This window comes from Lycium ferocissimum, chromosome 11 (assembly GCF_029784015.1).
Source record: "Lycium ferocissimum isolate CSIRO_LF1 chromosome 11, AGI_CSIRO_Lferr_CH_V1, whole genome shotgun sequence".
Classification (NCBI taxonomy): domain Eukaryota; kingdom Viridiplantae; phylum Streptophyta; class Magnoliopsida; order Solanales; family Solanaceae; genus Lycium; species Lycium ferocissimum.
Genome location: NC_081352.1, coordinates 44,941,907 through 45,082,747, shown reverse-complemented (window position 1 = coordinate 45,082,747; position 140,841 = coordinate 44,941,907). Strand labels below are relative to the sequence as shown.

General features: G+C 33.4%; 8 protein-coding genes, 7 non-coding genes and 2 pseudogenes across 17 annotated transcripts in view; 9 read left to right on the top strand and 8 right to left on the bottom strand.

Moving 5' to 3' along the window:
* LOC132038396 (MYB-like transcription factor ETC2) overlaps window positions 1-9,950 on the bottom strand; it is an 11,240-nt gene extending 1,290 nt beyond the window's left edge. Inside the window, exon 1 of the mRNA XM_059429071.1 lies at window positions 9,896-9,950. Coding sequence (XP_059285054.1) covers window positions 9,896-9,950 — 55 coding nt within the window. The remainder of the gene's footprint in view (window positions 1-9,895) is intronic.
* Window positions 9,951-25,734: 15,784 nt separating this feature from the next.
* LOC132038395 (uncharacterized) lies at window positions 25,735-26,503 on the bottom strand. The gene has a single exon (XM_059429070.1). It carries the CDS (start codon window positions 26,488-26,490, stop codon window positions 25,735-25,737), a length of 756 nt encoding a protein of 251 aa, XP_059285053.1. The 5' UTR covers window positions 26,491-26,503.
* A 17,412-nt stretch (window positions 26,504-43,915) lies between these two features.
* On the top strand, window positions 43,916-45,855 carry LOC132036508 (peroxidase 3-like). Its single transcript, XM_059426863.1, has 4 exons — window positions 43,916-44,238; window positions 44,497-44,694; window positions 45,015-45,177; window positions 45,261-45,855. Exons 1-4 carry the CDS (start codon window positions 44,032-44,034, stop codon window positions 45,677-45,679), a joined length of 987 nt encoding a protein of 328 aa, XP_059282846.1. The 5' UTR covers window positions 43,916-44,031; the 3' UTR covers window positions 45,680-45,855.
* Window positions 45,856-46,839: 984 nt separating this feature from the next.
* Window positions 46,840-48,356, bottom strand: LOC132037110 (lysine histidine transporter 1-like; annotated as a pseudogene).
* Window positions 48,357-54,672: 6,316 nt separating this feature from the next.
* Window positions 54,673-59,184, top strand: LOC132036854 (peroxidase 3-like; annotated as a pseudogene).
* A 6,690-nt stretch (window positions 59,185-65,874) lies between these two features.
* LOC132038764 (small nucleolar RNA Z157/R69/R10) lies at window positions 65,875-65,979 on the top strand. Its single transcript, XR_009410245.1, has one exon. It is a non-coding gene; the product is annotated as a small nucleolar RNA Z157/R69/R10 (small nucleolar RNA).
* A 63-nt stretch (window positions 65,980-66,042) lies between these two features.
* LOC132038769 (small nucleolar RNA R11/Z151) lies at window positions 66,043-66,129 on the top strand. The gene has a single exon (XR_009410250.1). It is a non-coding gene; the product is annotated as a small nucleolar RNA R11/Z151 (small nucleolar RNA).
* A 67-nt stretch (window positions 66,130-66,196) lies between these two features.
* On the top strand, window positions 66,197-66,299 carry LOC132038771 (small nucleolar RNA Z152/R70/R12). Its single transcript, XR_009410252.1, has one exon. It is a non-coding gene; the product is annotated as a small nucleolar RNA Z152/R70/R12 (small nucleolar RNA).
* Window positions 66,300-66,373: 74 nt separating this feature from the next.
* Window positions 66,374-66,504, top strand: LOC132038786 (small nucleolar RNA snoR80). The gene has a single exon (XR_009410262.1). It is a non-coding gene; the product is annotated as a small nucleolar RNA snoR80 (small nucleolar RNA).
* Window positions 66,505-66,902: 398 nt separating this feature from the next.
* LOC132038765 (small nucleolar RNA Z157/R69/R10) lies at window positions 66,903-67,007 on the top strand. The gene has a single exon (XR_009410246.1). It is a non-coding gene; the product is annotated as a small nucleolar RNA Z157/R69/R10 (small nucleolar RNA).
* Window positions 67,008-67,154: 147 nt separating this feature from the next.
* On the top strand, window positions 67,155-67,241 carry LOC132038770 (small nucleolar RNA R11/Z151). The gene has a single exon (XR_009410251.1). It is a non-coding gene; the product is annotated as a small nucleolar RNA R11/Z151 (small nucleolar RNA).
* A 177-nt stretch (window positions 67,242-67,418) lies between these two features.
* Window positions 67,419-67,548, top strand: LOC132038787 (small nucleolar RNA snoR80). Its single transcript, XR_009410263.1, has one exon. It is a non-coding gene; the product is annotated as a small nucleolar RNA snoR80 (small nucleolar RNA).
* A 1,709-nt stretch (window positions 67,549-69,257) lies between these two features.
* Window positions 69,258-80,029, bottom strand: LOC132036169 (uncharacterized). The gene is made up of 9 exons (XM_059426433.1): window positions 79,452-80,029; window positions 78,473-78,520; window positions 78,301-78,360; window positions 75,981-76,064; window positions 75,737-75,841; window positions 71,740-71,853; window positions 71,531-71,631; window positions 69,813-69,924; window positions 69,258-69,661 (listed from the first exon to the last, which is right to left on the bottom strand). Exons 1-9 carry the CDS (start codon window positions 79,761-79,763, stop codon window positions 69,533-69,535), a joined length of 1,065 nt encoding a protein of 354 aa, XP_059282416.1. The 5' UTR covers window positions 79,764-80,029; the 3' UTR covers window positions 69,258-69,532.
* A 1,465-nt stretch (window positions 80,030-81,494) lies between these two features.
* LOC132036568 (histone-lysine N-methyltransferase ATXR2) lies at window positions 81,495-89,174 on the bottom strand. Of its 2 annotated transcripts, none has more exons than XM_059426926.1 (15): window positions 88,986-89,174; window positions 88,802-88,877; window positions 87,747-87,832; window positions 87,283-87,632; window positions 86,498-86,610; window positions 86,359-86,390; window positions 85,995-86,137; window positions 84,816-84,903; window positions 83,912-83,960; window positions 83,758-83,812; window positions 83,268-83,337; window positions 83,115-83,184; window positions 82,323-82,399; window positions 81,787-81,843; window positions 81,495-81,674 (listed from the first exon to the last, which is right to left on the bottom strand). In XM_059426926.1, the coding sequence occupies exons 1-15, from the start codon at window positions 89,067-89,069 to the stop codon at window positions 81,567-81,569; spliced, it is 1,458 nt and encodes a 485-aa protein (XP_059282909.1). In that variant the 5' UTR covers window positions 89,070-89,174; the 3' UTR covers window positions 81,495-81,566. The 2 variants fall into 2 exon arrangements, with proteins under 2 accessions (XP_059282909.1, XP_059282911.1); XM_059426928.1 differs by having other exon boundaries at window positions 88,992-89,174.
* Window positions 89,175-90,897: 1,723 nt separating this feature from the next.
* Window positions 90,898-93,425, bottom strand: LOC132036474 (pentatricopeptide repeat-containing protein At1g71460, chloroplastic). Its single transcript, XM_059426828.1, has one exon. The coding sequence runs from the start codon at window positions 93,312-93,314 to the stop codon at window positions 91,299-91,301; it is 2,016 nt and encodes a 671-aa protein (XP_059282811.1). The 5' UTR covers window positions 93,315-93,425; the 3' UTR covers window positions 90,898-91,298.
* A 1,077-nt stretch (window positions 93,426-94,502) lies between these two features.
* Window positions 94,503-104,216, bottom strand: LOC132036163 (peroxisome biogenesis protein 22-like). Of its 2 annotated transcripts, XM_059426427.1 has the most exons (8): window positions 103,965-104,212; window positions 100,927-101,160; window positions 100,796-100,843; window positions 97,809-97,865; window positions 97,632-97,733; window positions 96,623-96,688; window positions 96,337-96,438; window positions 94,503-94,908 (listed from the first exon to the last, which is right to left on the bottom strand). In XM_059426427.1, exons 1-8 carry the CDS (start codon window positions 104,055-104,057, stop codon window positions 94,804-94,806), a joined length of 807 nt encoding a protein of 268 aa, XP_059282410.1. In that variant the 5' UTR covers window positions 104,058-104,212; the 3' UTR covers window positions 94,503-94,803. The 2 variants fall into 2 exon arrangements, with proteins under 2 accessions (XP_059282410.1, XP_059282409.1); XM_059426426.1 differs by having other exon boundaries at window positions 97,632-97,865; window positions 103,965-104,216.
* An 8,377-nt stretch (window positions 104,217-112,593) lies between these two features.
* Window positions 112,594-114,106, bottom strand: LOC132036159 (cyclin-U1-1). Its single transcript, XM_059426414.1, has 2 exons — window positions 113,586-114,106; window positions 112,594-113,149 (listed from the first exon to the last, which is right to left on the bottom strand). Exons 1-2 carry the CDS (start codon window positions 114,011-114,013, stop codon window positions 112,861-112,863), a joined length of 717 nt encoding a protein of 238 aa, XP_059282397.1. The 5' UTR covers window positions 114,014-114,106; the 3' UTR covers window positions 112,594-112,860.
* Window positions 114,107-140,841: the final 26,735 nt, after the last annotated feature.

Below are 140,841 nucleotides of genomic sequence, written 5' to 3'. Positions count from 1 at the left end.
AGAAGATAACAAAATTCGGTAAATTTTTTGAAAGGTATTATTTCTTTTAATTATTATATTTTTTTTTTCAACTTTATGTAGTTTTTCGGGTGCTAATGCTGGGGGATTCTAATAATAATTTTGGCTTTTGTGGAAGTATTGTTAAACATTTATGTGGGATTACGGCATTGGAATTCGTATTAGTTAGATAACAATGAGACCCGCTAAGGCTCATGATGATTACACAATCCTATTGCGTGGTATAAACTTATTATCAACTTTAGAGGTCTTTGCGTCAAATTATCAATTATATTTAGAATATAGAAGCAGCTGAATGTTTAGATTTTATTTATGCATTTTGTAGCATATGAAGCAAGATATATTCGTGCGAAGCACGAACATAGAGACTAGTCTATATTATTTTAAAAGCATGAATATAAATGTTGGTTGACCAAAATATTCTTTAAATATTAAACGACTTTTATATCCTTTTAAGTTGAAATTTTCTCTAAATAATAAGTTCATATTGGATAAAATTGTTATATTAATTTTCCCTAATATCTAGGACTTTGAATTCAACTGAAAACTTAAATCCTTCCGAAAACCACTTAAAAGTTAAAACATATAAATACTGGACAATTTAAAGATGGATACAATCGTAATATCCAAAATTTTACCCAAAGATAGAATTCTTTTTCCAATTTAAAGTCAGTTCATCACACTAATAAACGCCTACATTAAGCTGCTAGAAAATTGTTTTACTTCTAATTGTAATACGAGTCAACTTGAAATAGTTGTTGGTTTACTTCTAGGAATAGTTGTTTTGCAATTAATGTGCCAAATTATAAAATATTTTGCCGAAGTAAGTATCATCAGAGATCCTCCCAATAAGCACCCTGCTGGAGATAAAGAGATGTTATCTAATATTGTTGGGAATTTGGTTTGTGAAACTTTATCTCTTTTCCTTTTCTTATTTCAATTATATTTACAATTCAATGGGAGTTAAATTCATTGTAAGAATTCGTCAAGAAAAAGAATAAGTCAAACATTTCCATAAAAGAAATTATTATTCTACATTGTCCATCATAAATTGTATTGAAGAGTATTAATCATAAGCTGTGTGGACTGCGGAAGAATGAAGGAACAAAATTTAGCAAATTTCTGAAAAGGTATATTAGTTTCTCTATTGTTTTTTCTTTTTTTTGAAATTGAGGAATGTTTTATTTGTCGTCGTATATATGGATTTAACGTTAAAAGGCTTAAAATAATTCTAGGGTGATGAATTTTTTTATGAGAATTTGGGTTACCTTTATATTGTTTTGTTTTGCTTTATTGTTATTGAATTATGAATCATTTTTAGATTGATTTTATACATATGCCATAATAAAAATAATTTTTAGCATATCAATGCAATTAAAATTTATAATTCAATAGTACGCTTTTGGCAATATTTGTCAAAAAATATTCGTGCAAAGCGCAACATAGAATTATTTTAAAAGCATGAATATAAACTAGTTATATATGTAGCCGTGCGATGCACGGATCTTACGAACATGTTTATTCACTTTAATTACTGCCTTTAAGGTTTGTATTTTGTAAATAATTTTTAAAAATTTGTCATAGTCATGACAATGAAAGTTGTTCATCAATGTGAAAAAGAAAATTAGTAAGAAGGTGAGGAAAAATTAATATTTTGATTTTAGATTTTTTCTTTTAAATTGTATAATATCTTATATGTATACTGATAAGTTGATATCCATCTCAATCAATTAACTGTTCAGATCCAAACATAAGAACCATTGTTGTATATATTGATTTTTTTAAAACTAATAAAATATTTTTATTAAATTAATTAAAAAAATATGAGGAAATAAATGTGTCGGATAATTAAAATTAAAGTGCATACGTCTATGGAATAAATATTAAGTATTATTACATATTAGAAATGTGATATGTTATATCGTAAATCACCAAATTTTAATTCCTAAATGAAAATATAAACTAATACATTTTATAAATGTAAAGAAACAATAATCAGATAATGCAAAAGAGAGTAAGATAAGTAAAGTATTGAGAAAGAGTTTTCCTTCTTTCTTAATACTTTAAACGTGAAAAGAGGACGAACAATAGCAATGCAAATTTGTACCAAAAGTTATATAAATTGCACCCTTTAATCAATTATTTTTTTATCCACTTAGACATTTGTTATAGTCTCTCTCCAATAGACTATTTTCAAGAATATTGATTAGGAAGGATTAATTTTATTTTGATTTTATAAATGAACAAGTAATTTGGACACACGCATATTATATTTTTCAAGAACGCGAAAACCCAAGAGTGAAGAAGTAAAAGTGCACGGAGGAAATAAATGTGTCTAAGTACTATGACATATTAGAAATGTCCACGTGGGATTAAAAAATAGTTGGGTAAAGTGTCACACCCCGATCTTACTAGGGTGTGATGGGCACCCGACCCCATATTCGGAGCCGAGCGAACCCGCTGACTCTTATTGCACGTATGAACTACACCGTTTTTTTTTAATGACATTAACATGCATAGCACAACTATGAACATAGACTAATAGGCTTTACGATCATACTATACAGCGACGGGGACAATCAGGAGTGCAAATAGCTACTGTACATATCTGTTCACGAGCCTCTAAACATAGTACACAATATACATAGGAAGGCCGAGTATCGCCGTGCCCGAATATGTACACAAAAGTAGTACCAAGGAACTGGGGCTCCGAAACAACCGGAGCGCCGCAAAGATGCCGCCGAGGAACTCCTAGGAATCGCATCCGCCGTTCGCCGACTCGCGCGGCATGAAACGCAACGCCGCCACATGAAGGGGCGTCAGTACGAATAGTGTACCGAGTATGTAAGACATGGAAAGTAACATAAACAAGAGCATAGATTATAAGTAGCAACATCATGGGGTCATGGATATATACTGAGATAAGAAAGTAACCTGTGCATAGGAACACCCCTTTCAGGCCGGATACCATGCATGCTTGTTGTTTTTTGAAAAACATTTCTTTTCATAGATATAGAAAATAGAGTTTATATCATGTCGTAGTGGGTCATAGTATCATAGCATAGCATAGTGTGTCATAGTGCCACGGCATAGCATAGTATATCATAGTATCATAGCATAGCATAGTATATCATAGTATCATAGCATAGCATAGTATATCATAGTATCATAGCACCGAACAGTGTCGGCTCGCCCACATAGCACCGAATACATCGGCTCGCCCATGAATCCCGCGTCCGGCATCCCGCGTCCGGGATGATATCAAGTCAAGTACGGATACATGCACCGTGAGTATAGCCCGGCGCCGCGTCCCTCGCTCTCTTTTTCCCGCCTTTTCCCCAAATACATTTTTATACATATATATATATATACCATAGCATGCAGGGGAGCCCAAGAGAAATCATGTACTTATCGGAGTGACGTAAGGTCGAGAACCTCCGATCACATTATAGAATAATTATGGGCGCTTGCCTCACCTTGAAGGAATGATTTATATAAGGCGAGACTATTAGTGGGGAGTAATATCATGAGAAAATATAGAACAGGATCATAGGGCATCGTGTCATACACTTGGAATCTTTAGAAGTAGACACTATTCATGGATAGAGTTGAGAATTCCAGAAATAGCTTAACGTTCTCATCTCGTCGCTGGAATCATAGACTGGGAACCTTTAATCATAGCATCATCATTTTTCATCATAGAGCCATAGTCGTCGTCATAGTCATTAAGGCTTGCAATATTGAAAAACTTAGTTTTTGGAGAAAAACGAATATTTTGGAAAACATTTGTAAACTTTTAGGAAGGAAAATCGTGTTTTGGGAATCGAGGGATTAGTTAAAACAACTATGATTTAGTAGTTAAAATAATAACCAAAAACTTTCCTTAACTATAGAATGAAAATAAGTCAAAGGGGACAATAGGAAAGAATTCGGGAATAGTGGGCCCACCTCGAGTCGGCTGAGGTGGCATATCAAATTTACGTATGTTACAATTCATGGCGTCACTTGGGAGGGTCTTAGGGTAATCGAGTCCTATTTGTGTAAGTTCTGGATGCCCAAGAAGTTTTTCCAACATTCTATGCAAGTTCTAATTCAATTCTACTGAATGAATAGTAGTTAATTTCAATCTCGGATTTCTAGAGTTAGGAAAGTCCCCGAGGCACGAAATCAAGCCTACACGTCTAAGACATGCCAAAGAAAGGAAATAAAGTCTTACATACCTCTTTTCGCTCCTTATGCCACTCCAAATTCAAGCTCCAACTTCGCCGTAATCTACAAATTGGTCATGTTTACCAAACATGATTAGTGCCTTTAGAATTGAATTCTTAAAACAACACTTGGCTACCGAAATTTCGGAAAGACTTCCTCTGTAAATACATCATTCCCCAAAATCATCTTAGCCAATTCTCATCAACAACAATCCGGGAATTCAACCCGGCCAACTATCAATCATAATATCGCAACCATATTAACAATTTCCAATTTCAATCCAAGATACATTCTAACAACTTAATCAATATACTACTTCCATTAAGACCTTCCAACTCCAATGAAAACAATAACAAACTAATAATTCATATACCAACAATATCATACAAGTCTCATAATCCTCCATACATTCAAGAACATTATATTCCATTTACATAAACCTTGCACAACAAGTCTCCAACCACCACAACTTCTCCAAACTCATTAAGCTTTTATTTAGAACATGCAATTCACAACACAACAACCAACATACTAAATAAAACTTGCTCACCATTTCTTCATAGTTCAACACATATACACGGCTATACCTACCATATGCACTACACGGCCACAACATATATATATACACAACTACGACCTCTCCAAAATCATTCAATTTCCATTATCCACATAGCATTCACAATAACAACAACCATATATTAGATAAAATAGTTAAATCATCATTCCTATACACACCCTTAGGTACACGGCCACACATGGTTTTCTCCCTTCCATGAATTTCATCCACTTTTACATGCTACAACACACAAAGCCATCCATAACACATAAAAAGAAAGTGAATTCTTACCTTCTTCTTCAATTCTCTACTTGGCTAGGAATTTCAACTTGCATGAATAAGTGTTGCTCTTGCTCTAACAAGCACTCCAACTTGCTAAGGACCCTCAACTTAGTAGGATTATCACAAGACAACAACTTTTGGAACAAGATTGAAGGCTAGAAAATTTTTCTTTTTCTTTTTCTCTTCTCCTTTCTCTATGGCCGAAGGCCTTCTTCTTTTTTTCTCTAGTTTCTTTTGTTTCTCTCTTGAATTCTCTAGATGAACACATGGTCTCTTATTTATTTACCACATGGAATTAATTTTCCATGGGCTTGGACTAGCCTTGGCCGGTTGGGCCTCTCTTTTCCCTCTTTTTATTCTTTTATTCCAAGCCCAATTATTCCATGTCCAATTCTTGTAATTCATGCAACTATTTTTCCAAATTCCAAATTTACCCTTCGTCTTCCTCCATAATTCCACGAGACGTATTTCGAATTTTCCTTTATGCCCTTGACCTTTCTTAATGATTCCGCTGCTAAATGCTTCCTAAGCCATTTATATGCTTAACAAAATAAAAATAGGACCTTGCTTGTCGTCCTCCCGCAATTGTCTCGAATTATCCGATTGCACGAAAATGCGGGATATAACATAAAGTGTACAATTTATATAGCTTATAGTACAAACATTCATTGCGTGTACAATTTGTTAAGCTTTTGGTACAAGTTTGGGCAGCTGTGTTTCGTACCCCCAAGCCACTTATGAGCCGTGTTCGTCCCCCACAAGCCGCTTATTAAATATTAAGTACTATGACACATGTCTACGTTAATATGGACGAAGGGAGCACTTCATTTTTATTAATTCTTAAAGAATGTGAAAAGTCAAGTATAGTAACGTGGCCAAGTAACATGGGACGGAAGGAGTACTTCATTTATTAATTCTTAAATAACGTGAAAAGTCAAAATGAACAAGTAAAAGTGCAAGGAAGAAATAAATATGTGTCGGAGAATTAAAATAGAAGTGCACACGTGTATATATGAGAAGAGAATAAATATTCGCATACTATGACATATATCCACGTGAAATTTATTAATTCTCAAAGAATGTGAAAAGTCAAAAGTGAACAAATTAAAGTGCATGAAGGAAATAAATTTGTGTAGGAGAATTAACATTGAACTGCATATGTCCATACATGAGAAGAGAATAAATATTCAGCTAGAACACGAAAAGTCAAAAGTGAACCGGTAAAAGTACACGGAGAAAATAAATATGTTGGAGAATTAAATTTAAAGTGCATATGTCTATACATGAGAAGGGAATAAATATTAAGTACTATGACATATGTCTACATGGGATATAAAAATAGTTGGATAAAGTGTACAAATTATATAGCTCATGGTACAAGAATTTAATGTGGGTACAATTCGTGAAGCTGTTGGTACAAGCTTGGGGAGCCGTGTTCGTCCCCCCAAAGCCGCTTATTATATATAGAAAAATAATATAGATAGAAATGTAAAAAGCCAAAACTGAACAAGTAAAAGTGCATGGAGGAAATAAATTTGTGTAGGAAAATTAAAATTGAACTGCATATGTCTATACATGAGAAGAGAATAAATATTCAGCTAGAATATGAAAAGGTAAAAGTGAACAAGTAAAAGTACACGGAGGAAATAAATATGTTAAGAATGTAAAAAGTCAAAAGTGAACAAGTAAAAGTGCATGGAGGAAATAAATTTGTGTAGGAGAATTAAAATTGAACTGCATATGTCTATACATGAGAAGAGAATAAATATTCATTAAAACATGAAAAGTTAAAAGTGAACAAGTAAAAGTGCACGGAGGAAATAAATATATCGGAGAATTAAATTTGAAATGCATACGTCTATACATGAGAAGGAATAAATATTAAGTATTATGACATATGTCTACGTGGGATATAAAAATAATTGAATAAAGTGTATAAGTTATATAGGTTTTGGTACTTTTTCCATAAGAATGTAAAAAATCAAAAGTGAACAAGTAAAAGTACATGGAGAAAATAAATTTGTGAAGGAGAATTAAAATTGAACTGCATATGTCTATACATGAGAAGAGAATAAATATTCAGTTAGAACACGAAAAGTCAAAAGTGAACAAGTAAAAGTGCACGGAGGAAATAAATATGTCAGAGAATTAAATTTGAAGTGCATATGTCTATACATGAGAAGGGAATAAATATTAAGTATTATAACATATGTTTACGTGAAATATAAAAATAATTGAATAAAATGTACAAGTTATATAGTTTTTGGTACAAATATTTACTATGGGTACAATTTGAAAAGTTAAAGGGTACAAGGAGAGGGATTTCACGTGTTCGTCCCTCCTTGGCACTTATTATATATAGAAATGTTGGTTGACCAAAATAGCCTTCAAATATTGAACGAGTTTTATGTCCTTAATTATTAACTTTAACTTTTATTAGAAAAGGATAAAATTGTCATTGAAAAGAGACCATAACGTAGCTGGTTATTAATGTAAACACAAATTCTAAAAATCCAATCCTATTTAGGCCAAGTTATGCACATTAGCAGACATACGGACTCTTTGCTTGAAACCTAATCAATTATGCAATAGATTTTAAGCATTATCTTCTTAGTACCGCTTAATGCTATAATCAATTAAATTGAGCACCATATATAGCTCAGAAGTAGAGCTTTCAGTTTAAGAAAATAATAATTTAATTAACATCTTTAATAATAAAAAAAATGTTGATAACAAATTGTAATTCAAAATACCAAGCGGTAACTTTTTGCCTATATTCTCACGACCCAATTAGTGGGTCACGACGGGTGCCCGGAGCTGACTACCGAGCACCACTCATTACGCTAGTCATCATACTCATCCTGAACACATATAGACTCCAAGACAATATATAAATATACATAAGCCCTCACGGCTGCAAAATGATATACAAAATATACGCTGATGGATTCATGAGACAATACTACCTACACATACGTATCTACGAGCCTCTACTAGAGTACTGTGACATAAGGACGGGATAGGACCCCGTCATTCCCATATGTATATACACAAAATAATGTATCAAAATGGCACCTCCGGTATAATGGGGTGCTCCTATAAATCTGCTGATAAACTCCTATGAATCTAGGTTACCTCCCTGTCTACCTGTGGGCATGAACACAGTGTCCAAAAAGAAAGGACGTCAGTACGAACATTGTACTGAGTATGTAAGGCATGAACAATAATAACACATCAAAGAAATAAGGGAACAACCTGCAACTGAAAGTCACTTAAGACATAATAATGCATGCTAACTTACATCATAAACATCATCATATCAAGTATGCATCTATAAGCTGCCCGACCATATAGGTACGGTGTGATCATCATTAGCCCGCGTCCAGGCCTCCTGCGTCCGGGGTAAACATCTCATGCCGCCCACTAGTGGTGTCTGCTCATGCCCTCTAGACATGGTGTATATGCCGCCCGCCTTAGCGGTGTCTGCCCAGCCATATAGGCACGGTGTAATCTCATTATCATACACTTATCATAGGCATGCGTAAGAACTCAAAGACAACTATAACTCTGTCGGGGTGATGTAAGGTCGAGAACCCCCCGATTCTATTATGGAGTAGCCATGATCATCATGCCTCACCTTGAAGGGACTAGCATTATAAGGTGAGTCTAGCGACAATGAATATCACCAAAGAATCGTATAAGGATCATTAGCTTCGTCGAAATATCATATCATGAGCTTTAGGATCTCTAGGCTTAGACTCATCATCATCATTATCATATTCATAACATATCTCTCATCTTTATCTCATGAGAAGCTCTTTATAAACATTGGCTCATAGTTTCCGGAATGTAAGAAAGTCATGGAAAGATAAAGGAAGTCGTGTCATAGGAATCATGCCTTAAGAGAAGAAGGGACTAGCCTTACATACCTTTTGGCCTTTCTAACTTGCCGACTATACGCTTCCTTCCAAGTTCGTAATTCTACATTTAAAGGAATTCGTGCTAAGATTAGATAATCGGAAACATAATTAAGCTTAGGCTAAAGCTAACGAAAATTGGGCAGCATCTCCTTTGTTTCTACGACTTCCTCCATATGATATAACAACTCCCAAACATCAATAACAACATTCATAATATCATAGCCCATAACTTGACAAGTTCGACATTATCTAATTCCCCAAAATTCCCTCTCAAAGTCATTCATAACCATAGCTATAATATAACACCACATTAATCCTCATATAATATTTCTCCCATATTCTTAATATCATTTATAGCATAATTATACTCGTAACATGTCAAGAATCATGATTCATGTGAAGCTACTACTCAAAAATACTACCATTCTCATATTTGTAACCCATCTTCTACTTACTTCCATAATCCTAGTGTTTCAACCACTCAATATTCTAAATAACATGAAATGATCATAAAACTCACCTTTGATTATGTAGAAATGGGTTTTGGATAGACATGCCTCACTTGGAGAAAACCTTAGCTTCAACTTTGATAAGTGGCGATTTTACCACTTATTACAACCTCTTTGCTTTGGTTTTTGTGTCCTTTAGCTATGATAATGGCTATTATTGGTGTGTATTGCTACTATTTCAGGTGCATTGAGTCATGAAGAGAATTGGAATCAAACTAAGTGAAAACTAGCAAAAATGAGCTAAGGACATAGGATAGCAAGGTGTGTGACTCGCAGGAGTGTCATGTGATTCGCACAGTTGACACACGGCTTGTCAGCAAAGGAGAATAGGAACTTTAAAGGAAAAGCATCGTCCGTGAATCACGCGATTGACTCGCACGTCTTGCCCGTGAATCACGAACCTGTCACGCGCTCTGCCAGAAGACTAAAAAGCTGAACGTGCAGCGCGCGAGACATGTGTGAAGCGCATGACTCTCACGCTATGCCCGTGGCTCATCCCGCGAATAACAGAGGAGGCACGCAGGGGTATTTTTGTCCAGTTCTCTTGCACATTTTTGGGATTTATAAAAACTCTTCAAGGGTTTTGTAATAGATGATCCTTGGCACAAAAACACAAGTTTTGGAGACTAGGGTTCCTACACCACACTTGGGGATTGAAGATTTGAAGTTTTGATAAGAATCTCTTAACCCTTGACTCATTTCTTCAATTCCTTGCTATGTATTAAATATCTAAGTGTGTAGTATTTCATTTCTATACTTGACCCTTGTTTATGGATGTATACATTGTTAAAGTTTGGATTGAAACTCTTGTTTTGCTTATGTATTGAATGATTTTTATTTCTATTGAAGTGGGTCTTTGTTGTTTTAATTAATCTTGTTCTTTAATGTTTCTTAAGGGATTAGCTAACCCTAAGACCCGCCCATTTACTTTGATTGAGCTCGGAAGAGGAAATCTAGGTTGGGAAAGATTAATTAACAAAAATTTGGGTCATTAAACCCATCTGATAACTTGAACTAGAGATAGGAAAGTTACTTGAGATTATATTGATTGTGCTTAATATCACACTCTAAGGCTTGAGAAAGCTTAGAGTGAAATTCATCGATTTGGTCGAGAGACTTTCGATGAGATTTTAGAGATCATTATCTAATTAGCATAAACTCACTCTTAGTTTTAAAATCATGAAATACATTGGATCGTTACTTGAGAGTAAATTCCCTTGTATCCATGCTTGTGGCCATTGATCATTTTACTTGCTTTCTAATTAGTTTTTTTTTTTTTTTAGTTGTTAAATCAAAAACCCAAATATTGAAGAAAAAGTGTTTGGCTTAGCGTAAAAAGTGATAATTCCTTACTTGTTTGAATTGCCTAGTATATTGTTCCTCGGGATCGACCCTACTCATGGTGGGTAAATTATATTGCATACGACCGTGTACACTTTCTCTTTGAGGAGTGGATTTGGACGTTATCAAACTTCCAAGAGATTCTTGACTTCTAGCAACCCTAGAAGGCTTCCTTACTGTTGATTTCCTTGGATTGATAAAATTGATCTTTGATTTATCTTGGATTCTTGTAAATAAAGGGTGTGGATTGTTCTAGAGGTGTGGAGAGAAGTGGAGAAGTGAGAAAATGAAAATAATAACTTGGGGTCTTATAGTTATAATTGGGAAAATCTGACCCGTCGTGAATTCTACGGACACTTATACGGTCCGTATAAACTTATACGGTCCATATAAGTGACCGTGAAATTGCCCCAACGGTTACTCATTTCTGTAACCATTATACGGTACCTTATACGGTCCGTGTAAGTGACCGTATAACTCCACCAGTGATGGACCTTTACTGTAACGTTATATGGACCATTATACGGACCGTATAATATTATATGGACCGTATAAATGGTCGTATAATCCACTTTCTCTTTGAACTTATTCTCGTCGTTTCGTTTGATCTCCAATCCTTATGGAACCTTCTTAGCACTTGTTTAAAACTTCATTAACCATCTAAGGAGCGTTACAACTCTTCTTTAAGACATCATTAAGTCAACATTAACTCAGTACCTTGCAAAACTTTCCCGAAACACAATGTATACTTCGCCTTTCTTAACGAACTTCCTCCTCTTGCTTCAAACGTCTTTGGAATCTTAATTAAAACCATTAAGTACTACTTCTTACTTATAGAAACACCGTATACTTTTCACCCTGTCTTAGTCTATCTACCATACGATGACATGGAATTTTCCGAGGTGTAACAATAAGTTATGGGCCATAACTATGTCCTACCAATTACTGAGAATTCTAAAACCATATCAATTCTACAAGAACGAAATTACGAAAGCTAATAGGTTCTAATAGCAAGACTTAATACGACTAGATATGTAGAATATAAATTATGTTACTTCGATTTGGACAAAGCTTGAGCTTTGTTATATTTGAATTTGAGTAAAAATGATTATATTATTTGTATCAAGATTTTGAAAACTCCATCCCGAACTTGAGATATAGATCAACATTATTGGCAATACAGTAATATTAATCTGCAAAAGGAGTTGTTGGTCAATGTAACTCTCAAAACAATTTTATGCAATATAGGAGAATTTTAACTTAAAGTTTGGTTTAATCTTTATTGCACTCATGATTAACTAACATATCTTTCCTTCTCTTTATTCTTTGATATTCTCAAAAAATAATATGTTTGTCCGTTAGCTTTTGTTTCAATTTCTCGACTTTTATGACAATATTCAAGTTGCAAAATGTCAGTAGGATTGAAATGATCTGATGCATTATGATTTTTAAGGATCAAAACTTTCAATAATTGAGTTATTGATTATATGCAAATTCGTTTTAGATTACTATGTATTTATAATTCTGATATTTTACAAAAGATCTTTTGATCCACAACACTTGCGAACGATCGCCATGATATTAACGTGCGAGGCACGTTCGTAGAAACTAGTACTATATTAAAAGCACGAAGGGCTTTAGAAATGTTGATTGAACTTTTTGTCCCTCATTAAAAGACTTTACAATAGACAAAATAGTCATTTCATTATTCTCCTAATATTTAAAAAATAAATGCTTAAATATTTTCCCTATAATTTAGGGCTTCAATAGGATTTTAAAGGCAAATAAAATAATGTATATTAGGACTTTCAAACCACCCATAATTTGTCCTACGACTTATGGTAAATCACAGCGGCTAAAGGAGTTTTAATTTACATTGGATTCAAAGTGATTGATTACTTCTTTTATAAATATGAAGTCATTTATTTTTCTTCCTATATTGATATGGTCGAATATTTATCTAAATCTATTTCTTTCTAATAACGTAATTTCTGTTTATGTTGCAGTGCGTTTATCGGCATAATCCATCAACTCTGTGATAATCGATTTTTTCTATAACAATTGATGATTTATTGAAAGTTGCACCTAATTCGGGACGTTGTGACTGGTGAGTAACGTAATTTCTCTAATTTGCTTATTGTACGTACTTCACATGAATTCTTTCGTGTAGTACAATAATATTTGTCAAAAAGATGAAGCACTTTGGGTAAGCCGTATCTATTATTGGCACATCCACCTTTCTATAGGTAATTTAATTTCTTTAATCACTTGAATTTTCTCTTAAAAATTGATTTCAATAGATTTCACATCAGACAAAATTGAATTAATATTTTTTCTACTATTTAGGATATTAAACTTAATAACTATTATGTTTATTAAATCTTTTCTTATTTGAGTTAGTTGGAAATATTTAGGATTTTAAAGTTTATTAAATTTTACCTTATAAATTTTCAAATATTTATAATTTTGACATCAAGGAGTTTTTATTTTTTTATTTTTATGAATCCTTTATTTGACCTATTCTCAATCCAAAAATTCACTAAAATTCATCCAATTTTCCCTAAGTGTAAGTGTGCCAAATCAAAAGACAAGCAATATTTTAGTTCGAAGACGCATGACAATATATCTTACAACGTATGATTACAAAGCCATAACAAATTAATTAAAAAAAAAAAAAAAGGTAGAAATAAATCAGTAACAGAGCAAATTTAGTTATAGTACATCAAAGAGTTAAATTGCAAGCTTTGAAAACAATAAGGATAAACACTAGAGATAAAAACATATTAAACGAGTTCATTATTTTTTTTTTCCGTTTTATGATGTATAAACTTGCTAGAACATGACTTAATTAGCAAAGTGCAGGAGTTTTAGAACGGAAAGAAATTGAAAAATCAAAGTCCTAAATAATAGGAAAAAATATATGACTATTCCTAAATATTAGAGAATAATTAGATTGCTATTTTGTCCTATGTGAACACTATTTAAAAAGGATTTTTTTTTTTTTAAAAAAAAAAAAAGCAAACGATATTTTACTATGGAGCTTCGTACTTTTAGAAATGATGAAATTAAAGAACTAGGATTAGATTTAAGGTGAATATATTGAAAATATAATTGGGGACTTTTATGGACAACTTTTTTTCTCCCTAATATTCAGGAATTTGAAATCAATTAAAATTTTAACTTTGCAAATCTTTCTTTTTTTGGATTAGTAAATAATAACGAATATTTAGGACTTTGATTTGAAAAAGTACTAATAATTTTAGCACTTCCAATTGTATTTAAATATGAAGCACTTTCAATTCCTTCCAGTTTTAGGAGTTCTTATTTAGGTTTAGGAGTATTTTTTTTTTAATTATTATTATAAAATTTTAGGTTTAGTAGTCATTGTGTATGGCTTGGAGACTTGCTTAAAAGGATGATGAGTTTTTCTTTGTGACTTTGAAATCACTTAAAATCTTAGTTATTTATTTTTTTCTTTATTTTGCATATGTAAAAAATCTTAATACGTATGACTTTAAATTAATTAAAAAGTCCTTATTTGAATATATGGAAAGTCTATTTCCGTGGAATTCAATTTTGTTTAAAAAATTTCAAAATGAATTACCAAATTGATATTTTTTATCTTGGATAAATCATAATTACGGTTAAAGTTCACACTAGACAAAGTTATCATTTAGTTATCTATTTATTTCTCTAAAATTTAGAACTTTAATTTTTCAATTCGTCTCTGTTATTAATTCCTGCACTGTTCAATTCACATAGGAAAGTTTCGACCACTTCCTTGTTTGTTAATAAAATTTTCACTTTCAACTCCATTTAGATTTAGGAGTATTAAATTTCAAACAATTTCAATTCAGTAAGAAAGTATCAACCACTATGTGGTCTTTGTAGGTTTATAGAAGGGGTTTTCTTTTGTTAATAAATCTTTGAAAGATCAATTATAAAAATATATTAAGATAAATTAGGTAGAAAAATATGCACTTGGAAATCCTTTTCAATTAGGAGTCTTTATTCTTTTCCTATTTAAATTATCATATAAATCCTTTCATGTTTCGAATTATCTATCTAAGCAAAGATTTCTGTAAAAGGAGTTACTATTCCACTGTTTTCTGTCATCAAAGTTTTGCGTAGTTTTCTTTTTGACGTACCCAAGTCAAGTAGCAACTATAAAACTTCAAATTTTCCTATCTTTGAGCAAAAAAAGTTATGTACTAAGAGTTGAATTTTGCATTTATGTATTCAACCAATACATTCTATATCTATTTAATTACTAAATAATAGAAATAAAAGATATTTATAGAAAATATTTTGAATTCTAATAACAACTTCACATCGAAACTAAAAGAAAACAATTTAAAATACTATATCACTCATCATACACTATTTGTTTTATATTTTTTGATAGTTTCATGTATGGTTATAAGTACAAATTTATTGGTTAGATTTGAAAAGGGAAAAGAACATAAGGAGGATTATGTTACTTGAATTAAATTGCATTCTCATGATAATAACATTAACTTATTTCTTTTATCCTTTAAGATATTATTTATAATTTAATTAATTTCTTATCTTTAGGATTTTTAAATCAATTAAATAATTTAGTTATTAATTTTTTTCCTATTTAAAATATGTAAGAAGTCCTAGACCTTAAATTCGACGAGGCATTCTTTACTGATGGTTAAAGTTTCATCACCATACCAATCAAAGAGGTACCTCTGTATGAAAGGTCAAGTTTAGTTTGAACTGCGGTAACTATTGTTGGAATACCAATTTTTTCATATAATTAAATTTTCTTAATTACATGAATTTATTTATTCATATTTTAAACGTTGACATCATTTTTTTGCGAGTGTAAACTCTTGTGTATATACCAAAAATTGTTTTGAATAACCTATGTTTAATTACTCTGAGCAAGTAGTACATATCGTCCAACATTAAACTCCCTACAAGTAATTTATTTTTCTTAATCACATGGATTTTCTCTCAATAGTATATTCCATGTATTTAACTCAAAGGTTTAGACGTGAAAAAAGCACCAAACTTTTTTAACACGATCAATCTTTATCAGTTTTAATAACTTGCAACTTTTTAAGTTTCTATTTTATAGTACACATCGGTTGGATTGTCTTGTATACGTTTTTTATATATTGACGCGACGCACGTACTCTCAGACTAGTTATTATCTGAATGATAATGACGTGTTTTTCCCAAATTACTTGTTTTTTCATCTTAATTAACATTAAAATAGTGTTTTTCTTTTTAAATAAAGAGTAACACCTTATAAGGTGTTACTCTTTATTTAAAAAGAAAAACACTATTTTTTTCATTAGTTTGTAACAAAAACTAAAGCTCTGTATTGATTATTAATCAAGAAACATACAAGTAGATTGTTCATCAACATCAGTAACCAAAAGAAAAATAAAATAAAAATATAAAGGAGAACTTACAGAAAAGTTCTACAAAACTAAGCAAAGAAAATTACGCGCATCTTAAAAACCTTAATGAAATATCTCTTTATTTGCATCTTCCTTCAACCCACAATGCACATGCTCCCCTCCTTTTATCTAGGAGCCCAAATATAAATTGGCAGCTTCTTGGTCATTTTTTGTGCGGATTGCCCTTCAAAGGCACTGCTCTTTAATTTTTGTCCCTCAAATTGGTGGTCTTTAATTTTTATCCTTCGCCTAATACCCTGAAGTTCTGGGTTCGAACCCCAACTCAAATAAAAATAAAAATAAAATCGCAAGGCAGAGGTTTGAATTCGCAAGGCAGTGTTTTGCATGCAAAACTCTACCTTAAGGTAGAGTTTGAAACTCTGCCTGAGGCCTAACTTTGCTATGAAACTCTACCTTGCGAATTTTTTTTTTTTAACTGAGCCGGAGTTCGAACCCCAAACCTCATGGTATTAGGCGAAGGGCAAAAATTAAAGACCACCAATTTGAGTGGCAAAAATTAAAGATCAGTGCCTTTGAAGTTTAATCGTGCAAATGACCCCTTCTTGTAGATGGTTCGACCTACAATTCTTTCTAATGGGTGGGTCATTCGCACAAATGCCCTATTTAGGGATGGTCTTATACCTCTGAGATTCTAGGTTCAAACCCGAATAGACATGATTTGCTACGAAATTCTGTTTTGCGAAATTGTTTATTTTTTGCCTCTGCTGGGTTAGAACCGAATCTCTACAAATTACCATTCGTAGCTATACCAAATACATTAGTTTTATGGCTTATATTTCTATCCCACTCCTCTTTTTCCCCTCACCTCTCTCTCTTTAATCCTTTATTCGCCAAATAAACTCGCCGGAAAAACGAAATCCTACAAGATCTAAAAGAATCAAACCCTAAATCACAACCCCCATACTTCCAATTCAGCTTTAAAACCCTAAATCACAACCCGCAATTCCAATTCCCTATTTGTTGACGTGAAAACTTGCCCAGCTGATTGGATTCACAATTAAAAATGAGCTATGTCTATTACAATAACATGGACTCCATATTTCACTTGTTGTAGACTTCTTTAGATCTCATCTGTTTCCTCTGTTTTTGTTTTGATAAGTTTGAACTAATCTGTCCGGTTCCTCGCCGGAGACAGGATTCATCAAACTTGGACTCACCACGTAATCGCCTACTGCTTGCCCGATAGACTGCTGAACAACATGAGATCTTTGAGTAACTGTAACGACCCGATATTTTTATTCTCAAGTGAATTTTAGAGTTATTCCCTTAATTATAACTTACTAATTTTAACGGGTTTCATATCGGAGGTGTAACTATAGAATATAGTCCACATCATATGCTTATATTTATTTATTTTCTTGAAAGTATTAGTAGTGTGTATATATATATATATATATAGTTTGAGATAGTCAGCTAATAGTGGATAATGGGCCAATATCACATTACATAAATTGAATAATTAAGGACTTAAATATTTTTTTAAAGAGAAGGAGTGGGCCGAGTCACCCCCAAATCGCAGGCCACGTTTAAGAGGTTATTAGGGATTAGAAAAATTTCTGGTATTGAAAAGGAAACATTGTAGCATCAGGAGAGGATTTGGTAACGTGTACTGAGAGTGGGAGATGTAGAAGTCCCAACTATCGTATTCAGGTACTATGCTAAATTTATTCTATAGCTATGTTTCATGAATTGAATTAGAATGAGAGTACAGTTACTTCTTTATGACATAATGTAAAGAATTTACCTTTTTGGGGGACACAACACAATGATTATGGGTTAAGTGATTGGGTTTAATAGGCATTGGGAATAGCAATATAATTTTTTTTATAATGGACAACTTTTCAAGATTATAGTTCCACTTTGATTTGCACAGAGAATTCGTTTGGGGATTCTGCAATATATCAGACTAGTTTTATAAATTACAACTCATGGGTTGGTAAAGATTAGAAAGACAGAATCTCTTACCATAGTCTGTCGGGAAACCATTTTTTTAAAACCAATGCGTTTTTTTAATATGTGAGTGATTGAAGGGATTAGTCGACTAAAAGCATGTCAATTATTGGACTTTGAACCCGAGGTGTCTTACAATTATGGGATTAGTTTCTCTTGAATAATTTGGACTCGTTATTTATATTTTGAATAGACTGAGGCTATCGGATATAGTTTGAAGAGATTTTGGCGTTTCAAGAGACGTTTGCGTACCGCTTATAAGGTAAGTGAGATTTAAACTCTTAGTTTACTTGTTTTTCATAAAAAGCATATGGTTTGCGTTGTATGTATGCATTTAAACTATTTAGTTCGTGTGAATGGTCAATCATGATCTAAATTGGGTAATATTCTAGTGTCTAAAGTAATGACCGTATGAGTCCTTTAGCGTAATTTCGCTTAAGTAGATACTTGTTATAGATGTAAAGTTTAGAATTGGTATTGTTTGGATGTTTGTTCCACTTTATCATATTTGTTCCACTTTATCATATCTTCAGAGAGGCATACTCCGACAGGCCCTATTGGGTTCGCTTGGAGGCAGATGCCAGAATTATAAGTGACCCAAGTAGATGTGGGTAAATAATGCCTACTCTGGAAGACGGGGTAAGACATGGACAAATACGTACCGTGTGTCGTGAGCATAGATTCAGATTCAGTGTATTTCGAGGTAGATGCCAGAATTATAAGTGACTCGGGTAAGATGTGGGTAAATAATGCCCACTCCAGAAGACGGGGTAAGACATGGACAAATACGTACCATGTCTCGTGAGCATAGATTCAGATTCAGTGTATTTCATATCTTACTTCTTTATGCTTCATGATTTCAGCTTCAGCTTCAGTGTTTGTATATATTTAATAGACTTGTACTATTTAAGTGCTTTTATGCATTATCAGGGATTTCAAAGACTTCAGTCCTGTGGGTGTCGAGAGTGTCGATGATCTTGTCGGGTCTTTTAGACTCACGTTGTTGATGTTTTTGTGTGCGGCAGTGTGGTAATAGCGACATGTACTGTCGTCGATACCGATTATTCCAAATTTTCTTCGATCCCGAGTTCGAGTCGAGGTGAGCTACCGTCGTATCATGGCGGCCTTCTTCTTTAGCTGACTTAGTAGTATTCAGTCTGCCGTCTCTCGTACTCTTGTATTCAGACTAGTAGTTCCATGACTTAGACATTTTATGGGGTTTATGGGCAGACTTAGTATTTATATTTCGCTTTCACACTTTTCTTTATATTATGAGACATTGAGGATAATTCGTTTATTCCGTAAATTTTTGCATGATTAGCTTAGAGGGTTCTCCTTATGGGTAGAAACTCGTCAGGTGCCATTACAAGAAAATATAGAAATGGCAACAAAAAACTTAATATTTGGCAACAATTTAGTTTATTGTTGGTAAATGAACTTTTTTTTTTTTTGCCAAAGAATTTATTTTTATTGCCATAGTATTGATTATTGTTGGAAAAAGTACTTTTGGCAACAACAAAAAAAATTGTTGCACGTTGTTACAATAACAACCGTTGGGAAAAGTCTATGCAACAAAAAAAAAAAAAACTATTGCCAAAAGTACTTTTTGCAAATATAATCAATCTATGGCAACAAAAATAATTTTGTTGCCAAATATATTTTTTCTTGTCGTGTGCCCTGTTACGGCCTGAGTGTCAGATTTGGGTCATGATAGTAACAAACATAAGATCTCAGATCTGAGTGTATTCGTCAATTTTTTTAGTGTATTTTTTTGTTTTTGATCGGAGATTGGATCGTGATAAGTGTATTTTGTTGGATTATAAATATATAATTATTCCTACAAAAACATAAAAATTATCATTATTTTTCCATATTTTTAACAAAATATTGCAGGAAAGAATTTGTCATGACCCAACTAGGGGCCGCGACGGGCACCCGATACCTGTACCGAGCACCCCTTGCCTCGTTTCATACTCTTACTCTTAGGTGGGCCGTGTGAATTACCGCACTAAATTTTTTTTTTCCATTTGCATGACCACTTTATAACATAATTATAAACTTGAACTAATAAATCGTATTAATTTAATTTACATCGGGCGTGATCGCCTACAAAGACATGCTCCGTACATATCTTGTCTACGGTAGCCTTAGACAATATACATATAGCATCAAAATGGGCTAAGTGCTGTCAGCTGCCCAAATATATACACAAAAGTAATACTAACAGTACGCGGGAACAACCGGAGCACTCGACGAACCGTTGGCGGAGCTTCTAAAGACCGGACCGTCTGTCTCGCTATTCGCGCTGCATAAAACGCGGCGTCCGCAAGAAGGGACGCGATAAATAATGTACCGAGTACGTAAGACATGAATCAAACATGCGGAAAACGTAGAACAAGGACAATAATGGGAAAGAATAGCATATCATAGGGTAGAAAGATAACACCGTGCATATAAACGTCCTTCGGCATACATGCATGCATTAGTCTTCATGAACGTGCGGCCGATCCATACATCTATTATATTGCGGGAACGCGCGGCCTCGATCCATACATCTAATATATTAACACGGAACGTGCGAGCCGATCCATATGCGTTATACTTTACTTTCTTTGAAAATATCTCCTTTTCATATATACATATATATACATATAATAGAGCATATCATATCGCGAGGGCGTCCGGCTCTCCGATCCATTTAACCATCATCGCGTCCCGGGCATCCCGCGTCCGGGACGAACCGGCGTATCATACTCAACCGATCGGTGGTCGTGCGCCTATAGCGCCTTCCCTTTTATTCCCGTCCCTATATACATATACTTATACATACAATACATAGACAACATGGACTAGTATTATAAGGCAAGACTATCAATAAAACGTGGCATTAAAATAAAGCGTAGCATATGATCATAAGCTTCATATAATATTTCTTTTAGAATCTTTTTAGAAAGTAGAGCCACAATAAGAAGTAAGATTGAATTCATGGGTCCTGGACACTTTCATATTCGCTTTGAGCTCTTAACTTGAAACTCTTAGTCGTGGACTCATTCTTATTTCGCTCGTCGTCAACATATTTTCTTCATAAATTTCATTGTTATTAGCGTCATAGAAAGATTCTCTTTAAAATAATTACAACACCTATCATTTGGTAAGCGGGACGATAAGGAAGAATCCGGAAATATAGTGGACCCATCGGTCAAGTGAGGCGGCATGTACAATTTACATATAATACACTCCGTGGCATTACTTCAGAGGGTTTTAGAGTAATCGGGTCCTATTCATGCAAGTTCCGGAGTGTTTAGACCATCCTTTCACCATTCATAAGCTTTTGGTTCAATTCTCTATCAAGGAATAGTGGTCAATTTCCAACGTGGATTTCTAGAATTAGGGAGATCCCGAGGCGCGTAACCGAGCCTATACATCTAGGATATGCCAAAGAAAGGAGGGAAGTCTTACGTACCTTTTCCGCTTCTTTCACGCCTCCAAATCTCCGCTCCAAATTCGCCAAAAAATCTACAATTTGGTCACATTTACCAAGTGTCAATTTAGGCATCTAGAAGTTGAAATTCAAAGTAGCCATTTGTCTACCGAAATTTGCAAGTACTTCCCACGTAAATATACCATCCCACCAAGTTCAACTTGGCCAATTTCGATCAATGACAACCCCGGAATTCAACCCGGCCAAACTAGCAACACAATATCAACAATCATGCTACAATTTCAATGATCAACCAAGATACATACCAACAATTTAATCGTATATACTACTTCCTTCAAGACTTTCCAACTTCAATAAAAACATTAACAACATTATAATTCATACGATATTCCAACAACTTAAGCAACATACTCCTTGCCCACGATTCTTTAACTTCAATGAAACAACAATAATTTATATACATTTAGCAATACTATTTCCACAACACAAAGATCATACTAACATTATATCAACTCTTCCCATAATCCACAACTAACACAACTTCACTCCTTAGTCATTAAATCTTCATTTTACATTATAGAACTTACCATAACAACAATCATAATGCAAGGAAAAATTAATTCACCACACCCTACCATGGCCTATACCATTCGGCCAACCCCCACATGTATATTTTTCATAAAATTCCATAGCTTCTACACTTAACAACAACAACCAACACACAACACAACATATACAACACATGCACACACCCACGGTTTGCCCTTATAGTCACGGCTACACACACACATGCTTCCATCACATGAATTCCATCCCTTTTCATACACCACAACATGCACAACATCCATAACATATAAAAAGAGGATGAACTCTTACCCTTTTTACTTGAATTCTTCACTTGGCTACAATTGAAAACTTGCCAAGGTTGTTGTTTTCCTTGCTCCAAAGGACCTTCCACTATGTTAAGAACTCTCCAAGGAATTGTTTGGCTATGAAGAACAAGTTGGAAACTTTCTCTTCTTCTTTTCTTTTTTCCTTCCTCAAGGCCGAATGGCCATTTCTTCTTTTTTTTTTTTCTTCTTTTTCTTGTTCTCTTCTCTCTTGAAATCTCTAGAACAATAATGAATAATAAGATGACTCCTTCTATATATATATATATACAAGTCTTCCACCCTTTTTTTTTCATATTTATGAATAAGTCCCTCAATACAAAAATATAGTCACATAACCCCTTTCATTCTTTTTCTTGAAAATTCCTCCTTTTTCTTGATTTTTCTTCCAACACAAAAGATGACTTATTATTATATTTTTTTCATCCTTGCCCCTCATTTCTTCACATGGCCAATATGGCCCTTTTGGAACTCTTATGAACTCTTCGTAAATTCCCGTTTTGCCCCTCAACTTTTCTTAATATTACCATTTTACCCCTAGCCTTCCACATTATTTCCACGACCCATTTTGCGAATTTCTCTCTTACCCTTAACCTTTCACAATATTTCCATACTAATAATAGTCATAAATAATATTCAAAACCAACTCGTACATTAAAATAATTTTGGAACCCAGTCTTGTCCCTAACTTCTCACCACTATCTCGCAATATCCGAACGTATGAAATACGGGCTATAACATCCTCCCCCCCTTTGGAACATTCGTCCTCGAATGTCCAACTGACCTCACAGTGTATTATGATATTTCGGGGAGGTTTAAATCACCATACCTAACTTCTCACCACTATCTCGCAATATCTGAACGTATGAAATACGGGCTATAACAGAATTAATATAGGGTCAAGTAAGATATCACGAAAAACACAACAAAGCGGGAAAAAAGGAGCAATAGTGTCATTGAAAGAATACGGAAGACATTCTACAACAAAACCAAGAATTCATAACATGTTGTCATGCCAAAACCGTTACCAACAAGCAAAACGGTTATGAAGTCATAACATGTTGTCTTACCAAAACCGTTACACAAATCATCTTCAATATTTGTGGGTCTATCTCAATTAGACTTGTGCCTATGTAATTCTTTGGCTTCCAAGAAATCATTTATGTGGCTAACAAATTTTGATTTGTTTTAATTTTTCTTTTAAGAACTTGGAGGCCAAGTTTATATTCCTATAAATAGGAGGAAGTTGTTCTCAATTGTAGAGACCATCGAGCAAGATACAAGAATTAGTCTTGGTCCATTTCTCTTCTTTTTGTCTTTGTAGGATAACATTTTCTATTTTTTTTTAGTTTTTCTTACTCCATAATGGAGTAATTTCTTTCTGTTGGGATAGTTGAGGAAGCTTGATATATTCATAATACTATCTCAGTTTTTATATGTTCTTGGCTTGAAACTTTTTATTTATATTTCAAACTGTGCTGGAATGATAATTTCAATTCATTATTATCACATCTACATATTTTATCTCTAAGTTATTCTTATATTAATTTTGTAATTCTTGTGGAGCAACATTAATATATAATAACCAATGAGTAAAATAGCAAAGTGAGAGTAATTTTTAGTATTATTATTCCAAATATTTATCTTATTTCTTCCAGCCCTAATTCTCACGGAGGGATTGACTCAAATAAGTTTATTGATTTAAATGGTCTTTATTTTATTTCTTTCAGTTCTAATTCTCACGGAGGGATTGACTCAAATAACTTTATTGATTTAAAGGATAATCGCAGGAGGTCTTTACTCCTATAGCACAATTCAAGCAAGAAAATATTTTAGTTTAATCATCACTAGTTTTAAAGCAATTAATTGACATAACCTCACGGAGTGTTAATTAATTATTTATTGCTTAGTGTGAAAATATAATTTTATTAGCAATAAGCAATTATTCCTTAGAGAAACGCATGTAGAAACTGAGATTTTATTGTAAAAATATATCAAGTGAATTCAGCAGTTCTCAACTCTTTTTATATATAACTTTTCCGGAAGCGATTTGTTTTTAATTTAAGTAATTTTAATTTCAAAAACTCATCTTTCATCAATTTGATTCTCTCAAATAGTAATAAAGATAATACAAATCTGTAGCATAGGTGGTTCCAATCTCTGTGGGACGATATCTTAAACTTTACTATAATTTGACAAAGTATGAGCAGAAAAATCTATACACATTGGCCTCGTCAGACCGGAATCCATGGCTTCTTCTCCTTCGTGTATATCAGTTATGAGTGTATTCATCATTTTTTGAGTGTATTTTTTTATATTTGACCGAAGATTTGATCGGAATCCATAGCTTCTCCTTTTTGTAGATCTCTGTGTATTTGAGTGTATTTCGTCATTTTTTTAGTGTAAGTATAAGTTTAATGTATTTGGCTGATTGTATTTTCGGGCAAACTAGATGTATTTGACTGTATGTGTTGTTTGAATGATCTATATAGAACTAAATACAACCAAAACAAAAGGATACACCAATATATAAATACAATAAAATACACAGCTCTGTCGTGTATTTAAATGTACTGGAATACAATTATTTTGAATAGACATGTATTCAGAGAAATTAAGGTTGAATGTACTCAGAGAAATTAAGGTTGAATGTATTCAAATACAGTCAAATGCACGTGACATTCGATAAGGTTGGATACAACTTAACAGTGTATTCGAATAGACTCAAATACAACGAATTTGCCATAAACTAGCTACGAATTGTAAATTAATAAAAGGAAGCTACTAATTGTTAACAACCCTTAAAAGATAGTTATTCCTGTAAGTTGCCCATTTTTTAATTTGGAAACAAAATTAACTTGAACTCATCATTTTTCTCTTAATGAGAAAATTTTATAATCACATATTCAAAACTTTTGTATCCGGCCATATAGGCAGATTCAAGATTTTCTTCCTTTAATTTTGTGCTCAGTCGTCAAACTATATGTATCAGATAAATTAAGACGGAATGAGTATGTAACAACTCACAAATTGCTAGCGGATGTAAGAGCATACCTCTATAATACGCTAAATATATCTACTGCTACATAAATAGAAAAATGAGACATAAAAATAGTACTAGTAGATAACATAGTTTTACCTATAATATAATAGGTGTTGTCTCAACATCCTTCCCTACTAACAGACCCCTTAAAAACATAAACGAAATCCCCATTTTCAACACCATGCCAACGAAGACTACAACCATCCCTCATAATCCTTTGTTTGTGAATGAAAATATATTCATCCATAGGCAGAATTTTTCGATCCAGTAATAGTTGTCTCAAATCATTAACAGTTCCCAAGTCACTCATTTCAACTGGAATTTTTGCTGAATTAAGTAAACTAGACGAAGTTTGCACTACTAGGCTTAGTCCTCTTGAAGGCGGATCAGTAACCATACGTGACATAGTCTTTAAAAACACAATAATTTCTGAAAATTCCTGAACCCCATACTCGATTAAACTCCGATATTCATCGTTTAATTCATTTCCAGAGAAGCAAAGAGACATTCTCCTTATCGGGGCTCCATCAATTATGTGAATTTTTTCTTTTAGGCTTCGGACAGTTTCGGTACTGTCGATATCTATGTTTAATTTTCTTGATGACATTTTGACAATAATTTGGAATTTTGAAGAAATATTTTGCTGTAAGGATGTTTCTCCAATAGTAGTATTATTTTGGATGGTTAGTTGGATTTTTGTACCTTGAGTAATTATTGAATAATCTTGCATGTCGAGTCCATCCAATAAGTCGAACCCTAATATTGAGAGAGTTTGTGAAGCCACTGGTACTCCTAGGAGGTTTTGTATTTTTTGTTTTGTTTCGAGAATTGACTCTTGAGGTCTTACTTCCATGGAAAATTCATAACCATCCATAACAATGGTGATGTTCATTATACCAAAGCTGATTGTTAAGTGTGAAGTAATTGGACTAGAAAAAGATAAGTGGGGAAAAAAAAACAGAGAATTCAAACTATGAAATAATGAAAGTGCATGTCAGTGATTCGTGAAGAAATTGGATGATATATAAAATGAAATATCACGTAGGAAGAATGATAATTATTATTTGCATTGAATAATGTATTAGTTATTGAGATGAAAGCATGCATCAACACACACATGCAAAATTTACCTACACGGTAGGTGAATGCACCCTTACATAATTCCTGACTTGTCAAATTGCAACAAGTCATGTTAGAAGATGGTTTTGACCACTATTTAGAGAAATATCCAAAGGTGATTTGTCATTAATTGGTTGGGCCGGTGAGGCAGAAAATGAGACATCACATATTATGGTAAATAATGGAAGAAAATTATAAGAAATTCACGCGTATCTTATTTGGACACTGCTATTTGATTTGTATCCAATTTTTAAATTCTTGCATATCTATCATTTCGGAACAATTTCAGATAAAAATGTCTGAAGATACACATGATTGAAGTTCAGACATCTTCAGGTAGAAATGGCTAAACTTAGCCATATGTGCATGAAATTCAGCTATTTGAAACTTTCTTCCGAAATAGGTGGACTGACATTTTTTTACGCACTGCTAATATGACTTAAATGATGATGTCAAAATCGGGTATCTGTTCATTTTGGCCAAGGAAATTAGAACACTAAATGTCACGATCCGTTTCTCGTCCCCCTTAATCAAACAAATGGACGCAGTTGATTGAATGGACTTTCAACTTCAAGTGGGTCATTGGCGCTTCTGTCCCTATTTTATGTTGGTCTTTAACTTTTTAACTTTTGGCCTTCATAACGGACAATTTTTTTTCAGGCATGAGTTGATATCTTCACATCATAATATTCATAAGTTATTCCCGGTTGCTTTTAAAGAACTTATGGACACTAGACATTAGTTTAATTTGAAAGGCAAAATTTAAAAGCCAACCTATTTGATGGGCCAAAATTAAAGACCAGCGCATTTGAAGGGTTATTTGTACAATTTCTTCCTTTCAAGTCCCACTTAATTAGAAGTGAAGAAAAGCCTCAAAACTCTTGCAAAGGATTGAATGAAACTTTGGGGGATTCAGTTTACTGGGGAAAAGAATAAAGGGGAACAAGTAAAATAAAAAAGTTGAGAAATATTTCAGCAAATTGAAAACATGACTAATTTAAGCAGAGGCTATCCGCTAACAGCCAAAAGGGGTTAGCATATCAAGATTTTGATGTTGGAAGGTTATCGAAACGATTTGGTCTTTTTACCTACTTTGCCTGAAAAAAATTAACCCAATTGACTAGTCCTTTATATATTTTGTGTGTGTCACTGACTAGGACACCTCATAAAAAAGAGATATTTACAGAAATGCCTATGCAGCAGCAGCAGCAATATACTTTCCACAAGTGGGGTCTGGAACAAAGATGTCTATGCAATAAAAAAAAATTATCCGAAAATATCCATTTTAAAAATATTACAATTTATGCCTATTTTAAAAATAAAATAAAAATATCCAGCTAAAACAACTCACAAGTTATATGCCTTATAGTATACAATAGTAATCAACTATTTTGACTGTTTTATACCATAGGGGTATACATTTATGTAGTTACATACCCCGACGAACAGATACCCGATTTTTTTTCTTTCGTTTCCTCCTTTTTATTCTTCTTCTTTTTTTTTTTTTCTTTTTTTTTAATTTCACTTGTTGATGATTCAATTATTTTTTGTGACTAAAAGAAATTATTTGAATATATTAATATTAAGAAAAGTACATGAAAAGATAGGTTATATGGAAATATGGTATAAGAAATGTACATGAAAATATACCTTAAAAAGTATATGCTATATTCAAATTGATATATTTAACAGAAAAGATGATGACAAAATATTTGTGAATGTAATAGTAGAAATTAGTGGATTTAAGTTTGTATATTATATATAGTATATAATATAATAATATTATTTGTGTATATAATATATAATACTACAATATACCTAATATATGAATATATTACTCTATGTGCCAACCAATTGTGTTCTACAATAACATATAAAATATACAATATATAGAAAGAATAATATAATTACTTATAGATTATCACTAAAATAGGATCTTAATTAATAATTGACCCCCCATCCCATAAAACTTGGCCTCCTTTCTGCCATCACATATTAATTATTCAATTTTTTTCTCTCTTCCATGAAATAGGAAAATTAACTCAATTAAATTTATATTTAATATAATAAACAATATATGCCTAATTTATACTATATTAAAAGCACGAAGGGCCTTCGAAATATTGATTGAACTTTTTGCCCTTCATTAAAAGACTCTACAATAGACAAAATTGTCATTTACTATTTCCTTAAGTTATTATTTAATTATCTTTATAGTATTTCACTATTTTATTTTTTGAAAAGTAAAAAACGCACCGTTATTTTTGGCAAAATAATAACTGCCATAATATATATTTTCTAAAAAATTAAAGAACTGTCATTATTGGCAAAGTAAAACTGTAGGAGGATTCGTCCAAAATAAGCCATATGAGTTCTTTTTGATTTGGCAAAATAAAATTGTTGTAACTTAAAAAAAACTAAACCTACGTCCTTTACTCCTTCCCTAAACGGTTAAACCTTACCTTAAACCCATAAACTATTTTCCTTTCTTCTTCTCTGGAACTTTTGCCATCAGTTATTTAATTATTTTCTAAAATCAACTACTAATTTTATTTGAACACAAATTCTTCCTTATTTGAACACCACATCCTAGATATTTTAGGTGGCTAAATTCCTAAAGTTTAGAACCATAATACATTCCAAGTCACTTTTCCTTATTTGAGACTAACGAAATTTTTTACTGTTAAACCCAAATAAAATTCTACTAGGTTATAAAATCACATCTATAAAAGATGTTAATAATGAACGTAAATTTGAGCTTAGCCACAACATCCACAACTCTATTGCTTATCAAGTTATCAACTGCCTCGAAAGATACTTTAAACTGATTTGATTCTCGACTTAATATTAAACGCTATAGTTTTATAAATTTGATTATGTATTCTTTGATTTTACTGCGATTTGTGCGATTTTCTAAGTTCTATGCTATCTGTTGGTATATCTTGATATTTGATTCGGTGTATATCATTCTTAATATTTGCATTGTGTTTCTAATTCCTATAACTCATGTCTCATGGTGCTTTATGTGTAATTTCTTATTTCACGGTTTGATATTAACTTGAAAATCAAATTGGGAGTGCCAATAAGAAAATTATTTTTTAGGGTGAACATGTACACGCAAAACTATATTAGTTTTTTTTTTTTTTTTTTTTTGGCAGAGTAGAACTACGGTTTTATTGCTTGATTTCAGTTTTTATGTTGAGGTTCCATAAGTGAGGTTGGAACTTTTTTGCTCAAATAAGAACATATTAATTGTGACAGGTTTGATGCTTTTTAGATAAATTAATCAAATTTCATTGTTGCTAGTATTGACATGTAGAACGGGACTCTATCTTTATTCTCGTCTGATTAATCAGTTCTTCAAAAGATCATCAGACTATGAAGTGAATGATTTGATCAATGAATATTCGATTCTTTCTTCAATGTAGAATCGATTCAATCAAAATTTCTCAAGTTCTTCTAATTTGTAACTTCACCGAAATCGGAATAGTTCCTATACTACTACATTAGTATGAAACATTAAGCCGTCAAAGTATGTGACTTCAACCTATTTTAAAAATCTATTTTCTATTTTCATACTTTAATCTTTCTGGAAAGAGTTGTATTTTGTTCATTTTCATTATTGAAGAATTTTTTTCATACTAATTGGTGAGATGAAATTGTTAAGTTTCAGTTATTCAAAGAGATCGATTATGATCATTAAATTTATAATTAGTTGTGACAGATTTGATGTTTTTTTATATCAATCGCTCAAGGTGAATTCTCTTGAATCATCATCATCAAGCCATCAACTAAGGTATGTGGCTTTAACCCACTTCCACGATCTAATTTTTTTCTTCATGTTTCTGAAAAAGGTAATACTATTCTTCACTAAAAAAATTTATGGTGCACTTTATATATAGATTTGTGTTTTTGGTAAATTGCGTATAATGCAACGCAATTTGATGAAAGGCAATATATTAATTACTTCAAATTATGAAAGGTAACTTCTTTCACCAATAATTCTCAATTTAAATTGTAACTAAACTATTTTCGCTATTTTTTAAAAACGAAGGGAAGATTATAATTATAAATCCTTTACTTATTGTTGTTAACTACAATTCAATTAATCGTGTTACTTGTTCTTTAAAATAGATATCACCACACCGTGCCTTTGTATCCGTCATTGCAAAATCGATACTCACATAAATATATCCTTTTATTTTACCATTCAAGGGAACAATAAAAAAATAAAAACATAATCGATAGTTGTTTAATTGTAGTTTGAACTTTGAATAGATGTGAAACGTTTGTTTGGTCTCTCTTCCTTTTTGAATTTATTATGTTAGAAATGGTTAGCAGAATCCTATTTCCAACTTTTTATCTCTTTATTTTAATTTTGTTAGAATAAATTAAATCATTTTTAGACTAAGATATCAAACTTAATGTAAATAAATATATCAACGAGTTGTAAGTCTATCTAATTATGAATCCCTCTATTTTTAAATATAATCAAGCAGAAATTAATAAATATTCTAGTTGAGTTGAAAAACACATCTATAATAAATCTTTTTTCATGACACGACTTGATGATCAATGAAAAGGGAGCACTAAAAAAGACCATGAAAAAAAAGAGGTTAACTCTCAAGAAGTGAAACAAAAACGTTGCTAAATAATATTATCGTTTAGAAAGTTTTAGGAAGTAGAATACATAAAATAAAGAGATAAAACATAAATCAATTCCTTTGATGTTTCAAACAAGTAATTTAAATTTTGAATTAACTAATTAGCAAAAGAATTCAATTTTATTCTTTTTTGTCTCACAACAGTGAATTGATTTTTCAAATTGAGAAAACTCTTTAGTTTATAAATTTGTTAAATAAGAAAAATATCAGTGGTGGAAAAAAAATAGAAATGAAGCGAAAGATTATAGTAGACTGTTAAATGTCAAATTGGTAAAATGCAAATTTAAAATAATTAGGATGAATAATAGAAAATAAAATATACTCCGAATGAATTGTTATCATTTTTTTGTTACGTTTATTCTAATAAATGAAAGCTATCAATATTCTTTTATATATTAAGTTATTTCACTACTAAATAAGCATGAATTAGTGATGGAAGTTAAACAATATAGTTCACTGCTAATCCTATTTACCGATGGATTAGTGATAAATTATCAAAAAAATTATTAGCTACGAGCAATTTAGCGATGAATTAACGACGAAGTTCATAGCTAAGTCTAATTTTTTTCCTGTAGTTTTTGTTGTCAAATGAGATACCCACTTTGGTCACGCGCAAAGTGCGTAATACAAAACAGATTATCTCTATAATTTGGAATTTCACAAATAAAGAAAGTGTCATATTTGTTTAACAACACACGATATCAAGAAAAAAGGACATGGAGATTAATATTACTAAAATATGAAGATAAAAAAAAATAGATGGTGGGAAGTGGGTTGAGTCACATACCTTAGCTTGATGGTTTGATGACAATTCAAGTACGAAGGACCTTAGAAATGTTGATTAAACTTTTTGCCCTGCATTAAAATACTCCTAATAGACAAAATTGTCATTTACCACTTTCATAAACACTAATAATATATATTTTTTGGAAAAGTAAAATAATTATGCTTAGTTTTATTAAAGAAAGTCCTTATTCCCTTTCATTTCATTCCAAATTTGGAGACTTGAAGAAGTCCTGTATAAGCGTATTCTAAGTAAATTTGGAGACCTGAAGAAGAAGCCGGCTATATAAGCGTATCCAGAGAAATTTATGTTTGTCCGATTTATTTTATAGTTTGTTTTGATTTGATTTAGGTTTACCTTTTTATTTTTGCTTTATTCATTGCAAGACTTTAATTATAAAACTCTGCATCGTTAAATTTCTTGCTTATGCCCTCCTTGCTTTTACTAGCAAGCTAAAGGGTTAGATATGCCTTTAATCATTCAAAGTTTTGAGATTTTTTTACTTATGATGTGGTTTCTCATTTATAATATATGGAGTACAATTGATTTTTCAGATGAGGACTGAGAAGGTACTCCTCAATGGTTAATATCTTTCGGTATCACAAACGAACAAAGCCGTGTACTTTTGAGTTATTAAGATGGGGTTGAATCGTAGAACTTTCTGATTCTAATAGATATATAGACGAATAGAGTTTGAGATAATTAAATATATCAAAATAGAATTATAGTTTAATTATTTTCTTTATATTTATTTAGGAATAGATATTTAATTATATTTCTAATACTTAGGACTTCAAAACCGCTGTTTTTAGAGGTAATTCTTCTTCGGTCTTTGACTTGTAATAATTAAAGTAAATTGGAGCTTTATATTGAAATTGAACATGAAGTTTCGTAATTTTGTTTAATTGACGAAATAGACAAAAGAAGTTAATTTCATCGTGACTTTCCGATGCAAAGAACAAATCATGTTATTTGTTGTATGTTTACGAACTGTTATTTTTCCCAAATCATTCTGTAGATTTGAGGATGAAAAAGTCAGAAGTACTCATTTAACATGGTGACTTTCTTCTTCTTTGTCTAATGCACTTTGTGCCTGAATGAACAACATATTGGCATGTTTTAGATTCTAAATTGTTTTGACAAGATTTTCAATTATAGATATTTTTCTTTTGTTATATTATATTAACACGTAAAATATCATTTTTTGTTGTCCCAACTTTTTTATGTTATAGGTAAGATGATAAGTGAGTTCAAACCACTCTAATAGCCTGTTTGGCCAAGCTTTTGGGAGGTCAAAAATGTTTATTTTTAACCAAAAAGTACTTATTTTAAAAAAGTGAGGTATTGGATCAAAGATTTTAGGAGAAAATAAATTATTTTTCAGAAGCTAAAAAAGTAAGTTGTTCCAAAATTTGCATCAACATAATAATAATTATTTATCATTTAAATAGATATTGCATTTATTTTAACGTCAATTTTTGTTTTCCAATAATTTATGTATATATTTATTGTTTGACGCGATACATTTGCACGTACACTAAAGTAGACAAAATTCACATTTACTATTTTCCTTAAATTATTAAGTATTTAATTATGCACAGAGTACTCATAATTGTTCGAGGAGTTTTTCTCTTCAAGAGGTCTATTTTCCGTGCCATACAAAGGAAAATAAGTTCGATCCTATTCGATTGTTGCATATTTGTAGGTAATTTTATTAACTTGATTGCTGCATGTTAAGATCTTTCCCCTTATAGCTTCCATTAATGCTTAATAAAAAAAAAGGTAAATTATAGAAGAATTCTAGAACTCCTACTAATGCTTATTATTTTAGAGTTTTTTTTCAAAAAGTATTTCCCCTTAGAACCTCCATTAATGCTTAATAATTTGGAATAATATAAAAATTCCTACTAAACCTTATTATTTTAGAATTTAAGAAAAAGATATGCAAGAAAACACCGGGACAATAATTTTTTTGGAGACATAAAATAGTACTTTAATGTTGAAAGTACGTAGAATGGAATTAAAATTTTATCCACGTTGAATTTTCGTAACCATCACCACAAGCATATACATGCCAAGCTAATATAGCAATTGATTTCTATTTAAAATTTCATGTTAAAATAAAAACTCCAATAAAAATTTGCCGTTACTTTTGGTAAAATGCCTTAATTTTTGTCAAAAGAATACTGCCTTATTTTTTTACGAAAGAAAATCCGCCTTCGGGATCCGAATTACTTTCCAACTCAAATTGAACGTGTGTAGTTGTGTACCATGATAAATTGATTGCGTGTTTTTGTTTGCAATTTTATGTAGGGGCAGGTGAAACTAAATCAGATTGGTGCAGAGCCAACTGTGAGGTGGATGATGATGTTTCTTTCGTAGAAAACCCAATTCATGGAAGGTTGGACAAATTTGTTTTTTGTTTTTAAAGTTATATGAAATAGTCTTGGCTAGGATTTTAGGTTGAAGGTGTATGTCGTCGTTTTATTTTTTGTTATGCATATTGACCTTACACTTTTTATGTTGATACCATTATTATATATTTGCGTGTATGTTTAGAGTTATGATGTTTATTTTCTTCATTTATATTGTTGTTATAAATGAATTTAGTCTTGAAAATTATATATTTGTTGCTTCATGATTTTCTAATTATTATCATGTCGTGATCTAATTAACTACGTCAATTTTTGTTTTCCAATAATCTATGTATATGTTTATTGTTTGACACGATACACACGTGCAACGCGCGTACACTAAACTAGTATATACAATAATGTATGTGGTATATATATATATATATATATATATATATATATATATATATATATACAATACTTTTTGTTTACTATACATAAGAAATTATTTTATATATAGGATATATTAGTTAATATACATAAAAAGTAATATTATATATAGTATATAATAGTGAAATATACGTAATACATAAGTACAAGAATATATATACTTGTTCAAGGAATTGTATAATATATATCATATAATCCGTAGTATACTAATTTATGGATTAAAATGCTAGTTGAGTATATTGGGATGTTTAGAAAAGTAATTAATGTGTTATGCTATATGTTTAGTTTGGTTATCACTAATATAGGAAACTCCTTATTATTAGCCTTTTATTCATAGCAACATTTTTTTTATTTATGATATAAAATCATAAATATACCCTAAATATAGAGTATATATTGTAGATTGTGTAATTTAGTTAATAATGTAGATTACGAAATATTTTATTTATGAAACTTCCCCATTACTTAATGATCAAACTTTATTAATGGGTAGAGGTGGATAATTTTTTTGCTCCAATTGGATAATCAGTTAAAAGTCCCTATTATTTCGGGGTCGAAAAGAGTGCATGAATTGGCGGATTGCATTGGTGGCATTGAAAGTGAGAATTTAAGAAAATAGTAATAAATTTAGTTATATATTATTTTATATTTCCTATTTTGCCCTCCTGAGAAATTGTAAAAAATAGTAATTTTATTGTTTTGCAAGAAATAAAAAAATGGATGGCGGATGGTTTGAGAAATACTAAAATAGATATGATGCAAATTTAAAAAGAAAACATTACTTTACTACTCTATATAAGAGTCTTCTAGGAAGCAGGTCTTCAACAACATGCCTGCAGAGGGTAATTGGTCATTTGATCAAAGGGTATTTTTGGCATTCAGCGACTTCGCCGCCTTAAATATATTGTACCTGAGTGTTTTACAAATGCACTTTTTCTCTATTGGACTAAAACACCAGCCACTATTTATTTTGTAGTGTCAAGCACAAAAAATTTATGATGGTAGAGGCTCAACCAACAAAAATTGTGTGAGGTTCCACCCTTTGCTTGACAAGTGGAATTCTGGGTCCCACCAGTAATTTTGCTTACCCACCCCTTTCTCTCTCTTTTATTCTTTCCAATTATCTTTTGTTCTCCCATCTCTCTCTTTCTCATAAAATGTAAAGCCTTCTCTCTCTCTCTCTGAAAAATACTAGTTAATATAAAAATATATCGTTTCTATTTTTTTCACCAAAGTATGGAACATTTGACTTCACTAATGCACAACTGTTATCAGAATTCTAAATATGCAAAATGTATATTAAAATGCATGTGATATACTATACATTTGTTTAAGTTAATTGAGGTAATAAAATGTTGAAAGATAGATATTTAGCTTCACTCAGATTATATAAAATATATTTATAGATCTCATTTCTAAAATTAAAAAAGGCGCCTGGAGCACTAAGCTGCCACATGAAAAATATAATTTATTAAAAGCGATTATTGAATAATTTAAGCAGTTAACAAAGTGACTATTCCAAAATAATGTAATAAATGGTCAATCAATATTTCAGAAATGCATTAACTTTTCCTTATATGTTGTATGCCATTTACAAAATTCACACAATTATGTATTGGTAATTGGTCAATTGTCAGTTTCGTACATTTTAGTAGATCAAGAGAAATAAAAAAGATCTATTTCTATCTTTATCCATTATTTTTTTTGCAGATTTATGCTGGTTTATTATTAGCTTTGAAATAATGTAATACCTCTGATTCAAAATAAATGTCCACTTAGCCTTTCACACCTCTTAAAAAATATTAGTTTCTAGAAAAAATAGGTATTTTAACTAAACTATCATTTTTTAATAAGATTCTTACCTATTTATTGCCTTGAGTAAATAGGGGGGAAACTGAAAAAATAATGTTAATTCTTTCTTGATTATGTAAGTAGATACTTATTTTGAACTAAAATAAAAAGGTTAAGTGGACACTTATTTTGAAGCAGGGGATATTCTGACATAAAGACTTTTAGTATTTTATTGATTTTTGTTGGTGCTTTACAAAGTGATTTTTAGATATATGATTTATAAATTGCATTTCAGAAATGTAATTAATAAATTTGATTTTTAGAATACAATTTAAGTCAACGTCATACACGTATACGTTTTGCATATTCTTAAAAACTTTGAAAAAAAATGCTTCCTTTTTTTTTGTAGGAGCAGGTGAGAACTAGAAGATAAAATAACAATTAATTTACTATTGGAAACTAAATATTTGTTACTATGAAATTGTATAGCTTAATTTAGAAGAGAAAATTATAAAACTAAATTTTTTTCACCCGGTACTTTTTTCTCTTTTTAAGTTGTATAAAGATAGTGGGTAAAATGATAAAGTGAATAAAAAAGAGAGAAAGATGTGGTTAAGCAAATGTAAGTACTCAGAATTCTACTTATCAAGCAAAGGCTGAAGGCTAACATAACTTTTATTGACTGAGCCTTTACCATTATAAATTATTTACTTTTTTCATAGCAAGCTTTTCAATAGCTGGGCCCCATCCCTCAATTTTGGCTGACAATTTCGTCCCTCCTCCTTTACATGCATTAATGGATATTGATTACTTTATTAGCAAAGGGTGGACTGTGGAGCCTCACACAATTTTTATTGATCGAGCCTGTACGGATGAGGCTCTCCTCCAGTAGGGGATCTGTCCATTTCCTGCAGAGGGGTATTAAATTTTTTTTTACACGCGTCTCATTAAAAGATTAATGGTCCAGATTTCGTTTTGTGAAACCAACCACTTAACCATGGTAAATAGTTCTCTCTTCAATAAGCTGCAAATGTACACTGTTAGAATTTCACAAGTTGCTCCATCATAAAGTTTATCTCCCACAAATATCTAATATCCATCAGACTGATTCTGCTTTCATTTTTGGACCTTAAAAAATACGATTTTGATTTCTGGACAACTATGGAGTTATGGGTTATATATAATGAAATTTCAATCAAAGTATCAACCGCTGGTTCGAATCCCGCTGGCCACATTCTTTAATATAGATCTAGTGCTCAGTTGGTTAGCTACCTGAACTTTTACATTGTTGGTGAGGGTTTGAATTCCCACATTGTAATCCCCTTCTCCTACCCCCTATGTAATAAAAATAATTTTTCAAAAAAAAAAGAAGACTTTGTTAGTGGTGCAACTTGTTTGACAATAGACTACTCCTCACTCTTTATTATGAGAGGTTGTTTGGTTCAAAAAAAATTACGCTGGGATAAGTTATGCTAAGATTAGTTATTCTGGAGTTATTTTTTATTATTTTTAGACAATGTTAATTAAAAGTATATATACATTGGATAATTTCTAAAAAGAAGAGGTTTCTTTTATCCGGGATAACTTATTCCACCCCGTGCGGTATAAGTTATCCCAACACTATTTTTACTCCTGGGATAACTTATCCCATGATTACTAACCAAACAACGGATAAGGAATTACTAAATTCTTATCCCAGAAATATTTATGTTTATCATTCGTACCAAACGACCCCTGAGTATTTAAAATCAAGTACTTCCTTTATCCTAATTTATTCAAACAGAATGAATTTAATCAATATTTTAAAATGTAATTTTCTACCAAAGTGATATAAGAAAAGTTACAACTTATAATACTTTTCATATAGTTTTCAAATATATAAATTTCAATCTTAAATTATTGAGTTAATCTAATTCAATTTAGCTTTTTAATATAAAATTTTAATAATTTAACTATAAACATTGTCTCTTTGGTAACTTTACAATTCAAATGTTCATTTTTATTATAAAAAGATATAGTGTAGCCACATTTTTATTTATGACAATTCTATAATCTCTTTAAGAAACATTGTTTTATTTGTTTATTTATTGACTATACTTGGAAAAGAAGAATGTAACTTTTTTTGAAAAATTGACATGTACAATTTATATAAATTTAAATTCATATGTTTATTATATTATTACCTATTGAAATAATTTTATACATTTTCTCATAAAATATTATTTCAATCGCCGCATTTTGTTCAAACTATTACAAAGTAATCGAGACAGCAATAAGATTTTCGAAAAATTAAAATAGAGCCAAAAGAGAAAACAATTGGGCCCGTGTATCTCACGGGACATAGCATCTAGTCGCTTAACAATTCGGAACGCTTGGGCTTCACATTTATTTTTTTGCAACCTAACAATACCTATTTAAGACTCTATATTACAAAATATAAGAATACTTTTCCTTATTTACAAAACATACCAACAAAATTACAAAGTATACCAGATTTAGGCTTAATGGGATACCCACGATTTTAGGCTTTTTTTAAAGAAGAAATCTGATTTTAATTGTGGACTTAATTCTAGGATAGTTACCATTCAACTTCTTCTTCTTTTTAAAAATATTTCTCTCTCTCTCCCTCTATGATAGACACCATTTTCATACCTAAAATCCATCTTCTCTCCTAGTATAAATTTTCAAACCAATATTACAAAATATTTTTTATTACTAACTTGTGTATTAATTGTATATAAAAATTGATTTGCATCGTTTTGAGATATATATAATCATTGTGTGTTTTGAAAATCTGTATAAATTATATAAATTGTAGTTTTAAAAAATGTTGAAAACATATATACTTTCTCATAATCTATACATACTTTGATCGATTTTTATACAATTTATATATACTTTATCATAATCACAATATACATACAACTTTTATACATATTTCATACGTAGAAATTATAACGAATTTATACATATTGCATACAACAATTAATATATATTTATTTTCTGGTGTATGAACTTTGTATGGAATCTGGTTTGTATCAATTACAAGTTTATTATACATATTTTTCTCAAAATTTATACATACTTTGATTAGATTTTATACAATTTATATGTACTTTATAATAATCAAAATACACATACAATTTTTATACATATTTCATATATAAAAATTATAAGAATCTATACAGTTATTCATATTGCATACGAAAATTATACATATATGTTTTTTGGTGTATGAACTTTTACATAAAAATTACCGATTATAATGGAGTTTTTGAGTAAAAGTTGAGAAAATTAGAATAATATCTCTTAATTTTGAATGGTGAGAGAAAAGTGGATGAAATAGGAAGCAAAAGTTGTTGAGAAAATCGAGGAACTATATCTCTAAATTTTGAATATAGAGAAACGTGGATAAAATAAGTAAAACAATTTCCTTACCTTATTTAATGTGTTTCATTTGCTTCTTTTTAATTTACCTAATTCGTATAGATTTTGTAACAAGTCTATTGATATATTTTGTTATCTGAAAAATATCGTCATGTTCTGTAAATATACCCTCTTATCATGTACATATATGTTTTTTGCCCATAATTCTATCCTTTATCCCGTTATTGATATGACATTAAAGTCAAAATATAGGCCCCAGGTTACTTGTCGACAAATGCTTCTGAAATGCCAGTATAATCTGGTACTCTTCATAACCGTGCCAAATCAAAAGAAATAATTACGTATATATCCTGAAAAGTGAAGGAGAGAGTAATTTTTAATTTGTTGAGATCTTATGATACTAGTGAATAGTGATAACATAGCATTTCATTTTGTAGTTTTTTTTTTTTTTTTTTGGTCTTCACTTTGTATTGTTAATATGAGTACAATAGAAAATAACCATACCTGAAACTAATAAACCAAAAACAACCCTTGCAAGTCATGAGGCTGCAGGTATTCATCAAAGAAGATTAATTTGGGGTACTTTTTTATAGAAAAAGGAAAATAAAAAACACAATATAGAAAATTTTCCTTAACTTCGAAAAAGTAACGATCTAGTAATAATTAAAATTAGAGGGACAAAACTAAAAAAGAATGAAAAAGTATACACGTTCAATGTGATAGTTCCCTCATAAAGAAACTAATCAGACACAGCCTGGAAATAAAATGCAACAACAGTTGGCAAAAGGACTGAGACAACTGGGAGAAAAGACAAAGTGAAATAGTTCTTAGCACTTTTATTCTTTGTTTTAACTTTTAATCATCATAAAATTAGGGATCTCTAGCCATGCACGCTCTTATATGCCCCGGAGAATAGACCTATAGCATGAAGATGCAAAGATAAAGCCAAATGTAGATTATTGATCTAAGATTTAATTAATCAAAAGAATCCTAATAGGTAGTATTAATTACTACTAGCTCGCAGGAAAGTTAAATAAAAAATGAAAAAGAAACACACAACTTGTCATTCATTTATACTACCACTTCTTATTTCAAAAGAATGTCCTTTTATAGTTGTGATTTCTGATCTTGGAAGCAAATTGAAGTATTATTAAGCTTCGTTCATTTTTCCCACAGGACCATCATTTTTTTTTTTTTAGTACAGGACCATCATTGATAGATATTTTTTTCCAAATTAATGGAATAAAACTAAATTAAGGAAAATTAAATGAAGGATACAGACAAGCTTGCAATATGGAAGAAATTTCTATTGGAGTACTTGGTTTGACTGGAGATAACCCCACATTTGGAAACACTTTTCCTTTTGCTTTATGTAATTTCAAAATAAAGACTTTATTGGAACCGACACTCCGTGATCAGTCCAACTTTGGTGTAATAACCAATTCTCAGTTTCCTAATTTATGAAATTACTTCCCTTTTCTCATAAAAAAAGAAAAAAGGACAATGGAATTGCTTATTGCATAGTTAAGGTCTATTTATTTACATTTAATGAAGGTCTGAATCTAAGCCCCTGTTTGGCCATAAGAATTATTTACTTTATTTCGGAATTTTTTTCACTTTTTTCCGAATCGGCGTTTCTTACGAAAAAATTTCGAATACAAGTTCGTATTCCGAATACCAAAAACTCAAAAAACTTGTTTTTCAAAAAATTTCACCTTTTTACAACTACATTTCACCAAAAACTACAATTTCAAAAACTATGGCCAAACACAACTCCAACTCCAAAAATATCCAAAAAAAAAGTGATTTTTTTTTTTTGGTATCTATGGACAAACGCGCCTAAATCTTTAACATTTTATCATATCAAGTGTATTTGTATCATTACCGCCAATAACCGCTTTTTAACTTTAGAGTGTGAGTTATGAAAGCAACAAATTTGTCACATAATGTAAATTAATATTTTCTCTCATATTTTAATTTGTGAATAATCTATTATCATTGCCGATCAACCATCACCACTACACTAGCTTTAATTTTAGAGTGTGATAAAATAAACATTTTATGTAACATAATGTAAATTAGTATTTTCTCTCATTTTCAGTGAATAATATATTTATTACTTAGTAATTTATTTGAATTATCTATATATTTTTATGCAGTTCTTACTAAAGAAAAATTATCCACATTCAGATGTTGAAAAAACAAAAAAGAATTTATTATTCAAATTAAACTGCAAAATTTTATATTCATATTGTATTCAAATTTAGATGTTTTGATTTTAAAACATATGTGCGCCTTATTATAGCCCCTGCATGAACAAGTTTAAGTGTTGACTTCCAAATAAATCCAGCAAGAAATAGCGATTTTTGACCCTTTTTCTATCCAAGAGTCATTTCATCAAATTATTGCTGGTCTTTCTCCGAATAATAATTGCTTGGTGGTACTTACGTAATGAATGAGGCCGAGTTCAATTTTTTGCTTTCAAGCCAAGGGTGTTAGGAATTTTTTTCTATAGATGTACTCATTAACGGACACGCAGATACATATTTAAGACAGTACCAACCAAGCAAAGCAGAAATTTCATATATATATATATATATATATATATATATATATATATATATGCCGAATTAAGTTTAATTTTATGCATACCTTGGACGGACCATGTTCACAACTAAAATTGAGGATCAAACTTATGTCTGATTTACCTGCAAAGTTAAAGTAGCAGCAATCTTGACCTTAAGCTTTAAAGGACAGTTGAGGCAAAATTGACGGTCTTGGCTTCTCAAATATACAAAGAACAAATTTAACTTTCTTGAACATAAAGATAACATTCAAAGACTTAGCTCGTTTTAATTATTGAGTTCGCAAGTAAATATATGTATGTATTTAATGAATTCTTTAATATAAATACAAGGTCTAATCAAAGGCTATTACTTAAGATTGTGACTCACCGTGGCAACATTGGGTGTTTTTGTAAAGAAAGGGAAAAAATTGAAGCACTTTCAAAGTTTTAATTACATATAAATTTTGTTAATTCCTAACGAAGTTTTAACTTCTGACAAGCATTGCGAGCTATGCGCACAAGGGGTTCATTCAAATCTTCTTCCCTGAAGTCAAAATTATTTTTAGATGGTGAATTGGCGAATTCCTTAAGTACTTTTCATGTTTTAGGCTCTTATATTTTAAATTTCTTGAAGAAAATCACGATTCCTATACGGCCGACAGACTGTTTCGCTATGTTACATTGTGACGTTATACCAAATACCTTATGCAAACTGAATACATTCGAAATAAAACAAGTCGCAAATCAGCTCCAACAGTTTTAATTTTGGTTTAACAAAGGGATATGCCAAAATCCAATACATGAGCTGTCAAGATTGCTATGGTAGCAGGTATTCAAGTTTTAAATATTGAAATTATTCGTACCTGGCATGCATGCTCCCTCATAAACATCCATATCTATGTAGGAGCAGGTAACCAAGATGAATAAAAAAGATAAAGTAGTAACATATAAATAAATTTTTGGTTAATTTTAAAGTGTCTCACTGCTGGCTAAACTTTAAAGTAAGAAGAACAGGGAATTATTTATGTGTCAAAAAAAAAAAGTTCAGTCAACCGGGAATAGTACAATACCTAAATATCACGGAATGAGTCCAGTGAGAAAGAGTCCGTAACTAAACAATATTCTATTGTTATAAAGAGTTCTGATTTTACTAAAATAATCACATGCTAGTTATTAGCTTGATAAGCAAGCCCACATGGTCCCTATAAATTTGCTTTGATGCTATTAGACTTTATATGTGTCTAGTACAGAAACACATCAAAGAAAAGAAAAAAGTTTCTTTGAGACAAAGTAATTACAAATGGCTTCATTTGGCAATTTGATGAGTATTTTGGTTTTATGTATAATCATTGGCTCTGGACATGCCCAATTGCAGCTTAATTTCTATGCCAAGAGTTGTCCAAAAGCAGAAAAAATTATTAAAGACTATGTCCAGCAGAAAGTTCCAAAGGCTCCAAATACTGCAGCACAAATACTTAGAATGCATTTCCATGATTGTTTTGTCAGGGTAAGTATTGTTTCTTCGGTTTCAATTCATGTGTGTTACCTTCCTTTTTAATGTGTTCAAAAAAGAATGTTCCTTTATATAATTAGTAAATCTTAACTTCCAGCATTCTACCAATCAGAAGTGAGGGATTATGATTATTGCCCTGTTTCAAATACAGAGTTTCTTTATGTTCTTACTGAGTTTGCTGTTTTCTGATTATGTTTTGCTTCAGTTGATTTATGTTTTGCTTCAGTTGATCTTTAATTCTGGTCTTTGCAGGGTTGTGATGGATCTGTGCTTCTTAATTTCACTTCGAGTACAGGAAATCAGACTGAAAAACAAGCTAATCCTAATCTGACATTGAGAGGCTTCTCCTTCATTGATGCTGTGAAGAGATTAGTTGAAAAGGAATGCCCCGGTGTTGTCTCTTGCGCTGATATTATTGCCTTGGTTGCTAGAGATGCAGTTGTAGCTACAGTAAGTACAGAATGTAAACAAACAAAATAGGAGTGCTAACTTTTTTCAAGTATGGAATGTAAACAAACAAAATAGTACTAACTTTTTTTAAAATTATAACCTGCTATCTCCACTAGCGCTAGTACTAGATAACTATGTCCACCAAGGCTTGGACAGATGAAAATAAATTATGTAGTGTTTTTGTAGGATTTGAATCTGAAATCCTACCAACTTCATTGACCACTAAGCGACAATCTTAAATGCCAGAATAGGATACTAACTTCTTGAACCATTTCCTATATCTCTTTAACTTCTTATTCTTGTTGTCAATGGCATAATAGGGAGGTCCTTTTTGGAATGTGCCAACTGGTAGAAGAGATGGAACAATATCAAATGTCTCAGAGGCCAATGCTGATATCCCAGCTCCAACTAGTAACTTCACAAGACTACAACAGTCTTTCGCGAAGAAAGGTCTTGATCTGAAGGACTTGGTCCTGTTGTCTGGTATGAGTTTAAGTTCTGTGCACTTACAGTGTCTAATATTCTTACTCTATCAGGTTAAGGTACTAAAGACTATTTTCTTTTAGGTGGCCACACAATTGGAGTGTCTCATTGCTCCTCATTTACGGAGCGTCTGTACAATTTCACCGGGGTTGTTGGCACACAAGATCCATCTCTAGACAGCGAATACGCGGATAATCTCAAGTCAAGAAAATGCAAATCAATCAATGACAATACCACTATAGTTGAGATGGATCCAGGAAGTTTCAGGACGTTTGATCTTAGCTACTACAAGCTTTTGCTCAAAAGGAGAGGCCTATTCCAATCTGATGCAGCCTTGACAAAACGCTCTACAACAAAATCATTTATTGAACAACTTGTCGATGGATCGCTCAAAGAATTCTTCGCCGAATTTGGTAAGGCCATGGAGAAAATGGGGAAAGTTGAAGTTAAGACAGGCAGTGCTGGTGAAATCAGGAAGCAATGTGCATTTGTGAATAGCTAAATGTTCTGTTTTCTTTATTATTTCGGAATTTCAATTATTTTGTGATTGTATTTGTATGTGTCCTCTGAGTGATTAGTTTGGTGCAATATGTATTATGTACTTCTACATTTACTATATTATAATTTTGCAGTTTGCTGGTGTTGTAGCAATAAAAGTTATGCCAAGAGCAGTTCCTAGTTGGGGTTTTGTCTTTATAACATTTGCTTTCATAACCTTTAAATTGTAAACATTAAAAATAAAGGAAATTAAATAAGAACTCCTGTGGGTTGCGTAGGAATATTTTCAAGATGCTTGTAAATATGAAAACGACAGCTAAAATATTAGAAGAGAGAGATGGCAACACTTGCAAACATGTACAACAAGCGTGTAAGCAATAGCTTTTAACTTATGAAATTTCAAAATCTTTTAAGTTTTTTTTCTTCGGAAATAGACTCCTAAAATCCAGCTGAAAAACTGTCATAATCTTAAAAACTGTCATTTGAAACACAAAATAGCCTGGGAAAAAAAAATCATTTCGTCGCCTGTGTAATAAAACCAAAACAACAAAAATGAGCTCAATTCTATTATAAAGTGCAACTAAAAAAAAAATGATTTTTTTGTGATATATAAGTTGTTGAATTTCCTTAGTATAAGAAAAAACTCTTGTGAATTGGCAAAGGGGTTCAAAAGTTGCTTTAGATCAGAGTTTCAAATGTTATGTGATACTATTATTACCATTATGTCTGACTTCGCCACTAATTCTAAAACGTAAAATAAATGACAATAACAACAAACAATTACTGTATGATATTTAAGCCCTGAGCATAGGAAGAACCTCTATACTCTGTTAATTAGTCCCTGATATTCTTTTATTCTTTAGCATAAGTAGTTAAGTACCAACTAATTTCTCCTATTGGCTTATGTAAAAGCAAGCCTGACATTAAACCATCCTACTAACAAAACAAAATAAAAACTTTAACAAACATCCATACTTAAAAGACTTAAAAGCTCATATAAAACTGAAAAAATTACACTAAAACTCTGCATCTCTGCCTTAAAATAAGCAGGCAGGATATAGCTCATTAACTGATATATTCATTGCATGGAATACCACACTCAATTATCAAGACTTTTTGTTGCATCTTGAACTAGCCATCCCTTAGAAGGTATTGTTAAAAGACCATCAATTCCTAATAAGCATCTAAATTTAAAACTTTAAAATTTCAGAATGGTCCTATTATTGGTAGAAGCGATAAGTCTTGGCGTCTTTGATGATGCTCCATAATCCACCTATGGGAGATATAAGAATCAAAAATACACCCACAATGATGCACAGCCAGTTGGTACACCAAGAGAAGCCAAACTCTTTGGGCTTTCTGAGAATAAGCCAAATGATACAGGGAAGATAGTATGAGGGTGGTGCCAAAGCAAAGCCTCCAAAGAATCCCATTAAACCACCAAAGAATGGAAAGGTGATGCCCACAACCAATGTAAATGCAACAAAAATGGTAAGCACACATACACGAAGAGGAATGGAAGGTTTATATTTCAATGACTTCACCGCGTATGTCTCTATCATGTCAACTACTGGCATTGCATAGACCTGATAACTCCCAATGACATGAGCCACCACAAAAAAGTTAGAAGCCGCATCAAGCCATGCAGGTTTATGTAGTGTGAGCAAGATATTATCATCAACCGCGTTACCAAACACCCAATATCCAATGAAAGCCACAGGCAAATAACACTAGGCCACTATAATATAAGCTGTCAATACACCTTTCCACATTGCCGTCTTTGAAGGTGCCTCTGGTATAGAAGGAGTTGTAGCTTGAATTTCAAGAACTACATTATGTCCAGCATATGCAAATGCTACATTCCCTAAAGCACTCAAAAATATAAGCACATTGTCTGATGTTTTGTCACTCCTTGGACCATAACTACCTACTTCTCTCCCAATTGTGTGTTCCTTTAGTCACGTAGTCCATGCTATAATAGAGTAAGTCATGGACAAAATCGCGGCGACAAAGGAGATAGATGAGATGGAGTTCAAGTTTGGCAAGTAAGAGAGGACAAATTGGGAAAGGGAGAAAATCATGATGAAGTAAGTGAGCTTGATTGGTTCGGCATTAGGGAAGAGGACTTCTTGGAATTTTTTCAAGGATTTGCCACCAGCGACCATGTAAATAATGCAAGTGCTGACTTCTACTATAATTTGTTGTGGCGCTCCACAGACCAAGTTTTTCGCTGAATGCATGTTGGCCTAGCTCATGGTACCTATCAAATCTCTTGCCTGGTATCATTTCATGCATCTCCACCATTTGCCAGATCGCGTAAAAAGTTATAATCCATGAGAGTAACATTGTTGTTACACCAGGTCCCCATCCCATCTCGGACATGGCATAAGGGATACTTAGAACACCAGCACCAACCATGGCCGGGACATTGTCAATGGTTGAGTACCACCACTTCGCGTTCCAGAAACGTTGATAGTCATTCATCTATTGCTCTCTGCTCCTCCGTCCTCTTATCACTATGATGTTAAATCTGTTTTCGGCAATAGGAGCCATGAAAAAAAAATCTAAATATAAATGTTCCATCTGTGTCGCAGTTTAAATGTCTTATTTTTCTTTTTGTATGTCTCAAAAAGAGTGTCTCTTTCGGTATTTAGTAAAGCTGACAATTCAAATATTCTACATGCCAAGTTTATAACCACAAAATTCAAAGGACATTTTGTACATTATATACACATTTTTAATTTAGTATCACAAGATTCAAAAGTCTCACTTTATTTTTATTTTTAACTTAGTCATTAAAATGACTTAAATTGGGACGGAGGGAGTATTCTTTTTGTTTTACTAGCTATAATGTTGGAGGGGACAGATTAAGAGTATAAATAAGAATAAAAAGTTTGTGAGAGAAAGAGTAAGAAAAGATCGTTCACTCGATTGTTTTCTCGATATGTCTTGCCTCCTATTTATATAGGTGATTGCGCGCCCCTAAATTCTAAATCGAGTAGAATAATAATGACAGAAATATTTCCTAATCCTTTTAGATATATGCAATAGGTAAAAGTATCGTATGTTGTAATTAGAAAATTAAACGAACGAAATATTTCCGAATCCTTTTAGATATATGCAATAGGTAAAAGTTTGTTTGAGTGACAGATTATAACTAATCTATTTTCTAAATTAGCTCACGTTAATCAGATTGTGGAAGCAAAGTCCGCAATATAAAGTAAAAAAATAAAGAACACTTGAAATAAAAAGAAGGCCAAAAATATCTTAATCTACACGCAAACCTTATAACCGAATTACATGTGCGAGAGGGTGTTCAAAGAAAAAAAAAATTATTTATGTCTATCCGTTATATGAGAATCTCTTTAAAGGGTTTGTAATGATCTTGAACTACTCCACTTGTAACCTTTAAGATTTTGAGATGAACACTTTGCATACGAGGTCTCTATAATATCTTGCTCTTTGCAATGGATTTATTGGGTGTTTGACAAAGTTTATAGGTTTATAAATTGTTCAAACTAATTTATTAGTACGTTTTGGCTTGTAATGCGTTTCGTAACATTAAAGTGTTTATAAGTCAAAATCAGTCAAAAGTCATAAGTTGGTCACCCCCAACTTATGGTTTAATAGCTTATAAACATATTTGGTTTGACCAAATATTTTACGATTCTATCCCTAATATTTTATTTTAATCTTCGAAATGCTCTTTCTAAAATATAACTTTTAATTATCTCTCTACTCCATTTCCAGCATTCGACCCTTTTATATATATAAAAGTACTTTTAAATTTACATTTTTTGTAAATAACATTAAGGGCATTCAAGCCATTTTAACAAAAATAGTGCTCATCAACTTCTTTTTACCAAACACACTACTATTTATTAGGAGTATTAGTTTCAGCACTGCCATCCAAAGACGTAACAAGTTATTTATAAAAATCAGCTTCAATATTTAAAATTGCTTTTTAACACTTGATGCTTACCTATTACTTCCTCAGTCCCAATTTAAGTGTCTTACTTTCCTTTTTAGTCTGTCCCAAAAAGAGTGTCTCTTTCTATATTAAGTAAGTTGACAATTCAAACATCCTATATGACAAGTTTATAACCACAAGATTCGAAGGAAACACTTTAGTACATTACACACATATGTAATTTAGGGTCACAAAATTCAAAATTCTCCTTTTATTCTTAAATTTTATGCCTCATTAAAATAAGATCTTTTAAATTGAAACGGAGATAGCAATTTTAATCAACTAACCCAAACTCTTATTTTAGGAAAAAGTTTAAAACCAAGACAAAACCAAATGGCCTGTCTTCTCAACAGACACAAGGAATCAATTTTCTTGGGAAAAGCTTTATGCCTGGTGAGACACACGTATGACGTGGCATGTGAGGGTGATTATTTTTTAAGAAATATATTGTGGTTCCCACTTCTCTTACCCCATCTAATTCTTGGTGCTGTTTCTTTCTCCAGCCACAGCAAAACTCCGCGCATGTTTTTCTCACTTTTCTACCTGGTCATGTTTTTTTTTTTTCGCCAATATTTTATTTATTTCATGCATGTATTAATTTATCTGCTCCATTTGATGCAATTAGTACTCAAACTTTTTTATAATGACAGCATTTGTCTGAAAATTTTATATTCTGCTATAATGAGATGTTGTTATATATGTATATTGACATTTGATATTTACATGCAGGGGCAATTTTAGGTGCTAAATTTGGGGCACGTGAATACATGGTCTCTCCGTAAAATTAGGTATTTTATGTATATATTTTCTAAAATTAGTATAATGCTATCTCATTGGAACCCATACTACAGAAATCTTTAAATGATGCACTTGGTTGAAGGTTGAGTTATTTAACTAGAGGAGTAGGGATCAATTCCCACTTAATACATATTTTCCTTCCTTTTTAAGTGATGAACTCATGCTTCAGAAATCCTAGATTCGCTTCTGTTGACATCTCATTTAGCTGTTATAAGTAAAAATACCGAAATAATTATTTTCCTGTTATAAATGAAATAATATACTTATAATTTTAAAACCTCAATAGATTTCATATCTCATTAATTAAAAATTGAATAGACTAAGAAATTACCAATAAATCCATGTACCATACCGATAAAAAATTAAAATCTAAGGAACATTTGCATTTAAAATTAATTGAGAATCTAAATATTTCAAGTTTGACGTAACAATTCTACAATTGTAGGTTGTTTCCTAAATTCCAATCTCTTAGTGATAGTATAGCGACTGAATTGACGAAGAATTTTATTCAAACTTTCAGCAAAAGGGAATCACAGTATTCCCTTGAAGGCTGTTCAAGAGCTTAACATAAATATTTTATTTTATTTTATAATATATTTCTTACAAAATTTTATTACAAAATATTTGAGTATGACTGTTATAGATAGGTAATTTTACAAAGAGTGTAGCGCTATAATGCATGTCACTGGTCTTATAGGTAGAATGTTGTTGTATAGAAGTAAAATATAACATGAAAAATGAGTTTCGAAGAAAATCAGGCCGTTATAGTGAAATGTTGTTATAACGAATGGCAATTAAAGAGATGTTTGACCATACAATGATATTTCAGTGCATTGTGTTAACGGATTGACTGGAAAGTTACTTTGATGGAGATTGGTTCTTGTTTAGATATAACTTATATTTAACAATTAAAATTTAATATTTTATTTTTATTCTTATCATTAACCACCATTTTAAATGACATTAGCTATATTCCTGAAAATTCTAATCTCCTGGACATTGCTAACTCTTTCACCGTGCCTTGTCGCGTTATTTAATTTCTTCAATCAGATGGCTGTGTACGTAAACAAATTTGGAAAAAAAAAATTGTAGCTGTCAAGCTTAATCATATGCATATTAGTAAGGGATGATGGTGTAAGTTATTTGGCGTGGGGGGTGGGGTGGTGGTCTTGGAATGGAAAAAGTAGTGGTAGCGTGGTAGGTGAAGAAAAAAGGAGAAGTGACTAGTGTAAAGGGCAAAAATGTGGGACTCACTGTGCACTTATCAATTAATAGACACCCTCACACAACTATGACGTGACATATCTCACACATAATAAAAATTTACATCTTCTTGGTCATCAAGGGTCAGAATTAAAGGATAAGTTTATTAGGTAGTATCTATTTGCATTAGAAAGACATTTCTACTATATAGAAGAGTGGGTTTGGAGGCAAGATTGTCAACATGTGTGCTTCTATGACATTGAATTCAACTCTGAGGGGCATCTTTGGAATTTGAGAGTTTGTCTGCTTTAGGTCTGTTGTGCTCAATAGCATTATGTGTGTACTTTTTCCTATTTGGACGAAAATACCAGACCATTTTAATTTGTTTGTCCGTATCCTCTTTAAAGAATTGTAGTCAGGTACATATTTCAGGTACATAAATTTAGGCTAGAATTTTTAAAATCCTAATCTATTTTGTAATTATGTAAATGTGTTGATCCCAACATTATGGCTTTCACATCAAATATGAATACGCGAAAAAAAAAAAAAAAAGTAGTACTATTCCTAATTAAAAAAAAGAAAAAAAGAAAGAGGTGATGCGTCTAATACATGAAGGATAAGGGAATTATAGCGTTCTTCCATCTGTCTATTTATATGGCAAACTTCTTTTTGGTTTGTCTCAGAAAAATTTACATATTTAAAAATAATTTAACTTCAAAATTTTTATTTCACCCAAATAATTTATAATAAAAAAAATATATGTATATTGTTTTTAAATTACAAGTTTTAAAAATCTTTCTTTCTTTCTCTCAAACTTTCATACCAACTAGTCAAATATTTATCCATAAATTAGGAGGGGGAAATGCATATGAGCTTCTTGCCTGGCTGCTCTAGTAGCTGTAGCCAGAGGCGAATCTAGAATTTCAAAAGGATGGGTTCACCATTGCTTTTAAGATAAGATATAAAATTTTATAGTGACATCAACTTGGCGAGCAAAAGATAATTAATCACCCTTTTTTTATGAAGTAAGTTGTTTTTCATTGTTGCAGCTTAGCGCTATGGGGTTTTTTGATTTCTTTTGCCTTTTGGGACTTGGTAAATTAGAAATAAAGGGGGGAAAAATCATCTGATGTAATATAATAAAGAAACACTTTTTTTTTTTACTTTTGGGTAATTAGAATTATAGAAAAAAAAGGATTTAGAATAATATAAAAAGGAAGGTTAAAAGGCTAATTTAGAAAATAAAAGCAAAAAACAAAAACGTGCAGGAGCTGGGGTTTGATCCCAAGAACTCTTAAGGATATAAACATAGCCCCTAACTAGTGCTCTACTCAGCCTGGTTTGATCATATGTTCCTTCAGTTAATATTAGATATATTTTCAGAATTATACACATAATATATCGAGTTTAGTCGAGTGACCATGTGTTCACGTGACCCAAATGATATACATAAATTTGCCCCTCGCTGTAGCAGGTATTACTACTACGTACCAATAATTGAAAGAACTTGAACTTCCACATGCACCAAAATGAGCATAGATATATATCTCTAGGAGAAGATGGTATTATCTACTCCCTCTGTTTTAATTTGTTTGAACATATTTCCTTTTTAGTCCGTGCCAAAATGAATGACCTCTTTCCTAACTTGGAAACAAATTCACTTTATATGAATGATTTGTACACACAAATTTTCAGGCTTATTTTGAACCACAAGTTTCAAAAGTCTTCCCTCTTTCTCAAATGTCGTGCCCAGTCAAATGGATTCATATAAATTGAAACGGAGGGAGTACTTTTTATTACTTCTTGCGATTGGCGGATTCAAGATTTGAAGTTATGAGTTCCTGTTTTTCCATTACTTTAAGTTAATATACAATTTTAATTGTTCGCGATCCAATATATATATATATATATATATATTTCCGTGAACCTCGTAATAACACTGTGGATCCGCCACTGCAACCAAGGAAGTGCGCAAAAAAAATAAAAATAAAAAATAAAGAAGGAAACACACGCAGAAACACGAATACACACTCAAAACACATTTCAAGTGCCAATGTAAGATCGTGAGGCAGATACCATAGACAAGCAAAGGTGGATTCAAGATGTAAGTTGAATCTTTATATTTTTACCACTAAAAATATTATATAATTGCAATTACAGTAATTATGAGTATGACTTTAGAACTTTATATTTGTTGGAACTAATTTTATTAGTTGTAACATCTACATTTATGTGATGGTAAAAAGTATTGGACTCAATTGAACTCGTTGAGTGTCTATATATATGTATATTGGAAATTCCAGGGAAACGCAGCCGCTACCCTTTGGTGCGCACTGCATAACCTGCTCACTGTGCAATAGCTCCCAATTCACACAGGAGACGTAAACTACACTAGGCAAGCCTGATGCGACGAGCTCTGACTGAGAAGGCTGCTGGTAAGGGGAGTCTATATATATTGCATCTGAGGGGAGTCTATATATATTGCATCCGCCTATTTCGACACAAATATATGTACATATGTTTTCCTTTTTAAAATTTTTTTGGTTGATCATACGGTATTTAAAATTTATTGGCCTGACTCCAACTCATTAAAGGGAAAATGCCCCTATTAGAAGTTTCTGATCCAATGCTAAAACTCGAACTCAAGACCTTTCTTGAGGGTGGTGTGATCCCATCCATTCTACCACAACTACCACCTTTTGTGGTGTTTACACATGATAGAGGTGGTATGTTAGCTAATTGGACTGATTTATCTAATAAATATTTAAGTTTATCTTTCGTTTGTTGTTGAGTCCTTTAAACAATCTCATGTTTGTTTAAGGGTCAAAACGAGCGAGGTTAGTCATTTGTCAATATGATTAAAAGGAATCTCACTGAATATATAACCTCAAAAATGACACACTATAACTAATCGAATCTCTAAAATAGTTAGCTTGAGATATTACAGTCCTATAAATTGGCTCTTAGGCTTCTGTAGTAGATGTGTGACAGAAAATAGAAAGAAAGGAAAAAAAAAAAAAAAAAAGATGTCTATTTTTGGCTTGGGTTTTCTAGTATTTTGTATTCTAGGAATTTTAGATGCTAGCCATGCACAATTGCAACTCAACTTCTCTGCGAAGAGTTGTCCAAAAGCAGAGAAAATTATTCAAGACTATGTCCAAATGCATATACCAAAGTCTCCTTCTCTTGCAGCAGCTTTGTTGAGACTGCAGTTCCATGATTGCTTTGTGAGGGTAAGTCTAAATTAAGACTTTATCATGTGTTCGGGTACTCAATCGAACAGACCATAATTCGAGTATCTACATAAAATTTACTAGCAAGTTTAAGCGGTTGTCGATGTATTCCTCCCTAAATTAAAGTTCATTTTACATTAAGCATTCACTAGAGAATGGAATTCTTGAACTAAAGTGTTTTTATTGTTTCGTTTTGAGTGTTTGCAGGGTTGTGATGGTTCTGTACTTTTGAATTTCACTTCAAGCACAAAAAATGAGACTGAAAAAGTGGTTGTTCCTAATCAAACACTGAGAGGTTTCTCATTCATTGATGGTGTGAAGAAAATAGTTGAAGCTGAATGCCCTAGAGTTGTTTCTTGTGCAGATATTGTCTCCTTGGTTGCTAGAGACTCTGTTCTGGTTACCGTAAGTATAAAACTCAAGAAAATAAGTTAAAAGAAACACAAATCAAGAAATGGTCCATTTTTTTTTTTTAATCTTTCCTGACCAAAAAAAAAAGGTTAAAAGAAACACAACATTCCAATCTAAATATTTAGCTATATAAATTAATAGAGTGGGTTGAAAATGAGTGTTGCATGTAAGTACATAGTTCAGAATCCAAACTTCGGACCAGTCCAAAGCAATGAGTTCAGTTAAACTCATAGAATCGGTGCAAAATCTGCCTCTTTAAATTAATGTACGTCTAATTTTAGCCTGCTTTGCATGACAGGGAGGACCTTATTGGAATGTGCCAACTGGTAGAAGAGATGGAAGAATATCAAATGCTTCTGAAGCCTTGTCAAATATCCCACCTCCAACTAGTAACTTGTCTAGTCTCCGGACATCTTTTGCCATCAAGGGTCTTGATCTAAAAGACTTGGTCCTCTTATCTGCTAAACCAAATTTAGAATACATGCTCATTTCTATTCCTTTGACATAGTCCATAATGCATACATTATATAGTATGAGGTAGGTGCACCCTATGAACTACGGTTTCGACTGAACTCATAATTTTAAAAGTACAATTAGTTCAATAATCTCGAATATCCCTCTGGAAATAGTTTTCATTTCTTGAGCATAACTACACCAAGTTCAAAATTTTGAATCCATCTCTGGTAACAGTTCTCATTTTTTGAGCATAACTAATCCAAGTTCAAAATCTTGAATCCCCCTCTTTAAAAATTACATTTCTTGAGCATAACTACACCAAGTTCAAAATCTTGAATCCCCCTCTGGTAAAAAGTTATATTTCTTGAGAATAACTACACCAAGTTTAAATCTTAAATTTGTCTTTGGTAACATTTTTCATTTCTGGAGCATAATTACAACGGAGATTCTTTTTTTTTTTTTGCCTCAGGTGCTCACACCATTGGAGTCTCTCATTGTACGTCATTCTCAACACGTTTGTACAATTTCACCGGTGTTTTGGGCACGCAAGATCCATCTCTAGACGGTGAATATGCATATAATCTTAAGGTGAAAAAGTGCAAATGAATCAATGACAATACAATAATAGTTGAGATGGATCCAGGTAGTTTCAAGACATTTGATCTGAGCTACTACAAGCTTTTGCTCAAAAGGAGAGGCCTATTTCAATCTGATGCAGCCTTAACAACAAGTGCTACAACAAAGTCATTCATCAACCAACTTGTTCGAGTCCGGAACCAAAATGACTCAATAAAAAACCAATTGAGTCAAAATACCCCAAGAAAAAAAAAAGGGATACCAATATACCTTTAACACAACTTTTTTATGCGTTATGTAAAAAGGTGTTAACGTCCCCCGTTAACATTCGTTACCCGAGCTTTAAAAAAAAAAAAAAAAACTTGCATAATGCAGCAAATAGATGCGCTATGCAAAGGCAACTTTTTCCAAACTAATCCACGGTCTAAGAATAGGCTAAGGCATCACCTTATATACTCCCTCCGTTTTAATTTATGTGAACCTATTTGAATGGGTAAGGAGTTTAAGGAAGAAAAAAAAACTTTTGAACTTGTGGCGTAAAATGAGGCACATATATTTTGTGTGGCTATAAATCATTGCATAAAAGAAAATTATTTTCAAATATGGAAAGGGTTCATTCTTTTTGGCACGGATTAAAAATGAAATAGGTTCACATAAATTGAAATGAAGGGAGCATTAATGAAGGTTTGTCTTGTCTATTTGCGTTGCATCATTAATGAGCTAAGTTTTATATTTATTGATTGTCTTAAAAAACATCATATATATTTTCTAAAAAAATATAGGCTTATCCCCTCATATTAATTTACGTGTCTTACTTTTCTTTCTAAAAAATAATTATAATCATTTCTAAGACAACCAAAAATATAACACTTAGCTTATGCTTAGAAAAATATAATATCCCTCATATTAATTTAAATGTCTTGCTTTTTTTTTTATATAAAAAAATAGTTATACTTATTTATAAGATAACCAAACATATAAGTTATACTTACTTATGCTTAAGAAAATAATAACATCTCTATATCATTTTAAGTGTTTTATACTTCTTTTTAGAATATAATTATAATTATTTTCTAAGACAACCAAAAAAGAGACTTAGCTTATGAAAAATAATATCCCCTCCGTATTAATTAAGTGTCTTACTTTTTTTTAGAAATAATTATAATTATCTTTTAAGGCAACAAAAAATGTAATATTCAGAAATAATTATAATCATTTCTAAGATAATAAAATTATAATACCTAGCATATGCTTAGGGAAAAAACAATATCCTTTCATCGTATCAATTTAAGTGTCTTACTTTCTTTTATGAAAATAATTGTAGATTTTTTTTTTAAAAAAATTTAAGACAACCAAAAATATAAGATTTAGCTCATGCTTGCGGAAAAAAACATCCCATTCGTATCAATTTAATTGTTTTGCTTTTCTTTTTAGAAAATAATTTAATCATTTTTTAAAACAACCGAAGATATAAGATTTAGAAAATAATCATAATCATTTTCTATGACAACAAGAAATATAACACTTAGCTTATGCTTCAAAATAATATCCCCTTCATGTCAATTTAAGTGTCTTACATTTTTATAAAAATAATTATAATTAATTTTTAAGATAACCAAACATATAAAATTAGCTTATGCCTATGAAAAAAAATCCCCAAATTCGTATCAATTGAAGTGTCTTGCTTTTCTTTTTAAAAATATAATTTAATCATTTTTTAAATCAACCGATGATATAAGATTTAGAAAATAATTATTATCATTTTCTATGACAACAAAAAAATATAACACTTAACTCATGCTTCGAAAAAATAATATCTCTCCGTGCCAATTTAAGCGTGTTACATTTTTTATAAGAAAATAATTATAATTATCTCCGTATCAATTTAAGTGACTTATATTTATTTTTAGAAAATAATTATAATCATTTTCTAAGACAACCAAAAATAATACTTAGCTTATGAAAAATAACTTCCCCTCTTTATTAATTTAAGTGTCTTAGGCAACCGAAAATATAATATTTAGAAAAGAATTATAATCATTTTCTAAGACAACAAAATTATACTCCCTATGTTTCAATTTATGTGAATCTATTTCCTTTTTAGTCCATGTCAAAATGAATGACCTCTTTTCTAATTTGGAAACAAATTCACTTTATGAAATGATTTACAGCCACACAAATATTCAAGACTTATTTTGAACCACAAATTTCAAAAGTCTTCACTCTTTTTTAAATATCTTGCCCAGTCAAATAAGTTCACATAAATTGAAACGGAGGGAGTATTACTTACAATGATGCCATTTGTCAGGAAGTTGGCAACAAAATTATAATATAACAATCTTGTTAATTGGATTCACATACCGCATCTATTTACTGCGCTATGCAAGTTTTTTTTTTTTTTAAAAGCTCGGGTAACGAATGTTAACGGGGGACGTTAACACCTTTTTACATAACGCATAAAAAAGGTGCGTTAAAAGTATTTTGGTGTCCCTTTTTTTTCTTAGGGTATTTTGGTTCAATTGGTTTTTTATTGGATCATTTTGGTTCCAGACTCAACTTGTTCTGGGTTCACTCAAAGAGTTCAACGCTGAATTTGCTAAGGCCATGGAGAAAATGGGAAGGATAGAAGCTAAGACTGGCTCTGCTGGTGAAATTAGAAAGCAATGTGCACTTATAAACAATTAGAGAACCGATGTTTGCACTTAAATTTCGAATTTTATTGGGCTCTATGTTTGTGTTTTGTTATTGTTTGTTGGGGATTATTGAGCAATGTGTACCACTGCTCCTTTGTATAGCATGTGCGCAATTCTATTTAGTACCTTGATGAGGTTTTCGAAATAAAATTCCGATGACAGGAGCCTTTTCTTCTCCATAACTCTTAAATCGCTTTTATTTTCTAAAATTTTGTTGTACTTAACTATTACACCAAAAGACATTAGTGGTGAATTTTTTTAAGATACTACATATAAGGGATTCTTCCTTATAATTTTTCACGTTTTCCTTTTCAAATTGGCTTCTTTCAATATATAACAAGAAACACTTTGGTTCACATATTTTTTGTTAAAATAAGAAGAACATCGCGAGACGATGGAGCAGTTGGCCTAGATAACAAATAGAGCAACTATAGGGGCACTTTTTTTTTTTTTTTGGAACCGAAATTGGAAGTTGACTTTGAAGAAGTTGCGGCCCTCAACTTAGACCCTTTTTTCCATTTTAATATCTCAACTAAGTGTTGTTCTCATTGAACCATTGAATTCGTTCTCAAGTGTGTCTATCAAACCCCTTAAATCTGATTTTTATTTGAAGTGAAAATTAAATTGGGGAAATGAAGGTAGAGTAATATTTTAGACATGTGGTAAGCTATTCTTTAGGTCATGGATGTATCGGTTTCAGCTGGTTCTGCTCTTCCACTACCAGCTTAATTAAGAGCTACTCTTTTTTTCGCTATCCATTGTTGTTAATCTTAGCTAAAAGATGACAGGATTAAATTAGAATATATATTCACGTGTTGCTACATTGAAGATGGAGTAATATGTAAGTCAGATTGTGTTTGATAGACACATTTGAGGACGAGTTCAGAAGTTCAATAGAAACAACAGTTAGTTGACGTCTTAAAAAAAATGGAAAAAAGGGACAAATTTAGGGGGCCACATATGCATTAAGCCAAGATTTAAATGTTACATTAAGTTGCGGGGAAAATAGAAATAATAGAGTATCAATTAGGAAGATATATATGTAAACATGAAATATAAAGAAAGCAAAATGCTTGGAGAAGAAGACATGAAAAGCTTCTTTCTTTTTCTCTTTTTTTCTTGATGGGTTGTGGCATATAAATAAAGTCTAACAACTTACCTTTTGTGTATCTGCACACAATCTAAGATTCTAATTTTAAATCACAAGGTATGCCTTTGATAGATTCACTTCACCAAATAAACCAGTACTACAGTTGAAAACGAAAGTAAACTTGACAAGCAACTCAAAGTAAGAAGCAAGTGACCTACTACATGATAACTTAACTTGACAGAAAACTCACATAATCAGAGTTGTGATTATATTACCAATAATAGTATTTTAAGGTAGCAATCAATTTCAAACAACGTGGCAAAATTCAGAGTTACAATTTGGGGTTAGAAATATCTTTTGTTAAGAAAAAAATTATGAGTGAAGCATATGCAGATCATTATATCCATACTGAATACTTAGGGCTCGTTTGGTATGATGGATAAGCAAAAATAGTCCTGGGATAAAAATTAATGCCGCCTTATCCCACGTTTGGTTGGAAAAAAAACTCGGGATAACTAATCCCGGAATGAGTTATCCCGGGATTATAGTGTTTTTTTATCCCACCTTGAGGGTGGAATAACTAATTCCGGGATAAGTTGTTTCCAACCAAACGAGCCCTTACAAGTTACTAGGAAAAAAAAAAAAAAACAAGAGTAATAAACAAATAAGTTTGTCACATTATGATTAAACATTAACATTTTCTTCAAATGTTGATGTATCAATGCGTTAGGTGTTTAGATCTTTCGCTCTTGATTCATCACTATTTAGGCCATGCACATGATTGCCTAAGAACTTTCTTATCCATAATTCCCCAACCTCACTTTTTTCTCATGCTCTGTCTAGCTTCTGCAACTTTTAATAATGTCCTCTTTTTGTTCAATTTCACCTAATAACTTATTGTAAGTTATTACATGATTCGAAGCATGTCAACTCATCTACAGAGCAAAATTGCAGCGGAATAATAGATCGAGTTGACTGTTGACTTTGGAGAAGTTAGTGTAGATAAGTTTTAAATAATAGATTAAGTTGTGGGAAAAATGGCAATTATATCAATTAGGGAGATATATATGTAAACATGAAATATAAAGAAAGCAAAATACTTGGAGAAGAAGACATGAAAAGCTTCTTTCTTCTTCTCTTTTTTTTTCTCTTAGCCAAACCTATCGATGCACACACGTGATTGTTCACTTCTTTAGTCAGTAAAAGTGACCCTTGTTCCATTTAGACACTTCAGGTGAGCCATTCCTATTCCACTTAGACACTTTTTGTACCGTTATCGGAGCAAAACCAATACCAAAGAGGGCGCCACCTCATTGCACATCCAACCAGCCCAAAAGCCCCAATTTTTAATGGTCAAAACTCCACGAATTTACAAATTAGTGAATTTACAATTAAAATGAGTTGACACAATTTAATTGAGTTGACACAATTTAAATGAGCTGGCACAATTTAATTGGCCACTTAATCCACGTAGGAGACGACTGGTGTTGGTTTTGCTCCGATAACGGTGCAAAAAGTGTCTAAGTGAAATAGGAATGGCTCACCTGAATTGTCTAAATGGAACAAGAGCCACTTTAGGTGCTCAAGTGAAAGAAGTGGACGACCACAGGTGTTTGTCGATGGTTTAGCCTTTTTTTCTTGATGGGTTGTGGCATTTAAAGAAGGTAAATTAACAAAATGACTACCTTTTGGTAGTTTCCTATCATTTATAGCTATCTTTTAAAAATGATCATTTGTAGCTATGTTTTTTCAAATTAAGGTATTTTTCGGATGTATTTGATGCTTATAAATACATAGTAATACAGTAAAAAATAAAACATATCCCTTGATTTAAGGCCATAATGGTGGGATCAATTAATTACCTATTAATTGATATTTTTTACCATACCCTTCTACAAAATCAGATTTTAGATTACCTTTCCATAACCATTTTCTATTCCTCCATTCAATCTTCAACATTCAAACATAAAAAATCAAAAATTCAAAATTTGAAAACATTCAACAACCAATATATTTAAAGTTTTCAATATTGATTTCGTTCTTGATTTACCCATGTATTTGATAGTATAACCAATGTATTTGAAGTTTCCAATCAAACCCCATGTATTTTATATTAAATCTCATGTATTTGTGTGAGTAACAATTTGCATCACCCATGTATTTTAGCGGTAATGTATTTGAAGTTTTCAATATTGATTTTGTTTGGATTTACACATGTATTTGATAGCATAACCAATGTATTTGAAGTTACCAATCAAACCTCATGTATTTTTATATTAAATCTCATGTATTTGTGTGAGTAACAATTTGCATCACACATGTCTTTGATAGATTAATTTGAACAAAATACACAAATGTATAGAAAACTTACAATGTATTTTCGCCACTCATGTATTTGAAACTAGATGACTTGATGGAATTAATTTGAACAAAATACACAAAAATATAGAAAAACCTACATAAATACACCACCAACCACAACAATTGGTAGTTATGTCATAGAATATAGACAAATACATATATTTTACATCTCTCAAAATCCTAGACCACCAAAAAAACCCTAGCCACTGATCAAATGCAACTCGGTCCAAATTTATGGGCACTGGTCCACAGCCCAAAAGTCTTGGCATTTACAACTACAACTTGCCCAGAATGGGAGATAAGCCCACAGCCATAATGAATGATCATTCTAGTTGGAACATCATTCACATAAAAAAGAAAATGGAAAGGTTAATTGCCTTCTTATGTTTAATTTGTCCACAAAGCTTGAAATCATGGGAACCAAAAAAAATTTGACAGAGGGGCGGCCGCCACCCGTGGTGGTGGTGGTTGATAGAAGGAGAGAGAGAATTTTTTAGGGATTTGAGAAATGAAAAATCTAAAATGGGTAGTGAGTGAGAATAGAGAAAGTCAAAAATTTATGAAAAAGGAGAGAGAATGGTAATGTATATTAAGTGATTAATATTGTTACCATTGAAAGGGGATATGGGATTGGGAGTGCTAAATTTTAGGTGTATTTGTGCACCAGTAACTGAAAGTTACTATGTAGCTATATTAGTTAAATTCAAAAAGTATTTAGTTATTATTAGTAATTAAAACAAAGGGTAATTAATATCACTAATTATGTACTAAAAGTAGCTATAACACGTAATTTTTCCTTTAAAGAAAGCCTAACAATGTATCTTCTGTGTCTCTGCACACAATCTAAGATTCTGATTTTAAATCACAAGGTATGTCTTTGATAGATTCACTTCACCAAATAAACCAGAACTATAGTTGAAAATGAAAGTAAACTTGACAAGCAACTCAAAGTAAGAAGCAAGCAATAGTACCTACAACGCAATAACTCAACTTGACAAGCAGCTCATATAATCAGAGTTGTGATTCCAGCACCAATAGTAGTAATTAAGGTAAAAATAAATTTCAAAGAACATGGTAAAATTCAAAGTTACAATTTGGGGTTACAAATCTTAAAAAAAAAAAAATTATGAGTGAAGTATGTACAGATCATTATATTTATATCCATACGAAACACTTACAAATTACAACAACAACAACAAAAAAAAAAAAAAAAAAAAAAAAAAACAGAAAACAAGAGTAATTATCCCATTATGGATAAACATTAACATTTTCTTCAAATGTTGATGTATCAATGTGTTGGGTTTTTAGATCTTTCGCTCTTGATTCATGACTATTTAGGCCATGCACATGATTGTCGAAGCACTTTTTTATCCATAATTCCCCAATCTCACTTTTCCCTCATGCTCTCTATAGCCTCTGCAACTTTTTAGGCAAGAAGAACGTCCTATTATTGTTCAATTTCACCTAATAACTTATCTTTATCCAAATTGTAGTTCAAAAACTTTTAATAAACTATGATCTTGACTAATCTGACGCTTATCCAATCTATAGTACTATTGAAGTGTTAGATCAGAATCGAAAGAGAGGGAAATTGGTCAGATTTACTTATGTATTTTTTGTAATTGAGCAAATTTGTCTTCCATTAAACTAATTTTACCTTGCCGTTACGAAAAAGTCTCATTTTTTTACCTTAACCCCTAAGACCCTAAGATCGAATCTGAAGGTTAAACCATAGTCAAAAGTTGAGGGGTAATAAAGGCCTTTTTTCTCAAAGAAGTTGGACACATGGAATTCATCAACTTTACATTGGTGCTCAATTAATAGTAAGAACAAGTATGAGACTATTCGCCATTATCAAAATTATGAATGGATTAAATGTTTAACGAAGGATAAAATTGGAAAGTTACAGATAGTACATGAGCAAATCTAGTCGTTTCCCTTATAAAAAAAAAGACTTCCTGAGAAATTCAAAGGCCTAACTAGGTCCAAAAATGGTGAAAACTAATCCAATGGCCAGTTAATATTAAGTCATTGTTTAAAATATAATTGAAAATGCCCATTTTTAAAGAGCAAATAATATTTGGACAAAAATATATCTAGCTAACACGAAACGATTTCAACACAGTGTACTAGAGTTCGATACTTTGACAAAATAAAGTCCAGCACAATATGCTCAAGTACGAAAAATTCTTCGAGTTTCAAACGTGCAATTTAGGCTCCAACACTTTGACAAATGAAACTCAAGCACAATTTGCTTGAGCTATCACATTTCAAACTTCGAGAATATTGTTTTTTCATTTACCACAAACAAAATAATGTTAAAAGTTTTTTTGTTAGATACCAAGTGAAATATGTATCATAAGTGAAATAAGTTAAAGTTTTTTTCTATTATTAGATACCAAGAGTGAAAAAATGCTAAACGATTATATCGCTCATGGTACCTCATGATTTTATTCATTGACACTTTCATGGAGTTTCAACTTCTATGATAAAACTCCAAGATTGTGTATCGGAATTTAAACAAGCCTTGTGATAAAAAAAAATAAATTAATCTTTTAAAGTGAAATATGGAACACTTCTAACATAAGATGTTGAAGTGCCAAGCTTTGATAAGTGAAATTCTAACACAGTGGGTTGGAGATTCAAATTTGCAGTTCAAACTCTCAGATTTTCATATTCCACAGGGGAAAAAAAAAACCGGGGTTTGAACTCTCCAATAAACTTAATGATTTTTTTTTTAGTTAGGAGTATTTTTATCTAAATTTTATTTCTACGTTAAAAAGTGAGTAAACGTCTAATGATTTCCCCAAAAGAAGAGTAATATAGTACTTTTTTTTTTGCGCGGATTGCTCTTCATTTGGAGTGGTCTTTTATTTTTATCCTTCGGCTAATACCCCGAGGTTCTAGGTCGAATCCCAGCTCAGTTAAAAAAAAGATGGAATTTTCGCAAGGCAGATGTTTGGATTCGCAAGACAGAGTTTTGAAGGTAAAACTCTGCCTTGTGAATCCAAACTCTACCTTGCGAATTTTTTTAAAATTTTTCACTGAGCGAGAGTTCTAACCCGAAACCAAAATTTTTCAGCGAAAGCCAAAAATTAAAGACCACCCCAGCAAAGAACAATCCTGCAAATTGCCCAATATAGGAAGGCCCAAAACATGAATGATTGGATTGCCATGGGTCAATTATAATAGGCCCATTGTGAATTCCCTCAAAACCCTAGGGAAATTTTAGCCCGCCCCAATTGCAGACAAAACCCTAGCTGCGTCAAATACCTATATATATATACATCTCATCTCCACTACATCCTTCATCTGCTTCTTCTGCTAGTGGTAATTATTGGATCTCCTTCTTCCTTTTACCTAACATTTGAATTTTTTCTTTATTATTACGTGTCTTTATTAAAAAAAAGGTGTGTGGTGAGGAAGCAAAGTATTGTGGACTAGAGTTTCTGATCTGGGGATTAGACCCCCCATTTGGTTGAAGACACAACCCTTGGCTGTCTGAGCACACTTTTTTTTTTGTCCCTTTAAAACGATTTTGAAGATGTTTTGAAAACTCCTATTTGATTTTGATTTTGGCTTATGATGATAAATTTAATTATCTTAGCGGATTTCAGTGAGATTTTATTATCAATGATCTGATTGTTACACACACTGAGGCCCTCCAAATTTATTTTATTAAATTTTCCTTAATTGTTTTTGTGTTGAATTAGAGATTGATGAAAAAGAGTATGCAGTGATGAGATAAAGCACCATAGGAGGTGTAATAGGGCAGTGGAGAAAATCTCTCCGTGAGCCTATTTAATTAACGACTTCTCCTTCCACTGAGCATCACTTTTTTTCCTCTACAAAATCAATATTTGCCTTTGTTTTTTTTTTTAAATCTAATTTGTATAATGCGTCTATTACCAATTCTAGGGGATAAATCAATTCCTCTAAGGCATAATGGCTTAGACGCGATATTGTGAGAGTGGTTATATCCTGATTGATGGACTTGTTTACTAGTGCCATATTATCCTGGAAACGCCACTTACATTTCTTCAAATAATTTTTTTGATATCAGTTTATAAATACAAGCGAGCTGAATTGAAATAACCAATCAAATATAGAGCTATAATACTATTAAATTTTCAACTCTAAGAGCATTTTGTACCCTTCACTCTATTATAACTTCTTTTTCCCAATAAACTTATATTTTGAATTACTGTTCCAAAATTTCTTGAAAAGTTGAATCAACTTATGCTTAAACATTATTTAAATTTTGTAATAGACTAGTGGGGTATGAAATTTTGCCTATTCTTTAAACATGAAAACAAATCAATGCACCATTTAGAATGATTTGAGTCTTTTTTAATAATCTGCATATATTTTGGATTATCAAGAATTATTATATACAAAATCAAATCTTAATTGTAAAATGCTTTATTATAATATAAAAATGTGTGTGATGAGGAAGCAAAGTTGTGGACTAGAGTTTCTGATCTGGGGATTAGACCCCCCATTTGGTTGAAGACACAACCCTTGGCTGTCTGAGCACATTTCTTCATGTTCGATCAATTTTTATCTTTATATTTGTAGTTTTTTGAATGATTATTTTTATGTTTTTGTTGTAGTTTCAACGAATTGGATATATTTTGAAAACATTTATTTGATTTGATTTGTGTCATGATTTGATAATAACATCCATTTGGCTTATGATGATAAACTAAAATTATCTTAGCGGATTTCAGTGAGATTAATTTTCAATGATCTGAATGTTACACACGCTGAAGCCTTTAAATATTTGTAGAATACTCTCTTCGCACCTTTTTTTTTATCTATCTTATAAAACAGCTGGTACTTGTGGTTTTTGCTTATGTTGTTTTTAATGTTATTGCTGAAAGTAGCAAATTGTTTTGAATGTTTCTTGGAAAATGTTGGAAGGTTTTATTAGTAGAATAAATGCGTCTATTACCAATTCTGGGGGATAAACAATTCCTCTCAGGCATAATGGCTTAGATGCAATATCTTGGAGTGGTTATATCCTGATCAATGGATTCGTTTTACTAGTGCCATTTTATCCTGGAAACGCCACTTACATCTCTTCTGTATCGTCTTGCTATTTCAACAATCGCTCGGAAGGCAATTCTCTTTTTTGAAAACGGAAAAAGGGCCAAAAATGTTACTAAATGGAAAAAGTCTAAATATATTCTTCGTTCATATATTTTATTAAAATATCCCTCCGCACATTTTTTTGCTCACTTATGTCCTTTAATTGACGGTCAACACTAAATTAAAAATCTTCATTTTTTTCTTAAATTTCATGCCTAGTTAAATTATATCACATAAATTGGGATGAAGGAAGTAGTAGATATATTTTAATAATTTTATACATAATATGTAGAGTTTAATCGGGTGATCATAAGTTCACGCATGGGCGATTTTAGGTGTTAAATTGGGGCACGTGAATACATTATCACCAACAGTTCCTGAGTTTTTAAAAGTTGAGCACTGCTCCAACTTTGTTCCTAAAAGCTTCATTTTACCTTGAATAACTTAGCTATGTAAGTACTTAAATGTGTACAAACACGTACATAAAGACGGTGACTTTGTACTTGAAAAATCTAGGAACTCAAGTTTGGACTTAATCATCTGCGAAGCAACTCTACTGCCACTGAAAACATAGGATCAGCTTGGCAAGAATTGAATTACCTTGAAACTCAGACGAAGACGAGATCTTTAATGAAAAATATTGGAAACAAAAATGAAAAATATGAGTCATTAAAAGCAGGATATATGCAGAAATGACCAACTTTTGGATTGTGCATGAGGATGGATCAAGTAAGGTTGCAAATGTTGAACTATAACTCCATAGAAACAAGCTATAGAGTTCTACTTAATCCTTGATAAAAATTTACTAAAAATTATGACGGATCAGAGATTTCTCTTTCCACATTAAAATTTGTGGCTTACAAAATTGATACCTAGTAGTTCTTTGTCGCTATCCAATCTAGTTATCTAAGTAGGCATATTATGGCTTAATGCACGAGTGACTTGAGTTCAAATAGAGGAAAAGTTAGAAATAAAGGAAAAAAAAAAGTTATTAGATGTAATATAAAAAAAACACGTTTTTTACTTTTGAAGAATTAGAATTATAGAAGAAAAAGGATATAGAATAATATAAAAAAAGTTAAAAGGCTGCTTTAGAAAAAAAAGAAGAAGCATAAAACGTGCAGGAGCTCAAATTCGATCCCGGGAACTTGAGGAAATAAACACAGCCCCTCACCAGTGCTCCACTCGGCCTGGTTGGACCATGAGTTCCTTCAGTTAATATTAGATATATTTTCAGAATTATACACATAATATATTGAGTTTAGTCGAATGATCATGTGTTCACGTGATTCAAAATTTATACTTAAATTCGCCTCTGATTATAGCTATTAGTCGGTAAAGTTGCAACCATGAAAAGACATGGCTGAATAACTAGAAACTGCAAGGCAAACCAGTTTTAGATGTTAGCCGAGAGTTAGAGCTTCTTCCTCACCTCTTTCGCGTTTATCTTGCTCATATGAAGCCCTCAAAGGAGGGTTGTTATCATCCCAAAGCGTCCAACGGATCTGTCACGTCGTCTATGGAGCATCTGTTAGGATTTGATTCGCTTAATATCTCCCATTTCACCCGAGAAAACCACCAATAACTATGACGCCTGACACATTGATGGCTAAACAATGGAAATATGACCAACATCAGATTAAAGAATGTGTGCAGCGGGAAATGTGTAGAGAAGTAAGTGTGATACTGGAGAGAGATGATAGAGTGATCAACTGAATTTAGAGAAATAAAAAGAGTTGGGCCAAATTTTAGCATCTTTACTCCTGTCGCTGTTCAAGAACTTAAAAGACCCTTTTTCATGGTCCAGTTTGGCTTACCATCTTCTTCCCAGGAAATTTTGCAAAAAACAACGATTTCCCATTTCCTAGAGCAGGACAGTTTAGAGTTGAATGTCTGATCTCAGCACCTAAACGTAAAAAACACGTATGACCTCTAAAATACATGAAAGAAGACATTTAAATCTGATCCACTGATGTTATTTCTTGATTGAAGTATAAATGCCAGATATTATGGCCACGCCTGCGACTGCAATTCCGAGTGTTGACAAGATTCTTGTGACAGAGATGGCAGGTTTCTGTGAAGGAATTGTGAGTAGTTCCTTAACCTGTGGCAGCGAATTATAAACAAAGAATCATCAACAAATAGGTAAGAGGTTCAAAAGCAGATGGAAAAGCCAAAGAACTGCTTCCAAATGCTTTGCAATGTACAGGAGGAATCATCAGTTCTAACTACACTTGCAACAACTTTTCTATCACCTCAATGGGTTGTTTCCAGTTCTTCTTGATTCCTGGCAGGTGACCCATGCCAACAACTGCTACAACAGAATTGTGTGCACTGGCAACACTTAGTAATGTTGATGACATGAACCTGTGGAAGGACAAAGAGAGACAGATTTCTAACATTTGTTAGACAGTATTTGTAATATCATCAAACCTCAAACAGAAGTGTCATGTTCACTGTCATCCTTCAAAGATTGCCAGGAAGACCAAAATTACCATAAATCTCCTGTATTTGAATGGACACATAGTAATATTTGAAACATATGTACAGTAGAGCATGTGGAGCTTATTTGCAGTTACAAAAACTCAGGCAGTTGAATACTAGTGAATTAAGCTAAAACCATATCTTGTTAGCAAAAGTCGCAACAAACACATCATGAAATATTTCATTTATACTGGACTGTCTCACCCCAAAACCTACCCCTTGACAGTGGTACACGTAATCCAACATTACAACAACAACATACACAGTGAAATCCCACAATGTGGGGTCTGGGGAGGGTAAAGTGTACGCAGACCTTACCCCTACCTCGGAAGATAGGGAGGCTGTTTTCGAAAGACCCTCGGCTCAAGAGAAAACATGACGAAAAAAGGTCAGTTAAGCACAAGCAGTTCAAAGCACTATGAAAATGAAACTAATGAAAGCGAAAAAGCCATGGTAAAGCAGTCTAAAAAAAGAGGAGCAATAGCTACCACAGATAAATAAGATAATCGAAGTACAAGAAAACAATATATAGTAGCAGGAATCAAAGGACAATAAACTATATGATAAAAAATTTGATACAAGAAGTCTTTCTTTTCCACTAGGCAAATTATTGACCAGACATTGCTCACAATTAACAACATAGGACGGAGTTTCTATTTTAATTAAATCAGCGTGTTAATTCAGTTGACTAACTTAGCATACTTTCTCATGCTAATTTCTACTCTAACTTCCTGGAGTTTTTCTTGCCATCAAAATGGAAATTCTATTTAAGCCTGAGGAGGTACTATAAAAATGCTTGCTTTTAGTTAAGAAAACTGGAACTGAACAAATGATATGATACGCAATAACTGACGATTATACCAACACATTGAGATCAAGAACTGGTTGAGAAAATTCTACTCATCAGAAAAATTGACAGAGCAGCGCTGCAAAATAGAGCACTACTTTGGCGCCTTTTACACTTGCAGAGTAACACATATTAAGTTACTCCTATCTACATTTCCTTTTCACTTCGACCTTACAAGCAACTAACACCAATATATGTGAAGCTACTTTTCCCAAAAGCCTATAATTAAATGTATACTCATTGTTCCATGCATTATTAAACCAAAATCGGCCACCTCCATACATAATATTGCAGATTCTATTAGTATCGAACTACGTGTAGAAAGTCAGATAGCTAGACACATAACTTACTTTCGAGTATGTGGAGTAACCAATCAGATTATTTTCTGAGTTTTATTTTGGAGGACTTATATGCAACAAGCTCTGTATATCTGATGTAACACTGGCCAGGACTTAAAAACACGTGTCTGCTTTTAGATACAAGCCAGTTAAGGAAACAATAAATAGCATAAAACTAAGGCAGGCAGCACAACAAATTTTGGCCGTACAGACAGAAGGAGATGGAGTGAGGGTGGAGAGGTAGGGCCAGAAGAGAATTTTAATCACAAGCATAGTGGGTTGTATGTAAGTTAGAGGCGCTTACAGATCTCGTTCATGAACTAGGGTAGTCCAAAGAGTGGGGAAGTGCTTGCTCATTTCCTGAATTACAAGAGTCAACATGTCGATGTCATCCATTTCCTTCAGCTGCTCAACAGCAGAAGTTCAATATCGTGTAAGTAACTTACAATATTCTTCACAAAACCAATATGCAGAGAGGAGCAACCACAAATACTATTATCCAAGGAATCCTACCATCTTGTTGAGATCTTCTGGCTTTGGTAAAAATAATGCTTGGAATAATAAAGAGAACAAGAATTTTGTTTTGTGCCAAAGCGGCATTGCTGCCCATGTTCTTCGCAATGTTATCTGCTCAAAAAATTGGTAAAATTGAAAGGTTAGTAAAAAAACTGAACTGCATAATTTGAGTCATTATGGTCGTGGCCTAACAGACAAGGATTAAGGACCAGGTTTGAAGCTGAAGTTTAGAACTAACAAGAAGAGAAATCTACTCAATAAATAAATAGATGAAACTACTTCAATAAAATAAAGGGTAAATTACAGACACCCCTATAGTATGAGTCAACAACATACCTAGTGTAATCCCACAAAAGTTTAATCCCACAAAGTGGGGTCCGGGGAGGGTAGAGTGTACGCAGACCTTACCTCGGCTCTTTCAAACATCATATACCCCTATTGCGTATAAATCCCCTGTATTTTAAAATCAAGCACTTACATCCCATATACTATGGAAATCATACACAAACAGAAATATGTTATTGCTATTTTTACTAAAAAGATTAAACCCCTTATATACTGAAAATCTTACACAAAGGAACATTCATCTAAGTAAATTAAGGATAGTTTGAAGTGGAATAATAAATTGTAAGACAAATAAAAATGAGAGATTCCTATACAATAAAATACTAATGTCTTATATGTTTAAAATACCAAAAAGTTATTGCTAATAATTGGTATATTTTATTAAGCTTATATGTGGTCGTTTCCTATTTAAGAGGTTTGAAAGATGCATATTCCCAAAAATATTTATTCTTTTTTTAATCAAAGGTGTGAACCAAATTTTTTAACAGAATGTTTAGCAACTTAGATTCCTTAAAGTTAAATACCTATGAACTTTTTTCTTGTAATTGTAATTTTCCTTTTAGTAATTGTATTTTAATACACTTAGAACGTATATACATCGGGAACTAAGATGAGCGGATGTCAAAGGATCAGGATAAAGTCCAATTGATTCTCAAAACTAAAAAATTAACAACCTAGTATCTGTGTAGGATTTTCATAGTATAAAGGGCAAATGTTTGATTTTAAAATACTGCAGGAGTGTCTATAATCGAGTCATATCACATGGTTGTTTAGTGTAATTTATCCTAAAGTAAAATAAATGAAAAAGTGGTTTCACATTTACAAGAAAACAACACATTGAGCAGGAACTATAAATATGTTTTTTTCCTACTTGCAAAACACGACAAAACAGAAAAAGTAATTGCAGTCCCGCAAGAGCACTAAAGTATCAAGAAACTGTATATCTTATTACAGCTCCAATTCCATTAGATTAAATACTGCATCTTTTTGGTCAATTTTGAATATTTGATTTATTTTCTGGAAGTAAAATTATACACTTAAGAAATTACATTGAAAACACTTCCAAAAACATGTTTGAAAAAAATTACGAAGAAAAGTAATTACAAGACTTGGTTAAAGAAAATGTTTATACTCCCTGAATATTAAGGATGGTAAAGAAGCAATATATAAAAAATAATAACAAGCATGTCACATTTATATGTGTATTTATTCCTCACATATTTGTGTTGTTTTGATGATAGATATGCAATGAAGGAGATAAGGAGGAAATACACAAGATTCAAGCAAAAGAGGTTCAAGAAATGAAGAAAAATTGGTTCAAGAATCGTCGTGCACTAAACAGCCCCGACAGTCAAAACTGTCAAGTTTTGGGCGTTGCACCGCTTGTCAACACTTGTTAAGCAGCCCCGTCCGTCAAACTGAGTTTAGACAGCTTCGACGGCGCGACCTGAATGCAAATTTTAAGAATTTTAATTACTAGGGTTGAGCGAGGGATATAAAAGGGATCTTCGGAGGAAGCTCGGGGGCGACTACGGACGGCGAGAGATAGCTTTTGGTGAAAATAAGAGAGAACAGAAATGGAAGATCCCAATGTTTTCATGAGAGTTTGGAGATTCATCTTCTCTTTTATTCTCCTGGACCATGAACTCGTTGATGTTTAATATAGTCATGGTTAATTTTTCTCTGTGTACGGAGCAACTCTTCTTTAGTTGAGTTTGGATGAAACCTATTATCTGATTAGTGATTACTTTACCTTTTATCTCATGTGTTCAATTGATTCTTGAGGAGTTATTGCTTCATTAATTTAAGAGATATTCAATTTCTCCATTGTTTCAATTTGTTGTAGGACATTCTTCGGTTGAATATTAATTCTGTTCGCGAGAAGGAATTAGTAATAAACTCGAGAATTGTCACACAATTCGAAAGAAGACTATATTTTTCTATATATATGGAATTATTGAACACTATTTTCATATCTTTATACATATTGTTCTTTATATTAATTGTATAACCAGAAGGAGTGAAGTTATTAGAAAGGATTAGAATTTTTTTGAAACTGGTAACTTTTATTAGAAAGGATTAGAATTATTGAATGTATTCGCAAGAAACATTCATACTTTAATGAAGGTTGGTGAAAGGTGATCATAATCGCTAGTTATTCAATAGGTGGATTCTTGACTCCTGCTTATTCATTATACCTGAATTATATACTCGTCTGTTTGAAGTGCATCCATTACTTCTTGTTCGAGTTATTTTTAATTAATAGAAAAAATTATCGACTTTCCACCAATCATTGGATTTCTCAATAGTAATTAAGCATTCTCAATAAGCATAGAATTATCCTAATCCCTCGGGGTTCGGCAAGCAATCTTTTATACTATCTTTGACAAGCACGAAGGGTTTAGTTTTTACACACCGGTTTTGTGCTCGTTAATCCTGAAGTCTTTGGAAAAGCCAAATTATTGAGTTGGATAGTACGTATTATCAAACTTGACATAAACTAGAATTTGGGACACAAATGAACTGCTGGAGAAAGCCATTAGGAGATATGATAGTAGTTACCAAGGGTGTTGGGGTTATATTTATGGAAAATATTATGCACCTCTATTTTTTAAACCTGTTTTGAAAACGCTTTTCTTGAGCCGAGGGTCTATCGGAAACAACCTCCCTACCTTACACAAGGTAGAGGTAAAGTCTGCGTACATCCCACCCTCCCTAGATCCCGCTTGTGGGATCACACTAAGTATGTTGTTGTATTTACTGATGGTTTATACTCTCTCTGCCCCCGTTATTTTAATCCTATTCATTTTTTTTTTTTTTTTTAACTTGACTAACTTTAAGTCAAATATTAGACTTCAATTTATGTATATCAACTTACATGAAAAGTTTTGATATTTGTTTCCAGTTAAATTTTTGTCAGACGCTTAGGAATCAAGAAGGACAACAATGATGTGACGGACAGAGTAGCATCCTTTTTTTCTTTTTCAATCAAAAGAAGAAAGTTTTGATATTTGAAGGTGCAAACGTACTATCAGTTGGGTATCGGGCAACGGGCATTGGATACTAGCAAAGTTTATGACAAAAAGCAGAATAACTATGACCCGACAGAGAGTTAATACCAATTAAAAGATACCATACTGCTTGAAAATCAGTAAATAGTGTCATTTTGAGATAGATCCATAAGATCTTCTAAACATCAAGAAGTATCTGCTAGACTGTCGTAACTGTAAACCCCCAAAATTAGTAAATCCCCAATGAAGCAACAATGCCAAAAACGGTACACACAGCATTCTTCCGGTAAAAGCAAAAACCTCTATATGTAGATCACTTTTGGCAGTTAATAGATCTAGTACAGAAGCAAATTATATTATATGACACTAAATTACTTTTTTTTCCAATTGTATCATCTACAGCATGAGACCAGCAGACGTAACGGAGGATTCCATACTTCATTTTAGTTCTGACATTCCCTAAAAATAAAAATAAAAGCAACACCGATTTTGATCATGATCACTAGGGATATGTTTTAAGTTTTGATGTAATTCCACCAGAGAATTGCTACACACTTGACAAACTTAAGACATCATAGAGCGAATCACAAAATTTAACTCAATATCTTAAAATGTTCGAATTATCCAAAGTATCTTACTTGCACAGGGCGGTCACCAAGTATCACCTTTCCCCCATACTTCATTGCTTCTTCATAGGCCACACGAAACTCAGCTCCAGGCACAACCTCAAGCTGGTTAGCAACCTAACACATGAAGAAATCCAATTAATTATCCACATGCCACCAATGAAACAAGAGATAGAGAGGGGAATAAGAGATGCCACTATACTTCAGGAAGTAAAGTAAAATTTCAAAACCATAGATGACACATTTAGAATGATACCTTAGCAAGAAACCAGCTATAGACTATCCCAAATAGATTTTGATTTTTCTTCCACATATCCATCATTTCCCCCATAGATGGTACCTGACACAATTAGGAGTGGGAGTGGGAGTATTAGAAATTAAATCCAAAGAAGTGAAAGATGAAGACCAGCAATATCATCTCATACTGTACAGTGGTGGTTTGGGGTAACAAGGTTAAATCAGGAGGTATGGATCGACTGATCTCATTGCATCCTTGATGCCTAAAGGTACGGCAGCAACACTCGTCCTAAACTTTCTTTTATACTAATCCTAATATAAGGGACTATTTGAATCCAAGGGGATTCATATTTAAAATCCCAGGATAAGAGTCGCACCATATAAGTGTTTGAAAAAAAAAAAAGTCCTCGACTTTAGTGCCCAAACTATAAATTCCTATCAATGTCTACTGGCAATTACATAAATCATTTTTAGCTTTATTAATTGTAGTATATTTTACTGATAGGACCTCTTAGTTCTTCAATTTATTATCGGATTAAGTTGGTTATGCCACTAAAAGCGCGCAACAAGTTCTTCTGTTCAAGTGATGGTGTTGATTGATTTTTACAAAGGAAGAATGTTATCGAGAAGAGTGGTACATGCAAAATAGGATCTTAATATTCATGGTGCACAAAGTCAGTATCATGTTCGTACCGGATAGGTGTGTGGAAACAAAATTTATCTTTGGCCAAATAGAAAACTTCAGGGTGGGCTCTCCTGTAAAACTCATTTTATACTTGGGGATGCACAAAGATCTATGGATGGGGCAGACTCATATAAAGGATCAATTCCATGGTTTAGGTAACTAAAGTAAAAAAGATAGAAATACTTATGTATTTAATGCTAATTCAACTTATTCCACTTCTTTAACTCTTACATAGGACATTATAGGAGTAGCTTTATTATTTTGATAAATCAAGTTCATTTACTTAATAAAACACCAAAATTATATCAAAGGTACTATATATAATACCCAAGAGTGTGGGCTAGTGGTTAATGGAGTGGCTGTAAACCTTGGAGACCAGGCTTCAAATCTTAGTACAGACAGAAAACACTAGGTGATTTTTTCTCGACTGCCTGAGTATTGATGGCCAGAGTTACCCGGTTCTTGTGTTGGTGTGGGAGGTCGAGAGTACCAGTGGAATAGTCGAGGTGCGCGCCTTGGCCCAGCCGCCACTGTTATGAAAAAAAAAGTATTGCATACGACTGATTGGTTCAACCATAACTATCAAATCGATACACACCAGCATCCTCTCTTTACACCGGGAAAAATGCATGAAGCAAATAATCTGTGAAAAGTACATAAATGGTCTTCTCCTTGCTAATGTCATGCAATCTCAAACTGGTTGTCCTTGTCATCATTCTCAGCATCACCAAAGCCACAACGAACAAAGGTGGTGCAAGACCCCAGACGTGCTGTATACTTAAAATGAAATAATAAGTATAGAGTATCCTCCCCTCTTCCTTCTAGAAAAACACTAACTCACCATAGTTCTCCTCCTCTTTCTTAAACTATCATCATTATTAGTGCAATTCATATGGGCACCAAGTAAAGAAAGTTATTTTTTTCGGTGCTTTATTACTCCATACTTTCTTCAAAACCTCACTCCTATCCTCAGTGCCTATTAACTCCTTAAATTACAAACTTTCCATAAATGACTTTACCTTCCCTGCCCTCCATGCCATCCTATCTTCCACTTCACATATATTGGCCACTTGTACAATTTGTGAAGAAATTCCTCAATCACTTCCCATTCCCAGTATTAGTAGTGCCACCAAACAATGCTTTGACTTAAAAAAGAGGTTTTACTAGAAATCCTATGGTACACAGAGAAAATCTCCTTTTCCCCATTCAAGAAATTTTTGGACCTTGATTACTTTTCTAACAGATCTTTTCTTGTTATTTAAAAATAAAAAAGGATCCCCAATAAACGATCAAAGAAATAAAAGGATCCCCAATTATGACTAAATACTTGAAGCACCAAAGCGCAATAAAAAATAGACAACCAAAGTAGGTTCCTTAGACAACCAAAGTAGGTTCCTTGCACTTGAGAATGCAAACAATTGGACTGAATTATAGAGCGAAGTCAAAAGATACCGAAAGCACACAACCAGTCTGTATCAAATTGAAAACTAGTAAAATTTCTAGAAGAAAAACAACTAACAGAGAAAACTTCTTTACATGGTATAAGAAAACTGAAAATATAGAAACTTCATGTTTTGCTTGATCCAACAGCAACTCGTTCCGATAAAGTTATCTGGAGAAGGATAAATATATATGTCAGAGATGAAAGTCCGACCTTTAAATTATGAGGTGTAAGTATAGCCACACGACCTGAGCATATCTCCAAGAAAACAACCTATCATCAGTAATCCAGAATCAACAAAGACTTGAGCATGGAAGTGTAAGAGAGAAGGAAAGAGGTAGATAAAGCTGGCTGCTACCGACTAATACAAAGTCAGAAGAAGCACCTGGGGTTTCAAAAAACTGATCACGGCTTCGACGTCTTTGCAGGAATCCTGTGACCATGCATGGAAAACTTATGTGATTATACAACCCTCTATAACTCATTCAATTCTTCTTCTTTGTTTTTCCTTTTTTTTTCTTTCCTAAGTAAAGATAACTCATTCTGTTCTATATCAACTCTTCCTTTAACATGATCTGACTGATTAAAAAAGTTGCCAATATGAGCCATAAATGGCCACGCACTGGATGCAAACCATTTGAGGAATATAATTGATCCATATTAAATATTATGCCTTAAAATCCAAGCTTCAATATAATTTTTTCTTACAAAATCAATATCTTACCGTCTAAATTCAATTCTTACTACTCCCTCCCTTCACTTTTACTTATCAGGTTTTCGCTTTTCAAGAGTCAATTTGACTAATCTTCGGAGCTAAATTGAATTAGATTAATTCAATATTTTTAAAATAAAAATTTAGACATTCGAAAACCACACGAAAAATACTATAAGTTGCAATTCTTCTAATATTAATATGATGAAAAAAATACATCTTAAAATGTTATCAAAGTCTATGTAGTTTGACTCTCGAAAAGTCAATCAAAGCTGTCAAAAGTACGAAAGAAAAGGCGAAATTTTACCACAAAAACATGAAGAAAAAGGCGAGAATTTACCACAGAAACTGAGAAACATGAAGAAAAACGCGAAAATTTACCGCAGAAACATGAAGAAAACGAAAATTTACCGCCGAAACACGAAATAAAAACAAAAAAAAAAACACGAAAATTTACCTCAGAAACATGAAGAAAAACATGAAAATTTACCGCAGAAACATGAAGAAAAACACGAAAATTTACCGTAGAAAACGAAAAAAAAACAAAAAACACGAAAATTTACCTCAGAAAAATGAAAATTTACCGCAGAAACACGAAAGAAAAAAAAAGAAAATTTAGCGCAGAAACATGAAGAAAAAGGGGAAAATTTACCAGAGAAACATGAGCGGTGCCAACAACATAGACATCACAAACACCTCCCTCAGCAGAAGATTCACAAGTAAGCGTCATTACATTTCTAGAAAGTTCTACCGGCAAAACCTTCCTTTCATACGGTTGAACTTGTTCTTGTTGATTGATCACCGAAGAAACAACCTCATTAACAAGTCCTCTTAACTCTTCTTCATTCACTACGCTCTCATCTGAACCTTCTTCCGAATTAGTAGAACTAACAATTCCTCCATCATCAACTCGTACGAAATCCTCGAATCCGGATACCGCTAGCCGATCCGAATCCGTTTCCATCGGGTCGGGTCCGGTACGGAGAACGGAAACGGGGAGGGATTTGGCGGTTTTGTTGTCGGGTCGGGTTTGTGGGTTCGAGTCAAATTGGTTTTCAGGGAGGTGTTAGTTGTGCTTGAATGAAATGTAAACCGTTGATGGGATTATATTGTGTCTTACTTGGACGGTTGGGATTTTGTTTTGACACGTGGCAGCTGAATCTGATTGGATTATGTGCTTTCGCTGTTCTATACCTTGCCAGAGTGTCAAGTTTTCTTTGTATGGAACGAAGGAAAAAGTGTTTATGAGTGAGTTACAATTTGGTCCCTTATTTTCGTTGGGGCTGCAATTTCATCCCAACCATTTATCCAATTTACCAGGACAGTTGTTTTCTTGAATGAAAGTAACCGTCGATGGGATTTTGTTGTGCCTTACTTGTACGATCGGGATTTTGTTTTGACACGTGGCAACAGAATCTGATTGGATTATGTGCTTTCACTCCTCAATACCTTGCCAGCGTGTCAAGTTTTCTTGGATGGAACGAAAGAAAGAGAGAGTGTTTATGAGTAAGTTACAATTTGGTCCCTTATTTTCGTTGGGCTGCAATTTTGTCCCAATCATTTATCCAATTTGGTCACTCTGTTTTTAACCCGTAACACAAAATTTACTCAACTAAAGGTAATTACGGGAGAAAGTCACTCAACTTTATTTTGTAACAGAAAAGTCATTCAACTATTGTCACTTCACCTAAGTCACTCAACTATTGTCATTTCAACTACAAAGTCGCTCAACCAATTCGGGGGATATTTCCAATTGATATTGGGTGAAAAAATTTTAAGTCAAAATTTTAAAAAATAAAAGCGATTCATTCCGATAAAATAAAAAGGGGGTCAATTTAGTGGTTAATAAATAGCTTTTTATTTCTTTATAGATTTTGCTTAAAAATATGTCCACATCAACAATATCTACTGAAAGTATGCCTGAATTGGTTGAGTGACTTCATAGGTGAAATAACAATAGTTGAGTGAGTTTTCTGTTACAAAACAAAATTGAGAGCCTGTTTGGATTGGCTTATAAGTTGCTGAAAATAACTTATAAGCTGTTTTCAATTTTTTTGAGTGTTTATCTAGTCCACTTAAAGTCATTTTGTGCTTAAAATAAGCTCAAAAAAATAATTGAGCCTGTTTGGCTTAGCTCAAAACATCTTATAAGCTGAAAATTGAAAACAACTTATAAGCCAAAAAAAATAAGTTGGCCTACCCCAACTTTTTTTTTTTTTTTTTAACTTATAAGCTGCTTTTTTTAAGCCCATCCAAACAGGCTCTGAGACTTTCTAAGATAATTACAATTAGTTGAGTGACCGTCTGAGAATTAAGTTGAGATGGAGTTGTGCTTATCTAGCTACCCACATCCAACAAAACCGCCAAACATTGTGTTTCCTTTTCATCGTATTCATTACCTTTGCACAAATTTATAGCCAACTCATGTAATCACAACAATAACAAGATACCCAGTGTAATTTCATAAAGTAGGGTCTTGGGAGAGTAGAGTGACCTTATCCCTATCTTAGAAGGTAGAGAGGTTGTTTCCGGTAGACCCTAGGAACTCATGTTAGTCACCCCGTTAATACTTGACAAACTCATGATGCATATAAAGAAGAAAAAGTAATAAAAAGAATAATGAAGCCTGAAAGCAAGCAGCTCTATTAATTGTGCTCTAGTTGCAGACACATCCGAGATAATGAGAATAAAATTATGCCTATAAATTTAGCTGGACATCATCCAAAATTGCGGCCATTCCCTGAAAGAAGCTGCCTTTAATCTTTGATTAAATTTCCTCTAGACATTTGGAGCATCCACATCTGAAACCATAGTCTGCGAGTGATGCTTGTCTCTCTTCAAAAGGAAGGTCCTCTTCTATATATGAAATAGTTATCTGCATTTACCAACACCGTTAGATAGTTAGAATAATCATACCTTGCCCTGCGGAGAGTATTAAGAAGTGAATACACACTAAATTTGTAAGTATAAACACAAGTTAGAGCTACCTCTTCTCCTTTTGCAATTGGTCGGAGAGCAATTATGGTTGCTTGGCCATCCCGATCCTAATAATGCAATATCAAACATTCACAATCGTCACATAAATATGTTTCACTAGATTAAGTGTTCAGGGTTAAGAACTTGAAGCTTGTTTAAGCATAGCTTATAAAGATTCAGCCAGATTTCACAAAATAAAAGAGAACTTTAAGGTTTCTTCAAAGTATTATATGTAAGAATAACTCTCCGCCCAGTGCTCTTTGCTTCGGATATGCGTCCAGATAATGATTTGTCCAAAAGGTTTTCTACTTTCAAGAAGTCAGAAACAACACTGAAACAGGAGCAAGCAGGTCCCAACCAAGTTGCAACTGCACTGCCTGCTTGCAGAAAATTAAATTCACTAATCCTTCATCTAGTTAACGGGTTTATTTCTTTGCATGTAATCAACTTCTTTGTACTTCTAGTTCTTTCTTCCTATTTGAAGAGGTTCTTACATTGAGAGAAAAGAATAAGGCACAATTTGCAGATGCCAGATAGCGGAACATACCTCTTCTCGCTTAAAAGCTTTTGCATTAGGTCTGCACGAATGGTTCATACAGCTTTGCAAGGGGAAAAATGCAGTACCTGTTATCCAAGATCAATTGTGATTGTGATTCACATAAATACACATAAAACTAGGTAGAACCAAAACTAGAAAAGTAAAGAGCGGACATGGTAAGGAAAATAACTGAAACCATTTAGACACACAACTTTTAAAAAACAATTCCCAGCAGCAGCTTACATCCTTACCAAAACTAATTATTCTAAATAAAGCAATGAATATGTATAAATACTTCCAAATTAATAAAATTGAGAAAATTGGGTTTTATATTTTTTATCACCCAGAAGGTAGCAAAGATGTGCCCTTTTACTAATCATGCCTTGTCAACTTCTGCATTAATTGAAATGCTGGCAGCAAAAGTTTACCCCTTCTGCCAGACGACTTCCAAGATTGCCTATGGTATATAAAGGAGATCTGTCTGTTGCAGATTGAGAAAGCAATGCACCACTCAACAACAAATGATGTTCAGAGAAAAGGCACCGTATCAGCTAAGCGGTTGCCACAGAATGCAAGAGCCAGATGCAAAGTTCTCAGCCATGATGTCTCCTTTTTAAATAGAACTCAGAAATTTTAAGCTTGTAATCACATTTATCTCTAATTGTAAATTGTCTCCACCCCTGGCACCATATATTTACTGCCAACTACAACTTTATCTTGAGAAAACCTTGGACCTCGTGATGGGGTGTGTGTGGAGGAGTTAGATCATCCTTGATATTCAGGTCACAAATCATAGCATACCTTCACAACAAATTGAATAGTCATCACCAAGAGCATCCAGGATAGGCTTTGTAGTTTGCTCAGCCTCTTCCTGACAATTTATCATAAAAGTAATGCTGTTAAATTTCTGCATGCTAGTAAGCTTCACAAGCACATAGAGGAATTGGTTTTAACCTTTTCAGAGAGAGGAAGATCATCAATGTATAGAAAGTAATCCTCCACTGGTGACTCTACCACCAAATCACTATTAACAAGCAAAGGCTTTAAGAAGTAAGTTCACAACAACTTATAAATTTAAAAATAAACCAAGAACAGAATAAAATAGAGTACAAATATGCAGTGCGCCAGAGAAAATGTACAAGTCAAAAATCAAATGTGCCAAGCTCATCATCCGTTATTTAGGTTATTCCAAAATAATATCCACCTTCTGAGAAGAAGCAAATTATCTATACACTTCTCACCGCTGCTTTTAATTATTCTAGGCCTAATAATTTTAAAGAAAATGTTATGCAACATAGATTTGCCAAGTCAAATTAGGACATTCAATATAGAAAGAGGTAAAACTTTATTTTGTATGTGATTTGCAGAAAAGGGAAACAATCATCAGATTTATTGCATGCATGCTGGAAATAATATGAAGATAGTTTATCTATCAAGAACTTACAGGTTATTCAGCTCAAACATGCCAATAATATTGCCATATATTTCAAGGGAGAATACTGTTAAGAGTCAAGGATTCCATATTGAACCACATAAATACAGAAAATAAAAGTAAAGATAAGAGGAGCAGTCAATTGATTCAAAAGTAATCAGGATACATGGCTTGCATTCCTCGTCAAAGATAGCCGCCTTAAGGAGCTGCAGAGACTGGAAAATACAAACTGATAAATCAAATTTCAGTTAAGAAAGCCAATGAAATGCAGATAAATATAGAACAAAATATGCAGGTGCAGAGGTTCATGTATAAAGCAGCAAGAGACCACAGAATTTTGACAAATGCACCTAAAATTAACTCCTAAGCAGGACTTATACAACATAGTTTTTTCTTCCAATTGTCTCGCTACATTAAGACCATAGTGTTAGTAAATTTTTGGAAAGCAATTGAGTAGTAGTTTCTGTCAAAGCTGGCGCTCAGATTAGGCAATGACACTGTTTACACCAGGCAACATCAGAACAGTCTAGATTCTTAGGAGAAAACTGATGATGCATGAGTTAATGAAAATGGAAATTCATTAATGTGGTTTTAGCTAATGATCGTTAATACTTTGTATCTTGCACATTTATTTCATATGAGGTTGGTAGTATGCAGCTTTCACATCAATTGTTAGGAATAGTAAGCTCCATTATCTTCTGGAAGAAAAAACCAGTTTATTCTTGAAATGTAAATAAAAATTAGGGAAACGGGTTTTTCCTGCTCGAAACTGGTCCCTGAAGGTCAAAAGATGGAAGAGACCTCATAAAAGAGAGGAGATTTGCAACGCATTCATCTATTTCAGCCAAAATAAAAGAAGCAGGCCCTTTTTTTTGGTCTACTAATAGAGTCAACTTCCACCCCAAGGAGGGTAATTTTACAATTTTAATAGATGATTGATGACAGGTCACAGGTGACAAACTACTCCGATGCAGCTGAAGCTGACAAATTAGAGATACTTCAGCACATTACTAGCAGATTGAAGTGATGGTTAAAATACAAGCAGGTTACATCGGACCAAGGAGGATTACCGTGAATGCCAGCTCCTTTATTTGCATTCTAAATGATGCTTCATCGGAACCATCAACATCGTCTGGCAAAGCAATGCAATCCCACCACCTATACAAAAGAAGTTACTTCACACTGTGAGAGAAACTTTACTTGTAGTTTTTCACGAGTAATTTGGTCAACCTTGCTCACATTAGGGAGACACGAGGTAAACCTCTATGCTCTACCTCAGAATATTCAACAAGCATAGAAATATTGAATTGTGCGACACCTCTAAAAGTTTAAACTTAAGAGAGAGAACACAATTATTTATTTATCTTAGGTCTACAACATGCCCTCTCACGTGCTGGCATGATTCTTCTTTCTGGGTCGACCGCATGGAAAATTTTAATGGGTAGTAATTAGACTTGAACCCAGGACTTTTCTCCTTTGATAATATATTGAATTGTGATTCAAATAGCCCAATCCATAAGTGACACCGTCCGCTTTGGGCTTAGACCCTCATGCTTTAAAACCCATGAGTGGGTCTTAAGGCTTGTTTCCTTATATACTCAAAACATTTTTCCCTGTTTTGCCAATATTTGCTTATAGTGTTATATATACCTCCAAGTTTCTGCTAAGGGTTGTCCCACCATCATCTTAGGTTACACGTGAAGTGGCTCTAATATCTTATTAAAGTGTACAACCACCTCATGTACATGCTCAACTATTAGAGAGGAAAATCTTTTAACTTATTTATCTTAGGTCTGCAACAAGAAGTAATATTGCTTCTTTATTCAAGATGACATAGTATTTTGTAGGATTGATAAACAAAACTAAAGCAATATAGAGATGTGTCAAGTTTGCAAATTAAGATAATAACTAAGATATTGAAACAACACAAACTTGAATGCCAAGACGAATAAAAGAGCCAATGGTTTCATTACCAAATATGATGAATCCCTCAAGAGACTAGACAAAATTTTGAGCTATTTTGATTTTCAATAATTACCGACTTCAATGTTACCATCAATGATGAGAATACTTTTGTTCACCACTATGTTGCAACAGATGAATATGAATCAATTTTTGAACAAAAGTGGTCCATAAAGTGGATTGAGATATCTACAAGTTCTGCAGTCATGCAATTAGCCATCACCACGCAGACGGGCTAAGCTTCAGTTATAGCAACTTGTGACGAGCAACAAAAACGTTTTAAGTACCTTCTTTTGTATCCCATGGCCACGGGCTTCCATGCCTCCCCCAGTAAAGAAAAATCAATGCTTTCTGAAATAACCTGCTTCCCTTTTCCCTCATGACGACTTTCTTTCAACTTCCTATATCTTAAGACGGTGAAAGAAATCACCTATAATACAAAAAATATGTTTGCAAGGAACTGCTTAAGCAGGTTTCCAACCAGTAGTAAGACATACAAACACAGAGGCCTATGTCTTCACATAAGTACCTCACTTTTCCAAAGAAGAATTGCAGTTTGACATGAAAAGTTAACAACAGCAAAGAGATAGATGCAAGACATGAGAAAAATAGGAAAGAGGCAAGTTGCACCAATAAAAGAAAAGGACTCACCTTTGCTGCAAGAAGGAAAATGTCATTTGTATCTGGCAGAAGAAACCAGAAACGAAATAGCTTGAACAACAAGATAAATGAGTAGGCAAGTTATGAACTAAGACTACTATAATAGCTAGCAGCCACCTTAGAACCTTACCATTAGCATGTTCTATAAATTTCTGAAGCGCCTTTGTGCTTAATGACTTTGATCCCTCCCCCGTACACAGCAAAGAATGCAAAGACTCCCAATCAGCCTCGGCACAAGAATTGCTGCCAAAAAAGTTTAATAAGGTTAGTAAATTAGTCGTAGTGATGGTCAAGTAAATTGACAACAAGTGTTAGGTGGTACGATGAGAAGCAAACATTGTTAAAAACAAGTTCATCTCATGGGAGAGCTGTCCAATACCTAAAACTATTTAACAGTTTGAATAGCAGAAGGCTACAACCAGAGAAAATGTACCACCAAGATTTGTTCATCTGTTTTCTCATTTAAAGTTAATAGTTCGATATTCTAATTTTAGCAGCTGAGGCAATAACCTCAGAAATACATGTTTATATGGCTTGCCAGCCGCCTCATGAACTTTCTGAATAGCTGCAAGAAAAAGAAGGTACCTTGAAGAAGGCTTTTAGGTCTACTCCTAGTCCTAGATGGTAGAAATGCTGTTCAGGCAGCTGAAACTGCGCAACAATGATTCTCATATAGCAAAATGCGAGGTGTTCCTCCATGTAGCCGATGAAATGGATAAGATTCAAACACAATGAAGATAGAAAATCCCTTCAATTGGCACGAGATGACCGAATTATGTGCCAAAAGCTGCTTATGTCATGTCATGCGGTCTCATTTGCTTGTTACTGTTAATTATGGTAGAAAATAATTTTTTTGATGCTTTGCATTATAAAATGTTTTCTTTATGCAAACTATGGAAAGGGCAGAATGTTTACCTGCAATAGTAGTTCTCTTTACATCCACCAGGACAAGGAACAGCTGGAGGCAATAAGAACTTCTCGGAATATGGTAGTTGCATCTCACCATTAAACAATGACTCGACCATATCCTTGGGGAGAGGAATTTTATCTTTTGAAGGGCTAGAAGAACATTCTCCAGAGATTTGCTGATCTTCTACATCAGAATCATCTTCACCAACAGATGAATCGGAATTATAACAATCTTTTTGCATGTGACACTCATTGTTAGGGGAGACACCCAGCTGTTCTAAATAAAGCTTCCTCCCAATTTGAAGTTCTATTGACCCAATAAAGCAGAAACAGTAACTACATACCAAACAGTCTACCTGCCACATGCAAAAGATCAAGGTGAAGGATGTCACCCAAGAGAGAAGTGAAAAATACAAAAAGTTGGATGATTATTTGAAATGATACTGTGCCGCTAGTTCAATCAGCAAAACCTTATTTGAAGAATGTTGGGCACCAGCAAGCATTTGATCCTTCAATACAAGGTCCTCTTCTTTGAATTCCGTCTCAGCATAAACCCCTGCGATCTCAATATAGTGTTGATTGATTAATAAAACCCGTAAAAGAACTGAACTTTAGTAACTATTACATACATGCTACTAGTAGATTAGACCAGCAAAAACAAACAAAAAAAAGTAGTACAATTCCGTTCTTGGTAAGCAAAGAAAACCACATTTCAAAATTCCTTAACAAATGGTTAAGCGAACCCACGCGTTGAAATTCCTCATCTAGTGATTAACTTTAGTTGCATATCAGACATTGGACAATGTCAATCAAACACGCCTGAATAGAAAACTAGTTGGGGTGTCTATACAATGCTCATTGATTAATAATACCCACGAAAGTACTGAACTTTAGTAACTATTACATACATGCTCCTAGCAGATTCGACCAGCAGAAACCAAAAAATCGTACAATTTCATTCTGGTTAAGCAAACCCCCATTTTGAAATTCCTCTTCAAGGGATTAACTTTAGTTGCATATCAGACATTAGACAATCAATCAATCAAATATGCCTCAATATAAAACCAGTTGGTGCACCTATATGAATCCTCTATATCCATTCTGCTCTTTTCGTGCCCATGGACAAACAAGGAAACAAATTAGCACTCATTCACAAACACACATTAAAATATGCAACACAAAAACTGCATTAAACACTAAACATCTATAAGCGAAAAAAGAGCAAAAAGTACATATAAAAAAGCTGCACCAAACTCTAGAAATAAATAAAAAATATCAAAAATTACAAAAAGTGTACCTCTATATGTGAGTTCTCACTAATTTCTATTTTTTCTTTTTTCGATAGAGTTTGATAAATATTTAACGAAAACTAAAAATGTCAATTTTTGACAAACTTAAAAGACCAAAACTGTTCAATACATGCTTAAAGGGCTATTTTGAACTTACCATGGGATCATTTTGGTCCAATTATTGTGTTGATATAAAATTGAAGAAGCAATAATGAAAGAAAAAGAGAATTAATTACCCTTTCCATAATGTGGAGTTGGTTTAACTTTGAGGCTGTGGCATTGTCTGGTAGCTAATAGTTCTTCAAAATACTTCTGTAAACATTTTATCAAACAGTTAACAGACAAAAACACACTTGTACTTAGCCATAACTTCAACAAACAAAAAAGAAAGTGAAAAAAAAAAGAGAAAAGAGTTTATGCCTGCACTTCATGAGTAGGTGGTGGGTTGACAAGTGTGGCAATTTGGTCAGAGAACTGTAGGTCGATTGGGCAAATTATTTCCATTGATTGGAGTTTTTACAAATTTGCAGCTGCAGCTATGGCGGCGTTTCTCCCCGTTTCCTATTTTATGAACTGTACACTGTGTTTCCCCCACTTAATTGAACAAGCCAAATATAATATATATTTATTGGTTTGGTCATAGTGGATTTTTGGATTTTTGGATTTTTAAGAAGGCTAACATATTTCTCTCTTTCATGTCTTTTTCCTATAATTAGGAGAGAATTTTACTATTATTTTTCAACTTATAATTCGTTATTACCCTTTCATTATGGTAGCTATAGTTTTCTTGCATTATGGAAAAAATGTCTTAGGATTTATGATTTGAATTAAGTGAATAAAGTTTATCAAAATATAAATGTTTATCAAAATATAAATCTAGGTAACTCTCATAGTTGTTTCTCTGAATAAATTAGTTGAATTCATGGATTTCTTTCTACGAATGGGCTTAAAGTATAGAGTTCATTGGCCTATTAGAGATGAATAAAATTTTGCTTAAAAGGTATATAAATTATTTAAAAGTATTTATAAAATATTAACATATTGTGTGTGTATATGTGTGTGTATATTTATCGGTTCGATTCGGTTCGTTTTTTCCTTCGGTTTGCTTTTAGTAAAATCAAAACCAAACCAAATATTATCGGTTTTAAAAATTTAAAACCAAACCAAACCCAACTCAAGTAAATATAGGTTTATTTAATTGGTTTGGTTCAGTTTTCGATTTGGATCGGTTTTTAACCAAACTTTGAACTTCTAATTTAAATATTACTCCCTCTAGATCAAAAAGAGTGTCTACTTAGTCTTTTTTTTCTTGAGTAAAAAAAGTATCCACTTATCAAATCAAGAAAGAATTAACTTTATTTTTTCAGATTTGTCCCTATTAAGTGCTATGTAATCAAATCCCCATACCTAATTAATTAGGGGCAGTTTAGTCAAATTACCTATTCTTTTCTAGGAGGTAGTATTTTCTTAAGGGTGTGAAAATGGCTAAGTGGACACTCTTTTTTATCCGGAGGAAGTATTTTTTTTTTTTGTCAATTTTTCCAGTTATTGTAAAAAAAAAAAAATTCTATTTCTAATAGTAGGTATTATCATTTTACTATTTAAGTGCATTTATATATTTGTAGTCATCTTGGAACTATTATGAAAACTAAAAGGAGTACTTTAGTAATCTTTGCCGTGTTGCTCCTTCAAAAAGAAATACTGCAGTACTTTCAGAACGTCTAACCAAAAAAAGATTGCTCTCTTCGTCCTAATTGTGTGAAGGTGTTTGACTTGACACGGAGTTTAAGAGAAAAATGAAAGCTTTTGAAACTTACGATCTAGAAGCATAAAATGAGAATTTGAAGTTAAACTAAATATAAAAATATGCCACTCTTTTTTAGGCTGACTAAAAAGAAAGTGTCACATAAATGGTGACGGACGGAGTAATACTTAACAATACAAAAGTTGTGCATTTTGAAAATTCTCAGTATCATAGAAATAAGCACCACCAGAATGACTGGATTCATGAAAAATTATTCATGAATGAATGACAGAAGTGTCCCTCCCAGTTTTATACGTGACAAATGCATCTTATGGTTTGAAATGCATAAGATGCATTTGAAACCTCATATAACCTCTTTTCACAGCAAAATGAGTATATGATCATGGTGCTACCGTGCTATGGTTTTTCTTAACTGAAAGACCAATAAAGGTACAGCCTTAAGCCAATAAGCATCAATCAATAAGTGGCTTAAAATTTGGAAGCTGACAGTAGAATAACGATAAGCAAAAACAGCACAGTAAAACCATAAGGCAATTTGGAAGGGGGAATCTCCACGAAAACAATTAGTTGGATAGTAATTCCAAGGACCTTTTTATATCATTTGCTGCAAAATAAATGCTTCATTCAGCTTCCTCATTGAGGAAACTTGTTGATCTACCATACTAAATATTGGAGCCTATACAGATTTATACAACAAAGCTATTACAGCAAGAATTGCTAGAGTGGCGCTATGGAAGGGTAAGACCAGTCCTAGTTGAATCTGTATTAGCATCTTCAGGCTAGACATCATCTCATTTTGAAGGTCCTTCCTCATGCTCCTTATGTGTATCAGCATGAGGAATTATTACTCTTCCGACCAATGTTGATTGAAAAACCATAGCAAAATCTACTGCAAGCCACTGGTGTGTGTCCGAATGTATAACCATGTCCAACCAACATGCAATACGGCCAATCTTTTTCCTCTTATCTCATGCCAAGGATTGCTTGAGAAGCACAAACTTTTCAGCCTCCTCAATGCGACCAACATGATGTAGAAGGTTAATGATGCTAGTATAATGGTCTTCAGATGCCTTTATCTTATACTTTCGTGTCATCATGGTGAAGAATTGACAAGCCTCATCAGCAAATCCAGCTTTCTCACAAATAGAAAAAACAACTTTAAAAGTAAAATGGTTGGGATCAAAACCCGTTGATATCATCTGCTTAAACTCATTTATTGCTTCTCCATATTGGCCACTTAATCCGTAAGCCTCAATAATAGCAGTCCATGTTAGAGATCCTTTGACAGGTATTGCATCAAAGCAAAACCTCGATTTATCAATTGCACCACAGCTCCCGTACATCTTCACAACTTCTGCAGAAACAAAAGGTACAGATGCTATATCTTTTTTCAGAATCTGACCATGTATTTCTCTCCCGAGTTTCAAAAGTCTCAATTTCCCACAAACACTTAAAATCCTTCCCATTGCAACAGAGTCTGCCCGGTGCTTTGACAACTGCATTGACCGGAAAACACCAAGTGCTTCCTCAAGACACCCAGAGTCAATATATGAATCCATCATAGCTGTCCATGATATAACATTCCTCTTCTCCATGCTATCAAAAACTCTAGACGAATATCGAAGCAAACCACACTTTGAGTACATCATCATTAGGCATGTACTTACAGATGCATTAGGCAAAAAACCATTTTTAACTGCATAAGCATGAATCTCTTTCCCTTGCTTTAGTACTTTCAGTTTCCCACAAACAGGGAGAACAGTGGCGACAGTTACAAGATCAGGCTTAAAACCTTCTTGTTGCATCCACACAATGGATCTCAACGCCTGCTCAAGTCTCCCATTTAAGATGTAACCCGAGATAAGAGCAGTCCAAGAAATCGCATTCCTCTCTTTTGACCCATAAAACACCTTTCTTCCAGATACAATATCTCCACATTTAGAATACATATCAACTAAACCAGATTGAATGAACAACTGCTTCGAATATTCCTTTGTCTTGATCACATAAGCATGTACCTCTTTGCCAAGTTTTCTTGCCCGTGCTTCTCCTATAACCGGAAGAATAGTAGTTAAAACAACAGAATTCACATCTAATCCCTCCTTTATCATCAATCTTGTATACTCCAACGCCTCTCTTTGCAACTTATTATGAGCAAAACCAGCTATCATCGCACCCCACATAACCACATCCCTCTCCTCAACTTCCTCAAACACGCGATAAGCAAGCCTAACTTTACCACATTTGAAATACATATCAATCAAACTAGTCCTAACTATATCACTTCCTAAAAAACCGTTCTTGATCAATAGCCCGTGCGTTTTCAAACCTTGAAAAAGCGCGCTAGCACCCGCGAAACTCTTGATCAAACAAGAAAAACTATACACATTCAACTCCACCCCTAATCCCCTCATATCCGAAAACGTACCCAATACTTCACGATACTTACGCCCACCCAACACCACATTTCCCCTAAGTAACGCGTTCCACGGGTAAATACTTCTCACAGGCATTTCATCAAACACCTTCTTCGCATCATCAATCGACCCACAAGCAGCAAACATATTAACAACCTTAGTTTGTATAAACTCATTATTTTCAAGTCCATTAATTATTATATGTGTATGCACGATTTTAGCAGCACTTAATGATTTCAAACGAACACAAGCAGCTATAAGTGAAGCAAATGTGGTTGAATTTACAGGAATGCCACGATGGTCTAAATAATCAAGAATGGTAAGTGCTTCTTTAAGTTTGTTTTGGTGAGCAAATCTTTGAATATCTTTGTAAATGGCATGTGGGTTTTTTGTATGGACTGATAATAAGTTGGGTAAAGTGTTGTGTTTTTGTGGTTCTTTAATGTTATGGGAAAGACGTAGATTGTGTACATGATTGTTTGTACGGGAAGTACGAGGATGTTGGGTGTTTGGATGAGGTTTTAGGTTGGTTTTTGAAGGGAGAGGAATAAGGTTGCAGCTTATCATTGATTCAGTGAAGCAAACAAAGAGTTGGGAATTCAGTTGGTTGTTACAGTTTGGAGATGTGTGGAACTCTGAAGTGAGGATAAGTTTTTATATACAGTGAAAAAATGATTATGTCATCGTTTGGGTGGCTAGTGGTACATACGGATGTTGCTATAGTTTTGAATTAAGCTAAAAAAATGAGACAAAATTATCCCAGTATTATAATCCTAAGATTATAATTTTGGGACTAATTTATTCCATTTAAAAGGTGGGATAAAATAATTCCACCCTTAAGGCTTTAGCCAACAATTTGTCCAATGTCAGGTAGTAACTATACTCCACACACTGTTCGGACCCATTTGGCCATGAGAACTTTTCACCTTTTTTCGGAAACTTTTTTCGCTTTATTTGAAATCAGCATTTTATAGTTAGAATTTGAAAAACACTTAAAACTCTCTTTTTACTTTCAATATATTCAAACAATCAAATATTTTTTACAAAAATTATAATCAAACTCAACTCTATTTTCAACTCCAACTTTAAAATTCCAAATAAAGTGAAAAATATTTGAAGTTCAATGATTTCTAACTGATAAGTACTTTTTTGCTTCAATTTTATGGCATGATTTCTGAACATGAAGTTTAGGAAAAAAATTAAAATTTGGGATCTTAAATACATCACAACATTTATACAATCGTAACACTTGTAATTTTAAATATGTCATGACATTTATTTAATCGTAACACTTGTACTCTTACATATGTCATACATATTTATATGACTATAAAAACTTGTTATTAAAAGTAAAATTGAGCACATTGTTGCCGAACTTTAAAAAGTGTTTCCTTTTCGAGTACTCTTTGTAGATACTAACAGTTCCAGTCCTTGGATTATTTCCTTATGTCAGTTTTGTTCCATGCATAATTTACTAAATACATTTTTTGAAATAATTTAGAAGTATAGATTCAGCTCCTAAAACTAACGAAACTAAAACATTTAATGGAATCATTATTCAAAATTGAGAACTTACAAAAAAAATGAAGTTGTAGGAGTGGAGCTACGCTTAGCAAAAAGTTTATGCTCCTCTCCTATACTCTCTTCCTTTGAGTTTGCTTCATGCAAAACTGTTGAAGAGGATGACAAAACGGTATACAGAGCTCGAGAGCAACGTAGGCTTGAGAGTTCAGAATATTGTAGAACGAAAACCAGTAGTAGCAACTTATAATGACATTCACATCTATGATTGAAAAGAGGTCGATACACAGCAACAGAGATAGATTTGTTTCGACAATACCAGTGTTACAATTACTGCGCCTTAATCCCACACTATGAAGCAGCAGGAAGCAAGAAAAGCAAATAAAAATAGAAGTCAAAACATATGAGGATTTTCACATGCCGAATCGATTTGAGAGGAGAAGAAAAGGGAAAACAACAACAAAAAAGATGGAAAAAAGAAGAAGAAAAAAAACCTAAAATAAACGAAATTTGCTAGAGCTCTTGTTGGTTGCATCTAAACACTTCCAAAGAACTGCTCCAATGTTGTTGAGTTGAAGACATTGATTGCTGTTCTTTCCGGCTTGTTAGGTGAAACATGTAACTGATATTTGATGAATCTCTGCAACAACGTAAAGATTTAAAAATTATTTGATATAATAAAACAGAAGACGCATTTGATCATCAGAATGAATCACATCCTATTAAAAGGTTTACCACAAAAGAATGACCCCGAAAGATCAATTTTTACAGTAAGACAATTATACTTGCAAACGCATATTGTAACAGAGCAAGGAACAAGTAAATTCTTACACACGAGGCATTCACATTGTTACAGAATAGTTTGTGAGAGTTAAAAACAGAAAAGACCTATATGTTTTTGATGAAAAGACGTAGGAGCCGTTTGGACATGGTTTGAAACCATAGTTTGAAACCATGTTTGGACATGTAATTTGGATATCTTAAGTTGTATTTTCTCTTATAGACATAAAAACCCCACAAATTGTGAAAACTATCAAAACATTCTCAATTCTTATACAATCTTACCAAATGAGCAGGTCATAGTTCATAACAAAATTAATACGCTACTAGAAGGCTTTACTAAAAAATACAACATCAATTGATCAAACTTTAGTTCAATAAAAATGAAAATTTAACATGAATAGTAATGTAAGTACTCTTTAATATAATCCTCTCACATGGTAGATATAAATAAAGGTTGGTGGAAATTAATGAGGTTGGTAAATGGTTGGTGAGAGTAATTGTTAAAAATATTTACCAAGTTATGAGTCTTTTTTTATAAAGTATAAACTTATGGGTCAAGTTTTATATTTAAAATTTTTGAAACCATGAGATGAATGGTTTCAAACCATGATTTCAAACCGCATGTCCAAACGCCTACTTATATGTTTTCAACCTTAACAGCTTCTCTGCCCCGCTGATGTATTAGAAATGACAAACAAATTGCTTTTGCTCCACGAACACCAGTTCTATTTTAGGCATTCACGTTGTCAGACAGCTGGTTAGCCATGCGGTCTTGAAAAAGGAAGATACTTAAATGCGAAAACCACTTAACTATCCCTCTCATCTAGTCCCAACCTCTCCTTCGTTATGGCCTCTTCATTTACAATGAGCAACAACCACTGCTTTAATCTCAAACTAGCTGGCATCAACTCTATATATCCTATATAAATTCCATTCTATTCAGACCATTTCACCCCAGTATTCAATCTAATTATCCTTTAAGACAAATCAGAGGTTCGCTAAATCTTACACTTACCTCTGTATTGACATTCTTTATTTAATCTCAAAACTAGCTAGGATCTATTATATAAATCCTCTACATCCCTTCCATTCTATTTGAACTATTTACTTCCAATAATCAATAAATTCCTTTCAGAAGAAAAGTAAAAGATCAATGGTTGTATTTATCATCTGAAGTAATCACATTTTTCAGCTTATGGATTACTTTTATTTATTGAAAGAAAGAACAATTAACATGATGATGAGCTCATTGATCATGTTCTTAGTCAAAGGAAATGACGAGTACCGCTAGCTGAAAAGTGATTTCCGGATTTGTATCTATGTGCCAATCAGGTTCTAGCTGTCGAACAAAGGATGTGCGTCCAATCTCAGTGCTGCAAAAGAGAACCTGCATTTGCCGTCTTATCAGTAACATATAATACATAAAGCTGGACAGAAAATAATCACTCCAGCATTCTCTAAAGCTAGGAAAAAGAAACAAGTCGATCTTTTCGCAGAAGAGAAACCAAAAGGTTAACAATATTATTGATGGTTTACTTCTTACAGATTGTAAAAAGCTGTTTAGCTAGTACCTTGTCTTTGACCAGGCCTCCAGATGTAAACACTCCAGCATTCTCTAAAGCCAGGAGGACCTTTTTCTGCACATATTAGTTCATGCGATGAATATGCATAGAAATAAACAATGTAAGTGTTGATATACGCATGCAGCTTCATATACACAGCATTTACACATCCTAAAGTATCGCCCCCATGTTTAAGGACTTGTGGCTGTTAAGAAATGACAAGGTAGCTAGCAAGCATAATAGATATACAACCCAAGATGAATGTAAAAGAGTAATGCTTTTGCCTGGGGAAATACTAAAAGAGGAACATAAATCTTAAAATCCCAATTTGGGAGATAATGCAAGTCCCACAAAGCAAAATACTGAAAATCACAACCTAATATACCTATTAATTGGAAAAAATAAGGATTCCCCAAATTGGAATTAGAGTGCTGGTCCTCCTTTTAGGATTCTCTGCGATTCGTTCTTAAGAATTTGGTGCAAGTTACGAACTCCGAGCAGATTTAGAAAAGTTGCATGACCAGGAATTTACAAAAGAGAAATTGCAAAAGAAAGCCAAATACTATATCATCTCAGAGTCAATTGGCTCTTACTCCAATTTCGCATGGTGTTTGCTCTCAAGTTTGAGCTCTACAAAAGAAGTCTATGAAAGGCAACAAAGATTAACAGGTGAAGATTTTGCCACTATAAAGGCATGACAGGATGATTTTTAGGTTGATCTAGACTATTGTTGAATTGTAGTCCTTTTTCACCTTACTCAAGCACACTAATTGCATATCTTCAGATTTTTCAATTTACGATAAGTTTAGAGAGCTAATTTACTGGCTGCAGAAAGCTAACGAATCATGCCCACAAAAGTAGGTACATTTCCCATTTCTTCAAAAAAGGGCATCGGGCGTCATCCATAATGCAACATAACATTATTCTTCCCGAACCAGGTAACCAGGATAACATGGGTCCGCACCAGTAAAAATCACAAATTAACAAATAGAATATATAAAAGAAAGAGAGAACTAACTTCACTTTCATCATCGAGAACTCTTTCCATGAGATAAAGGTCACAAAATTTGGTTATTTCGAGCAATACTTCGAGTACAGAGGATCGCACGGTTGCTTGTTGCTGCCAAGACAAAGTATAAACAATGTCAACGGCATTTAAACACCGGTCCATATCAGAGCCTGAAATAATTATTACCTGAAGCTCCTCTGGGCTAGTTTCCTCCAGTATCACTCCAAGCAACCTACATGTCACCTGTAATTAAAAACCATATCCAAATCACGTATCTTATTTGTGCTATCATTACCAGAAAGCAAAACAATCCACTATTACCAAATAGATTATAAAGAAGGATTTTGTATCTACTTAAGCTTGTAGAGAAGTCCCCATTGATCCTTTCTCCAAAATTTGGTCGAATAAGATATGGCTCTCTTCAAATTGAGGTACAGACCACCATTACCCAACCACATACTTCCAGATGAAGCAAACAATAGATTCGCTAATGATATAAAGATTCTTATCTATATTCCTTTAAGGCCACAAATAAAGGATAACACGGAACAGTCCATAATGCAAATTTGCACATGCTATAGCTAGGGTAAACTTTCATGTTCAAAATAAACAATCAGGTATGCTCATATAAGACCCATGGAATTTCTTAAATAGTAGTAAGTTTATAAAATAAGAACCAGTTAATACTTGAAGCAAAGTCTACCATCTATCTAGGTGAGCTTGTCACACAATAAATACAACTGTCCAAGTAAATCAGCAAACCAACATATAGTTTCGTAGTAATAAACTATTTTCCGCAAGACAAATCAGTTAGAGATTTAAAGTCTATCATTGAATTCCTTCTGTAATAGGAAGAGAGCTTCAAAGATGAAAATGCTCAATTCATTTATTTATTTACTTTCGTTATGTAAACCTCACACAGGACCTCCTTTATCCAGGAGGCAGGACACTGACAGTGGATATTTCCACTTTGCTCTCATGGTGACTCTAACTCCCACTGAGGAGAGCCCTTACAACTAGCCTACCATCCCTCGTTAAAAATAAGATGCACATTTGATTCTATAAAGTGTATGCTCATTGCTCGCCTATCAAAAATTAAATATAGGGAGAAGGGCCAAAAAATGGGACAATTACAAGAAACAAAAGCAATTACTAAGACTATTTGTTGGCCCAGTTGTTGGCTCTGTTTAACACTAGAAAAGATCGAAAATCGTTAAGCAGAAGAGTAATCAGACTCGCTAAGATCCAAAACCACCACTTTGTTACAGCGCCAGTGGCCCAAATCAATGACGTCTCTGGCGATCCAAAGATCTACACCCCTTTCCTCCTCTCCCCTTCAACGTCTCTTAACCTTCAAAGACAGGTCCCCACACACCCCCCTGCCACCCCCCAAACAAAAAAAAATGCCACCACCGTCACCCCACTCTTACCACCCATACCCACTCCTCCCCCCTCAGTTCCTTAACTTTCTCCTTCTTCCTCTCCTTTGACTTCGACTCCACCCGCACTCTCCTCGGGGTCTGCTTCCTATCGTATCGAGACTTCTCCCCTGCTCAATCTACTTCTTTACGTATTTCTCTCAAAACGCCAAATCAGTTTCTGATTTGGTTCATGCAGTTTCAGGTCCAGCTTTCTAATGGCATCTTAAGGCCCTGATTTGGGTGCTATTGCTTTTTCTTAAACCGGCGGTGAACCCCCTCCAGGTTTTTAAAGGGTTTGGATATGGAGTTATTATTGCGCGTATGGAAGTGAGCTGGTTGAGGAGATCATGGTGGCATAAGAGGACTTCGTGACAGAGCTGATGGTTGAGGATACAGAGCTGGTTTCCATTTTTGGTAAGAGCGGCTAATTTTGAATTGATTACAGTGAGTATCTTTGGTGAGTTTTGACGAAGAGAAAACAATTATTTTCCAACTCATGCAAAGGAACTATTTAATGGAAACTTGGACAACTTATAACAATGTTTGTCTCGCATATCACTAGGAAGAACAGGATCTTTACAAAGGGCTTTATAAAGCTTTCGTGTCAATTACATTTAGCTGGAACAATCTACGTTTGTGATCTCGTATATTTCGCTTCTTCGTTCTTTTAAATGCTCAGCTGAACAGTGCATCCTTCATTGTATGTGGCATCACCCATTATAGCCCAACCATCTGGAGATTCCTTACCACAAGCGAGAGACTACTTGACGATGCAAAAAGTGGTAGCGAATTCTTGCACATGAACACCAACTGATCACCGTAGTCCTCCACTTTCACAAGTTTTTAGCTGTCAGAATCACTCTCCTTGCTGCCAACCAAGTGAAGAAGCACGTTCTTAACGCCTAGGATCCAAACGGATAAATGTGGTGAGATTGATTCCTCCTGGATCGAGACCTTATTGTAATAGGAATTCACTAAAAACAATCCATCATTCTCCACCGTTCCCCCAACTTCCAAAAATCCTGTTTATCATGAGGGAACTTTATTTATTTTTTTATGAAGCATGCGGAAACTTTATTGATTCAGCAAGTCAACAACATATTGGAATTCCGCTACTTCTCAGTCTTGATGGCTCCTGTTAAACCTTAAGTCTCACTGAACTTCCTCTCCTTCGTAACCTCTGAGACTCTTAGAATGTCATCCAGTTATATAGATGATCGAAAACATAAGTCTAAATGCATTTTCCCCAAAAATTGACCCTGTTTCCTTCCTTTATCTTGACAGTGATGTCACAACTAAGCTCTTACTATACCTTCAAAAAACTCCTCTACCGGCCGCACCCGAACCCTAAGGGGAGTGATGTTTCTAGTCCTTTAGCCCTGCCCCCTCCACAATCCCACTCTTTGTTTCTGCTATAACTTAAGAGCATGCCCCTTAATCCCGAATCTCTCTTGTACTATTTTTTATGATTTTTTTTTTTTTTTTTTTTTTTTTTTTAATGAAGATCTATCTTTAATTAATATAATGTATGTTACATGAAATCCATCATCACCAATCCTCCATAAGCACACAAAATCTGGATTTCCTAGAATAATGTATTCTCTCCTATACACTAGCTGAAAGAGCTGGCTGCATTAATAATTTCAAATACATTTTCTTTTTAGTTGTGGATGCAAAAGAAGGTATGCACTACAAGGACTCCAAGACCTCAATTACTTAATACATAACAATAGACGAAGTGAAGAAATATACCTTCCTCCCTTCACTCAGCCGTTGCCTAACAATCTGTCCAAGTGTTGGCTGCAAAGGAACTATGAAAAGTTAATCATACACCAATTACATTTCGCTAATTCTACCTCAAGCGGAGAAGGATTTCTATCTACCTTTACTGTCTGGAAAAACTCATCAATAACATTTTGAGCATTTGAATCCTCAGAAGAAGGGATAACTCCTGAAGTTGCAACATTTGCACTTGCATGATTGCTTACACCAGAACTACTAGATGTAGCACCCTGTCGCTTAGGAAGCCTCCGTTGTGGACTAGGTGATCTCCACACTCTCCAGGTAAAAACTATTGCAAATGCAAGACCTGCTATGGCACCCACAGATCTTGAATCCTGCATTTACCGAATAGCTGTTACCATCAAATTATTAAAAAAAAGCAGTACAATGTTTTGATAGATCCTTCATAGATGAATTACCTTGAAAGTTATATAACAACTTATACGAGAAAAAGTCTTTATTTGCAAAGTTAGAGACAAAACAGATTATTGGACTTCACCAAAAAATAACAGTTCATTGGATAGTGGATGACACAAATTGCTAAGTTAACACCCACTGCCTTCCGTAACTCTGCAAGTGGTGTGAATGATTAGGCCACTCACATTTTAGAAATGTTGCTTTATAGCCTATACTACATGCACTGCCTTCCGGAATGCTGCAAGATGTATCAATGATCAGGTGAGTCACACCTTTAAAAGTGTATCATTCTAGCGATCCTAGACCAAGGCAGTTACTAATAGTGTTACGGGTGTCTGCTTAGAGGTAGACTCTTCATAACATTTGATCGGTGACTTGATTATTTTTCCCTTCAATGTCTATCATTTTTCTTTCATTTCTGATTATGTTTGCAAAAGAATGCACTTAACAGGAAACTACGACCCAGAAGAAAAGGACAATTGGAAAGGTCCGGAAGAAAAAATCAGGAAAAATAAACAGGGGGCCACCCAAATTGGCCCAAACCAATATTTCAAACAACGGAACTGAACTTATACTTCTTCAATTGAAAATGGAAAATCAAAATTAACCGAGCAGACTAGACAGTTCTCCTTGAGTGGCATCATCCTGTTGATGACCTTCACGATATGGGTTTTAATAGATAACGGAAACTAAAAAAGTTCTTCTTGCAATCTGAGTATGAACAAACAAAGCTATATTAAGTATCATAGTCAAAAAAATAATTGGCATTGTCTCTTATGGCCTGTTTAGCCAAGCTTCTCCAAGGCTAAAAGTGCCCTTTTTTCAAAGTTGAGGTGTTTCGCCAAGCTTTTAGAATAAGAAGATGCTATTGATTAGAAGCTGAAAAAAGTAGTTTCTTCCCAAAAGTACTTTCTTGAAAAGTACTTGTGAGAAAATACACTTAGAAGCACTTTTTAAAAGCTTGGCAAAACACTTTTGAGCATCAAAAGTATTTTCCAAATTGATTAGCCATAAACTGCTTTTTCCCAAAAGCACTTTTCAAAATAAGTTGATTTTAGAAGCTTGGCCAAACACGCTATCAATTTGTAGGACTCGACTCTAAATGAGCGATGTTATCAGATAAGCTCGTGTTTCTCTTTTTTTTTTTTTTTTTTTTTTTTTTTTTTTTTTAATAACTGAGAAATTCCTGATGACCAGTGGCTCACGGTTTGAAATCAGTGTTTCTGAACTTCTTCGCCTCACTTCTTTTCTCCTCCACCCTCAGCTCTCTTACAAGTTAAAACCTGTTTTCGACAGCTTAAACTGCTTTCACTGGCTACTAGAATCTCAGTCTTCGCCTCCAGATCAGCCCCTCTTCTAGTTTCACCACAATAAGGGTCAGCATAGGGGTCACTGTGGTAGGCTAATAAAATTACCAGGACGAGAGTAGTGGAGAGTTTATGCGTAAGGCTACAGTGTGGGTAAAGAGAGAACAGATTTGGCATTTGAAAGAACCACTTAAACATGAGAACGTGAGAAGATGACCAAGAATAGTAATACAAGCAAGCAAGAGAACACGAACTGGAGGAAGAAAGACAATGGAGAGACCAACAGTGACAAGAGAAGAAACACATTTAAAGAAAACCAAATACCTATTAAATAATTAATATCTTCAAAATGAAAAAAGTCGCGAAAAATTCTATTGGAACTACAACCAGAAATCGTAACTTGGCAGTAAGAATAAAAAGCAGTATTAGTACCAACTACCAAGCATTGTTTGGGAACAACTTTTGTCTAGACATTCAAGCTTAAAACATTTAGAAACCTGAGGATTAAGTTTAACCAAGATTTCAACAAAACTTTTGCTGCAAACACCATAATTTTGAAGAAACAAGCGATCAATTGCAACTATATAATTCATAATATTACTGCTACGACATGTGAGCTACCATTGTTATAGATATTTGATCAGAATCATCTCTTCATCATTAGAAAATTAATCCCTTGATAATTTGAATTCCCCAATTCTCGAGTCTCTTAACTCATAGATTCAGTCAGACACACTATGACACTGGTCCTAAATGCCACTTCTCATCCAACAAAAGGCAAAGACCTTGAGGAAACTATAATTTCAACGACCTATCTAGCACATTCCACCAGGAATTTTCAAGTTTTATATATGATAAAGATAAATAACCTCATGTCAAGTATTCAAACCTTACTTTTTGTCTAACCGAAATGTGTCTCCTAAAAATATAAACAATGTGATTAAAGCAACCTAAGTACAATAAGCAGCCAGAGGGCGAATTTATGTGTAAATTTTACGGCACGTGAACCCATGGTCTTTCCGCCATATTTTCTAGAATTGATCTAATATTACCTGATGACACTCATGCTACGAAAAGGCGTAATGGCGCACTTTGGTTAAAAGCTTAGTTACTTACCAAGAGGAACAAGGATCAATCCAATTAATGCATTCTTTTTTTTTCTCCTTTCTTCAGTAGTGTACCCATGTTCTAGAGATCCTAGATTCGTCTAATTTAACAAAGGTGCTAATTCAGTAATAACATGTAGCGTCAATTTGCAAGTGTCCTTGTAAGAAATTGTGCTTAATCATGTGAGGTAATATATGCATAACCCTTACTAACTACAGGATTTTATTTTTTTGATCGTAAAGATGATTTATGAATTAAAAGTGTTGAGTGCTTAATTAACAAATAGTTAAAATTAGAAAGAGGAATACCAGTGTGCCGAAGAGATTAGAAATCTTGACGGTTAAGAAAGCGCCAAATCGCTTGATTAGCTGAAGGAAATCGTCCTTGGAGTAATCACCCATCTTATTTCTACTGCCAATTCAGTAAAATTGGTTCTTCTTCGTTGCCGTTTTGAGTTTTCCGGCCAAGACTTTGTCTAGTCCAAGTTTTGATCGAAATAAAAGAGAATATGAAATTGACAAATGACACTCTTTCCAGGAAAATAAAGAAAGACAGATAGACGCGGCTTTCGAGAAGGTGATATGTACTACTCCTTCCGTTCACTTTAGCATTTAGGAGTGGCATATTCTCCTTTTAACTTTCTTTTTGTTTTTATTTTCCCTCAGAATTAAAAGAAAATAGATAAAAAAAAGTGCTTATTATTTAATCAAATTTCCTCATACACTACTCTCGAATTGAATAATATTACTTTCACTAAATTTCATGTTCATATGGTTAGGAAAAAGTTTTGTCGCCCTTGACCTCTGAAAAATGTTCATAATTTACAAAGATAATCAAAACTTGAAAGGTAAATCATAAAAAATTAAGGGCAAAGGCGCAAATATACCCCTCAACTTTGCGATTTAAAGCAGATATATCCTCGTTACAAAAGTAGTGTATATATACCCCTGCCGTTACCAAATCGTGCAAATATACGCCTGTCGTTACAAAAAGGTGCAAATATACTCTTTTCGCTGACGGGATTTTTTTAAAAAAAATAAGTCTACCCATTTTTTAAAACGATCCAGACCCGATCCACCGTAAAAAAAATTACTACATGGCTTTAGAAAATTATGTCTAATAAAAAAAATGGTTAGACTTTTTTTTTAGAGTCACGTGGCATTTTTTTTAATTAAAAAATAACCTAATGATTTTTTTAAAAAAATCCCGTCAGTGAAAAGGGTGTATTTGCACCATTTTGTAATGGTAGGGGTATACATACATCACTTTTGTAACAAGGGGTATATCTGCTCTAAATCGCAAAGTTAAGGGGTATATTTACATCTTTTCATAAAAATTAAAGATATGTGGAGCCCACCATTCCAATCATTACACATAGGATGCTCAATCGGCGTATTCTTTTTTGTTTTACGCCCAGTAACTCTTCCACAGCCAGGTTTGGGCAAAATAGCGGAGCAAATATTAGTAGCATAACAAAAAAGCCTTCCTCTTGATTAATATCTTTGCTCGTGGCTGTCACGACCCAGCCCCGTGGGCCGTGACTGGTGCCCTACTTAGGCACCCAAACAGACTTACGAACCAAATTGTCATATCAGGACATATCCAGATTCAACGGACATTAGTCGTACCGATAGCAGATAGCAAACGTCATACAAATACGCTTAAACGAATATTGTCCTAAGCGGACGCCGTGCGAATCATCGATCAAAATCGAAAGCGCGAATGCACATCGCCCGTACACACACACATACATACAAACATATGGGCCATATCGGCCATAGTAGCATACGGGCCGCTTAAGGACGCAAAATGTAATCACATACGAACGAAGCCGGGACCATGACCCACAAATATGACTACGAGCCTCTGCGTACATATGAACGGACAATCATACGAACATATGACGGGACGGGCCCCGCCGTGCCCGAACGATCACAAATGTACGTAATGTACATAACGACGGACATATACCACATACGGGCTCGGATCAAGCCGAGCACTCCAAAGTAGCGGAGAATAGGTAGCCTAAATCGGAGGATCACCCAACCGAGCGCACGTACCGCGCGCATGAAACGCGGCCCCGAAGAAAGGGGGTCAGTACGGAAAAAGTACTGAGTATGTAAAGCAGGAGGTACAGTAATCCAAATCATAACTGGAGTCAGAGGATACAAAAAAACAAATACAGAAGTAACAAATCAAACCTGTGCAGAATGCAAAATGTGCAGAATGCAAAATAAAAGTCATGCATAAGGCTCAGGAACGTGGTCACCCCCTGACGCTGGTGCCACAACACATCATACTCCAGAAGTTTTCAAATCTCCGTACATCTCCGAACACATCATAATATCACACACATCAAATCATCAGAACAAATCATATGCCATATCACATCATAACGCCATAAACGGTAACCGGCCCTATGGAGAGGTCTCGGAAACCGTAACACATCATACTGCCGAATTTGTCACAACACGCACGATCTCAAAACCGGCCCGGGTACCGGCGAACGAAATCATAATAGTCGGCACGAGCAGAGTAGTGCAGAAATCATATGCATATTAAAAGTAAATTCCAAGACTCGGCACATAATTTATGCACATATCCATTAGTGACAGAGGGTTCAGAATGAGTATCGAGTCAATCGAAAATTAATATACAGAAATCGCAGACTTTTGAGTTGTCAACTTTTTTGAAAAATACATCATAGGTTATTCTCGGAAAATTTAGTTTCGTTCGTAGTGAGGAGCATCCAAATAACATCATAGGACATTTCATACGGACTTTAGAGTCATAGGCGAACGTTTCCTTTTCATATCATACGAAACTGAGTCAAATAGATCAAATAAAGGAAGTCTCGGGACCTGCGGGCCCACCTCGGGTCAAGTCGAGGCGGCGAGCATAAATTACGAACATTAGGCTCCATAAAGCCATCTAGGGGAGTTTCGGAGCAATTCGGATTCATTTGTGGAAGTTACGAAGGTTAGGCATTCTTTTAACCAAATATAAGATTTATAGCTCAATCGCGCTGAATGAATAGTGCCCAAAGTCAAACTCGGATTTCCGGGAGCAGAATTAATCCCGAGGTTCCGTTCTTAACCTAGTAAGTCTAGGACATGCCAAGTGAAGAAAAGGTCGGCTTTACATACCTTACGGACGTCTTATGCTTGCTTAAACTCAAATCCCGTTTCGTCCAGAATCTGCAAATGGTCAAAGTTACCAAATGTAAATCATATGCATCTAGGGAGCTTATTCTTAGCCCTTATTTGTCTACAAGAATTTGGGCAGCATCTCCCCTATAAATCCAACATCCCCGAGCTTTAAACTCGGCTTAAACGACAACAACCAACCCAACAACAACATCCACAATACCAAGAATATCAATAATCGTCACAAAACACATATTAACACAAATAGTCTTTCTTTTTACATAATGCATCAACTTCGGCTCCAACTTCACACTTTCAACTAATATGAACATTTTCATATTCATTCTCTAATTCAAGGTCATTCAAATACGATTCGGACACATTTCTCATTATTCTACAAAATATACAAAATTTCCATCAAACCATACTTCATCCCAAACTTCTACAAATACAACAAAACTACAAAATTACATTGTTTTCCTTCCAAGCTCCTTAACAACAACCATAATTCACATTTAGAACCTTACTTCCATACTTGTATAAAAATCATATAAAAAATCACATAATTTCCCATAATGACTTACAACCTATTTCAACACCAACTCGACTCGTTAAACATTCACTTACGTCGTAAATGCCACAACAACACAACTAATGCACTAAATAAATTCCATTTCATCTCCCCTTCACTACACTATGGCTCACGGCCATGATTCACCACACACACACACACACACACGGTTTCACACACATGCATCACAACTCCATGATTCTTTTCTAATTCCAATCCTTATAACATATAAATTCATTTCATAACACAAAAGCATGGAAATCTTACCTTTTTCTCCAAATTTCAACCCGCCGCAAACGTGGTTCTTTCGCCAAACTAATTATACCACGTCGGAGAGCGTCTTGAGCTTGCTACTAATTCAAGAAGAACAAGATTTTTGAATCAAGATTGAAGCTCCAAGAATTTTTTTCTTTCCTTTTCTTTTCTTTATCCTCCTTAGCCGATTGCTTCTTTTCTTTCTTGTTCTTGTTTTTGCTTTATGTTTCTTGAAATTTCTTGAACCTTAGCACCCCTTTATATTAATTAGTCATGTGACTAATCACATGACTAATTATTTGGGCTTGGCCAACACCATGGCCGGCCACCCTCTCTATTGGGCCTTGATTTTTTTTTTTTTTTTTTTTTTGAGCCCAATTGCTTCATGAATCATATTTTGCAATTACCGAAACGAATTTCCAAAATTCCAATTTTGCCCTTGGGCCTTCTCCAGTGTTCTCGTATCAATATTTTCCATAAGTAACAACATACACACCACATAAAGTCAAAACATGGCCTTATTCTTACAAATCACAATTGTGTCCAAATTTCCCGAATGTGCAAAAACACGGGATATAACAGTGGCAATTGTGACCTCTTCGGAGAATCGATGATTACATCAAAGATAGAGTCTTTGGTACATCTAAGTCTTCTTAATTGGCTAGTTGTAAACAGCTCCAGGGCTATGCGAGCTTGGTTAATTGCAAGGAAAAATAGGAGACAATTCGCTAATGATAAAAGTATGAATTGATCAAAAGAGTAGATCAAAAAATACAAGACTAGCAACGGAAGTGGGATAGCAAAATTAACTAATACTCCTTTTGAATAAGACTGTTATAAAGAGTAATTTTACGAAAAAATGTATAGTTATACATATTGATGGATATTGTTGTTGTTATAGGCAAAAAAAATTTAAATAGAGGGGTAAAATATAACATAAAAAATTAGTTTTAAAGAAAACTCAATGATTATAATGAAATGTCGTTATAGCAAGGGATTGTTATAGTCTTATAGAAGAAGTCTGACTGTAATTGTGATGTCTAAGGTGATAGGTGCAAACGAAAGAATAGTGGCCGAACAAAATAATCCCATTAATAAAATCGGCTACTTCAACCAAAAAACAAACAATAAGGCTGTTTTGCTGGTGTAATCTATATATAATATCAAGCTAGGAATAGAAGAGGTGATGTGGCACCTCTTTTTGGCCAAGAAACACAATTATCTTTTTTCTTCTTTTTTTGGCCTTTTCTCTATTTCTTCCTCATTTATGTGCTATGTTAAAAAACTCAAAAGTCACTCCTTTAATCTCTTAATTATATTAAAAACTAAAAAATTATTTCTTAAACTCTCTTAGTTATGTTCCTCCACCGAGCCTTAGTTTCCTTGGTCTCTCCTAATATGTCGATTAAATTCTTTTCTTATTATTACCATTAAAGTTTCAGTTTCATCCTCATTGAAACAAAAACGTTTTTTTTTACTCCCTTTAATTACACTTTACGTGATCATCATATTATTATTTATCAACTTTATTCCTTTACGTGGCATTTACTTACCCACTTTCATATTTACTATTTATGGGGGGGAAAATGAAGGGTAAAGATTCACATTTTACTGTTGTTTTCTCCATCCCTTCATATCCACCGAGCCTTAGTTTCCTTGGTCTCTCCTAATATGTCCATTAAATTCTTTTCTTATTATTTACCATTAAAGTTTCAGTTTCATCCTCATTGAAACAAAAACGTTTGTTTTTTCCTCCCTTTAATTACACTTTATGTGATCATCATAATATTATTTAGCCAAACTTTATTCCTTTACCTATGGCATTTACTTTCACTTGAGCACCTAAAGTGACCCTTGTTCCATTTAAACACTTCAAAGGGTCATTCCTATTCCACTTGACACTTTTGCACATATTCATCGGAGCAAAACCAACACCAAAGGGGGCGCCACCTCATTGCACATCCGACCCAAAAGCGCCAATTTTTAATGGTCAAAACTCCACGAATTTACAAATTAGTGAATTTACAATTAAAATGAGTTGGCACAATTTAATTGAGTTGGCACAATTTAAAATCGGCACAATTTAATTGGCCACTTAATCCACGTAGAGAAGTTTTGGTTTTCTTTTAAGTTATGCTAAAAAGTTTTTAATGGAAAAATGAGTGTTTAAAGAATGCAAGGGTCAAAGCCAAGTGAAGGACTATGACCACGTTCTATCGATGGGTTTGGCCTATTATTTATCAACTTTATTCCTTTACGTGGCATTTACTTACTCACTTTCAAATTCACTATTTATGGGGGAAAAGATGAAGGGTAAAATTCACATTTTAGTGTTGTTTCGTCCATCCCTTCATATTCATCACATTATTTAGGAAGTAGAATGCTTAGACGTATGAGGTTATTCAACATTTTTTTACATATTCCTTATTTTGGTGGATAGGGATGATTAGATTAATATTGTTTTCGAAAATGAAAGTGAAAATCATCCTAGAGCAGTACGGTAAGTTTTTATTTCTTTAAGTTATGCTATACATTTTATGTTAAAAATGAGAGAAAGAAAAAGCCAAGTGAAGGACTATGTTGTTGTTTTTTCTACAGGGGAGAAGGGTTGGTTTGATTGTTGTTTTATGCCGTATAGGAGGATTTATAAAGCCAACAATTGTATGGTTATCTTTTGGACTAAATATCATTGTTTTTCTGCAAGCGTGAAGCACAATTTGGTTCTTTTTTTTTTTCATACCGTATATGACGATTATATGAAGCCCAAAAATTTGTGATGTTATTTTTGCTTACATATTTTTTTTTTTTGATATAATCATCTAATACCGAACGACACATGGCCAACTAATCATGATTATGTATTGTTACGACGGAAGTAGGAAGCACACTGAAACATTTTCTTATGAGAAAACGGTCAGCAAAAAGATTTTTCTATTTCTTAGACTTCTAATGATTGTGGTATACTTCAAGCCTTCAAATAATTTTGTACTGCTTCCTTGTATCTAATATATATTTCATATATTTCCTTCGTGATTAAGCTATTCTGGTACTACATAATGCATGCAAGTAGGATTATTTAAGTCTCATCACCTTTCTTCGTAGATCATTAAATTGTTGATATTCATTGGTTTATTTTCTCAGGGATTATAAAAGTGAAATTTAGGAAGAAGTTAGATATTCAAAACATCAATATATAGTTTGTTAACTAACTCTAATTATCTTGATATTTTATGTATTTATTTGTTATTTTAGAAAATGAATTGTTGCAGATTGTCCATGATTCCTTGATCTCATTTGCACGACAAAGGGAACTGAAGCATGGATTAAGAAGTAAGAATTAATTTTAATTGTTAATTATTTTGTGAAATCTGAAGAGATACATTTATGCATTCCTCATGTTTTATGATAACAGTGCATAAATAAAAAGTTTTAAATCATCGTCAGACTCAAATAAATATTGGCAACAACTATTTCAGTAATATTATCAAATTGTTTCCTCGATTTCTTAAAATAAGTACATAGGAGTATTTGTTACTGCTTAATCATTTCGACAACCTTTTCTAAGTACCAAAAGTTTAAAATGCGTAACCGGTTATACAGAGCTTTTTTACCACATTTTTTGCATTTTTTGGGTTAAGTTATATCATTTCCATTTATCTGAATGAATTTTTTGAATCTCGATAGCTAAACTGGCAGATGGGAAATGCGGAAACTTTCTTGAATGCAGAAGGAACTCCAATTTATTGTGCGGGTGGCTACAACAAAGGGTTTTACCAAAGAATTTTATTATTGTCTTTTTGTTCTTATTTTTTTGTTTTGTTTAAAAAATTCAGCTCAATAATGCTTTGAGTTTTTTTGGTTACATACCTTTATTATGCGTGAGTCTCTTAAATTATCTTTATATGTTATGAGTTTTTTTGGAATATCTACTTTTGTTTTTGAGATTGTAGAAACGAGGAAAAGGAGATTAAAAAAAAAAAAAAAAAAAGGGGTAAGGAGTAGGAAAGAAAAAGGTAAAAATAGAAGAAATTAAAAAGGTAAAAATATGGCAAAGGAAGAAAGAAAATTAGAGAGGACATTCATAGAAGTTTATTCCACTGATTTGGGATATGCAATCACTTTTACGTTTTTTTGTTCATTCATTATTCATTATGTGTTGTTGTCATCCGTTTTACTTGTGTGAAAAAAAAAATTATATTCATATATATATATATATATATATATATATATATATATATATATATATTTGAGAAAACGTCATATTTTGAATTTTTATTAGGCTCACATATAAAGTGATCATTTTCTCTCTCCATTTTTGCGCATCTTTTAAGATAAAAAAACATAGTATCACCTATATATATATTACATATATATATATATATATATATATATATATATATATATATATCTGAAGTCAAATTTCGCGACGAAAGCAAGAAAAGAAAGAAAGTACGCTTCACCAATCACTTCGGCCTAATCATCCCACTTCTTTTCTCAATCCCAATAAAGGATATCGATTTCCGATAACCACTTTCGCCTGATCCAGGACTCCTTTAGCTTTGGGGTTGATTTACGTGGCTCAAGACTTTGAGTCAAGAGATCAGGGGTTCAGAAAGTTGGTGATGCGGCATTGGCATTTTCAGCAAATTCATCAGATAGCTTGCCTTTCTTTCGTTTACGTGGCTATATACTTGAAAGGGCATATTTATAAGTGTTGAAAAAATAGAAAAAAAGAACTAATTAAAACATGAAATTAATTTATCTTGATTTGATAAATAAAAAGAATTGTAGCATATTCTTTATATTTGGGTATTAGAAAAAAAAATCTTTCACATATCTAATAAGGTTTATATAACTACGCATAGCGCGGATAATTTTACTAGTATCTTTTAATTAATCAGAAACAATATTGATAACCAAATCAAACAAGCAACATAATCGAACCCTAATCTGTGCAATTAATAATAAGCAATGGTCTGAACTTTTCTTCTCTCTTTGTAACTTGTATGTCCAATTACATGAATTACTCGTGTCATGGTACAACAGATTTGTCCTAATGCACAAAAACTCATATCCTTTGAAGTGTGTGATAAGTTACACAAATATAGAAAGAGTAACACAGGGGCAAGGTTATATGGTCCGAAGGATTAATTGAATTCCAAGTAGACATTTTTGCATTTTACTGAATCATCTCGTTAGAAGTTATAGCTCTGTCACTGATCGGTGAATAATTCAATCTAGTATTTGGGATTGGGATGGTGAAGAAATGTCAGCATCTTCAACTGAAATTTCAGTGGCATCATCAACAGTACTAGCACTGCTATTAATAGCTGGCCTTTCAATCTTGAGGCCTGGTCCATTGCTCAACATTTCCTTTTCCAGATACTGGCAATAACTCTCGAAAATTCGTGAACTCACATTAACTTCAAAATCTAGTAAGAAAAGTAGCTCCAACTCTAGCTTGTTTAATTCTGCATTGCTTATTCCTCCAATTCGGGCATAGAATGCATTGTCGTAGTGTCTGAAATACATTTTAACAACAAAAATATTAGGATATCGTAAATGGCTTAACGTCGAGGCGGATTCAAGATTTGAAGTTTATGAGTTTGTGCGCCAGTTTCAAGTTATTCGACAATAGCTAGTAATTGATAGTACTATTTTCTTATTAGTCCATTCAAAAAAGAATAAAATTATTCTTATATTTCTTTATGAAAACTTTTTAAGCCACATAAATTTTGTAGACTGTTAAAGATAACAATTTTAATTTTTTTTATAATTACATATATTATGACATATTTAAGAATACAAGTAAAACAAAGGGTGCATCAATTGTAATACTTATCAAGAAATTTACCTATATTCAACTGTAATTTGATCTTATTGTATAAAAATGGGTGAACATAATTTAAACTCATTACTTATTGGCATGTTTAGAGAGAGCAAATTAAAGAACTTACGCATCATCGAGCATTTTGGAAGCAACCATGACACTGGTGACAATCAGCCTATGCACATTCAAAGAAACGAGGAGTGAATCAGGATACTTGTGCCCCAATCTGTCAATATACACATACCCCACCACAAAACAAGACGGGCTACAATTCGTATACTTGTATAATCTCTCCAAATACTTCGGTATACTTATACTCGGAGCTCGAACCCCATGAAACGCATTAAAATTCTTCCCCAGTACCCGTCCTAGGCCGCCTTCCCCGTTGCTGATAAGTCCATTATCAGCATCGCGGCGGCCCAACACTAGCAACTGGTTGTTTCGCGCCACTAGCTTTTCGAGCACATAGGATAAGATGGTTAGGACCCGAGGAGTGGCGGTGCTCGGCTCGGGCCGGCGGTGGAACTCATTGTCGATGGCGCCGTCGTCTAGCATTTAAGGAAACTACTGTTGTGTTGAGGAAATATTGAGTATAGTTTGGTTGTTTATTTTGGAAGTCTATTGCTTGGTACCGGTCGCACGTTATCTCGTTGAGTTGTTTTCCATCGTGGGGTGTTGGACACGTGTCACTGAACAAGACAATACTTATATGTTGGTTTTTTGAAATAAAAAATAAAAAATTCTACAATTAAAGGGGCAAGGAACAGTTATTGGAAAGCTTCTTATATCCTCATCTTTATCAGTGAACGGTCAAAAATCCAAAAAAATGGAATTTCGGTTTGGTCTCAATTTAGCCAACCTTATCCACCCTCAATGAGCAGTCAAATAATCCTTTCATTCCAAAATAAATGAATTTTTTGGGAGCAACACACCTCTTGAAAAAAGTTAACTAAAGACATTAATTAAAGAGTAACTAGAGAAAGACATACTTGTACATTCACCATACATAAAAGAACACAATAGTTTGAGATCTTAGTGTTGCGAAGAGAGGTTATTTCATGTGAATCACGGTTCTTCCTTGAATTGACATTTCTCTATTATCATGTCATCTTTTATGACTTGCCGGTTTGTTAAACAAATAAGATATGCTTCAGATAAGGCCAGGGCGGACACCAGGAGACTTGTTAAAGGTAGATTTGTTAAGGCTAGAGAATCTTTTGATTATGATCCATTAACAACAAGGTTCTTCTGAGCTAATACAGCCAATTTTTCCCTCTTCTGCTTTGCTAAAACATGCCTAAGTACCAAGGTAGAAGAAATATTACAAGAGCTAAATAATTTGTGAAGTAGTCTGTCTTTCATTCTGGCCTGGTCGGGAAGGTGAACCTCAATGGTATATATATGCACCATCTTAGAAAACTGTAAACTGCAACAATTCACTCGGGTAAATATTTTTCAGTAGCTAAGTTAGCTTCGGAATTAGAACAGAGACCATAGCATATCTTAGTATATATAATCTGATGGAGCTATGTGCACGAAAAATTACAAATACTTTTGGATTGTTTAGCCAATTTACTTGAGAGATAAACATTCCTCTTCAAGCATTATTTATTCTTTTCCCCCTTAATTCGTGTAATCAGACCTGCTAGAGTGGCATCTACAACCAAAATTTGTTTTATTCTTCAATAACTATTTCTTAGTTCAATGGCAAGTCAAATCCAACTACGTCTCGACTACAAATCAATTCGTGTTGGGTATAACTTCTCTATATCCATTCCACGCTATTCATTAAATCTTTATTAGTTATTGTATTTTTCTCAAGTTCTGTTTTGACAGTCAGTAGTCTATAGAAAAAGCTATTCGAAGAAGTTGCTTCTGTATTTAGGACAACTTATCAAAATCAGCTAGCTGGCGATGTATTTTTTTAATTTTTTTTTTTGCTAGCAATGTAGAACATGAGGAGTAAATTTCTAATATTGCCACTAGATTGCTCATTTTGTGGATAAGATAGAATGTTAAAGTAATGAACTATCACCAGGTCTTTAAAAACTACGCAGAATGGAAATAAGCAGACTCTTCAAAAATTATTTCAATTTGATAACATGACACAGTTACCAGATATGCAGAATGATGATTTCTGAACTGCTGAGATTCTGACTAATTTCTGTGTAAGCAGGATTGCAGTGAGCAAATTTAGCAACAATCGATAGTTATCATGATTCTTGATGGCCTTAACCGTTTCTATGTGATCAGTGTTTTCTCATGGATAAATTAGCTGACATGTTTTCTTCTCAATATCCATTTTTACAATTTTCACTCTGATTTCTCTCTTGATTTTGTAGGTACACCAGCCAAATGATTCTCAGCTGTAACTTTTTCATTTTTACTTCGGCAACGTCCTAGCAGAATGTGTCACCCTACAGTCTTGTGTGAAACAAACATTTCGATTGCAAGTAAATTCTGATACCAGAGGTGCCTAAAGTATTCGAGTTTCCAATAGGCTTCAACTTGTTGCACTTGGTTCATGGTTTTCTCCTGTTTTATTCACATTTATTCAGCAATTTTTATTAAACCATCTTCTATAATTTCTTTTTGGTCCAGAGATAGCTGATTTTTGGAATTATCATCTCATGGGAATTGTCTATAGGAACTTTTTTTCATGATCTGAAGGAAAGGATGGTTGTAGGATTTGATGATAAATTAATCTGGTCATTATCTGAATAAAAAATACTGCACTTGAATACCTGCTTCCTCAGTTTGCATTCTTTGGTTCCATATGCTTAAATGCTTCCTTTTCCATATGCTTAGATGATCACACTTAACATGCACTAGATCTACTGAAGCAGCAACGTTATTCCAACATTCTTACAGTTGTGGATCATAAGTTCTGCATGATATTTCCACAAGCTGATAGATAACATCTGCTGGAAGTTGCAATGGCCAACACTTGCAAAATGGACTTCAATGTGCTCCTAAATGAATAATATCATTAACACAATAGTCCTACGGTTCAAGCAACTTCTGATGTATTTAATGCTGACAACCTTTCAAAGTAAGCTGGAAGCTGCAGATATGCAAATTAAAGTATTATCTTTATGCAAGTATTATCTTTATGCAAAGGTAGGCCGAGAAACTGTCAATTCGTTCAAGTACAAACCTGTGACAGTTTTATGCAGCATCAGAAACTGGGTCTCCAGAGGGGTTTATTTTGAAGTCACTGTCCAGAGAAGCTGTGTACAGGGAGTAAAAATTTAATGGTGTATGTATGTGGCTCAGGGCTGTGGCTACTGATGAAGGGATAATTGCACTAGCGAGAACGAATTCTATTAGCATGGAGAGGGACAGTGCAAACACTTGAATGGTTTCAAGATGAGGAAATCAGCATTAGGATATGTTAGCGGAAACGTAAAAGAAAGAACACAAGATTTAACGTGGTTCGGATCAAAATGATCCTACGTCCACCAGAGAACAATTGCGTTTTTATTATTAACAAAGAAAGCGGAGATTTCCCAATTACATTTAAGAGAATTGCTCTCTCAACTCTCTACTCACTACAAAGGATTGTATGAATTTTGGGATGATGAACAAAGAAGAATTGCCTCTCATTTTATAGGCATAAAATGACTTGGGCTCCAAGTGTGCTACATGGCATTTCAATTCTCCTCCACATCTTTGGCTCCAAGCAATGCATTCTTTGGCTCCAAGTAAATCATCCTTTGGCTCCAAGTAATAGAAATCATCCAACTAAAATTGTCACATGGATTTTCTATCACAAGACAAAAAACCAACTCTTTCAATCTCCACCTTGGTTTGCGTCACGAGCATGCGTATGAACAACTCCGGCCAAAACTTCTAAGCTTACTGGGCAACCCCGTTGTAAGAAACAAGAAGAATCAAACCATTGTTGAACATACCACCTCCACCTAACAACTGTTCTCTCGGAGTTGCATCAGTTGATGCGTACTCCCGCTAAGTCCTTGCAGTGTGCAAACTTAGCGAGCGGGACTATCTTGGTCAACATGTCTGCAGCGTTATCGTCTGTGATAACCTTTACGAACTTGATAGTTTCCTCTTCAACAACATCTCGAATAAAATGAAATCTAACATCAATGTGTTTAGCGCGCTCATGAAATCTCTGATTTTTATTCAGATGAATAGCACTCTGACTATCACATCTAGGGTTGATTCTTCTTTGAACCAAACCCAATTCCGCCACCAAACCTTTCAACTAGATAGCTTATTTCACCGTCTCTGTTACACCCCTCGTGTTCGTAGTGGTAGAACCTATGATTTTCTAGTCGGGTATGCCCATGGAATAGAGACCCGAGCCCGAGTTTGGAGGTAGAAAATGTCTTATCCAGTGTACAAGGTACCAGCAGATATACCTGGCAATTTATAGAGTTAAAAGTTGAGTGAATCGAATCGACGCAAACTGAACTGAATCAGAAAGAATGACAACATAAGTTGTGCGTCGACGAGTAGTCGAAAGCACCGTCGACGTGCGGCGTCGACAGATCCCACGGCCTTGCATCCAGAAGCGCAAGTCAACGAGCAAGTTCCCGACGAGCCGTCGAGCTGTCGACGGCCGTCGACGCTCGTCGAACCGGACGCTGTAGCCTTTTTGGCTTCCAAGTATAAATATGTGGTCCACGACCCTATTTCATATTTTCCTCCTTCCAAAATCGAAAAACCCTAAGATATTCTCACAATATTTTCCATCATATTAGTGAAGATTTGACAAGACCTAGACCCGTATAAACCCGAGATCGTGAAGAGGAAGGTTTCTAGTGTTTCTTCAAGTTGTGAAGTTTCTTGAAGTTGGAGTGAATCTTGGGATTCTTGACCCTCAAGGTATGTACATGAACTCTACCCTTATATTTAAGTTGGTTATCAAGAGTTTAGTGATGTTAAGTAAAGAGAGGATAGTGGTGGAAGTGGTAAGTGGATGAAAGACAAGATAGTGACTTAGATATATATATATATATAATTGTTAATGTGAGTATTGTAGTTGATGTGGGATCGATTGAGAAGTTGGAGAGTTGTAAGCTTACAAGGACATTATTTTTTATAGTTCGTTGACCTTTATACGCATTTGAGGATGGTTAGTAAGCGAAGTAAATAGCCTAATTAAGCCCTATGCTATCTTAATTGTAGACTTGCAAGTTCAAGAGGTAGAAGTTGGGCGATTGCGTATACTTCAAGGTATGATAAGACTAACCTTTCCTTCATTTGGCATGATCCTATGATATCATCCAACAAGCAAGTAAGCGAGATTCCATATTCTTTGTACTCTTAGAAGTATTAGGAGTACTTGATCTTTGATGTTCATGTACCATTTACGAGTAATCCTTGGGTTCACGGGTAATGTCTTACATAGTTATTGGCTCCATACGGTTCATTCATGCATTACATTCATTATATATTTATGTACATTGACTCATGACTAGAAGGCGTTATATACGCATCACTACTATGATGTGATATTGATTATGACCATAGAGGAGCCAATATGATATGACGAGATGCCATAGAGGCTTACAGGCGTTATATACGCACACATGTCAGGCGTTATATACGCACACCTATAGATGCACGACCATTATTGATAGGTATGAGCATGCATATTATGTGCCCACAGAGGCATTGTTAGTTACACAGACTTATGCAGATTTAGGCAGACACTAGTTCATACAAAGTACATGCAGTCAGTCATTTCAGTTTATGAGTTCAGATCTTATCCACGATTCTCATGTGTGTGTGTCTATATATATATATATATATATATGTTGTTGTTCTTATGCCTTACATACTCGGTACATTATCCGCACTGACTCCCCGTTGCTCGAGGGGGCTGCGTTCATGCCGCAGTACGGGGAGACGGACGGGTGGTCCAACTCATGTAGGACCTCTAGATCTACTTGAGTTGGTAGTATGGTCCATTCGTCAGGAGCTACGATCGGTTTTGGTATGCCCCTTTTGAGATGTGTATGCATATGGGTATCACGGGGCCACGTCCCGTCCTTTCTAAAGCTTTTATTCAAGAGAGGTTTGTACCCCGGACGCGGTCGGATGATGCGGACCTTGTCGGCTTCTATTCTTTTGTGTACGGTTATGTGGCGGCCCTAGGCCGGCTTAACGTTCTTTCGGATGTTGTGTATGTGTATGTTGATTATACAGAGTTCTGATGTTTCCTTCTTATGAGATTAGTTTACGCCATTTATGGGCCTTGATGTTCAGTATGTCTCAGATAAGTATTTAGGGGTGTTTGGTCGCTATAGGTCGGATCATCATACTCATCGGTTTGGGTCGTGACGACCTCCTTTGCTGCCATGTGGCCTCGTTGTACGTCATACAAAGCGACAATCGGCTGCAGTCGATTTCCAACTAACGCATCGCCAACAAGACTAAAGATGTATCCTATTGTGGACCTCCTTCGTCAAGATCCCGCATAGTCGAATCCACATAACCAAGAATTGAAATACCTTACCTCATTTTTGAAAGGTCGCGGGTCAATTGAAGCTCCCTTAAGATATCTCAATATCCATTTTTGACATTTTCCAATGCCTCTTTCCGGGTTATACATGATATCTTCTTACCACGCACTGATTACAATATACGTTCGGACGTGTGCATACCATAATATACATAACTTACCAATCGCGCCGGCATCAAGGAACCTTTTGACATATGTTCCACCCATCTTCCGACTGAGGCATTTGTAACTCTGAAAGTTTAAAATGAGGAGCTAACGGTGTACTTACAGGCTTGCACGTATGCATATTGAATCTCCTAATTACCCTTTCAATGTACCTCTTCTGCGAAAGATGTACAACACCGTCTTCTCTTGAAATCTCCATACCAAGAATTTTCTTTGCAGCTCCCAAATCCTTCATGTCAAATTCCTTACTTAACAGTTTCTTTAAAGCATTTATCTCTGTAATGTTGTTAGCAGCAATAAGCATATCATTGACATATTTTAAATACATCATTGAGTTACCGAGACATCTTCTTGTGATACACATTGAATCTATCAAATGCACTCCTTGAGAATCTCTTGTGAGTCATGAATGCATCAAACCTTTTGTACCACTGTCTAGGGGATTGCTTCAAACCATACAAAGACTTCTTTAGGTGGCATACATGATCTTCTTTTCCCTCAGCTAGGAAACCTTCATGCTGATCCATATAGATTGTCTCTTCTAGATCACCATGTAGGAAAGCAGTTTTGACATCAAGCTGTTGAAGCTCCAAGTCAAATTTTGCAACCAATGCTAGTAGCACGCGAATTGAGCTATGCTTCCCGACCGGAGAGAAAATCTCATTGTAGTCAATTCCCTCCCTCTGACTGAAACCATTTGCAACCAATCTCACCTTGAACCTAGCATCTTTTACTTCTATAATTCCCTCTTTCTTTCTATAGACCCATTTGCATCTAACTGTCCTCTTCCCTTTTTGCCTTTTCACTAAGACCCATGTCTGATTCTTGTGAAGAGATCCCATCTCTTCAGTCATGGCTAACCACCATTGTGCAGCATCCTTGCAAGAAGTTGCTTCAACTTACGAGGAGGGCTCAAGATCTTTAATCTCTTCTTCTGCAGCTACGAACGCATATACAATCAGATTTGCTTGATCTATAAGGCATTCCGGTCTTCGTGTCTACCCCTTCTCCCTTCCCTTCGCAATTGTGTATGGTTCATTGACTGCAAGTTCTTCAAGATCTACATCTTTTGACTCATCTTTAACCTGAGTCTCTTGATCCTTTCTTGGTAAGCTCACCGGAAGCTCCGCCGCTCGTTGTTCTCGTTTCTGAAAACCACCGAAACTTTTGGGATCAAGCATAGAGGATTCATAAAAGGTGACGTCTCTACTAACTATAAATTTGAGTAAAGAGAAACACCAAAGTTTGTACCCTTTTACTCCATCCACATACCCTACGAATATGGCCTTCTTAGCACTTAGTTCAAGCTTTCCTTCATTAACATGATAATAAGCTGGACACCCAAATACTCGTAAGTATGAATAGTTAGAGGGTTCACCTGACCATACCTCATTCGTAGTCTTAAAGTCAATCGCCGATGCTGGAGATCGATTGACAATATGAGCAGCAGTATGAACTGCTTCAGCCCAAAATACTTTGGACATTTTGGCTTGTAAGAGCATACAACGAGCCCTTTTAAGAAGAGTTTTGTTCATTCTCTCGGCAACTTCATTCTACTGTGAGGTGTGCCTAACAGTCTTATGTCTTGAGATCCCATGAACCTTGCAGAAATCATTAAACTCTTCGTTGCAAAACTCCAAGCCATTATCTGTGCGAAGATACTTGATTTTTCACTCCATTTGATTTTCAACCAAAATCTTCCACTCTTTAAATGCTTCAAAAACATCACTTTTCACCTTCAAAAAACGCACCCAAACCTTTCATGAGAAATCATTAATAAAGGTGAGAAGATACATTTTTTCGCCCTTCGATGGAAGTTTAGAGGGACCTCATAAATCTGAATGGATTTAGTCTAGCACCCCTCCTATCTTTGTTTGTCTTACCGAAGCCGACCTTCTTCCTCGATTCCCTAGAACGCAATGCCTACAAAATTCAAGTGCGTTCGATCTTCTCACCTTTCAAAAGGTTACGGTTGCTCAACATCTCCAAATCCATACGCGCTCATATGACCCAATCTCATGTGCCATAATCTTGCCTTGTCATCATTAAATAACCGCACTATAAATACATTTGCGAGCCAACAATGGTGCTTCCGCTAACGTGTAAAGGCCATCCTCGACCTTTGCCTTTCAACTGACTAAAGAACCTTTAGTCACCTTCATAGTTCCTCCTTCACTCATGTACCTGTAGCCTTGTTCATCCAGAGTACCCAAGGACATCAAATTCTTCTTCAAATTAGGAACATGACGGACTTGTGTAATAGTCCTCATGGCTCCATCATGGCAGCGAACTCGAGCTGAGCCAATGCCAACTATTGCACAAGTTGCATTATTTTCCATTACTACGGTTTCTCCACTTTTCATATAGTTGCTAACCGCCTTTTTGAACGTCATACGAGTACAAAAGCCGAGTCTAACACCCATTTGTTTCCATAACTTCCATTATTGTTTGATGTTATAAGCACATAATCATTATCAGAATCATGTTCCTGTTCAACTGTGGATGCACTCGCCTTTTCCTTGGACTTTGACCTGGGCCAATCTCGTTCAAAGTGCCCCTTCTTGCCGCAACCCCAACAATTTGCATTCTTCTTGTTCACACGAGACTTTGATCTGTGCTTTGATTTTCTCCTTCCCTGTTGGCTAGTCCGGCCTCTCACAAAGAGCCCACTTTCCTGATCATCTCTGTCTCTTTCAAAATGCCTCTTCACATCACTAGAGTTAAGTGCTTGCCGCACTTGCTGAAGGTTGATAGGCTCCTTGCTATACATCATTGAATTCTCGATATCACGATATCCTTAAGTCAATCAAAATAGCAAAGCACATGCTGTTGTCTCTCGTCCTTTTAATTCCGCAACCGTAAGTCCATGACAAGTTTATTGAACGCGTCTAATAATCTTGTAACGAAGTACCTAACCCCATCTTAAATGTGTGAAGACGCCGTTGTAACAACATCCTTGTTGTCACTGATCGGTCCCAGTAAAGCCCTTGTAACTTGTCCCATAACTGCTTGGCCGTCTCTTCGGTACTTGTACTCACTTCACAAAGCACGTTAGGTGCAAGGGACAATTGGATTACACTCAATGCATCTCCTTCAATCTTCTCCTTGTCGGAAGCCGATGTACCATCGGGATACTTTCCGTCAATAGGCACGGATGAACCTTCCTCAAGAAATAACGCTATCATCCGGATCTTCCGTATATTGAAGTTGTTGCGTCCACCGAATCTATCGATTTCAAACTTCATGGAACTCATCTTTGCTTGTTCTTCCTCCTAGGATCTTCAAAGATTCCTAACGCTCTGATACCAATTGTTAGCGGAAACGTAAAAGAAAGAACACAAGATTTAACGTGGTTCGGATCAAAATGATCCTACGTCCAGGAAGAGAAAAGTTGCCTTTTTATTATTAACAAAGAAAGGGAGAGATCCCAATTACACCTAATAGAATTGCTCTCTCAACTCTCTACTCACTACAAAGGATTGTATATAATTTTGGGATGATGAACAAAGAAGAATTGCCTCTCATTTTATAGGCATAAAATGACTTGGGCTCCAAGTGTGTACATGGCATTTCAATTCTCCTCCACATTTTGGCTCCAAGCAATGCATTGGCTCCAAGCAATGCATTCTTTGGCTCCAAGTAAATCATCTTTTGGCTCCAAGTAATAGAAATCATCCAACTAAAATTGTCACATGGATTTTCTATCACAAGACAAAAAACCAACTCTTTCAGGATAACTGGTCACAACCTAGATGGAGCACCTGTAACATTAAATGCAATTGACATATTAGCCGCAAATGAATGTAACAAACCCCAAAACAAGCCTCGTCTGGTAAAAGCTTTTATCTTTGGCAGCTCAAAAATTGAGATTTGAATTTCCAGCATGCCATGAACTCCATGGATAGCCGGAAATCCCCATACTTTAATCCAAAAATGATGGTGTTAAGCTGGCATAACCTGCAGAGGTGTTAGTTGTTACTTCATACTTGCATACAGTTGCAGGAATACAAGGGTCCGAGGGAGGATTTTAGTTGGAATTAGTTAACAGGGACCAATTTGCACTAGTGAAAAATGCTCAGATGCTTTAAAAAATGAGTACCTGGGGCAAGGCAATTAGTGGTGTGAAAAGAACTAGCGAATGGTCAAACAAAAGATAGCCACTGAAAACTGGAGGATCATAAGAAAGATGAAAATGAAATATGAAGGAAAATAGCATATAAATAGTCAGTAAAATGTTCTTGTACCATCATTGTTATTTTTCAGTTAACTACTACGAGTGCAATGCAGAATTTCTTTTTGTCACACACATATATAGCAAGTTGATTTACAACTTTTAGTCGAGTTAAATAAAAAGGAATAGAGAAAGGACGAAAGGGGAAAACCACATGTCTATAATCAAATTTATATTCACAAGTTTTACAAAAGGGAAAATGGTCAATTTTGCTCCTAAACTCTTCAAAATGGAACAACCTTGTTCTTCATTTCGTTTTTGGCCCAGAAGTGCATTGACGAGCCAAATCTTTGCCAGGAAATCCTTTGACTAAGAGAAGGAACAATTGTTTGTCCTAAGGTTAGTTAATATTTTGTTATTTATCGGTTTTGCAAGGACATCTTGTTAAGGATGGCAGCAGCGCGGGGAAACACGAATGTGAGGCTTCACAGTGCTGGAATTTCCATCATATTACTTAACATAATTTACTTAACATAATTATTCTTTTTCATCCTATATAAGGAAAGGAGAAAGTAAACTCCCACCCATACTACTAAACTATAAGTAAGATATATGATCAAATTTTGGGGAATATTCTAACTTATTGTGCCGTAAAACCATATTTGGATTCTCTCTTTCGGTCTATTCTTTCTTCATGTAATATTTTGTACAATCATAGCTTTCCATTAATTAAAATACATCATCCAAGACTGGAATTAAATAAACAATAAAAAGAAATAAGACAATTTTGATGCACATCATACCGTCCGAATTTCTTTGCTAGCTGTTCATTTGAAAGTGAAAACCATGAAAATAAACTATAAACTAAACTAAAATAAAAATAAAATGAAAAACTAGACCCAATCAAAGACGTCTCAGGTTTAACTCCCAGTAGAGACAAAAACATTAGGAGGAAGGTGACAGGTATCTGTAAAATCAGTCGAGGGGTGCCTAAGCTGGCCCTTACATCCCGATTATACATATAAAAAAAGATCAGAGAAACAAGAAAGACTCTTTCGGTGTTGTTTTCCTTCTGCTTCTCTGTTCCAAATTCACCTCCGACGAAGTTCCGATCAGAAACCGCCGAGTTAATCTCTTGCAAACGCCGCAAAGAAGGCACCTTATATGTCTCTGAGCTAAGAAATTAGCCCCATGAACCCATTTATCGCATTTCCGGCAAAGAAAAGCATCATCAGCTTGACAATAAACAGAGGCCTCTGAATTACACAGCTCACAAGAAATTATAGATTCATTTATGGATTCTCCATCTTTTAACGGCCCTTTGCAAAATGGTATTGGTGTAGTATCCTCTTCACCTTCTTTTCTTCCTTTACACATCTTTCTAATTCTTGTGATTTGAAGAAAAATAGACTTGTACAAAATGTGAAGAGAGGGCCTATTTATAGGAGTTTATGAATGCAGGGGTATTTTTTATTTTTATTTTTTTGTGGTAAATTGCCATAAATAGCCGCAACCAAAATAATGGGTACCAAATGTATATTCACTCTGTTTCAATTTATGTGATACATTTTTTGTTAATCTGTCTCAAAAAGAATAATACATTTCTATATTTAGAAATAATTTAATTTAAAACTTTCTCTTTTATATTTAATGAAATGATTTAAGTCACACAAATATATATATGGCTTATTTGCACCACAAGTTTCAAAAGTCTTCATTTCTTTCTTTAAATCAGCGTCTAGTCAAACTATATCACATAAATTGAGACTTTTTTTTTTTTGTATATTGAGGCATACTATATAGAAATATTCATATTTTATACTCCATCCGTCCCAATTTAAGTGTCTTACTTTCTTTTTTTGTCTGTCCCAGAAAAAGCGTCTCTTTATATATATATATATATATATATGTACTATAAGTTTTCTGATTCCAACATTCTATTCGGCAAGTTTAAGACGATAAGATTTAAAGGACTATACACATTTTTAATTTAAGACCACAAAATTTAAAAATCTTCCTTAATTTGTTATATATATATATATGTACTATAAGTTTTCTGATTCCAACATTCTATTTGGCAAGTTTAAGACGATAAGATTTAAAGGACTATACACATCTTTAATTTAAGACCACAAAATTTAAAAATCTTCCTTTGTTATATATATATATATATATATATATATATATATATATATATATATATATACTGGAAGTTTTCTGATTCCAACATTCTATTTGGCAAGTTTAAGACCATAAGATTTAAAGGACTATACACATCTTTAATTTAAGACCACAAAATTTAAAAATCTTCCTTTGTTATTTGAATTTTGTGCTCAGTCAAACTAAAACACTTAAATTGGGACTGAAGGTGTACATAATAGTATATATTTTTTTGTATATTTAGCGAACAAATGTAATTATTTTTGTCCTTTTTTTCAACTAATTAGTGTCGAATATCTATATTGAGGCTTCTACTAATTAATCATCAGGACTAATTTGAGACTTTAATTAAACAAGAAGGGATTATATTCATCCCACGGCATTATTCTGGGTGGTGGGGTATCTTTGTTTTTAATTAAACACGATGTTCATGGGCAAAAATAGGAATGTGGTTAGAAACACAACATTCACTATAGGACAGCTGTTGAACTATTTTAGACACACTCTTTCATGAACTTTCTTTTTTGGGTTATTTTGCTCGGCTTATTTAAGCAAATCTTAAATATCAAGAGTTTTCATTTCAGGAACAGACGAACAGTATAACTTCAATTATTGTAGACCATATTTTCTGATTTTTACAGAAACTACTTCTGTTATTGAAACTTATTTGTTAGTTGTTATTTTTAGTACTTAGACTGAGCGCACTGCCAACGAACGAGGCGATCGCTCATGAAAGGGGATTCAGCCCCTTCAAATGTGATGCACAAGTTAAAAATAAAAAATAAAAATAAAAAAAGTTGATGGATTAGATAATGAATCTGCGTGTTTGACAAAATTCAGTATTTCAAGATTCAATCTTATAAATGCGTATAAAAAATAGTAGATATAAATAGAACTATATAACATTTCAGAATAATTACGTATAACACCTATATTTTGGATCCACCAATGCAAAAGATGGTCTTATTTTTGCAAATAAAAGAGAGAGAGAGAGAGAGAGAGAGAGAGAGAGAGAGAGAGAGAGAGAAACCGAGAGATTGTTAAGCGTTAATAATTTGACTAAAAACGACTTAGTCCAGCTAGTTTGTGAAAAGAGGAAAAAAATAAAGTTACATTTTTTGGTAAGACGTTAGGGGTTGTAGAATGCCATGAGCCATGATATTTGTTGATGAGTGGTTACTAATCATGTTTAGATTAAAAAAGAAGAGTTGTATGGCCTAAATTATATTTAACCACCATTTAATTATTGATATTAGCTCATATCAATACAAAATTTAATTTATAGGAGTATCACATTATATCTGCAGCAACAACATACAGCAGTGTGATCCGATAAATGAGGTCTGGGAATCTTAATATCATTTAATTTCGTATAAGAATTAAAATTATCATCCTGAAATTATAATCTATAATCTTATAAAAGTATTCTTATTTTGAACCAAACGATCTCTTAATACTTAATTAAGGCAAGAAACTTAAAAAGAGATGTTGAGTGGGGTTGGCGTTGGTGGGGAGTAGAATGTCATGAGCCATGATATTTCTTGATGAGTGGTTACTAAGCATCTACTGTTATATTACTGAAGAAACAAAAGAGTTGTATGGCCAAGAATTAAAGTACTATTAACAGTGGAACCCCACCTTCTGATCATAGAGTTTATGGAAATCATATACACAAAATGACAATCTTTTTTTTTTCTTTTCTTATGGTGATGAAGAATTGATTTGACATCTCTTCCTCTGAATGAATTCTGATTCTTTTAAAATTCATAAACGTGCATGGATGAGAGTGGCGACAGACAAAAAGCTGTGTCTTCAAAAGAAAAACTTTGGCTTGTGAAACAAGTATCTTATTATATGTGGTTGAGCCTTGGAATTGGCTCATATATAAGTACATCTGGAGACTTGAATATGCTCCACTAATCTTTTTCCACAGGCTTTTTTTGTCTACCAAAGATCTTGAAGTGGTTGAAGATTGATGTTAGCGTCATATTTATGGATGTGATGATAGAATTTTCATTACAAAACTAAATATATAAAAATATACGAAAAAATTAAGAAAATTCAATAATTTTGATCTAATTGTATATTATTTCTGTTCAAATTTCTATGGCACTCTGCATTTTTTGAGATTTAAACTATGTAAGCTTTGATCAATATTTTAAAATGCATTTATCATCATATTGACATGAGGAGAATTACAACTTATAAATTAAGTAATATTTTTCGTATAATTTTTTAATATCTAAATTTTTATTTTATTATTTTCAAATTTAGATGAACCCTCGCGCTGATAGCTTGTGTCCTTGTCATCATATATGTAGTAGTAATACTGAACTTTTTTAACACAGTCAAATTAAGGGTCTATTTGAATATGATTTTATTTTTATTTTCAAGTTCTCTTTTTTTTTTTTTTTTCTTCCAGAAACTTGGTTGGTTGTCAATTTTTCACTCCAAAATTGAAAAAATAAGTCAAGTAAAAAGAATTCTTCCTCACTAAACTTTAACATTTTTTCAAGTAAAATACATGTTCAAATGTAGTTTTAACTTTTAAATATGCTTTTCAACTTAACTCCAAATACGTTTTTAAAATACCACTTAACTGATAACTCATGTTCAAACATCGCCTACTAAGAAAACTTACAGAAACACGTAGAGTAAATCTTTATACTATACTGTATTTGATGGTAGTAATAAGTTGATCTATATATATATATATATATATACACACTAGGAATTAGTTATACTGGCAATGTATTTACTAAAAGTAAATCCTTTTGCCGGGGTTCATCATTTGGCTGTCGGACCAAAACAACAGGTGGATATGAATCCCAAGGTTTGGAGTTAACCAAGTGGACGGTTTATAATGTGTGTGGTGTGTTAAGAGAATCACTTCTGAATTTTAAGTTAATGTTTGTTGTTGGAGGTGGATTGTGGATTGTGGACCGCATTTTCTTTGACCCAGCTTTTGTTGCTAAAATACGTAACGATTTGAATTTCTTTTAAAAAACCAACGTCTGGTATCATCAGCTCCTCTTGTTTTTTATAACTTTAAAAAAGGTTTGGAAAAGACATATGTTTTAGAAGACCTTTGCAAATGTGAACATCAATACATCATGTATTTTTTATTTCACTTTTCCATGAAGAGTCGTAAATAAGATTGGCCATAAGGCGTATTTTTTTTTCAACTTCAACTTTAAAATATTGATTGCAAATTAATGATTTGTCTTACAACTTAATCTGTTATTTCAGTTTATAGAAAATTGACAAGTTGAAAAAAAAGGTTTAAAATGTTGAGTTCTAACAAATTTAAGTGGTCAGTTGGTAAAATCGAAAGTGCAAGAACTGGGATGACAATTCCAGACAAGTACAAGAGTCTCCCGCAGCCAATCCGTCTCAAACAACATATCATTACACCATGCCATGTTTAACTTTACAGCGAAATATGTGAAGTATATAAACTGATCGAGGTATAAAACATTACACATTGAAATTTGAAAGCTAATTAGAACTTTTATCTTTGTGATGAGGATATTTGGCTGTTCTTGAGAGAAACGAAGTTACAATAATTGTGTTTATTTTCCCTAAGAAATAAGTGACCCTAGCAGATGTATGTATTAAAATATGGAAATGTGAATTCAACATTAAACAATGGAAAACACATTTTCCGTGATTGGAAAAATTTCTGAGTGGTGTCTCCTATTGTGACCACGAATATTGCACCATACGTGTTGAACTGTTGATACATTTCCATAATGTACTTTCGGCTAGATTGAAGTCATCTTCTAGTGCTGTTTATAAAATATTTACACAATGGTTGCAATTAAAATATTTCGCGTTATGAAGTGTGATTACACGTCGCAAATTTAGTCCAAATCCATTTGATCCGCCTAACTGGTTCAAGTATTAACGGGTTGGGCACAAGGGCTAATTCAAATAGAAAAAATAGGTCACGTGAACCCATGGTCACCCGACTAAACTCAGCTTTTTGTGTATATAATTCTTAAAATATACTCCCTCCGTCCCAATTTGTTTGATACTTTTCGCTTTTCGAGACAAACTTCTTAATTTTGACCGTGTGTTTCAACATAATATTTTTTAATTTTTTGAAATAAAATTTACATATTTGAAAACTAAGTAAAAAGTACTATAAGTCACCATAATTAATAATTTAAAATATTTAAAAGACATATGAAAAAATTACGGTAGAACAACTCGTTTGACTCTCGAAAAGCGAAAAGTGTCAAATAATTTGGGACGGAGGGAGTATCTAATATTAACTGAAGGAACATATGGCCAAACAAGACTGAGTGGAGCACTAGTTAAGTGTTAGATTTAATCTCTTAAGGTCGTGAGATCGAATCTGACAAAATGCATTTTTGCATCTCTTTTTTCTTAATATTTTATCTTAAAGCAATAGTGAATCCATCCTCTTGAAATTCTGGATTCGTTTCTGGTAGTTGAGCATGGCCGCATGGGTTATGTCCGGGCACAACCCATCTCTAACCCATGATGAAAACTAGCTCAAAGTCAACCTATGAAGCAACCCAAACTCGGCAGAATCACTTTTCAAACTTCAACCACAATAATTAGAGCTCAACTCATGATTATTCAAGATACTAGTGGGCTTTTGGCCCAGGCTTAACTAAGATTAAAAGTTAAATTTGTAATTATTTTTTATTTTTTTCCCCGCTTCATTGTGACATTAAGTTATTGAAAGATTAGTTTGATTTTTTTTGCAAACTCTAGCACGGGCCCAAAATCAAGATTAAAAGTCACACTTGTAATTTTTAATTTTATTTTTTTCCCACTCTTTATGACATTAAATTATTGAAAGATTAGTTCGATATTTTTTGCAAACTCTTACAAGCTAAAGGTTTCCCATATATTTAAATTGCATAAAAATATTTGAAAATTGAACAAAAATTCTTTTTTTGTCCTTACTTTAGACCCTTTTTTTACCTTCAAACAAATAATTAAAGTCTCTTAATTTTTAACAACATATATCCAATATAACATTTTCTTTCAAAAAAAAAAATATAGTTTGGTTCTAGAGACATCATTTAGATATGCTATATTTATTCTTTTGTTGAGATTTTAATGAGGTTACTTAGAAACAGAAATAACTTTCAAATAAATAAAAATAAAATTTTATACTTTACAAATGTTTGTATATGTTAATTCAATTAAATTATACAAAGTATATTGAAAAGACGAAGACGAAGAAAATTAATTACTTTTTTTTGTGGTGAACAATTACTTTTCTTCATATAATTAGACTTTCCTTTTACTTTCTAAAAATTTACGTGATGAGAAAATGACATTTTTTCCTTTTGCTAGTTTAAATGGTACATTATTTTATAAAATGTATATTTTAATTATTTTCTCAAACACAAATGAAGATTCAATGCTTCATGATTCATTTAATCATGTTTCCCTATGCTAACAAACACTGCCTAACAAATTTTTTACCTGCGTAAAAAAAATGATACTAAAAAAACATAAAAAGTTTACTCTCTTTTGTCACAAGATGCTGGACATTACTATTCTTTGGAAAACTAAAAAATGTTTCATTAACTACATATTTTTCAAAGATGTTCTCCACATTTAAACTACTCCATCAAGTTCATATTATAATTTCTTTTTATGTAACTTTTAAGTGTAAATATATATTAAGAAATATATTTATGAATTCATACCAAAAATTGAACTGACTAACCACGTAGTACAGTCTTGCATTATTGTTTTTAGATGAATGCAGTATAAACTATAGCTTACATTGTTCATTATGCATAGAAAATGTAATTAAGTATGCGTGCATCATATTCAAAAAATAAAATATTATAATACACAAAATAATATCCAAAAAAGAAAGTTACTTTTGTTAAGCATGAACGATAGGGGTAATCAACATACAAACCAACAAAACATGCCGACGAAAAGATTCAAATTTCAATATTGTTAGCAAATGATTAGATAAAAAAAAAATTAGGTAACAATATCTAATCCAAATTAAGACCAATTTTATCTATTAAATTTTCAAAGTTTCACACTGAACAATTAAAGAGTTATTAATTAGAGAAATTTCTATTTTTTTGTGTAATACATGTTTTAATTAGGGTAACTGCAAATGTGGTGTATTCTCTCATTCAAATTAAGCCTAGTGACGTGTTTTTTTTTAATTGGCATCATCACAATTCATAATTTGCTAAGCGTTTTAAGAGGGCCTTAAATTTTTCTAAATCTACCAAAATTGGGTGTGACACCTATATATATATATGTTATAAGCAGGCAATAGGGTCTCCTACGTGGCGCTCTAAAAAATCAGAAACTATATTTATCTTTTTTCCTATTTTTTTTTTTTTGCCTCTTTACTCCTTTTTTGCCATTTAATTTGCTTAAGAAAATTAAAAGGACACCTTTTAAATTTGGCAGTTTTAAAACCTCCCTCTGTTAATTACTATTCCTCTTTCCCTTTTTCAACTAAAACTATTTTTCTTCACTTTCCGTCCTTCTCCTTTACCTCTCCCTCCCACTGGCCAGCAAATTCTCCTTTCCTCTTCAACAATATTTTGTCTATTAGTTGTTTCGTTGCTCACGTATTGAATTAAACAAGTTTCATTTGATATGGTGTATGTGCTCTTTAATTTCGGAGAAGCCATCAAATTAAACACGGATACACCGACGACACTGGAGGCGGTAACAAGTTTTGTGAAGAGAACGAGGCGGGCAACGAAAGCGATAGCACCAATCATGGCAGAAACAGAGTGTCCAACTTCAATGCAAGGACAAATTTGGTGTTCTTCCATATGTACGTATCTTTCTAAGATTGACTACCTATAGAAGTTAAAGTAGTCGGGATTGATAGTTCCAGCACCCATATTGTCAAACAAGACAACCTTATAATATATTTGTTATTTAGAGCCACTCGAAGTTGGTTTCTGGAACCAATTTATTTGGTTTTAAAACTATACATGTCCAAGCATTGATTTTTATTGTTTTAGGTAAGCCATTTTGCACTTCCTTTGATAATCCAACCTACACAAACTCGCGTTTTACAGACTTCTTTCACTATTTGCAGTAATACAACATTATTGTTTTTCTGGCTTCTCGCCCGGTGTTTGATACTCGCATTGACGCTCCGATTAATCAAGGTCCAACTCAACACGATAATACAGTATTAATCATGCATTTAAAATGTTGAATTACCAACAATTTGATTTCTTTTACTCAAAGATATGATTTTGCTTATGAAAAATTTATAATCATACGTTTTTAAGCATATGTTTGTTTTCGTTCCACTCTTTGTGTGAAACTGCTTATATGTAGAGTGCTGCAGCTAACTAGAAAAAATGGGTATGTATGATAGAATTAACTTTTACATGCATATACAAGAAAATTTATTCCTATATCGATCAAATTTATAAGAATAATATATACATAATTTAAGCAATATTGATCATAGAACCAACTTTTATATGCATATACATGAAAAGTTGTTCCTATATGACTGAAGGACTATTTCTTGAGAACTCTATTATAAACTTATAAAACACATATGAGATGCTTCTATTGAAGGTTTTTTCCCGTTTTGTATCTTTTCTCTTATATATTAATTTTTCTAAAAGATCTTTCATATGTATATCTTGCATATATTTGTTACTTTCAATTTTTCGTCTGTATGTATTAAAAGAAGTTTATTGACCGCGCGAAGTGCGGGTAAATTTACTCGTAAAGAAATAAAGTAGGAGTAAAAATAAGCCATATGAAGAAGTTATAGTAATGTCATCACCTTCAAAAAGTTAGTCTAAGGGATTTTCTATAATAAAAAAAGGCTTAGAGGTGCCTTAATATTTTCTAAAACACCCCATAGTAGAGTAACTAATAAAAGACAAATATAGGGGTAAATTTGGAATAGTACACCTTTAGTTGGCAACCTTAGTTGTAATGTAACCAAGGACTCTAACTAAGTACTACAAAAAAGTTAGATTGACCCTTATTATATATAGTAAAATATAAATGGCATACTACCCTCCAATCATGTTTAATTTGAATATGGTATTATGTCCTCCATCTAGATTATCTAATTATTTACTTAAGTTTTCAATTTTTATCTAAATATTGACTATGTTTATTTATTTTTTGGAGAAAAGGAACAATATAGTTAATTAGTCCGTGAACATAGTGTTGAAGATAACATCAATAAACATGAACATCGAGAAGATAATATGTTGAAGATGTCACGAACTAAATTTTTCAGACCTGAGTATCTATTATGTACTCTGTAACTGCTCATAATGCAATCATATATAGAGTTGAGAAATGAGCATGAACGCATATTGTTTATGTTGTCAACTGTTTCCAGCATATGCATGTTTTATTGTTCATTTTATTAATTTATTCCATCAATTTGAATTTTTTTTTTTTGGCTTAATTTCAAAATAATTTTGTTTAATTTAACCATCAAATATCAAATTACTCCAGCGTTGACATAGTTTGGAACAATGATTAATTTAACTTGAGAATTTGTGAATTCAGACAGTATGCAAGGAAAACTTAACATTCACTAAATATAGAATTAAATTAAAGTGCTAAAATGATTCTCCTATTAAAGAAATTGTAGTCAAAGGAGATTAATTCCATCACTTTTTAAATGTCAATTTAATCATCAGAAGGAGGAATTTGAACTAGCTATTTAAATTTGTATAGTTCATGAGCTTTTCCCCCTTTTATTATGTATAATTTACTTGAATACTATGTGGATATTTGGTTGAGAATGTTTATTGATAGTAAAATTTTCATAAACAGCTACTTTTTAGCTCATTCTAACAACCTATAACTACATGTTATATATTTACAATTCGTAGCTAGATGTCTCTATATTTAGCTATCGACTGGTATACTAAAATATAGTGCAAATATAGCGGAAATATAGATTTTACGGGCTAACTGAAATTGCTATATTTATGGAAACAAAATCTGTTCCAATTTAAATTAAAATCAGTTTTATTGTTCCCTGATTCACGCAAATATCATCCCATTCCATATCTGATCCCATATCTCATTCAAACAGCTACACAAATTCAAAAAAAATTGAATTCAAAAAAGTACATTCATATTTTTAACCAAAAATAAAAGATTCAATGATTAGTTAAGGAATTACAAATTTTATGCCGGACCCGGCATACTCATGCCTTATGTTTCGGCTAACTGAAATTGCTATATTTATGGAAACAAAATCTGTTCCAATTTAAATTAAAATCAGTTTTATTGTTCCCTGATTCACGCAAATATCATCCCATTCCATATCTGATCCCATATCTCATTCAAACATACACAAATTCAAAAAAATTTGAATTCAAAAAAGTACATTCATATTTTTAACCAAAAATAAAAGATTCAATGATTAGTTAAGGAATTACAAATTTTATGCCGGACCCGGCATACTCATGCCTTATGGGCAGACTTGGCATAAGTATGCCGGGTCCCAGATAACTTTGATAATTCCTTCACAAAGTTATGCCGGTGGGGGCATACTTTTAATGGGCAAACTTTTATCTTGGACCCGATAACTTTGTGAAGGAATTATCAAAGTTATGCGGACCCGTGATACTTATGCCAATTCTCGCCCATAAGGCATAAGTATATGCGGTACGCATAACTTTGGTAATTCCTTTACAAATTTATGCCGGTGGGGCATACTTTTAATGGACAAACTTTTATACGGACCGCATAAACTTGTGAAGGAATTATCAAAGTTATGCGGACCCGACATACTTATGCCAAGTCCCGCCCATAAGGCATAAGTATGCCGGTCCGCATAACTTTGGTAATTCCTTCACAAGTGTATGCCATTGGGGGCATAGCGAAATTTAAACTCGCCTTGTGAATTTTTTTTAATATTTGTTTTTCGTATATATTTGGGCTATATTTTAGTTGCATTTTGTCTGATCTGGTATATAAATCTTATTCTGGTTTACTGTTAACTATATTTCATATATTTTTTACATATATTTGAAGTGTATTTAGATGAAATTTTAACTTTTGTAACACACTGTACATTAAAAAATGGACTTATGAAATATATCTCGTATATATTTTATGTATATTTCGACCGTATTTAATCGTTAGATATCGCTTTGTTAAATGAATACATTTCACGAAAATGAAAAATGGAATGTATACATTGAAAAAATAACATACTTGAAAGAAACAACAATATAAAAACCATAAGGTGGTGTTCAACATTAATCATCCTAAAAAACATTACCGCACATGAAACGATATGTCCAAAATTAAAAAACAAGAACAAAAGTCGCAACCAACTACGCTATTGTTCAACATGAAAATCAAAAACACAAAAGACTTGGTGGCCTAATCAAGATCCTCTTTATCAACCGCATCGTAATCAACCGCCTGGTCTAATTGGTCTGGAGGTTGCTCGTTATCACTGATGCATTGTTGTTTGACTTATCCCATGCATAGTCGCATAAAAGGGCACCGTATCTCATACGGTGCCAATTTGCATCGAATTCGGTTGGGATGACTTCACTTGAGCTCAAGTATTCAAAGAAAGGTCGCCACATACACACCACAATCCCTGAAAAAAGTGATCAAAAATTTTACTTACAGATCTGTAATAACTATCAACAAAATACACACGAATATACTTAAAAATCTTAAAAATTACTGTTATGGTGAAGAACAATAAACACGACTTAACTGAAGAAACATGTGAAAAAAAATAACAAGAGAAAATATACTTAAAATGCACATAAAAAATAGATCCGTTAATTAACGTATCCGTAATAACTCGTACGAAAAAAAAAAATGAACTAAATATACCGAAAATATAAGATAAATATACCTCTCGCATCATCATCCTCATCCACATTATGTTTGGCTTTAGCAATTTTTTTCCCCTTAACATTAGCAACATTGTCAACAATGCCTTTCTTCTTTTTTTTTGTTTCTCCATTTGAGAAACCTTTTTCACTTTTTGTTGTTGTTTACTCTTCGAATCAACATAATGCCAGAACGCCTAGGATCGTTAATTCTTTTTTAACGATTCTCAAGCATAAGAGCCGCAATGGCATAGCTTTCGTGTTGAGAAATTCCCAAAGAAAAATTAGGAATATCAAATTCGGGTTCTATACCTCTATTTCTGATAGGAGTAGAAGCTTTCTTAGCCATTTCATTTGAATCTAAGCAAAAAAAATAAGAACAAACACTGATAATTAATTATTTAGAGTTGCATTACTGATTCAAACGAAAAAAAAAAAATACTCCGAAAATATAGGTTAAATACACGGTGAAAATTAAAAAATCAGTATAGAATCTTACCTTTTTTGGGAATTAGATTTGAATCATGAGTGAAATTAATGAGTAGTTAATTAGAGATAACAAAGGGAAGTTGTAGAATTGTAAACCGATTTGAAATTGGAGAAAATTTAGGGATATTGTGAATAATGGCGTGAAGTTAGTGGGATAGGAGAGAGAGACGTTTTTGTTGGCTTAAATTTAGGGGTGTGGAAAGTTATCAGATGAGTGGTAAAAAAAAGGTAGCTATGTGGAGTAAATATGTTATACTTTAGCTACTAAATATAATTATTGAAAAGTTTAGTTATGTTCCATAAATAGGTAATAATGGAAGCTATGCCAAGTAAATTTTACTTATTGAGTATATATCATTTTTTTGCGCGGATTGCCCTTCGTTTGGGGTGGTCTTTAAATTTTGCCCCTCAAATTTGTGGTCTTTAAATTTTGCCCTTCATATTTGTGGTCTTTAAGTTTTGCCCTTTGCTTGGAAAGGTGGAAGAATATATGAAGTTCTGGGTTCGAATCCCCGCTCAGGCATAAAATAAAAAAATAATTTCGCAAGGCAGAATTGGGGGAGTGTATGCCGAATCCAGAGATACAATCTTTAAGGAAAAGTTAAAGTTATGCCGGATCCAAGATAACTAAACATAACTAAAAGTTTCCTCCGGCGGACTTTTAGTTAAACACAACTAAAAGTCCGCCGGATCCGGCATAACTAAACATAACTAAAAGTCGCCCTCCAAAGATATTCAAATTTTGCATTTCTAAGAAAGTATGCCTCGATCGAGCTTGCATTTTAATCTTCTTATGCGAGATATTGTTCCAACTCACATGCTTAATCTCGGTTTACAAATTAACAACAATTAACATAAGTATGAATTCACTTGAGACAAGCAACCCAAGCGATATGTCCAACTTAACGGAATATAGAGTACTAGATTTTTTCGAATCCGAGCTATTAAATTTAAAGTAACCATAAAACTTTGCGTCCATGACGGTGAGCTTGTGGTAATTAAGTTATATCCCAAAGAAATTAACAAATCAATATTCTCATGATTCGTGTGGATCCTCGTATATATACTTCAAAACCTAACAATAAATTGTTCGAATTAAGGGAATAGTAGTTAGTATCTCACGTTAATGACAATGGGTTCGTGCCTCCGTGGTGTTTAACAATTAACATCTTTGCTATATACAATGCAACCCATAATTAGTTTGGAATGACAAATACATATATATGCTTCAAGGCAAAGTCCCCATAAGGCAAGTATGCCCCCATCGGCATAAGTTTGATAATTCGTTAACAAATTTATGCCGATGGGGGCATACTTTAACGGGCAAACTTGTATCGGATCCAAGATAAATTTGTGAAGGAATTACCAAAGTTATGCGGAACCGGCATACTTATGCCAAGTCGCCCATGAGGCATAAGTATGCCGCGTCCGCATAACTTTGGTAATTCCTTCATAAGTGTATCCGATGGGGCATATAAATTTAAACTCGCCTTGCGATTTTTTTTTAAAATTTTTTTGTGTGGGGGTTCGAACCTGGAACCCATGGGATTTATGCGAAGGGCAAAATTTAAAGATTTCAAATATGAGGGGCAAAATTTAAAGACCACCTAAAAGAAGGGCAATTCTGCGAATTGCCCTTGATATATTAGAAAGAAGGGAACAAAAGTTGTTTCAAGTTGGTACATTCGACCTATATTATTTAGCCCGTTTTGTCCCAACCCATCTCAACCCACGTAGATTTTGGGTTGGGCAATGACACATTTATTGATTCAGCTCATCTTAGCTTAAACCGCCTATTGGCTATGTGTGATCGCGCAATGGGTGTGACGAGGAGAATGAACTCATTAGATTAATTATGGTGTATGATTGGACAATGCAAGCTAGGCCAAAGCGGGCATGATCCAGCATAAGTCGAAGAAATAGCTCTTTTAACTAATCCATACATTTCCTTTTAGTTCTCCTCGCATGTGGTGATTTGTATTACACACTATCCTTGTCGTACCCAAATGCATAATTATTGGATGGTTAGAATAAAAATGGATACAAACTATGTTACTTAACGTTCATGAACGTGGCTAAACATTTTGTATAGGCGGAATAAGGAGACGTTCCTTTCTTCTATAAAGACATACATTCATAACATGTTTTTTTACCAATGGAACAATAAAAATATCATCAAAGTAGAAATATCCCTCGATCAAGAGATCTCCTCCAACTTCTGATGAAACAGACTCGACAATGACTGCATAAAGAGCCTACATTGTCGAACAATTAGTCGGGTTGCACCGCATACAACGCTGTAATGTTGACATGAAGAGAACTCACTGATGCAGATGCAACCGACGAAGCTCCGCAAACACGACCAAGGGATATATAATTGATATTTGTGTATTTGAATGTCATGTATTGTTCCATTCATTTTTACATTTATTAAATCATAAATTTCGTGTATTTTCGACATATTATTTTGCGATGTTTGGTAATAAAGTTATTTCACGTTATGGCGAAGATTAAGCCACGTGCGATGGGTATGAACTTGTTGAGATATTACACATTGAAGTTGAAAGTTAATAAAAGCAGTACAATGTAGAGATTTGGATGATCAGTTAATAAAAGCAGTACATTGTAAGATTTGGATGATCTTTTAATGTTCTTATCGTGAGGTTAACAATATTTATTATTGTGGACATGTAGCCATGGACCATGGTATGCATTTAATGATTTTCCATATAAAATTAGGATAACATATAATTAGTTTCTCTTTTACAAGTTGAATAATCAGACAAAGTTTGTCAAGTCTTTTTTGTTAGTAAATTAAAAGACTAAATATTAGTATTAATTTTCAAAGGCTTGTCATATTCTGCTCACAAATTCCAGTCAAGATTCACCAGATCTAGCAATATATTGTAAAACATTTTCACACATCAGAAACTTTTGCCAAATTCACCATTAAACACATTCGAATTTCGAAGGGTGCTAGAATTGACTTGAATTGGTCATTTCAATTCACTCAGCCCCTCTTTAACCAAATTAAAATGTCAGCTTCCAAAACCCCATTTTGCTT

What these genes read in the sequence shown, in the direction of transcription:
- LOC132036159 (XM_059426414.1), bottom strand. Translation starts at nt 114,013, where the DNA reads ATGCTAGACGACGGCGCCATCGACAATGAGTTCCACCGCCGGCCCGAG. An exon ending in TCCAAAATGCTCGATGATGC is followed by an intron (nt 113,150 to 113,585) that starts GTAAGTTCTTTA and finishes AATGTATTTCAG; the next exon opens with ACACTACGACAATGCATTCT.
- LOC132036169 (XM_059426433.1), bottom strand. Translation starts at nt 79,763, where the DNA reads ATGGAAACGGATTCGGATCGGCTAGCGGTATCCGGATTCGAGGATTTC. An exon ending in TTGGTGACCGCCCTGTGCAA is followed by an intron (nt 71,854 to 75,736) that starts GTAAGATACTTT and finishes TTTTTTGAGCAG; the next exon opens with ATAACATTGCGAAGAACATG. An exon ending in CTAGTTCATGAACGAGATCT is followed by an intron (nt 69,925 to 71,530) that starts GTAAGCGCCTCT and finishes GTCCTTCCACAG; the next exon opens with GTTCATGTCATCAACATTAC.
- LOC132038395 (XM_059429070.1), bottom strand. Translation starts at nt 26,490, where the DNA reads ATGGATGGTTATGAATTTTCCATGGAAGTAAGACCTCAAGAGTCAATT.
- LOC132036474 (XM_059426828.1), bottom strand. Translation starts at nt 93,314, where the DNA reads ATGATAAGCTGCAACCTTATTCCTCTCCCTTCAAAAACCAACCTAAAA.
- LOC132036568 (XM_059426926.1), bottom strand. Translation starts at nt 89,069, where the DNA reads ATGGAAATAATTTGCCCAATCGACCTACAGTTCTCTGACCAAATTGCC. An exon ending in ATTTATAGAACATGCTAATG is followed by an intron (nt 86,391 to 86,497) that starts GTAAGGTTCTAA and finishes TTCTTCTGCCAG; the next exon opens with ATACAAATGACATTTTCCTT. An exon ending in CTATTCAATTTGTTGTGAAG is followed by an intron (nt 82,400 to 83,114) that starts GTATGCTATGAT and finishes CTTGGATAACAG; the next exon opens with GTACTGCATTTTTCCCCTTG.
- LOC132036163 (XM_059426426.1), bottom strand. Translation starts at nt 104,057, where the DNA reads ATGGGTGATTACTCCAAGGACGATTTCCTTCAGCTAATCAAGCGATTT. An exon ending in AGTTTTTCCAGACAGTAAAG is followed by an intron (nt 100,844 to 100,926) that starts GTAGATAGAAAT and finishes GTTCCTTTGCAG; the next exon opens with CCAACACTTGGACAGATTGT. An exon ending in GGCTGAGTGAAGGGAGGAAG is followed by an intron (nt 97,866 to 100,795) that starts GTATATTTCTTC and finishes TTTTAATTACAG; the next exon opens with GTGACATGTAGGTTGCTTGG.
- LOC132036508 (XM_059426863.1), top strand. Translation starts at nt 44,032, where the DNA reads ATGGCTTCATTTGGCAATTTGATGAGTATTTTGGTTTTATGTATAATC. An exon ending in GAGATGCAGTTGTAGCTACA is followed by an intron (nt 44,695 to 45,014) that starts GTAAGTACAGAA and finishes ATGGCATAATAG; the next exon opens with GGAGGTCCTTTTTGGAATGT. An exon ending in GGACTTGGTCCTGTTGTCTG is followed by an intron (nt 45,178 to 45,260) that starts GTATGAGTTTAA and finishes ATTTTCTTTTAG; the next exon opens with GTGGCCACACAATTGGAGTG.